We start from the raw sequence: 144,179 nt of genomic DNA on the forward strand, positions 1-144,179 counted from the left end.
GCTGTGGCTCCATCTGCCTCGACTTCTGTCATAAACGAGGTGAATGAGCATGTCAACTCAGAAGCAAGCCACATATTCTGTTCTTTATGATTTTGCCGATTTGATTTTCAAATAAATAAGCTGGCCTCTAAGGACTGATATTACATGTAGCCACCAGACAAGTGTAAAAGATGAACAGTGCAAGATACGAAAGAAGTGCAAATACAGCAGACAGAAACACAACACATTTTTATTTCCTCTTTAAAATTTCAGGCACCAATGTTCTTCCATTTTTTTTTTTTGTTTTATGGTTTATAAAATAGTAAAAAAAATAAAAGGTAGAGAAAAATGAGAAGAGGACCAGTGCTTGAAAAGAATGACTGTCCTAATTAGTAGACTTGGTTTAAAAACCCTTACTTCATTCCTCCACTATAGTTCATATCAGTCTGCTTCTGCATGACTTTTACCTTACAGAGGTGCACATCATCTTCCAGGTTACTTCATATACTGAATAAATAGACATATTCAAAGTATTAACTTCATTACAGAATAAACAAATACCATTGCCACATCAGTATTGACAAGTAGTTATTCAGTGAGATAAATGGCTTCAACCATACCAGATCCAAACCAATAAATAAATAAACCAGTTGGACCGGGAATGCGTCCCCGTATTTAACTAGAAGCAGTTTATTACTCAAAGTAAAACTGCCAGCTATCTGTTTAAGGATCTATTTATTAAAAAAAAAACAAACAGAACGGCCTTCACATTTCATTTATGAAATTTCAATCCTTCCAAATTCCTTCAATAAAGTAAAACAGCTGGGGGGATAAAAAGGATTAACATATTCAAATTAGTCTCAATGTTTAAAAATGAATTTCTTCATGACGGTGCATTAAAATTCCTTGAGATTGTGTTATCAATTTAAACTCCAGTGGATATCGGCCTCCGCTTTTAGGCACTGGCAGCGTACAAGGGAGCCCACCTAATTTTGCAAAAAAGTGACTAATTTCTCCATTCATCCCTGCGAGGTGCTGCTTGCTTGTTTACTTCAGGGCCATTCATTCAGCCCTAGACTATGGCACTTATTTTATTTTGGCAGGGCACCAATTAGTCCCAGGCTACCAAGACATCACCATTACAATTCATATTTCAAAATAAAATTATGACTGTGCATTGAGCTGTTAATTCCAGGATTTGCACCACTGCCACAGAACAATAAACTGCTGAGCAGATGGATAAGCTAGGAAAATATCAGTACCATTCAAGGTCCCAGTGCTTGCTGAACTCAAAATGTTAGCCTTTTCATAAATATTACACACCGTGGTATCAGAATAACCCAACATATGTTAAGACTTACAAGGCTAAATGTAAAACTGATGTTCGGCTAGGGTGTCCATGAAAGGTCGAACGAGGTAATCAGTGGAGAAGTAGAAGATGAGGCCAAACGTGATCGAGATGGGAAGAGCGGGCAATGCCTTCTTGAAGACTGCCAGTAGGAGAAGAGTGAGACACAGGCCCTGAGGTGGTCAGGAAATAAGAAGTGGGAAATGTTAGGAGACAAGCAACACATACGTACTACATCTGTATAAATAAAATCTTAACAGATTCTGTACTTTGAATTTTTCGACTTGGATTGATGCTATTCATCCGTTTTGCACATTAAGGAACTCGGGTCAATCCTTTAGTTCACATCTTGTCTGTCTGCATCTGGGAGTGCGTGGTTTGGTGCATTCAGCATCAGTAATTTAATGGAAACAACGGCAGGTGTGGTGTGATGGTGGACCAACACAAAATGTCTATCTACTTTCTTGAAATGTTGTATTTATGTCGTTATTCATGCAATTTAAATTACAGGCTTCACAAAGTCTGAAGAGTTTCATTGAGGAGTCGTAATGGGAGGGCCTACAACACAAAAATAACACAATACTCCAAAACAGCTGTTCATGAAATGAGTGGGTGAGTGGAGTGGATGTTCATGAAATGTTGTTTGTGCATTACAGTTAACTTGACTTAACAGTATATGGAGTTTCTGAATACTAAAAAAAAAAATTTGCTTCAACAGAAGAAGTGAATTACTCAACAAGCCATCCAGTTTATTAATGTGGGATTAAACATCTATTTGTGAAACCACCGATAAACCAGGAAATACAAAAGAAATAGCATTCATGGTTCCAGCCCAGCAAGGATTTATTGCAATTTTGGAATTCAATCATACACAAAAAAGAAGAAACACATGAGAGCAGACGGACTGATAGAGAGGAAGTGCAGAAGACAGATGGGACGTTAGCATTTTAGCCAAAAATACAAAAGGTTTAGAGGGTTGAAAACACACAAGTATACAGTCAGCCTTTGCGACCTGTGGATTCACCCATTAGTAATTAAATGGAAATGGAAAGATGTCACTCCCACAATGCTGAATGTTCGAATTAAAGGCAGGACTCTTGACTAATGAATGAGGGGGAGAAGCCAATCTTTAAATCAAATGCATAGCACTGTGACAATAACATCTTTCCTGTTTACTATGAATGGCACCTTTCCAGAGAGCAACTGTTAGTAATACTGTAGCAAAAAATGCATACATTTTACACATTTTGACCATATGAATGGATATGGGACATGTGGATTATGCCACACGGGTTATGTGGGAATTTTTTCCATGGACGTCTTTCACATTGTTTCATGTTATCCTCAGTTGCAAGAAGCAGATCATGGACATGCCATACAAAACCTGCCAAATAATAAAGAAGTACATGACCCGTGTTTAACCTTAATTGGGGCTCATCAGGTGTACGCACCTTTGCTTCCCCTTATGGGGATCGAACCTCGGACGTCAGCGCCTGAGGAAGAGCTTCAGACATTGTGCCATGGCAGCTGGTTTGCTTAATTGACAGAGTGAAGATCAGAGTATTACGTCCATTGGTCTGATCATAATCCAATTATTTGGGTGGCCAAAACATGTATGTGTGTACTCTTTGTATCGTTTGACAGGTATGGTATGTCTGTTATCTGTTTCTTGCAACTGGGAGGGCGTGCCAGATGTCTGATGACTGGTCAACCAAACACCAGTGTTACATGGTAGGTAACCATCCACATAATCCACCGGGGCAGAGAATGTGCATAGGGCATTTTCTCCCCCGGATCATTAGGTGGCTGCCCTCTTGGGTTGCTATGGCGCCACTGATTTCCTCAGGGCTTCATGCAAGTTGGAGTTCAGGACAGTCCTATTGTGTTCCGGGGGTGTCACCATGGGGTTCTGCAGGGGCTGTCGAGCCCTTCTTTGTTGGGCTTCCACCTTACAAGGAACTGCTTCGGGACCACACTGTCGGAACAAAGGAAATTCTCCCAGGTACCTAAATAAAAGGAGCCACATGCCACTACGTCAGCATGGAGAAGACAAAGCTTGCTGGAGGAGGAATGGAAGCTAAGAGGAAAAAGAAAGAAAGAAAGAACTGTGCTATGATTTGTGCTTAACTGGTGCTTTTGTACTGTGCATGGTTGAGGTCAATGATTTGGGAAGCACTTCCCCTCGAGATTAAACATGAGATCTGCTGAAATTTGTGCCTGGTGTCTGTCTGTGTTGGGTTTGGGAAGCTGGTGTGCCCCCTGCAGGCCACAAATATATACTGTATTGTCTAGAATTTGTTAAATAATCGACTGTATGTAATCAGTAAGGCTTACGGTCAACAATACATTATTAGGAAGTGAGAAGTGGGCCCAAAATGTATTTACAGATTTCACATACACAGGGGTCCTGTGCTCCAACCTACACAAATTGAAAGGGATAACTGATATATAATAAAAATAATACAGGACTGTGCTTATGGCAGTCACAAAGTCCAGATGGCTAATGACTTGTTTAGATGTTATCATTACTAAATCTCCAGGGTGCACAATTTCATGTTACAGATTCACTCAGTTTTCCCTTATAATTATGATTTGGATGAAGGTCTACCTGCATTCATTTCAAAAACATGCAGTGATTTGGAAGATTTGAAAAAGGCTCCATTGATTTCTCAAAGAACGTTATCGGCTCTTGACCCTGTCGCATTTTCAAATAAGATGTCACTTACTATTAGAATTGCCACAAAACAGGCCAGAGTTGTATTCCAGTCACCGCTTGCCGTGGCTGCAGCTTTGCCCACCAGGACGCTGTAAAAGATGAAATCCCCCAGGCCCAACTTGACACCTCCTGTAGAAAGAAACACACACAGCTATGTAAGTGTTATTATCTTGAAGCACATCTAGTTCAATAATCACTTGGTCAGTTTGTAGCGGGGCCACATAGTTAGTGTTAAATGTCAGTTCTGAGTGCGTCTCGTTTCATTGTCCTGTTTACTGTTTATGTGTATCAGTTAATGCCGTCCCCCGATGGAAGGAGACCACAGCCACAAACCTGGAAAACACCTGTTTACAATTAATCAATCACAGCCGTCACAGGACTATTTAAGCCAGCAGGAGGAGAAGGAAAGAGAGAGGAGAGAAGGAGATTTTTTTTTTTACATTCGCGACCACGAGCCAACTGTACCTGTTATTTTCCATATCGCGCATATCCATCCAGTTTGTTTTTCCATCTGCTGGACTTGCTTCAAGGACCTCACCACGAGAGACCCCGGGGTCGGACTTAATCATCCACCACACACCGAGGATTCACGGTGAGGCTGCTCCATTTTTTCCGGGGAGAATCAAACGTCTCAATTTCACTAGTTCAGTCAACCGCTTTCAGGACAGTTTCTTTATTACCGGACTCACGTTCTCATTCATTTCTAGTTTATCAGTCATTGTTGTTATTCGTGTTGTGTGTTTGTATGTTACAAGGGCAAGGGAGGGTTTTTTGTTGTATTTACAGTGGGTACGGAAAGTATTCAGACCCCCTTCAATTTTTCACTCTTTGTTATATTGCAGCCATTTGCTAAAATCATTTAAATTAATTTTTTTCCTCATTAATGTACACACAGCACCCCATATTGACAGACAAAAAAAAGTATTTTTGAAATTGTTGCTGATTTATTAAAAAAGAAAAACTGAAATATCACATGGTCCTAAGTATTCAGACCCTTTGCTGTGACACTCATATATTTAACTCAGGTGCTTTCCATTTCTTCTGATCATCCTTGAGATCACCTTCATTTGAGTCCAGCTGTGTTTGATTATACTGATTGGACTTGATTAGGAAAGCCACACACCTGTCTATATAAGACCATACAGCTCACAATGCATGTCAGAGCAAATGAGAATCATGAGGTCAAAGGAACTGCCTGAAGAGCTCAGAGACAGAATTGTGGCAAGGCACAGATCTGGCCAAGGTTACAAAAAAATTTCTGCTGCACTTAAGGTTCCCAAGAGCACAGTGGCCTCCATAATCCTTAAATGGAAGACGTTTGGGACGACCAGAACCCTTCCTAGAGCTGGCCGTCCGGCCAAGCTGAGCTACCGGGGGAGAAGAGCCTTGGTGAGAGAGGTAAAGAAGAACCCAAAGATCACTTTGGCTGAGCTCCAGAGATGCAGTCAGGAGATGGGAGAAAGTTGTAGAAAGTCAACCATCACTGCAGCCCTCCACCAGTCAGGGCTTTATGGCAGAGTGGCCTGTCGGAAGCCTCTCCTCAGTGCAAGACACATGACAGTCCGCATGGAGTTTGCTAAAAGACACCTGAAGGACTCTGAGATGGTGAGAAATAAGATTCTCTGGTCTGATGAGACCAAGATAGAACTTTTTGGCCTTAATTCTAAGCGGTATGTGTGGAGACAACCAGGCACTGCTCATCACTTGTCCAATACAGTCCCCACAGTGAAGCATGGCGGTGGCAGCATCATGCTGTGGGTGTGTTTTTCAGCTGCAGGGACAGGACGACTGGTTGCAATCGAGGGAAAGATGAATGCGGCCAAGTACAGGGATATCCTGGACAAAAACCTTCTCCAGAGTGCTAAGGACCTCAGACTGGGCCAAAGGTTTACCTTCCAACAAGACAATGACCCTAAGCACACAGCTAAAATAACAAAGGAGTGGCTTCACAACAACTCTGTGACTGTTCTTGAATGGCCCAGCCAGAGCCCTAACTTAAACCCAATTGAGCATCTCTGGAGAGACCTAAAAATGGCTGTCCACCAACGTTTACCATCCAACCTGACAGAACTGGAGAGGATCTGCAAGGAGGAATGGCAGAGGATCCCCAAATCCAGGTGTGAAAAACTTGTTGCATCTTTCCCAAGAAGACTCATGGCTGTATTAGCTCAAAAGGGTGCTTCTACTAAATACTGAGCAAAGGGTCTGAATACTTAGGACCATGTGATATTTCAGTTTTTCTTTTTTAATAAATCTGCAACAATTTCAAAAATTTTTTTTTGTCTGTCAATATGGGGTGCTGTGTGTTCATTAATGAGGGAAAAAATTAATTTAAATGATTTTGGCAAATTGCTGCAATATGAACAAAGAGTGAAAAATTGAAGGGGGTCTGAAAACTTTCCGTACCCACTGTATATTTGGGGTGTTATAGTTATATTTGGTGGTGTCTTGTTGTTGCTGGGGTGGAGGGATATTTATATTTATATGTTTCTATTTTTTTGCATGTCTTGTTTCACTTAATACATATAATCCGTTTAAATTTTACATCCTGTTTTGTACTTATCTTTTCACCGTCGATTGTGGGGGGAAAAGTTTAATTGGTTAGAAGTACGGCTTGATAATTAGATTATTTCTCAGTAAATCATCCAGGCCACAGGTCTTGGAAGTGTAGCTGCCGGCTGGGTAAAGGGGTCGGCCATTACAAGTTTTTCTACTACGACCTGGGAACATTTTCAAGAAAAGCTCATTCCTCCATAGTGTTTTATAATTGTCAATGTCCAACCTTGTTTTTGTGGAAGAATATCTGCTCAATTTGTGTTGTATTTACAGTATGTGGCTATACAGTATATCTCTATTCAGGGTTTGTTTGCATGCAGCTCTGTTAACTTTAAATCCTACCACTAGGAAAATATATGTTGTAATTTAGCAGTAAGTAATGAAATGAGTTTCATGGATATCAAATAGTTTTATACTAGTTATTCTCTTTACATTTTAACCAAATCTGTATCTGTAGATAGATACTTTATTAATCCCAAGGGGAAATTCACATACTCCAGCAGCAGCATACTGATAAGGAAACAATATTAAATTAAAGAGTGATAAAAACGCTGGTAAAACAGACAATAACTTTGTATAATGTTAGCGTTTACCCCCCGGGTGGAATTGAAGAGTTGCATAGTGTGGAGCAGGACATTGACAGCAGTCTGTCGCTGAAGCTGCTCCTCTGTCTAGAGATGACACTGTTTAGTGGATGCAGTGGATTCTCCATGATTGACAGGAGCCTGCTGAGCGCCCGTCGCTCTGCCACAGATGTCAAACTGTCCAGCTACTTATTAAGTATATGATACCTATAAAATATTTCCACAGGTAGTCATTAGTGTTACATGACAGTGATGTGACTTATGTCCTGTTTTTGTTAAAGGAGTAACATGGAGTTTAAGGACAGACTGTTAATGAGAAGACAAGTAATGATCTCTAAAAGCAATAAAGCTGATAATATGTTTGCTAACCAAAAGTCACAAAAAGTCACCAGATATGACCGAAGTCTTGTTTGGTATGAACTAAGCAGTTTGAGACAGATTTATGACATGCCAAGAGTAGGGGGAAGATTTTCAAGGTATACAGAGTTTGCGTCGTGTTAATTGGGTATTCAGAACTTTCATTTTAACGTTCTGGATCAGCATTAATGCTAATAAGACCTCCCTTTTGTTAAATTAAAATATTGTGCCTTATTCTCTTTCAAACTTTGCAGCAGTTTCTCACCTGAGGATGTTATTGTAAGTATTTTGTTGATAAGACTGTTTAAGGTTGCACAGTTGTCTTATAATTTCAGTGACTTTGATTGAACACCAGGTCTGGTGAAACATCTGCGGGGAGCTGACCTGTTCATCTTGTGTCTATCTGAAATTCCCCCAGAGACTCTATTATCTACCCTTAACACGTCTGAATAAACTTGTGACTCTAGATTGGCTCAGTATGAGTAAGTGTGAGTACAAATGTCTCAGTGGCCATTTTATTACCTGCTACCTAATGTAACCTTTAATGACCTCTTGGGCACAGCTACACTATCCGCTGTGTGTCTGTCTGTGGAGAGGTTTACTTACCTCGGCAATGACATTCATGTCCCTTGTGACTCTTCCTATGAAGTCAGTAGACAGATTGGGAGAGCATGGCAGGGTCATAAGGTCACTGGAATGGGGCGTGAGGCAGTCCCAGTATCTTTGCAAAAGGATGAAAGTCCAAGTTTTTAGAGCCTTGGTGCTTCCTGTTTTACCATATGGTTGCGAAACATGGAGGCTATCCAGTGACCTGAGATGAAGACTGGACTCCTGTGATACTGTGTTTCTTCAGAGAATCCTTGGGTACCACTAGACTGACTTTGTGTTGAACGCGAGGTTGCTCATGGAGTCCTGTATGAGGCACACTACCTGCACTGTGAAGAAGCATCAGTTGTGGCACTATAGCCATGTGGTGTGATTCCCCGAGGGTGATTTGGCTCATAGGATCCTCAATGTTGAGGACCTGAGCAGCTGGACCAGGCCAAGGGGACGCCCATGTAACACCAGGCTGAGGCAGATAGATGATCTTTTCCTGAGGGTGGGACTGGACCGCATGTCTGACTTGGGGGTTCCCAACTGGGATCCTGAGCTGTTTCGTCATGTGGGGAGTGTGGCAAAGCACTGTAGCAGTGCATGTTCCCCAACCTGACCTGACCTAATATAAATGTCCTGCTCCACCAAACAGCCAATTATGCGACCACCACTCAGTGTATACAATATAGGATACAGATATGGTCAGCAAGGTAAGTGGTTGTTTGACCAAAAACTAGAATGGTCAGGATGTGTGATCATTCTGGTGGTACTAGAAATTGAGGAGTCAGAGTTGGAGTTGAAGTCAGAGGTTTTGTGTGCCGACTCCACAGCTCTGGGCAAGTGAACCTTAAAACATAATTGCATTTTGTGATTTACTTCATATAGTATAATCTTTTTGTAAAGTAAAATCTTAAATTAACACATTTGAAACGTTGAAATTATGAAACAGTACACAAAACACCCTTAGTATTAAAATAGCAGAGGTGCTTTTTTAAATTTGTTTGTCTAATAATTATTGTAATTGTGGCAAAAGTAAGCATTTGGGTGCATTCTGAGATTGCCTTAACCGTGTTAAAAACTGGAGCTTTTTCACTGTTTGTTTACTTAATCAAAGAGGCATATCCCATTTTTGTTTATTAAATATTTTGTAATGGGGTGTAACGTGATAGAGATTTGCTCAGTCCACCATGCCACTATTTGAACAAGCAGCATACGCCAGCGTAAGGATCTGTCTGGTAAAAGGAGCAGCTATTGGAAGTGTAAAAAAATGAAAATACTGTATATAAAATATCCATCCATCCATTTTCCAACCCGCTGAATCCGAACACAGGGTCACGGGGGTCTGCTGTAGCCAATCCCAGCCAACACAGGGCACAAGGCAGGGAACCAATCCTGGGCAGGGTGCCAACCCACCGCAGGACTATATAAAATATGCAAACTGAAATGATCTCTTTCAAGCTAAATTTAAAACCGTTAACTAATCCAAGATTGAAGAAGTGCAGAATGCTTCTTTGTGTTCTGTTTTAAGAATAAGCGATGAGCAAGAATGAGATGTGTATGGCTCGACGGATTTAATTATCATGATCACTGATATTTATTTTACATTAGCTATGGCCTTTTTTGACAAAATTATTTTAGAAACATATGCAGCCTCCTGTCCATTAAACCTGCCTGTGGAGGGTGGGGGGTCAAGGTCATATTTCTGAGCTCAGCTAAGGCTCTGTCACATTACAAGTGCAAATCAGAGGCACCGTCTAGTCCAACTTACCCAGCGTCTCAATCTAAACAGTCCACACCTCGCCTCCACAAGTTTGATTTTGTTTTAAGTTGTGCTGGACATCTCACGTATATGTGAGAGCTGCCAGTGAATGCAGACCTGAATGTATAATGCAAATACACCTCACAGACAGAAGAGTGGATTGTCTGTCTGATGTGTCATGTTTTAACATAAAGTGACAGAATGTAAAAATGGCGTCTTGAAGCAGTGGTGAGGAGTGCTCAGGGAATCTGATATTGTCGAGCGTAAAGCCCCTCTTTGACTTTAAAGCTAATTGGCTGAAAGTGAATGACAGTCCAACCGGGACAGGTTACTAGCAGAAATAGTGGCTACAATTTTAGCAGGATGTGATAAAGGAGGTTCCAGGTTTATATAAAAGAGTCCTTTGGTCCCCAAAAACGACCCCTTCTATTTCAAATGGCTGTAGTTTCTTATGATGTATTGCAGTGTGACATCTATGTTCAAACTACTTCAGTCAAGGGTATGTGCACTCAAACAACTGTAAAGTAAAATTAACAGCAAAGTTCTGAAATACTATCCAGGCAATGCTGGGAAACACGGCCACATTTATATGAATGAAGCAGAGTTGGTGCTGTTTGTATGTATGTATGTATGTATGTATTTTTGTATGTTGGTTCACTCATAAAAGGCTGTACATATTTTTATGAAGACAGGGGATAACTCAGATCAGATAGTATCAGGTTTCTGTTGTCAAGCTTTTACTTTAATATGTCCGAGGGTAGCTTTAAAGCTGTCTACCTGATGACTCAGTGGCAGAATAAGTGGCCATGACCTTAATGGGATGTGATAATTTATACCACTGATTCCTCTCATCCCATCATATTACCCCCCTTCATTTCATAAGGATGCTGTTCTCTGTGAGTCTTGCAGGCAGACGCATCCGTTACAACTGCTTCTCTCATCGCTTGCTCAGACGAGTGTAAAGTAAAATTTATATCAGATTTTGAAATACAGTAATCCCTCCTCCATCGCGGGGGTTGCGCTCCAGAGCCACCCGCGAAATAAGAAAATCTGCGAAGTAGAAACCATATATTTATATGGTTATTTTTATATTGTCATGCTTGGGTCACAGATTTGCGCAGAAACACAGGAGGTTGTAGAGAGACAGGAACGTTATTCAAACACTGCAAACAAACATTTGTCTCTTTTTCAAAAGTTTAAACTGTGCTCCATGACAAGACAGAGATGACAGTTCCGTCTCACAATTAAAAGAATGCAAACATATTTTCCTCTTCAAAGGAGTGCGAGTCAGGAGCAGAGTCTGTCAGAAAGACAGAGGAAAGCAAACAAATCAATAGGGCTGTTTGGCTTTTAATTATGCGAAGCACCGCGGCACAAAGCTGTTGAAGGCGGCAGCTCACACCCCCTCCGTCAGGAGCAGAGAGAGAGAGAGAGAGAGAGAGAGAGAGAGAAACAAAGTCAAAAATCAATACGTGCCCTTTGAGCTTTTAAGTATGCGAAGCACCGTGCAGCATACTTAAAAGCTGCACACAGAAGGTAGCAACGTGAAGATAATCTTTCAGCATTTTTAGATGAGCGTCTGTATCGTCTAGGTGTGCGAACAGCCCCCCTGCTCACACCCCCTACGTCAGGATCACAGATAGTCAGCGCAAGAGAGAGAGAAAGAAAAGTAAGTTGGGTAGCTTCTCAGCCATCTGCCAATAGCGTCCCTTGTATGAAATCAACTGGGCAAACCAACTGAGGAAGCATGTACCAGAAATTAAAAGACCCATTGTCCGCAGAAATCCGCGAACCAGCAAAAAATCCGTGATATATATTTAAATATGCTTACATATAAAATCCGCGATAGAGTGAAGCCGCGAAAGGTGAAGCGCGATATAGCGAGGGATCACTGTAATACCCTGCAACACTGGGAAACACAACTTGTTACTTAAATTTATCAGAAAAATGAAGAAATTAGATATAAAAATGTAACTTACGCTCTTCCTCCAGCTCTTCTACAGCATCCACCCTGTTTTCAGATGCCTCTGTATTTCTGGACCAGTCTCCATTTTCAGGTCGGTTGTTGCAAGCTTCTTCATCTAAATATTTTGGAATGTGCAAATAAAATCAAAATAGTTGAAATATGTCTATATAAAAAATTTTTTTTTAAAAAAATCACAGAAACCCCAGTTGTGCATACTGAACATCTGTCTTTAAACATGAGGTCCTCCTCACGAGCCATGTTTATATGCCGAATCAAAGGCGACCTCACCTTCACCTTTGACATGGGACAGCGCAAACCCATTTCTCGGGACAGTCAATAAGCAAGTAAGTGGAGCCCTGCTCTTTAACATTCCACATTACAGTGCAGTTGTTCTTAACTCCTAGAGACACCCAGGCATCATAGCATCAGTGTAAATGCCCCCAAGTTGTCAATTTGATAGTTAAAAAAATAAACTGACCTGAGTTCTGTTCTTGTTGGGAGGACAAGCTTCCTGAAGAGCGTTTAGCCATTCCCACAAACCATATCATTGCTGCTGCAAAGGAAGAAGCACAGAAAAGGAAAACATCTCAATTGAGCTCAAAGCTACTATCGACTTAAAATTTTACATTACCATTACTTATTTAGCTGATGACTTTAAGCAACATGACTTGCAAATTACAACTCTTTCCATACTTCTACAGTCTCGGGTCACACAGAGTGTCAGTAATGGGGTTGGGACACAAATCCCAATGGAATCTGCAGTCCTAATTAGTACTTTTTTCTGATACTATATTATGCCAAACTTTAAACCACAGGGTGTTGGGCACAAGTTGTTCAAGTTCAGACAAATCCTTCATCCTTAGAAGATGGCCACTGTGACATCACCTGCAAGTGCATGTGGCCACACCACCAGGCAAAGTCATAAATTAAAACTTATGGTTTGTTGATGGACTCTACCCAAGGTTTTGTTTATTGCCCATTTTGTTTTTGTTTAAGCATTTCTGTTGAAGTTTAATCTCTGTTAATCCATCCATTATCCCTCCATCCATTTTCCAACCCGCTGAATCCTAACTACAGGGTCATGGGGGTATGCTGGAGCCAATCCCAGCCAACACAGGGCACAAGGCAGGAAACAAACCTTGGGCAGGGCGCCAGCCCACTGCAGGGCATGCACACACACCCACACATTAGGGCCAATTTGGAATCTTCAATCCACCTAACCTGCATGTCTTTGGACTGTGGGAGGAAACCGGAGTACCTGAAGGAAACCCACACAGACACGGGGAGAACATGCAAACTCCACGCAGGGAGGACCTGGGAAGCCGGGTCTCCTAACTGCAAGGCAGCAGCGCTACCCACTGCGCCACCGTGTTGCCCTTAATCTCTGTTAATTGTTTCCTAATTACAAATTACACAAGTCGTCAAGATTAACATCATTAAAATAGTGCTTTATTTATTTTAAACAGCATCACCCAAGTGGGTCCAACATGCACCCCTCCCACAGACAAGGCAAAAGGTCCAAACTACAAAACTACTGTGGAGTCAGAAGCAATTATTGGGTTACTAGAGTTGGTAAAAAAAAAAAAAAAAAAGTACCGATTCTGACTCTGATGAAATGAAAATTGTAGTATAAATGTGTTGGAATTTCCAGTTTCACATATACTGACTTGATTAAACTATTTATTTTGTAATCATTTAATACAAATATAGATTAAATTTTTTTAAATTTAGTCTTTTGTTTATTAATGTTGCTTCAGCTTTTAACCCTGATGCTCAAAAGTAGCCTGATGATTCACACTGGCAGTGATTAAATGCCTTGTATCATGTATGTTCTGTACTTTCAATCAACACAGTAAATCTCTACTAATTATTATTATTGGTGTTTACTCATTCCCGAGTAGTCAGCTTCTTCCCTTCTGTTTGTTGTGTTTCTATCATTGTTGACTGATGAGGCCAATCCTCGCATGGAGCATACGATCGAATACATGGCACTGTAAAGTTGGTAGTGGTTGTAGTTGGGCTTGACAGAGCTACTGTCTCTCTCGTTCTCTACTTTCAGTCAACACAGTAAATATAGTAGTCTAATTACAAATTGAGGAGTCCGAGTCGGTAGTATCAGAAATTGAGGAGTCGGAGTCAAAGGTTTTGTGTACTAACTCCACAGCCCTGACAATACCAGTCAAAAGTCTGGACACATCCAGTCATTGATGGGAATTTCTTAATTTTTACAACTTTTTACATTGTAAAGAAAACAAAACTACGAAAAAGATCACATGGAATTGTACACAGAACAAGAAAAGTACTGAACAAATCAAAATGATGTTCTATTTCAGATTCTTCAAAATAGTCCCCTTTTGCTTTAACAATAGAATCCCTGAAGCCTACGAAAAAAGTCGTAATCCCGGGCCACCTTAACTCTTTTAGGGCTAATTTTTTTTTTGTTTCTTTTCTCCCAGGGCTGAATATTTTTCCAAAAACTAACATTTTTTAAAAAAGAACACAAAGCAATTGTTTAACATATCAAATCAACAAAAAATATTTACTTTTGACAAATGTTACTGTCTTACATGTTGTATGAGCCTGCATACTCTATGATTTCACATACATATCACATACATTTTACACAGCAAAGTCTGATCTCGCTCAAAGCAGCCAATTTCAGTCATTGCCACATTGCACTCCTTACAATATGTGTTGCTTTGGTGCCTATTTTTCAATTGTCTGTTGCTGCACTTTCTAACATATATTGAAAGTGTGTTCTGTAGAGAGACAAGTCACCCATTTGCCATCGTGCCATGCCACTGCCACCAAGTTTTCTGCCAGCATGAAAACCGTATTGTCACCTCTTTTCATCTTCTGAAACTTTATGAACTTTATGTATGGCATTATAGCCTGGCTCACCCCATGGGATTTGCTTCTGTTTATTACAGAAGTGAATAAAACTTTGCAGCAGCACGTACCTAAGTCACCAGGGGACAAAACACGTTTGGACCAATGCTCCCTGAAGTTATATCACCAGTTCTGTCTCATCTCTATTTGTAATGCCACAGCGGGCTTCATCTCGTCTTTCGTTGTGGGTTTCCACTTTGAAAAATGAGAATGCGATGCAAACGCAGCCCGCGATTCAAAAAAAATCTCTGCCTACCTGTTTGTCTCGTCTGACAGTAGCTGAAAAGCAGCATCAGGAGAGAGCAGCCTGAAGTACAGCAGCTGGTGATCTGCCGTGTCCAACAGCAAGCCATGCCGTCTTGTAAACTCCGGTAGCCAGATCAGCTCTCAACGGATCAATGTCTGTGTATTTATCCCATGCGAACCTTGCCGTAGATGCATCGGCTGCGCGAAGGCACGCAACTGGCAGCAGATCCGCTGGCGCGGCATCGGCTGGTGTCTGATCAGCTGATGCCTGCTTCTAACTCTCTTGCTCGATCTCCTGATCACTGCCAATAAAGTCCGATTCTGAAAAATCAAGAGTCCGACTCCGCGATAATGCGCAAATGCGCATAATGCGAGTGTTTTCTTTTCTGCACTTGCTTCGCTGCCTTTTCACATGTCAGTGCCATCTTGCCTGTTTACATTTCGCAACTCATGCACACGCAATGTTTATTTGCCGAGTCAACGAGTCTAGCATTCCTCCAAGCACAGAGGGAATGCCTGTGACGTGACAGTGAGATTTGTCGCCATTAATAGCTGATTGTCGCCCTCTATCCCTGGATGTCGACTTTTGTCGACATCCGCCTTCAACCCCTCCTGTCGACAAAAGTCGACATCCGCCCTAAAAGAGTTAAATTCCTTCGCAGCTCTCCATTAGCATCTTTTGTTTTGCAAATGTGTTGATCAGCACAAGCAGCAAGCAGCCTGCTATCCCTCCCCACACCACTATAGTTCAAATCAGACAAAAAGTTCTCCCAGCTCAAGCCTGTTTATCTGGGTGCGAGGTGCCTTGAGTTGTATAGGGTAAATAATATTTTGTTATTTGGAACACATGCATTTCATGTGTGTTCTGTGTCTATGACAATATGGGTAAATGTAGGATGACAGGAAAGACGAGGCAAGAAATGCTGAACACAGAACTAAAACAGGAACTTTTTTCATGTTATAGTACTAATGACAAAATTTTGACATGAAGTGTATAATGTGTGAAGACTGAAGTCCAAATATCAAATAAACACTTTCACAAAGGTTACAAGTATAACAGAACAAATGCGCTTTTACTCAAGAATATAACCAAAGAAAAAGAAACCGGGTTAGGGTACGACACTGACATGACCACTTGGAGCTAGTGTTAATGACAGCTGTGCACAACAACAATCACTAAATCATTCCCATCCATCTGTGCTCATGGTTAAGGGTTAATTAGTGGAGCCCTCATTTGGCATTGTTCCATTTTTCATGCCATAATATGGTAGAAAAAATGGAATTAGAAAACAGAAGCAAAAGACCATCAATAACTTAAGAAAAGAAGTTCAGTCAATCTAAAAAATTACAAGTACAGTGGAAACCTCTGTTCACGACCATAATTCGTTCCAAAACTCTGGTCGTAACCCGATTTGGTCGTGAACCGTAGTAATTTCCCCCATAGGATTGTACAGTGGTGTGAAAAACTATTTGCCCCCTTCCTGATTTCTTATTCTTTTGCATGTTTGTCACACAAAATGTTTCTGATCATCAAACACATTAAACCATTAGTCAAATATAACACAAGTAAACACAAAATGCAGTTTGTAAATGGTGGTTTTTATTATTTAGGGAGAAAAAAAAAATCCAAACCTACATGGCCCTGTGTGAAAAAGTAATTGCCCCCTGAACCTAATAACTGGTTGGGCCACCCTTAGCAGCAATAACTGCAATCAAGTGTTTGCGATAACTTGCAATGAGTCTTTTACAGCGCTCTGGAGGAATTTTGGCCCACTCATCTTTGCAAAATTGTTGTAATTCAGCTTTATTTGAGGGTTTTCTAGCATGAACCGCCTTTTTAAGGTCATGCCATAGCATCTCAATTGGATTCAGGTCAGGACTTTGACTAGGCCACTCCAAAGTCTTCATTTTGTTTTTCTTCAGCCATTCAGAGGTGGATTTGCTGGTGTGTTTTGGGTCATTGTCCTGTTGCAGCACCCAAGATCGCTTCAGCTTGAGTTGACGAACAGATGGCCGGACATTCTCCTTCAGGATTTTTTGGTAGACAGTAGAATTCATGGTTCCATCTATCACAGCAAGCCTTCCAGGTCCTGAAGCAGCAAAACAACCCCAGACCATCACACTACCACCACCATATTTTACTGTTGGTATGATGTTCTTTTTCTGAAATGCTGTGTTCCTTTTACGCCAGATGTAACGGGACATTTGCCTTCCAAAAAGTTCAACTTTTGACTCATCAGTCCACAAGGTATTTTCCCAAAAGTCTTGGCAATCATTGAGATGTTTCTTAGCAAAATTGAGACGAGCCCTAATGTTCTTTTTGCTTAACAGTGGTTTGCGTCTTGGAAATCTGCCATGCAGGCCGTTTTTGCCCAGTCTCTTTCTTATGGTGGAGTCGTGAACACTGACCTTAATTGAGGCAAGTGAGGCCTGCAGTTCTTTAGACGTTGTCCTGGGGTCTTTTGTGACCTCTCGGATGAGTCGTCTCTGCGCTCTTGGGGTAATTTTGGTCGGCCGGCCACTCCTGGGAAGGTTCACCACTGTTCCATGTTTTTGCCATTTGTGGATAATGGCTCTCACTGTGGTTCGCTGGAGTCCCAAAGCTTTAGAAATGGCTTTATAACCTTTACCAGACTGATAGATCTCAATTACTTCTGTTCTCATTTGTTCCTGAATTTCTTTGGATCTTGGCATGATGTCTAGCTTTTGAGGTGCTTTTGGTCTACTTCTCTGTGTCAGGAAGCTCCTATTTAAGTGATTTCTTGATTGAAACAGGTGTGGCAGTAATCAGGCCTGGGGGTGGCTACGGAAATTGAACTCAGGTGTGATACACCACAGTTAGGTTATTTTTTAACAAGGGGGCAATTACTTTTTCACACAGGGCCATGTAGGTTTGGATATTTTTTCTCCCTAAATAATAAAAACCATCATTTAAAAACTGCATTTTGTGTTTACTTGTGTTATATTTGACTAATGGTTAAATGAGTTTGATGATCAGAAACATTTTGTGTGACAAACATGCAAAAGAATAAGAAATCAGGAAGGGGGCAAATAGTTTTTCACACCACTGTATGTAAATACAATTAATCCGTTCCAGACCATACGAACTGTATGTAAATATATATTTTTTAAGTTTTAAAGCACAAATACAGTTAATTAAACCATAGAATGCACAGCGTAATAGTAAACTAAATGTAAAAACATTGAATAACACTGAGAAAACCTTGAACAACAGAAAATACTAACACTGCAATAGTTCGCTCTATAGCGCTACCAACCACTGGCTAAAAACACTTTTTTTAAATGAGTTTTAAGCACAGGGAAAAAAATGAACATTTGAAAAAATCCGTAATTTAATAAACCACCAAGAAAAGTAACATTGCAGCAATGCACGCTACGAACCGATCGCTATAAACAGAAGTGAAAACAAAATCAAACCCAGTGCATTCTTAAACTGCCTTATGCGTCCAGCTCTCTCTCTCACGCTGCCTGTATGTGTGTCTCTCTCTCTCACGCTGCCTGTGTGTGTGTGTGTCACTCTCTCGCGCCTGTGTGTGTGTGTGTGTCTCATGTGTGTGTCGCGCTCTCTCGCTCTCTCTCTTGCTCGCTGCATAGGAAATGCACAGGGAGAGACTGAACACGTACAAACCGAAAGGGAAACTGGCTTGTTTGTATACCAAGTGTGTGGTCGTGAACAGATGCAAACGTTTGGTGAACTTTTTGGTCGTAAACCGATTTGTATGTGTTCCGAGACATTTGTGAATCGAGGTTCCACTGTACTCTGTACATACATATCAGAGTTGTGTTGCAAAAAGCATTAAGCGCTATGATGAAACCAGCTCAGTTGAGGGCTGACAAAAGACTGGAAGACCATGAGTTACTTACCTCTGCCTCAGATGACAAGTTCATCAGAGTCACAAGCCTTAGAGATCGGTGCTAAAGTGCACACCAAATCACAGCCCAAATAAATGCCTCCGAAAGTTTAACTAACAAATACATCTCAACGTTTGCTGTTCAGAACAGACTTCATAAGCCAGGCATTTATGGCAGAATTGCTTACAAAAAGCCTCTCCTAAAGGCCAAATAGAAGCAAAAGGGACTTGATTGGGTCAAGCGACATGTGCAATGGACCAATGAAAACTGGAGATGCTCTGCTTGATTGGCCATCAATCTAAATCGGTCGATTTTCACTAAAAACAACTTGATTGGTGATTGGTAAATTGGCCAAACACAAAAACAATCTTTTCAGTCCCTCATTTTCTAGGCTTTATGGCAATTTAGTTGTCGCGCTCCTTTATGTGAGATACAATGATAGTTGAGCTAGCGTTTTTTTTTTTTTTTTTTTAGCAAACTTCCTGCAGTGTAAAGAAAGAGCAGCGAGTCAAGGCTCGTTTTACAAGAGATGATTGGAATATTGTAATATTAGCTTTTACATTGGCGGCAAAGTGGTGCAATGGGCAGCACTGCTGCCTTACAGTTAGGAGACCTGGGTTCGCTTCCCGGGTCCTCCCTGCATGGAGTTTGCATGTTCTCCACATGTCTGCGTGGGTTTCCTCCGAGTACTCTGGTTTCCTCCCACAGTCCAAAGACAAGCAGGTCAGGTGCATTGGCGATCCTAAATTGTCCCTAGTGTCTGCTTGGTGTGTGTGTCCTGCCCGGGGTCTGTTTCCTGCCTTGCGCCCTGTGTTGGCTGGGATTGGCTCCAGCAGACCCCTCGTGACCCTGTAGTTAGGATATAGCGGGTTGGATAATAAATGGATGGATAGCCTTTACATTAAAGAAAGCCGAGTAATAAACTGAAAAAAAGGAATTGGAGAAGTCATCATTTGTAGTTAAACAAATGGCAAGCAAAGCTACTTATATGAATTCTGACCTTTATATTTTGTCCTTTAAATTAAAACGGACACTGTTTGAGTTTGGACCTTGAGCTTGTGCATTAGCTTACATTTTTAATTAGAAAACAAAAAGATAAAGACAAATTTGAAATTACTGCTTAGTTCACAATAGGCTTGTTAGCTTAACAGAAAAACATGCCTTTTAAGTATGTTAGTTTTGTGTCTTCTTGATAATGAACTCATGAACATCTGATACATTTGCGGCTTTTTTAAAGATTTGTACTGTGTTTATTATTTGTTGCTGTGTGTCATACAGCATAAATTTTGGTAAGAAACAAGCACAGCATTATTAAATATATTTATAATTATGCCACAAGAATTACAAATGTCTAGCTGATACACTGAAGAAAAAAAGCATTTATAAATATAGTAAATGTATACTTTAACAGTAAAAAAGCTGTAGTGAGGATTATAACCTATTAAGTGCATGAATATTTACATTTAAGTAGTGTTTAATCCCAATACCAATTAAGTGATTGTGTGAGTATTTATGTGTTGTGAGTATGCAAAACGTATACATCTTTTAGTTAATTTGAGCACTTATGAGATTGTACCAAACTGCACTGTTCATTGTGACATTCCTTTGAGTTAATAAAGCTTTTCTAATAATCATAACCTGCATGTCTTTTTCCATACAAACAATTGTAAACCTATTTTAACCCACTTCCGTATATATATTGTACATGCCAAATAATACAAAGTGTACATGACGCGTGTTTTGCCCTAATTGGGGGCACTTTTGCTTCTCCTTGTGGGGATTGAACCTTGAATGTCAGTGCCTCAGACGTTGCACAATGATGGCTGGTTTGCTTACTTGACAAGGTGTAGATCGGAGTATTACATGCATAGATTTGATCACAATCTGGTATTTGGGTATTTACCTACCAGGTAATGCTTGTGACTGGTTGGCTAGTCGTCAGGCATTTGCCATGCCCCAATAAGGGCGAAACATGATATACAGGGGGTACACGGGTTATGACACAGTTCTGTTCCTACAACAGTGATGTAACCCCAATTTTGGTGTAAGTGAATCTCACCCTAATCTAAGTCACTTACGTATCCTAACACATTTGCAAAATCATAATCTAGAACATAAAGTTCTAGAAAAGTATTCACAGCGCATCACTTTTTCCACCTTTTGTTATTTTTACAGCCTTATTCCAAAATGGATTAAATTCATTTTTTTCCTCAGAATTCTACACACAACACCCCATAATGACAACGTGAAAAAAGTTTACTTGAGGTTTTTGCAAATTTATTAAAAATAAAAAAACTGAGAAAGTACATGTACATAAGTATTCACAGCCTTTGCTCAATACTTTGTCGATGCACCTTTGGCACATTGTCATTATGGGGTGTTGTGTGCAGAATTCTGAGGAAAAAAATGAATTTAATCCATTTTGGAATAAGGCTGTAACATAACAAAAGGTGGAAAAAGTGATACGCTGTGAATACTTTCTGGATGCACTGTATATACAGTATTGTGCAAAAAGTTTAGGCAGGTGTGAAAAAATGCTGTAAACAAAGAATGCTTTCAAAAATGGAAGTGTTAATCATTTATTTTCATCAATCAACAAAATACAGTGAATGAACAAAAGAAATCTAAATCAAATCAATATTTGGTGTGACCACCCTTTGCCTTCAAAACAGCATCAATTCTTCTAGGTACACTTGCACACAGTTTTTGAAGGAACTCGGCTGGTAGGTTGTTCCAAACATCTTGGAGAACTAACCACAGATCTTCAGTGGATGTAAGCTTCCTCACATCCTTCTGTCTCTTCATGTAATCCCAGACACACTCGATGATGTTGAGATCAGGGCTCTGTGGGGGCCATACCATCACTTCCAGGACTTCTTGTTCTTCTTTACGCTGAAGATAGTTCTTAATGACTTTGGCTGTATGTTTGGGGTCGTTGTCCTGCTGCAGAATAAATTTGGGGCCAATCATACGCCTCCCTGATGGTATTGCATGATGGATAAGTATCTGCCTGTATTTCTCAGCATTGAGAACACCATTAATCCTGACCAAATCTCCAACTCCATTTGCAGAAATGCAGCCCCAAACGTTCAAGGAACCTCCACCATGCTTCACTGTTGCCTGCAGACACTCATTATTGTACCGCTCTCCAGCCCTTCGACGAACAAACTGCCTTCTGCTACAGCCAAATTTTGACTCATCAGTCCAGAGCACCTGCTGCCATTTTTCTGCACCCCAGTTCCTATGTTTTCGTGCATACTTGAGTCGCTTGGCCTTGTTTCCACGTTGGAGGTATTTTGGCTGCAACTCTTCCATGAAGACCACTTCTGGCCAGACTTCTCCAGACAGTAGATGGGTGTACCTGGGTCCCACTGGTTTCTGCCAGTTCTGAGCTGATGGCGCTGCTGGACATCTTCCAATTTCGAAGGGTAACAAGCTTGATGTGTTTTTCCATCTGCTGCACTAAGTTTCCTTGGCCGACCACTGCGTCTACGATCCTCAACGTGGCCCGTTTCTTTGTGCTTCTTCAAAAGAGCTTGAACAGCACATCTTGAAACCCCAGTCTGCTTTGAAATCTTTGTCTGGGAGAGACCTTGCTGATGCAGTATAACTACCTTGTGTCTTGTTGCTGTGCTCAATCTTGCCATGACATGAAACTGTCTTCCACAATCTCACCTTGGTAGCAGAGTTTGGCTGTACCTCACCCAGTTTTAAGCATCCTACACAGCGGTTTCTGTTTCAGTTAATGACTGTGTTTCAACCTACGTGTGACATTGATGATCATTAGCACCTGTTTGGTATAATTGGTTGATCATACACCTGACTATAATCCTACAAAATCCCTGACTTTGTGCGAGTGTACCTATAAGAATTGATGCTGGTTTGAAGGCAAAAGGTAGCAACACCAAATATGGATTGGATTTAGATTTTTCTTTAGTTCGCTCACTTTGCATTTTGTAAATTGATAACAATATAAACAATAAATCATTATTTATATTTCTGAAAGCATTCTTTGTTTACAGCATTTTTTCACACCTGCCTAAAACTTTTGCACAGTACTATATATATATATATATATATATATATATATATATATATATATATATATATATATATATATATACACACACACACACACATATACATACACACACTGTATATAAATGTTTTTTGTTAGAGAAATGAGGAAAACTACTTTTTTTAAAAAGCTTTATTTCAGACAGGTACATATGAGAAGCACTTTACTTTCTTTTATGCCATATGTTTTATGGATAAATATTTTTGTACATATTTTATTAGTATGTATTTTAAGGAAATTTATTTTTATTTTAGAATTTTAATGGTCACTGAATAAGAAGCCTACAGTATTTCATTGTGTTAATGAAATAAATAAAGAGGTAATACCTGTGGTCTATAGTTTAATTATAAAAATTCACTTCTTAATATAGGACATAAGATTATAGGAGCTTACTGTAAAAAGTTTCTTAAAGGGATAAAAGAAAAAAATCAGTATTAGAATCGGCTGATCAAGTAACATGAAATCGGTGATCAGTATCGGTCTTAAAAAAACCTGATTGGAGCATCACTGATGGAAATGTGTACTTTTCACAAATTAGTCAAAATTTCAGATTTTTGGTTGCAACCTCCATTTCTTTCTGAGATGCAGAGAGGGAGAATGTTGTTCATGTATGATGGTTTGGTGATGTTTTGCAGGTGTTAATGTTGGAAATGTGTTTAGAAAGCACAGTTAACCAACATGGCGACCACAGCATCATACGGTGGCATACTATCCTATCAGGATTGTGCTTATTTGGACCTTCACTTGTTTTTCAAAAAGACAATGACGCTAGATACACCTCCATGCTGTGTAAAAGCTACTTATCAATGAAGCAGAGTGACGGTGTGTTCCAACAAGTGACATGCCCTCCATAGTCACCTGATCTAAACCCAATGGAAAATGTGCTAACCAGGATAGGTTCATGCTCTCCCAATCCCCACAACCCTTGTCTGGATTAAGGGAGTTAGAAAGTGACAAAATACATTTTTCCGCACTCCCTTGTTTGTTTTTTTGGTTAAGTTTTATGTAATGTTTGCAGTTTTGTAGTCCCCTAATTGCCAGTTAGGATCTTGAGGTGTGACCTGATGAAGCCATATGCACAGTAAATGCTATTAGCTGAAGCATTAGCTAATTCTTCTTTTGTTGTTCGGTTTCTTGTTGCAGTTTCTCCCTTTTTTAGGTTTTGTTTGTTTTTTGGCTTTGCTTGCTAGTTTTGTATGTTTGGTTTATTGATTTTCCTACTGTTTTTATCTAGTGTTTAGCTTCTCTGTTGACATTTATTCTTTTCTTACTTTTTCTTTTTGACTATTTTGGAATTTTGATTCTTTTTGTGTTCTTTTATTTTGACACTTTATTGAGTTAATTTAATTGCCTAAACAATGAATTGTTTTATTATTTGCACCAGGGGTCTGGTAAATCCCCTTTCTCTTTTGGCGATTTTTGTAGGTCTCAGATGTTTTGAGAGTGTACTCCTCACGCATTCGTTTCAGTATTCAGGCATTTCTTGACTTTCCGAGTCCTACATTCATAAGAGTTATTTTGTTTCCTGTTAAAGGGTAAGATATCTAACTAGGTAACTGCCCTCAGCTGCTGTCATTAAGTTTAATATCAGTTCTTGAAGGCTATACTGAGAACCTTTTGCCACTATATACACTGGCACATCAAATATACAAACATGAAATTACCAACTTGTTCAATGTTATCATTGATGCTTGTCTACAGAGTAGTCAATGAGACAGCACCTACATGTATGGAGGCATGGACGTCCTACGATCCTTCTTGACCTCTCAGTCCTGCTGATGAGAGCCATCTGGTGATGCCACCCCCTGTGGCATCAAATCTCAATCCAGATTCTTTTCATGTTTAGCTTCTAGCTGGTGCACCATGCTGCCCACCTCCATTCAAACTTCAGATGTTGTCAACGTGTTTAAGAAGTGTTTGAAGACTCTCTTGTTAGGAGAATTTCTGTCTAACTGATACTGTCTGCTGTATTGTAACTTGCTTGTATTTTGTTCCGGGCTCTTCATTTGTGATGATCAATTTTATATCTATGTTTTGTAACACTTGTTCCCAAACAGTCCCCTAGACATCTTTGTAATTTGTTTGGAATAAATGCATCTGCAAAGTAAATGAGTGTAAATGTAAATCAGGTAGTGACCACAAGGTGGATCAAACACCAGTAGAGTTGGTTGCACTCTGACGGAACCTGACGCACACCCTGATCTATAGAATTACCTCAATGGATGGATTCTAACATTGCTATGAACTCAAAAATAAATGTCACCATTTTGTGCTTTCCTTAATGGAACAAAAAAAGCAGGAGAAAATCATGAATTAATCATGTAGCATTTTTCAAGGATTTTACTTACAAGAGTAAATCAGTGCAGGAAAAATCGGTTCATTCCTCTCCTGTGCAAGCTCCACCAGCATCCTCAATGGGCCCTTTGGACAGAGCACTGCAACCAGATCTGCCAAAAGAGAAAAACTTTTAACCTCCTTAGCGATACATTTTTACTCAAAAAACATGTCAAACGCATTGTACTTTTTGGCTTGAAGAAGGACATTTTTATTAAATCTCATCTTTCTACTGTAAAACATGAAAAAAACACTAAAAATACAAAGCAGGAAGTGTAGAAAGTACAGTAATGATACAAATAATAATGATGAATAATAAAAAGAATATGAACAGAACACTGCACATGTGCAAGTGACACTTTTGGTTTCACTGACCATTTCAATTTCACTGCCTGAAGTCACATTGATTCCCTTTGTCATCACTACCGATGAGAGGCCTTCTTATGAGATGCTATTATGCGACAAGGGGAAGAAGGGTCTACACCATTACCTGGGTAACGCTCAGGGACCGGACGCTTACGTGAGACACGCCTATACCGTTGCCCGAGTAATGCTGGTGGCACTTTTACAGCCAGAGTAAACCTCAGGTCTTACACAAGATGCTTCTATACTGTTGCCCGAGTGACACTTGAGACTAACGCTATTAGCACTGATTTTATAGCCTGAGAGATGCTCGGGTCTAATGCCAAGGAGGTTTGAGATGGACATCAGAGCCATTCAAATTAGATAGCCAGTTGTTGCACAGTTAGATTATTAGTTAGTAATTGCCCACATAAATCACAAAATAATGGTCAAATCCACACATTACTGACACCAACAAGACACAGATTATAGCTAATAAATGGGAGAAGTGTACATGCTCATGCCCAAATTGTACAGAATGTGTCTCAGATTAAACACAGTGAACATCTGTTTGTCCCACATTTCACTCATGGTGATATATTATTTCACTAACTAACTGCTTCTTATGGTGGAAAGCACAGGTTTGTCTATGGTAAAAAACACACAAAGTTTCCATGTAAGCAATAAAGATTTGGATGTGTTTCACCTAGGAAGGGACAGTCACCCATTCAGTTCTTTTTTAAACCAGTAAAATTTCTAGTGCATCCATGCAACTGTATGAATATATATGATTGCTGTATTATACTTGGAAATATAAGTACTTTGCATCTGTTTTCAGTGAAAACAAAGAATAAACAGAATTCACTTGAAAACTTATGGACAGACAATACTTTATATGAATGGACTGAAGGAAGAACTATGCATACAAATGAGGGTCATTAGCATGCATCTAAAAAGTGCTGCTCTTCTTTTATAGTAACATGTTTGAATTCAACTTTTTTTTCTGAAATGGGGAACTCAGAGGAGTCACAGACCCAGAGGAAGCACAAGAAGGAGATAAGCACAAAGATCAACACAAGTGTGCTACAGAGTATTATAGGTAAAGAAGTCAAAACTAAGCATTATGTAAAGCAAGTCAACACAGTATGGCTGTATTGTACGAAGAATACTTGTAAGATGCAGAAGATAAACGGAGCTTCTTAGAAATGTAACTACCAGGACAAAACAAATCATCAGGTATAAATCTTGGATGAGAAGACGACCCCCCCCCCCCCATATCAAATCTTACCATATATTGAGATGGCTCCCAGAATGACCCAAGCAGACCACTCTGGCAGATATTTAATAAAGACCAGTGCCATCAGTGCACTGATCATGATAAGATATGCTTGCTGAAGCTGTAGAGGTCCTTTCCAATGGATGCATATCATTCCCACTACTCCAAAATTCCAGATGATGAGAGCCACGGTAGGGTAATCCATTGCAACATTATAGGTCTTGAATACTTCCCTAAAGTAGGACAAAGAAAGAGTTGTTGTGGGCATACAGCACATAAGCACACACAGCACACTTTCCTGGAGAGACTTCAGTGGTCATGAAGTTCACACTCACGTAATGGCTATGGCCATAGAATTGCACATATCACAAAAGTAGGGTATGTATCTAGTTTTATTGCCTTTTCCTCATACTGCACTCTACAAAGAATAGACTCCAGTCTGTCAGTGTGCTCTAGGTTTTATTCTGAATACTATTTATGTTTTACTCTCAAAAATAACCAATTTATGTGTTCTGTTAACTTTTAGCACCCCAGAGGTGTGTCAGCATCCTGGCTATGCTGTAATTACCACATCCTGCAACTCTATGTTTGGCCTTGAATTTGTTTAGTGTAGCAGAAAAAGCAAAATCTTCCAGAAGAAAATAACAACCTAACAAATACAAAACGTTAATTGAAAATTATTGTCAAAATAACAAGAATCTGAGGTTCTGATAACCCAATAAAAAAAATGAAAATTTGTTTGTTTTTAATATACATCCAAAAGCTTGGATACTGAAAACTGTAATTCTGTTTTAAAGGAATATTCCTCCCAAAAATTGTATTAGTTTTTAATATTTTACTTACACTTTGTTTAAATTCTTCTTTGCAATCACTACAATGTTTTCACTTTTGGATGGAATGAGCGTCTTTGGAGATTAAGACTTGATCACATCAAAAATTATAAAAATATAAAACTTCATGTTACTCAAGTTGCTTAATCCACACTTAAGGTCATCTAGCTATATGTTCACAAAGTGTATACATTTTTTGTGTAAATATTGTTAGGTAAATGTGGAAAAATCACAGCTGTGTATGCAAAAGGAACTCATTCACACAGAACCAAGCTTTTGAACTGAAGACCCACCTCTTCCCCATCATTTACTAGTCAAAATTCATGACTTTACTTCAAAAGCTCATTCCTGTGAGAACGATTTTCCTCTTCGTGCGCTGCTCTGTCCATCATGTGCAATAAATTACGTTCATCCCCTTTTTTCCAAGGTGTTTCCAGCTCGTTTTGTATGAAGTATAAAGACCGTGAATAACTATGTGACACTTTTTTCAGTGATTATTGTATAGTTGTCTACAAAACAGAGACAACAATTCACATTTGGGTATCAGCACTCAATATCAATAACCGCATCTGGAGACAATTTTTTAAGGTGAAAGTAAAGGCTGGAGGAAACTGCACCCCTAGGGCTGAAAGGTTTCATGGAGGAAGAGGAGTATTGATATGAAAGACACATGTGAAATTGGCATCATAAAAATTTTTGGCATTTTGCTTTTTTTCCCTTCCTAAAATGACATTGACTTGCAATTTGTGCAATGCGGATTAATACCCAATATTACTCTCGGCTTGAAAAATGAATGTATTCTGTTAAGTTTAGGTGCTTGTGTTTACATTTGGATGCCAGGCGCCTTCAGCCCCATTGTAAGCTGTAAGAACAGACAAGATATTTTTAAAAAATATAAAGAAATTGCTTCACTTTAGAACCCAGTTTCATGTGGAAAGTTAATATATGCCACAATTGTGAAGAAATAACTGACATATAAAAAAAATAAAATTATCCTTTAAAAAGGTGAACTTTTTCCAGCAGAGCTGAGGTACATAGAATGAAATACCAAACTTATTCTTTAAATGCTTTGTTCTGCCTCTTTGCAAACGTATGGATGGGAGCTTGGGGAAAGCCTCTACGACACATTAAAAAAAAGTTTAGTTATTAAAGTCTTAAACTTATTGTCATGTATTTTACTAGCTTCCCATGTATAATTTTACTGCATAGCGCTTTCGTCCAAAATCTAAATTCGTTTAATCAAAGAGCACATCAATGGTCTTTACAGCTTTCATTTTGTGGATTAATATACAAAGGTCTCATTTACATATTTTATTCAGTAACATAATATTCAAGAAAGCAAAGCCACTGAATAACACAAAAAGAAAATTATAAAATACGCACCCCAAGTACATGTAGCTAAACCAGAACAGCAGCATTAGGGATGACAGGATCAACCATCCATGGATGAACTGTTAGAAGAGATAATACAAGTGACATGCAGACCCTTCTTGTTCAATGTGGAGAAGGTGGAGTCCAGTTTTAGATCTTAACACCTCATGTGTCTATTTTACTGCATGGGATTTATTGGCAATTGAGACCACTGTCAACTCCAACTACCCCATCATGGTTTCATAAATGGTTTTTGTTTGACAATACTGTATAGTCAAAAGAACTTCTATTAGCTAAATTCTTTATTACACTACCTTTCACCGAGTACCCTCTCCCAAGGTGTATTACAAAGCACATGCCAATATGCTTCAAAGTAAGCAGCTGCTTAGCTGCTACATAAGCACACACTTATGTCCTCACATGCCACTTTAAAAAGTTGTTACACTTTCTTTTGTATACTAATACACAACTTCAATTCACTTTGTTAAAACAGTAGTCTGTTAAGGTACCTTTGATGGACTTGTGCACTGTCTAGTGTTGGTTTCTGTACAACAGGCTCTGCTGCCCCACAATCCTGAACTAATTTAAGCAAGTCGGAGTGTGTTACGATACTTCAGAACACGTTGTGAGATGCTATCTTCATTAAAACAATTGCTGTTGATCCATTACGTTACACCCTTTCACATTATTGAACTGTGTATAAATGACATACCTTTAATAATCACACAAAGATGATGATCTTTTCTGGTGTCTCTAATAAACCTCTTAAATGTTTAACACAATAATTACAATAGTTGCCCTTCCTATTCCTACCATACGTCCTTTTCTGACACTATACTCCCCCTACAAAGCCGATGTCACATTATGCAACTTCTAGTTGTATGGTATGTCACATATGTAGACTGCTGGTATGTTCTCCGGAGTATGTCAATGTAAACTACCGAACATCAAATCACAGTGCAGTTAAATTACGCAACTGTGTGACAACCAATAGTGTGGTGCCTGACGGAGCCAGTACTGTACGAAGGCTCAACAGGTACAACATGTTCAGCCACAATCGCTGCCCTTTTTTTTCTTTTTTTCCATTCTGCCATGGTGTGTTAAACAGGAGAAATCAGACAGACAAGCTTCTCTTCTGTTTCGGAGGTCTGAAACACCTGTGTTGCTTTTACGGCCTACTCTGAGTCTACTGCCTGGTAAACCAAAGCTGTTTTTTTTTTTTTTTTTTGAACACAAGACCAGAGAAAGCTGGAGGTTAAAAGATGCAGAGAAAGACAGAGATGTGGTAGGATTGGGTGACTGTAGGGTGCGGAGGAAAGAAGGCAGGCAGTGGGGAGGAGAGCCCCTCGGAGGAGCAATAGGCTGATGCTCAGGGGCTGGAGAGGGCCACTCAGCTGATTACTTTGTAGTGGAGCAGGAGATGAACACTCGCTCGTGTAAGGCCGATGTGTGACAGTGGGAGGAGTGGAGTCTCGGAGTGGCGCCCTGCTGGAAGTCATGGACAGCAGAGACCAGGACCTGTGGAAAAGGTTGACTGTGCCTGTAGGTTGGACATCTCCTCTGCTGCAAGATCCCGTGTGGGATAAGCAGAGGAGACGTCAGTTTTAGAAAAGACGCACTTGGGACTGAGATTTTAAGAATCACCTTCTGACACAGGATTTTTAACCTTGTTTTAATGGATTTATTTTTTATGAATTTTTAACTTCCACATTGCATCATTTTTATGGATTATGTGTTTATTGACTAATAGATGGAACACTGCAGTATTCACACTTTAAAGTCTGTTTGATTTTGTTTTTAATAAACACACCTACCCCCTGCTGCATGCATGTGTCCTCATTTGCCTGGCTCATCTCGGTTATGACTATCGATGGTGGCAGGTTGAAGAGGCTCCCAAAGAGAAGTGGGAGAATGCAGCCAACCTGCACCATCACAGCCTGGTACTAGTTTGAGTATTTCGCTGGTTATGTCAGACTAGACAATTGGTCTTAAAGGGAGCTTTCCGCCAAATGCCTCTAATTCTCTACAATTATGTAAAAGAAAGCTACAACTGAAAAGTTGACTAATACGACATGACCTTTAGACGCAAAAGGCACAATGAAAACATGACATTCGATTAAGATTTCAAGCTAAAAAGTCGCCCTCTCGCTACGGCTTTCCAAAGACAGACTTTGACAAAATCTAGTGTCAAAGACCGAATAAATCAGTCTTATGCTCACTTTTATGATGTACTGTTGAGCTGGCAGTGTCCCAACCCACTAAAATGTTTCCACATCAAGAAGTGTGCATCATCTGCTCTTCCAATGCAATTCCAAGTGGGTGCTCCCATGGGACACATTTGCAAAAACCATTTCTACAATACTTTGTACTTTCACAGAGCCCATTATGCAGTGTTCTGATGCTGGCGGGCATTTTGCCAGCAACTACAGTCTGTGTAGGAAGCTGGATCAAAAAACACATTCACAGTTCTACACATGGCATTTGTTTTATTTATGAGTGGCACAGTAGCTCATACTGTAGTAGTGCTGCCACAAATCACTTGGAACCTTGTTTAAATCCCATCCAAGTTTCTTTATTCTCTATGTACTCACACAGATTTTTCTCCTATTGTTCTCAGGTATGTTGTCATGTGGTTTAAGCATTTGACTTTTCATCAGAAAAGGGTGTTACCCTGAATAAGTCACTCAACCTGCCCGAGTTCAAACTGTAAAAATAAAAATCATGCCAACAACTCTAGTATAGTTTGAAACCTGTAAAGTATGCTGGGATGCTGTTCACTGCAGAAACTTGCTATATCATATAAGTTTTTATTTAAATTGCACCATACCCATGATTGATTGTAAACTTGTGTGCAAGAATATACTCTGCAGTTGATTCCCAATTGTTTCCATTACCTCTAGCATAGGTTTTAAACCCTCCCATAATCTAGAGAAGTTATTCATCCCTGCATTGTCTGTATTCACTCCTCCTAAACTAAGGTTGGTGAAGTTGGACTCTTTCAGCTGCTTCAGGTCAAAAACCAGGAAACAAACATGTATGAAGCACATTCACTCTTACTTATTCAAGGCCAGTTTAAAGTTACTAATTAACCTAACTCACACATTTTTGGTATATGGGAGAAAAATTGGACTACAGTGATCCCTCGCTATATCGCGCTTCGCCTTTCGCGGCTTCACTCCATCGCGGATTTTATATGTAAGCATATTTAAATATATATCGCGGATTTTTCGCTGCTTCGCGGGTTTCTGCGGACAATAGGTCTTTTAATTTCTGGTACATGCTTCCTCAGTTGGTTTGCCCAGTTGATTTCATACAAGGGAGGCTATTGGCAGATGGCTGAGAAGCTACCCAACTTACTTTTCTTTCTCTCTCTCTCTCTCTTGCGCTGACGTAGGGGGGTGTGAGCAGGGGGGCTGTGTGCAGCTGCTTCCTGAAGGACAGGCTGCACGGAGCTTCGCATACTTAAAAGCTCAAAGGACACGTATTGATTTTTTTTATCTGTCTCTAGCTATCTCTCTCTCTCTCTCTCTCTCTCTCTTCCTGCTCCTGACAGAGGGGGTGTGAGCTGCCGCCTTCAACAGCTTTGTACCGGCGGTGCTTCGCATACTTAAAAGCCAAAAAGCCGTATTGATTTTTTTTTTGACTGCTTGCTTTGCACTCCTTTGAAAAGGAAGATATGTTTGCATTCTTTTAATTGTGAGACAGAACTGTCATCTCTGTCTTGTCATGGAGCACAGTTTAAACTTTTGAAAAAGAGACAAATGTTTGTTTGCAGTGTTTGAATAACGTTCCTGTCTCTCTACAACCTCCTGTGTTTCTGCGCAAATCTGTGACCCAAGCATGACATTCTAAAAATAACCATATAAACATATGGTTTCTACTTCGCGGATTTTCCTATTTCGCGGGTGGCTCTGGAACGCAACCCCCGCGATGGAGGAGGGATTACTGTACTTGGAAAAGCACCCATATAAACATGGGAAGAATATGCAAGTTCCACATAGGCATTAACTAGGTCTGTAAATATGAACTTAGTTCCCATGAAGTGCACTAGATTCACAAAAATGCCTCTCTTCTCTTAAATGCTGTGATAATGTTAAGATATACAGTATATATACTGCAAAATGTGAAACTATATAGATGTCTGGTTGGGCCAAATGTTATCACCAGGCAACACTCATGAAGCACAATTTAGCCATCTGTGTATTTTCCAAAACTGCTTTCTCTTTCTCCAGTACACAATCACTGGGAGCTAAACACAATCCCAAAAGCTTTGGGCACAAAAGAGAAACCAAAGCCAGTTGAGCCAATAGTCTATCTTTGGGACACATGCTTACTCCCACAAGACCATTTTGAGTCAATTTATCAGTAAGTGTCTATTATATCATGGAATGAAATCAGAGTGATCTAAAGAAACTGACATGAATACAGGGGTAATATTTATGATTCAAAAGGTATTCAGATCCCGTCACATTCTGCACACTTTATTGTTTTGTAGATTTCATTTTAAATGGATACATTTACCATTTTTGCCGATCAGTCTACACTTAAAAACTCAATGCCAAAGTGAAAACATGTTTTTAGAATGGTTTGCAAATTTATTAAAAATCAAAAACTGAAATCTCTCATTTATATAAGTATTCCGACTCTTAATTCAGTACTTTGTAGAAGCCCCTTTGGCAGCAATTACAGCTTCAAGTCTTGGGTAAGTCTAGACACCTAAATTGAGGCAAGATGCACAAAACTTGTAGAGACATACCCAGGTGTGAGGTTTAAGTCTGGGCTTTGGCTGGGGCACACAAGGACAGTTGGAGACTTGTCCTGAAGCCAATCTATGGTTAGCTTCTCTCTATGCTTTGGGTCTTTGTTGTGCTGAAAGCTGAATAGTCGGTTTAGTCTGAGGTTGTGTGCACTCTGGAGCAGGTTTTCTTCAAGGACTCCTTTGTATTTGGCTGCATACATCCTTCCTTCAAATATGAAGAGTCTCCATCTCCCTGCTTCTGAGATGCACCCCTATAGCATTATGCTGCAACCACCATACTTCACCGTAGGGATAGTATTAAGCAGGTGATGAGCAGTGCCTGAACTTCGCCAGATATAGTGCTTGATGTTCTGCCAAAATAGTGTAATTTTTGTTTCATTAGACCCGGGAATAATTTTCCTACTGCTCTTAGAGTCCTTTAATCTGTCATATGCCTTTTATTAAAGGGTGGCTTCCATCTATGCACTCTACCATAAACACCAGATTAGTGGGGAGCTGCGGAGATGGTCATCCTTCTGATGGGTACTCCCATCTCAGCAGAGGACTTCTGAAGCTCTTTTAGAGAGATCATTGGGTTCTTGGTCACCATCCTGACCAAGACTCTTCTTATTCTGTTACTCAGTTTGATTCGATGGTCAACTCTTAGAAGAATCTTGGTGGTTCCAATCTTCTTCCAGTTCACAATTATTGAGGCTACTGCTCTTCAGATCACTCAAAGCTTTATAAATGGTTGTATACCCTTGTCCTGATCTATGCCTCACCACATTTTGAACACGGAGGTCTACAGAGAGTTGCTTGGACTTCATGGCTGGTTTTTGTCCTAACATATGGCATAAATTGTCAGACATTACATACTCAGCTAGGGTATGTGCCTTTCAAATAATGTCCAATCAATGCAGTTTGCCACAAATGGACTGCAAACAAGTTCTAGACATATCTCAAGGAGAACTAAAGCACTTGATCATACTTGACAATGTGAAGTGCCACAGTAAAGGGACTGAATACTTATATAAATAAGAAATTAAAGTTATGTGTCATGACTGAGGAGTCCCTAAAGCACAAAAGCTTCAACAGCACTTTCATAAATTGTGCTCTGGAGGGGAAAATACAGTTAAACCCTGACTAGATACAAAAAAAAGGCCAAAAGAATCTTTATAAAATAAAAGGTTTATTTATCAAAAGGTTCTGCACAGATGAAGCTCTGAAGAGCTCAAAAGGAGTTACCAGAAAGGCAAGGCAATCACAGCAAGCAAATTAATTCCCAAATCAGAATCTAAAAGGCATAGTCAAAAACAGAGCACAGGTTCAAAAATCCATAAACACAGTCCCAACACAGTATCCAAAGAAGCAGTTGAGAAACAGTGCACAGGTTTTGAAAAATCCAGAAAACAAAAAAGCAATAGCACAAAGGCACAGTATACACAAGAAACACTCCACTCCCTAGCACGTTTGAAATGTACTGCCAGGAACTATGGAAGACCCTCCCATAAATAGGGTGGAGGGCCATTTCTGCCAGTGATTGGCAGGTGGCCACACCCCTTGGGGAACTACCCAGAAAACACATGGGACATAATCTAGGCAAGTTTCATTTACAAATAAACACAAAAAAAAACAAACAAAAAAATATTTGGTAGACAGTATTAGTCCCTGAGGGGAAACTTTCTTTTCACATGACCACATAATAAAAGAAACACTACTACAAATAAATGATACAAAATGAGACAAAACTAACAAGAAATACTACTGTGAAACCCAGCCAGGAGAGAAACATGACATTATGATTGTTAATAAATTTACAAACCTTTCTGAAATTTGTCATTATGGGTTATCGAGTGTAAACCAATAGACAAAAATTACAAAAGTATCCATTTAAAATAAAATTCAAACACAATAAAGTATACAGAAAGTGGAGGGGTCTGAATACTCTCTATAAAGAATCCACTCTATAAAAATCACCACACAGACAATACAGGGAATCAAATAATATTTAAAGTGCTGCAAAGCAGATATGCTATCCTTATAGCCACCATTCCATCTAATGCTAAAAGACTCTAACTAATAATAGATTCTAATTAACAAGGGGGCTCTGCCCCCTGCTCGCTTCGCTCGCCTACCCCCGGCGTTTTGAACCCGTGCCCGCTGGTCAGCCGTAGTTTCAGACGCGCGTTGTAGGAGTTTGCGTTGTTTTGAACCCGTGCTTGCCCTGCTTCTGCGGAGACGCGCGTTGTAGGCGTATATCCGTCAGGTGAGCTCGTTCGGTTTGAACCCGTGCCTGTTTTGCCTCCGCAGTTTCAGACGGTGGATAGGAAGTAAAGAACGCATTGTATGGTAAATCCCAAAGATTTATTGGAATATCTCTTTATATACAATATTTCGTGCCTAGGTTTTTTTGAAGCTGTTGCGTTCTAGTTTTCATCATCTGTAACCTGCTCTCCATATGTTTGGCCCCGTTCTTTAACCTCTTTATGACGTTTTACTTTGTTTCCTACTCTGTCTTTTATTTCTGACCTCGATTTATCCTGCTTGCAGCATGTCAGATGGTTCGTAGTCTCTCCCGTTTTGCTCTGGGGCGGGGGGGGGGGGGGGGGCTTTGTGTGGCGCCTGCGCACTATGTCTCCTGCGTCCACGGGCAGGTCCCTGCATTCATATCCGGTTTACCATTCTCGTTTAGTAATATGGATAATCTTTATTTTTCCCTATGGACCAACCATTTTGAGAAGTGACAGGGTGTAAACAACAGACAGTGTCTGACAGTGGTGCCAATTGCTTAGTGAGGCACTTTACAATGGTGCTCAGTATTAAAAGTGGCATATAAAGAATGTCCAGTCAATTGATTATGTACAGCCCCTCACCATCACAGAGTCCAAACAAGGGGAGTGTGCTCACCTTATAGCAGCGGTATTTATAAAGCAGCACAAGGAGAATAGTCATAACTACTATGACGCTGATCATTATCAGGGTGTTTAATACGGAATTCAGGAGGCGCTGGCCTACAGAATCTGTGTCTTCTGTGAAAGGCGTGTATATGCTGAAAAAGACAAAAAGAAACAATCAGTGCTCACAAGTGAAGAAACAAGAAAATCATAAAGTGGATGAGGTGTCTTAGAATTCCAGTATCATGTGCACATAGCACCTGCTCTGTATCTTTAGCTATATATGGTTTTAATCACTCAAAAGAATACACAGCTTCTCCCCAAATCTTATCATTACCAACCTGTTTACAGTACTGAAGAAGGCCAAAAAGAGGGCCAACATCAGCATCATGTTCTACTATTGTGGCACAGAAGCATAGCTGGTTGTAAAAAATGTAAGACCCTATTTGGCAAGAACTGTATATATGGTTGGGTAACAACTGAATTGGACAAGGATGCCACCAAGTTGTACAACACACCCATGTGGGGGTAGGGGAATGGTTGCCCCAATGTAACTTACAAATACTGTAAGTAAAATTAACAAATGAATAAATCTGAAATTTTGAGAAGCCCCTTTGGAGCATGAGCCCCTAAGTGAGCCCTGTAGTTTGTTTAGCTTATACTTAAATCCAGCCCTGCAGAGAAGATTACTCCCTTAATTTGTCTGTCATCTTCACATATGACTGAAGCGGTAATTCCACATCTGTGTTCCTATGTATCAAGGATCTCAGAGTAGTAAAACAGTCCTAACTGGCTCAACAATCTTAGAGTGACACAAATTTGGTCCTCCTCTTAGGAGTTGGAGTAAGAGCATTTATTCAATTTTTCTAATTTAGGAAACTATTCCTAACTTCACCAGGATTTAGGAGAAGTCATGAGTTGTTCTAACTCACTAACAGCTGCCAGAAAATGAAGAAAAAGTGAACATCAAGCTTGTATAATGTCTGCCTGATGGTAGGAGTGTAAACAAACTGTGTTCAGGTAGGGTGCTTTCCTTTTTAATGCTGTGAGCCCTCCTGATGATTTTCCCGTGGTAAACTGATGTCATTCATTCTCAAACATGAACTCTTAATTCCTTGCTGGGTGTAGGTTTAGGATGTTTCTCAACTACTTTCGGGATTAATAAAGTATCTATCTATCTATCTACTGTCCTACTCTGGGGAAGGACAAGTTCTTACTCTACAGTAGTCAGACTTTCAGTGCAATTCCTAGGAGTGATTCTGAGATGTTTGACAAATACAGTTGTGCTTGAAAGTTTGTGAACCCTTTAGAATTTTCTATATTTCTGCATAAATATGACCTAAAACATCATCAGATTTTCATTCAAGTCCTAAAAGTAGATAAAGAGAAACCAGTTAAACAAATGAGACAAAATATTATACTTGGTCATTTATTTATTGAGCAAAATGATCGAATATTACATATTTGTAAGTGGCAACAGTATGTGAACCTCTAGGATTAGCAGTTAGTTTAAAGGTGAAATTAGAGTCAGGTGTTTTCAATGGGATGACAATCAGGTGTGAGTGGGCACCCTGTGTTATTTAAAGAACAGGGATCTATCAAAGTCTGCTCTTCACAACACATGTTTGTGGAAGTGTATCATGGCACAAACAAAGGAGATTTCTGAGGAACTCAGAAAAAGAGTTGTTGATGCTCATCAGGCTGGAAAAGGTTACAAAACCATCTCTAAAGAGTTTGGACTCCACCAATCCACAGTCAGACAGTGTGTACAAATGGAGGAAATTCAAGACCATTGTTACCCTCCCCAGGAGTGGTCGACCAACAAAGATCACTCCAAGAGCAAGGCGTGTAACAGTCGGCGAGGTCACAAAGGACCCCAGGATAACTTCTAAGCAACTGAAGGCCTCTCTCATATTGGCTAATGTTCATGTTCATGAATCCACCATCAGGAGAACACTGAACAACAATGGTGTGCTCGTCTGCAGTTTGCTAAAGATCACGTGGACAAACCAGAAGGCTATTGGAAGAATGTTTTGTGGACGGATGAGACCAAAATAGAACTTTTTGGTTTAAATGAAAAGCATTATGTTTGGAGAAAGGAAAACACTGCATTCCAGCATAAGAACCTTATCCCATCTGTGAAACATGGTGGTGGTAGTATCATGGTTTGGGCCTGTTTTGCTGCATCTGGGCCAGGACGGCTTGCCTTCATTGTTGGAACAATGAATTCTGAATTATATCAGAGAATTCTAAAGGAAAATGTCAGGACATCTGTCCATGAACTGAATCTCAAGAGAAGGTGGGTCATGCAGCAAGACAATGACCCTAAGCACACAAGTCGTTCTACCAAAGAATGGTTAAAGAAGAATAAAGTTAATGTTTTTGAATGGCCAAGTCAAAGTCCTGACCTTAATCCAATCGAAATGTTGTGGAAGGACCTGAAGCGACCAGTTAATGTGAGGAAACCCACCAACATCCCAGAGTTGAAGCTGTTCTGTACGGAGGAATGGGCTAAAATTCCTCCATGCCGGTGTGCAGGACTGATCAACAGTTACCGGAAACGTTTAGTTGCAGTTATTGCTGCAAAGGGGGGTCACACCAGATACTGAAAGCAAAGGTTCACATACTTTTGCCACTCACAAATATGTAGTATTCGATCATTTTGCTCAATAAATAAATGACCAAGTATAATGTTTTTGTCTCATTTGTTTAACTTGTTTCTCTTTATCTACTTTAGGACTTGAGTGAAAATCTGATGATGTTTAAGGTCATATTTATGCAGAAATATAGTAAATTCTAAAGGGTTCACAAACTTTCAAGCACAACTGTATGGGCACTGATCTCATTTCAGATGGACACTTGACATCTTGCTCTCAGAATTCTAACGCTCGCATTCAGAGGCTTACATTCTCAGCACATTGCCCCCCTTGATTGAAACCCGCAAAAAGCTAATAGAGACAACTCACTATGATTACACAGAAAAACTCTAATAATTATATTCTGAATTGTCCTGGTCTAATTCTCATAAACTACAAAAAATTTACTTGGCCCAGCTTTGTGACTTACAGCTGTCCATTTTTAGTTGAGTAAAAGCTGACAGATTTGATTGTGGCGACCACGACCACCATGCACAACGTGACTGGGACAAAGAGCATGATGACATGCTTGGCACCATATTTTAGAGAGAGCTCCTCCACTTCACTGTCGGTGACAGAAACCCGGCTTGATGAGTGGTCTTCGTGATCTGTATTGTTTATCTGGCTTGATGATGAGCGATGCTATGGGGAAAACACAAAAAACAGATATAAAATACATTCAGATAGGAAAGCTTCAAATCATTTAGTCATTGGTTACCTGCTGGAGGCTTTTCCTTCTACAGACATGACATATTAACTGTACAATATGATACAATTTATTTTTGTATAGCCCAAAATCACACAAGAAGTGCTGAAACAGGCTTTAACAGGCCCTGCCTTTTGACATCCCTCAAGCCATGACTCTCTAAGAAGACAAGGAAAAACTCCCAAAAAACCCTTGTAGGCAAAAATGGAAGAAACCTTGGGAAAGGCAGTTCAAAGAGAGACCCCTTTCCAGGTAAGCTGGGCGTGCAGTGGGTGTCAAAAAAAGGGGGTCAATATAACACAATACACAGAACAGAACACAAGAAATCATCAATACAATATAATAGTGAATGAATTAGTATGGTGCAATGTGCCAAATGGTAGGCGGTAAAGGTTTAAAAAAAAAAAAAAAAAAAACAGAGCTAAACAAGGGGTAGAGGAGAGGACATTATCTGGGGCCTGGCAATGGATCAGGATGCAATGAAGACGCATTTAAATCAATCATCAAACCCCTATAAGCAAAACAAGCAGAAAGTCGAAAAAAACAAGCAGAAATCCTAACAATAACTTCATATTTGAACTCTTGCCATCTAAATAAATTTGTACAGTTTCTTTATTTTAGGAATCTCAAAGTTAGGACACTAGTTTATTTGTACTCCATCTTTTTTATTTGCAGCACAGTGATATCACAGGTCATGAATCATGTGACTAGTGAACTGATTTCTTTTCTATGACAATGTGGTAACCATGCAGCTGTGCTACAAAATGGCACCAGCCAAGCAAGAACTTCAAACGTGCAAAATGGCAGTGTAATGTCTGTCATAATTACTGTCATAATGTGAGAAACAAAATTTTAAACATTAACAGCATATCCCTTACAACAGAAAAAAAAAAAACACAGATCTATATGAAAAATATTCTACTGGTGCAGGTCAATGGATCAAATTGCTTTCCTTAGGGACTTAAGGAGAACCAGATTTCTTTTTTATTATTATGACATACATTTTCTGACTCAACATACAAAAAATGTATGAAAACCATTCAAGAACACTTTAGAGGAACAGAACAACTGTTTCAATGTTCCAGTAATCTTAGCAGCTAAAGGCACTTCACGGGGCAACAGCAAACTGGGCTAGCCATTCAATCAGTGACAAGCGGGTATTTCCAGCCCAGCCACTAGGGCCCACGTTATCATCCATCTGTCTTCCTAAATCGCTTATCCAAGGCAGGTTCAAGGGGTTGTGCCGAGCAATCATCGGACGTAAGGCAGGATCAACACCTGAATGTGGCACTAGTCATCACTTGGTAATTAAACACGCACACACAGGGCTTTTCTTTGGTACGTATGGAAAGTTAACAACAATACAACATACCGATGATTAGCCAGACCAATTTGGACCCATGTTGCAGCAACGTAGACAAACAAAGCTCACACACATGCACAAGTACATAAGAAATTTACAACATTATTTCAGATACTTTTTGATTTACAATTATAATAAGTCACTAAATACAATTTATAATATCAGTGTGTTAGGTAACAGCCAATGGTTTGCAAACATACCCTCACTGTCTGACTCTCCTTTTCCCTCTGTGAGCCCGCCGTATCATGGTATGATGGGACAGATGGGCTCTCGGCAGACATAAGGGCTGTCTTCTCATTGCAGAACTCCTCTTCATCAGTGGAGGTATTCATGGAGCCTGTATTCCAGGGAACTATGTTATAAAAAGATAACAATATGGCACTTTTATACATTATACACTGAGGGGTCACTTTATCAGATACACCTAACCCCAACACCACAAATCTCCCCACCTCCCAACTGTTCAGGCATTTACAGCATCACATGTGCTGAAAAGGTTGTTTAAGATGAATGCTGATGTATGAGTGAAATCCACAGAATGAGCAAGACTAAAGTGGCTTTAAATCACGGGTGTCCAGCTCCGGTTCTGGTGGGCCGCAGTGGCTGCAGGTTTTCATTCTAACCCTTTTCCTAATCAGTTTTCACTGTTAATTAACTCCTTTACCCTTCATTTTAATAGCCCTGTTTTTAAGGATTCAGTCCTCTGAATTGATTCGTCTCTTCATTAAATGGCAGCCCAAAAGAAATGAGATGCGAAACGAGCTCACAAGCGACCAGCTAGACTGGGATTTCAAACTCCAACCAAATTCACTTCAACCAGTTTCTTAATGATAGGCCAATTCTTGCTGTTCAATAAGCCGTTATTGAATATCAGGACTTGTTGCTGCTCTCATTGATTTTCTGTTTTTTCTAAGACCATCGTCAAGATGTTTTGGTGACTTGAGCAGACCAACATGACCAAGACCTTCACCTTTCTTTATTTTCAGGTGAGCTGGTCATGTGGCAGCTCATTTTGTGTCTCATTATTGTTTGGCTGCTCATTAAGGAAAAAGAAACAACTAAGGGGGTCCGAGTCACGTCAATTAAAACAAAGGCAAAACAGCAGCAAAAACGGCTCACTAATTAAGAAGGTGGTTAGAAAGAAAACCTGCAGCCACTGTGACCCACCAGGACCGGAGCTGGACAACCCTGCTTTAAATGTTACTGAACAACAAATATGCAAGAATAAATTTCTGCTTCAACCCCAACACAGCCAGGCAGAGACACGACTTCAGCACAGCACACATTTATTTTCATTTGGGTAGTGCTTCTCCCTCGCTCCCCTCAACTACACAGTACATCAAGCGCCAAATATACAGTTTTATGTTCATCCTTTTGTCTCCCTTTGTCGCTCTGCCTCCACCCCCAGTATACTTCGTCCTCTTCCACCTAACTCCCTGAATGGAGTGAGGCGGCTCCTTTTAAGCAAGCCTTTGGAGTGTTCCAGGTGTCTCATTAATCACTCCCAGGTGTGCTGAAAGTCCAAAGTAGGGCTCTGCAGCTCCCCCTGGCAGCCCCCACAGAACCCAACAGGGCTATGCCAAACTCCAACTCCCAGCGTGCCCTGCGGGAATCGATGGTGAAACAGCCATCCAGGAAGGCTGACCTCTACTGTCCTGGGGAGGTGGTGCCTTGCAGATGCTCTCTCCCCCCTGGTCCTTCCATCCACTTGGTGTCCCAGGCCAGGTAATGGCCGTGGCTGCCTGTCACAACGCACATATGTGAATGTGTCTTGATCCTCGCTTGTTTGCCACCCTGAAACAACCATATATGTCTAGGTTATTCTGTAGGACCAAGGTATGTCAACCTTTAGATAGATAGATAGATAGATAGATAGATAGATAGATAGATAGATAGATAGATAGATAGATAGATAGATAAGATACTTTATAGTGTCTAGATTACATCCGGGAACACTGTGAAATGTCTCCACCTTTATATGTCTAGGTTATTATCGGGTACCAAGGTATGTTAGACTTTCATGCCTTGGTTATATCCGAGGGAACCTGTGAATTGTTCATTCCAAAGCTAGTGAGTCCCTATGAGAAGTACTGAGTAGTCATAGGCTATGCATGCATCACTCATAATCAGTTCTTAAGTGGATTGTCTAGGTGTGTGTGTTAACTTTAGGTTGTAAGAGCATGACAATCTATAATGAACTTGGTGAGTCCCATTCACCCCACGATAATTTATCTCCCAAGCAGCCTTAGTAATAAAGAAAACCATCTGAATCTAGTCTTCTTGCTATATAAGACCTCTGTGGCACGCGGCTGGGGGTGGTGCCCAGCTGGGACGCCCAGGAGGACAGGAGGAGGGCTCATTCCTCCTCCGGACCACTAGGGGGCAGCCGCCCTGGTTCCTTTGAGGGCCACGGGTGCAGGGCTTGGAAGCCCAATCCTGTAGGGGCCCGTGGTCTCCGCCAGGGGGCGCCCCCATGCCTGAAGGACCCGGAACCCCAACACTTCCGCCACACCAGGAAGTACTGGGGGGAAGAAGATTGGGAACACCTGGAGGGCTTCCGGGCACTTATAAAAGGGGCCGCCTCCCTGCAAAGAAGGACTGGAGTCGGGTGAGGAGTGGACAAGGTTTTGGAAGCAGGAGAGAGGAGGCGGCCTGACGAGCAGGCAGAGAGAGTGAGAGCCTGGACTTTGGGGGAGATTGGTGCTTTGGCACTGGGTTGGTGCACTTTATCGAACTGTATATTAGTGTAAATAAACGTGTGGTGGACTTGAATATGGTGTCCGTCTGTCTGTGTCCGGGCAGCTTATCACACCTCACAACAATATCAAATGAAGACTACTTGTTTAGTAAAGTGTTTTGCTCTTGTACTTGCTATGAAAGATAACATAACATAAAAGGTTCAATGTTATTGGGGAGACGAAACCTATCCTGAGTGTAATGAGTGAGTGCTAGGTAGGAACTAGTCCTGGACAGTAAGGCTAGTTCACTGCATGGCTAGTTTGGAAATGCCAATCAATCTAACACAATTGCCTTTGTGAATGTGGGAGGAAAAAAAAAAAAACAAAACCCAAAAGACAAAGGCAGAATATTCAAATTTCACACAAACAATGACTGGGGCACAACTCAATGCCAGGATCTGTGAAACAGCTGCACTAACCACTGCACAAGTGTGATGCCCAAGATGAAAGGTAACCTACAGAATATTGAATAACTTCAAACTTCAGTTCAGATTTGCCAGTTGCTTTGTAAAATGAATTCAAAGAGCAGTCTCCATCCTAGGCATTATATAGAGGGACTGTGACACAAACCATATCCACCTATAGAGGATATCTCAAACTACTTTCACTTTTTGGAACAAAAGACAGGGCTAATAAAATTCTGCATTTTTTTTTCTGTGAAGTAATACAAAAAGGGATTACTTCCCTCAACTTATGTTAATTTCCTTTTAACAGTCAAACAAATTCAACAAACTACAATCTGTCAACTGTACTTCAAAGTGGAACTTAACCGATAAGAACCAGTCTGTATGAACCAAACCTATTTGTTGAAAGAAATAACTCAACTGCCAACTGATTATGGAGTAACAGTGATAAAGCTTTCCACTTCTGTAATTGTGTGCATTGAGGTTGCAGGGCTCAAAAGAAAGGAGCTCACTTTGAAGAAGAGAAACGCTCTTAGTCAGAAGGTTGATTTGTCACTTGAGCCAACTGAGTTCCCCTTTGTCTCGATTAGCTAAAGCTGGATTCACAGTACATGACTTGCAGTTGGAGGGCATGTTAAACTTTGTGACTGCATTTGCTGGATCTCATTGCCTTGAGGGTTTAAGATTACATGACTAAAAATCACAGGGGGTGGCAGACTATAGGACTTCTCAGCAACTGCCAGCACCAATTGTTGACAAATGCTTTCCAGCCACAGTCTCTGTCCATCTTTTTCAATTTTCCATTCTGTTGTGTTATCACAAACACAACACATCAGACAGTCAAGTCTCTCTTCTGTTTTCACAGTTCAAAATACTCATCTTAAATCTTTCCTTGTGCCATACTGTATGCATAACTCATGTTCTCTGTACCAGTTTAAACCTCTTTTCGGCTCAAAACCCACTGGCTGTCTCCTCTTACATACGCAGGAATCCACCCCTATGACTTAAGACACAAATAATCTAGATTGTCACCAACTGCTAAGACAGAGTCACTGGAGATATCATATTATATGATTGTCCCTGACGCACTAAGATGTAAATGAAGGCTATGATGTAAATGTAAATTGCGATAACAAAGGCTTAGAATTTTGACAAATGAGAGGAGAACATGCAGTACCTCCAGCTCTTTTGTTTAGCTAATCTGTCCCAATATCTCATGCAGATTCTTCTTAAAGGTTGTTATGGTTTTTGCTTCAATTGCTTGGCTTACTGGTTGTTCCAGAATGCCCCCACTGGGCAATGTTCTTATGTATTGTAGATATCTTTATTATTTTGTTGTTTTTTTAGGCTGTGTTTTAGAGCAGTGTTTCTTAAACTGTGAGTCGTGATCACTCCTGGATGAAATACTGCCCACCCCAGGCACTCCAACAATCACACTCGATTCAAGGCAGCAGCACTGCATAGATAATCCTGGATGACCTCTCAAACCCCTTCTCTGAAGATGAAGCTTGAGTAAACATGGAGGAAAAGCACAGAGGATCACGCTTGATTCATCTAACACCTTGATGCTCTGGTGATTACACAGCAAACACCCAACCCCTTTGATAATCATGCTCGATTCACCCTGAGGGGGACCACCCCACTTCGCCCATTCAGATAACTGTGCTAAATTCATGGTGGCTTACAAATACACTGGCATGTGAAAAACTGTGTTGTGACACCAAAAAGGTTGGGAAACGATGTTTTAGAAGATTCGATGCAGTGGGTCTTGTGATAAGTTGGGGTGTCCACTTTCACTCAGACATCACAGATGACTGCACAGTGGTTTGATTAGGCAATGGTGGTGGTGCTGGTAGCACAAGGCAAAGGCAATCCAGAAAAGAAAATATAGAACAGTAGAGATCTACTTTATCAATGACTTTGAGGATTTTGAAAACCTGGAGTAGGTGCTCATTCAGTCTCCTCTGCTCGAAACTAAACAGGTTTAATTCTCCTAGTCTCTCACAGTATAACACACCCTTCAGTCCTGGAATGGACCCAACTGCTCTGCTCTTGACAGCTTCAAGCGTTGCTATGTCTTTCTTGCAGTGTCGCGATCAGAACTGCACATAATGCTCCAGATGTGGTCTAACTAGTGCATTATATAGTCTGAGCATAATATCCATTGATTTATATTAAACAGTTCTTATAAAATAACCTAAAATTTTATTAGTTTCTGCACATTGACGAAAATGTGGTGTTGATATAAACCTTCAAATCCTTTTCATACCAAGTTCCATGCAAGCAAAGAGAATCTGGCTACATATAATACAGAACATATAAATATATAAAATCTCTACAGGAAGGTGTTATGGGTCTTGGTACAGAGAAACACGGGTGGGGGGGGAATACTATAGATGAAGCACAGCCCCCAATCCAGCCCCAATTTCAATCTCTTGAGTAGAAAAGAACTCACTGGAAGAAACCTAATGTCACTTCTGGTTTGATCTTGTCAGCCTTACCTCTTGTGGCTTGTTCTGTATACATAGCACCACCTCACCAGAAGATGGAGTTCATTTTGACACCAGCTTCTCAGAAAGACAAAGTTCTCCTAACCAGAAGCTTTTAATAGATCACAGAAAGCTGTGAAGGCTGGCGACAATCACCAGAACTACCCCCTTTGATTTCTTTCTTTTTTCACTTATTATCTTGACATTAAGCAGTTTATATGTACTTGCTTCAACAGTATATATAGGGTATTTGGATTAGAACAGGAATGCTTCACATATTTAAGCTTTCCATGTGCGCAAGACTAATAGAATCACCATATACAAATATGATATACAATGATTACCAGGAGTTGACATGGAGGTTAGTGCTGCCAGGCCATGTCTATTGCTGCTTCTGTAGAATTTACATGTTCTCTATTTATGTAAGCAAGTTTTCCTCCCCCCAAAATTTGCAAATTAGGCATATTTCTGACTCCAAATCTGGGATGACATGACTGAGTATGGTGTGTGTTTGAATGTGCTTCTTGTTTCCTTTTGTCTATAGTTGCCAAGACATACTCTGACCCTACATGAACGTAAAACGATTAAGCAGCTTCACTGGTGGATGAGTAGTATAATTATGCATCATTAATAAAGGAAGGCAATAGGGAATTCCAAAATTTGTTCTAATTTGTTACAAGTCGCTAACAAAAAGTGAACTGCGAGTACTGATCTGTCCAGGCAGAAGTTTAAAGGGACATAATACTCACTAATCACAGTGCCAGAAAGAGTGGTGATAAACTGCAAGTGGATTAGTTCACATAAGTGTGGTGATACATTGTTTGCGGATTAGTTCACACAAGTAAGAATTTTACTGTGCTCTGACCTTCTGACAATACTAAAAGCCTAAGAACTCCTACTTCTTCCGTCTCTGCTTAGTATTGCATTGTTACATGAAGCTGGAGTCAATTCAGAGTGTATCAGAAGTAAAGCAAAAAACAGTCTCTGATGGAGCACTCACAAAAGTGCTTGAACATTATTAGTCTGATTCAGTGGGGCTGTCTTTAGTGTGGAATGTGCATGCTGTCCCTTTTTGTCATTTTCAAAACATGATAAAGATGGCTGATAGCTCTAAAATGAATCACCGAGTGCACATATTTTTTTCCCCCACTTAAAATCCCCCCCCCCCCCAAAAAAAACCCATCAGGTATCTAAAAATAAAACTAAAGAAAATAATAAAGTGCAGTGAGCCATCTATCCATTTATTAAACCCACTTTGTCTTGAACACGGCTGTGGGGAAGCTAGAGCTCATCCCAGCAAGTATCTTTATAGGGCAAGAACAATCTTTGCTCAGGACACCACTTCACCGCCAGGTGAACACACAAATATACACACATTCTGTATATCAAGGGCCATTTTTTGTAAACAATGTTATCACTTTTTAAGACAAAATAGAAAATTCTAAAAGAGACAATGTATCATTGCCAGTTCACCTAACTGCATGCCTTTGGATTGTGGGAGGAAATTGGAGCACCTGGACAAACCTCAGCCAGGGAGAACAAGCAAACTCCACGCAAGCTGCACCCAGGATGTGAACACTGGGCTCTTTGTCACGAGGCACCAGCGCTAGCATAGTAGCTCATTAAGGGGATTAAGCAGGCCCGAAAAAGAAAAACTGAACGGACATTTCCCAAATGAGAGGACCACTTAGTCCATCAATCACTTTTCGTTTGTTTAGCCCTTGGCTACTCGTCTTAACACTGTACGTCATTCAAACATAAAGGAACCCGTTCGAATCTCTGTTTTCCAGTACTGGGACTGCTAGCTTGTTTCCTATGCTGATAACATTTTTTTTCTTGAAATAGTATGATTAAGTTAACTTGTGACTGCTACACACGAAGACAAGAGGGGACTGAAAAACGTGCGAACACAGCGACTCTGGATTAAGCAGGCGAACGGCTTGAATCTTGCTGCTTAGTTATGTCTTACGCATACTTATTTAGTTATAATCATTACCGGAATTTGTAATGAGTACTCTGCTAACACAAAACATTCCTGCCAACTAGAACTACGATGTGTTGGCTTTCAGTTTAATAAGACTCGTGTATGTCTTGCGCTTGTGGTTTACCGCGTATCAGTTCTGGCTTTGAAAATAAACGTACGAAACTAATGGTGTTAATTTAGCGGCGATTTATGCTATATAAAATAAAGCTGAAGTTACTAACAAACTCCGAACGCGTTAAGTGAAACCCTTATCGTTGCCGTTCTTGTCACACAATCATTCCACCTCACATAGGTTTAAACATTGTGGTCGTCATCCGGAAGTTTAGAATTAGGGCGCCTATCTTATCTTTCGGTATATTCACCATGGAAACCGCAGCGAAGTCGGCACTAAATTCTGTATTGCAATTGCACGACTTTTCTTTGGACCGATCCATGGCGTTTCTGTTTTCGCTCGCTTACCTGTGGTCCTGCCAATGCTCCGCCGTCCTCTTGGAAGATTCACATAACACCACCAATTGCTGCTCTTTTACGATGTGCGTCACGGAAACACCAGTCTTCGAAGCGATTAAGAGAAAAAACTGTACACACATACTAGAAACTCCAGTCTTGTGAGAAGTCAGCTGAGAGTGAACCGGTCATCTGATCAAACATCTGCTTGGCGCCTGCGCTCTGCTTAAACCTGCCCTCAGGGCGGTGCGAAGATCATCGAGTCTCCTGCCCCATCATTATGAAAACATATGAAAAATGAAATAAAAAAATAATTGGAGGGTATAATATCTCCAGCTTGCAAGACGATTACTGAACGTTTATACGCTTCTTCCTGGAAATGTCGCGATGACAACAGATCGGCCAATGCAGACATATATAGTTCACTAATATTTTTCATCCCCTTCTGAGGAATGCCCCCGAGAGATGCACTCATCCCAAAGGGACCTATCTGTATAGTCCAGATGTCTTGGTCATCTCAAATGTCACTCTTAATGTGGAGGAGCAGCAATTCCCTATTCCCTTAAGAACTACAAAGATCCTTGGAAACCTCAGAAGCCCAGTTGAATCAGCTGGTACTCTTGATCTTGTTGTACGCACAGTGACCAGTAAACAGAGCGTTTTGTGTAAGGACTTAACAGTAGATTCAGAAATTATCCGACCCCTTCACTTCCTGCACATTTTATTGTGCTGGGATCTAACCCTGGATGGGGTGTCAGGACCTCACAAGGCAGACTTCACACACCCAGTATTGTTATATTGAGCTCTAAAATGGTATTTGTTAGTCAGGGTATTAATTTACATCCTGATCTTGGAATGTAAATTATTTGGACAACACTTTAGAGCACAGGTGTCGAACTCTGGTCCTGGAGGGCCGCAGTGGCTGCAGGTTTTCATTCTAACCATCTTCTTCATTGGTGACCATTTTTTTGCTGTTGATTAACTTCTTTTGCCTTAATTTTAATTAACTTGACTCAGGCTCCTTTGTTGTTTCTTTTTCCTTAATTAGCAGCAAAACAATAATGAGACACAAAACGAGCTGTCCACACGACCAGCTATCCACAATATCTGAAAATAAAGAAAGGTAAAGGTCTCAGTAAGGCTGATCTCTCAGATCACCAAAACATTTTGACGGTGTTCTTAGAAAAAACAGAAAATCAACAGTTTTGGAAATGTCTGCTGTGCCAGAATGAGATCAGCAACAAGCCATGGAACTAAAGAAAGAGTTTAATTAACAGCAAGAATCAGCTTCTCAGTAAGAAACTGGTTGGAGTGAAATTGGTTGGAGTTTGAAGCCCAAATTTAGCTGGTTATCTGTTGGCTCGTTTCTCGTCTCATTTCTGTTTGGCTGTCATTTAATGAAGAAATTAATCAATTCAGAGCACTGAATCCTTAAAAACAGGGCTATTAAAACAAAGGGCAAATTAGTTAATTAGCAGTGAAAACTTATCACTGATTAGGAAAAGGGTTAGAATGAAAACCTGTAGACACTGCGGCCCTCCAGACCCGGAGTTCGACACCCCTGCTTTAGAGGAACACACTTAAGGGTTTTGCTATAGTGAATCTAATAGTCTCATAACAGAAACAAATCCTTTGTCAAGGTCGTGTTACATAGAAGTTACTGTCTAATACAAGCACTTAGGTAGTCCCAACTCTAAAGTTTCATCTATCTTCACCAAGGGCTGATATTTTGACCCTTTCTGCACACTTCATAGTGTTTTAGATTTAATTTTAAATGGATATATCTGCCAATTATATCAATAAATCTTTACTCAATAGCTCATAATAACAACAGCTGTGTATATAAGGTCCCAAAATTCATAGTGCATGTCAGGTCAAAAATCAAGCCATAAAGTCTAAGGAACTCTCCATAGACTTTTGCAATCAAACTGTGATGACTCACAGATCTATCTATCTATCTATCTATCTATCTATCTATCTATCTATCTATCTATCTATCTATCTATCTATCTATCTATCTATCTATCTATCTACAGTGCATCCGGAAAGTATTCACAGCGCATCACTTTTTCCACATTTTGTTATGTTACAGCCTTATTCCAAAGTGGATTAAATTCATTTTTTTCCTCAGAAGTCTACACACAACACCTTATAATGACAATGTGAAAAAAGTTTACTTGAGATTTTTGCAAATTTATTAAAAATAAAAAAATTGAGAAAGCACATGTACATAAGTATTCACAGCCTTTGCCATGAAGCTCGAAATTGAGCTCAGATGCATCCTGTTTCCCCTGATCATCATTGAGATGTTTCTGCAGCTTAATTGGAGTCCACCTGTGGTAAATTCAGTTGACTGGACATGATTTGGAAAGGCACAGACTTGTCTATATAAGGTCCCACAGTTGACGGTTTATGTCAGAGCACAAACCAAGCATGAAGTCAAAGGAATTGTCTGTAGACCTCTGAGACAGGATTGACTCGAGGCACAAATCTGGGGAAGGTTACAGAAAAATTTCTGCTGCTTTGAAGGTCCCAATGAGCACAGTGGCCTCCATAATCCGTAAGTGAAGAAGTTTGAAACCACCAGGACTCTTCCTAGAGCTGGACGGCCATCTAAACTGAGCGATTGGGGGAGAAGGGCCTTAGTCAGGAAGGGGACCAAGAACCCAATGGTCACTCTGTCAGAGCTCCAGAGGTCCTCTGTGGAGAGAGGAGAACCTTCCAGAAGGACAACCATCTCTGCAGCAATCCACCAATCAGGCCTGTATGGTAGAGTGGCCAGATGGAAGCCACTCCTTAGTAAAAGGCACATGGCAGCCCGCCTGGAGTTTGCCAAAAGGGACCTGAAGGACTCTCAGACCATGAGAAAGAAAATTCGCTGGTCTGATGAGGCAAAGATTGAACACTTTGGCATGAATGCCAGGCGTCACGTTTGGAGGAAACCTGGCACCATCCCTACAGTGAAGCATGGTGGTGGCAGCATCATGCTGTGGGGATGTTTTTCAGTGGCAGGAACTGGGAGACTAGTCAGGATAAAGGGAAAGATGACTGCCGCAATGTACAGAGACATCCTGGATGAAAACATGCTCCAGAGCGCAGGTCTTGACCTCAGACTGGGGCGACGGTTCATCTTTCAGCAGGACAACGACCCTAAGCACACAGCCAAGATATCAAAGGAGTGGCTTCAGGACAACTCTGTGAATGTCCTTGAGTGGACCAGCCAGAGCCCAGACTTGAATCCAATTGAACATCTCTGGAGAGATCTTAAAATGGCTGTGCACCATCCAACCTGATGGAGCTTGAGAGGTGCTGCAAAGAGGAATGGGCGAAACTGGCCAAGGATAGGTGTGCCGAGCTTGTGGCATCATATTCAAAAAGACTTGAGGCTGTAATTGCTGCCAAAGGTGCATCGACAAAGTATTGAGCAAAGGCCGTGAATACTTATGTACATGTGATTTCTCAGGTTTTTTATTTTTAATAAATTTGCAAAAACCTCAAGTAAACTTTTTTCACGTTGTCATTATGGGTTGTTGTGTGCAGAATTCTGAGGAAAAAAATGAATTTAATCCATTTTGGAATAAGGCTGTAACATAACAAAATGTGGAAAAAGTGATGCGCTGTGAATACTTTCCAGATGCACTGTATCTATTATATACAGCCTTATCTATCTATCTATCTATCTATCTATCTATCTATCTATCTATCTATCTATCTATCTATCTATCTATCTATCTATCATGGTTTGTTGAGTGATGACTTAAATTTAAAGTTGCCATATTTGGACCCCCAACCTTTCGCAATTTGCAATATATAAATATACACTACATATGTTTTTTGGTGGATTATGTATTTATCAACTTACCTTTCATTACTACGGAGCTTAATATTGAATACTATATTATAACTTTTTTCTCACTAATACCATTATAAAAGAATATGGAAAAAGAAGATCCGCTGTGCCAATCCCTAATGGGGGCAGTAGATAGATAGATAGATAGATACTTTATTAATCCCAAGGGGAAATTCACATAAGAATTAGAAGTAGAAGAAGAGAATAGCATGATATAAGAAAAAGATGGATTGATGATAAATAGGCCATACTAATATGAAAACGCGTTGAAGAATGGAGCAAACTGTGGAAGAAAATACAGACACCCCTCACTGGAATGTGTGAGTTCCCCTACAGGTTTATCCGGTTTAGAACAATAAGACAAAGACCTAATTCTTTATGATCCAACTGGGTACAAAAACAGGAATCTTAGTACTAAGAGAAAATATTGAAAAATGATTATGCCATAAAATATAACATGTTGTATTAAGGGGTTATATAAAATAACAAGAAATGCATTTATTATAGTGAATAATAAAATAACAGCATCTGCTTTTAAGCATAAGGTCAGGAGGATATGAAACTCAGACACATGGTAGGTGCACATTGGACCAAGATTCAAATTCAATTCTTACACTACTTAGTTGATTTAGTCTTACTCAGTAATATTCATGTTATGTTGCTGTCCTCTCTTAATATATCCATATTACGCCCCCATGTCCAAATTACTAACCGAGAATGGTAAACCGGATGGCATGGACGCAGGTACACGACGATGGGACCATGAGACGTACTGCGCAGGCGCGTACAGTGAACGTCTCATAAACCGCAAGCGAAGTTATATCCACCACGCACAAAGGAGTTACGGCCCAAAAACAAAAGAGCTCAACTGACGTGAATGAGAAATGAAGCAACAACGCGCCCATAGCTAACGACTACAGACACAGCCACACAAAAAAGAGGATTCTGCGCTGCAGCCCAGATTCAAACGGAAGAGGCTACGGAGGCCCCACAGGTCCACAAAGATGGTACGGAGTGAAGGCGCAGGCGTCACCGCCATATTGTGAGTGGCACTACTGCGGAGTGAAGACGCAGGCGTCACCGCCACATTGTGAGTGGCACTACTGCGGAGTGAAGTTAGGAATAATGTGCTGCTTGGGATTGTACAAACCGCTGAATGCTTTACACCAAATTCAAACACAATACAGCTCAACGATACAAACACGAGCCCACCTGGATAAGATCAATGAATGCGGGCGCCTACAACGCGCGTCTGAAATGCTGCGGGCAAAGCGGGCACGGCTCCAAAACGAACGAGCTCGACTAATGTATTTCAGGATACCCAACACCGGGGGTAGGCGAGCGAAGCGAGCAGGGGGCGGAGCCCCCTTGTACTATACTATACTATATATGTTACAGCCACAACCTGCAGCAGAGCATTCCCTAATCCCAGAGTAAAACATCTGTATAGCAATTGTTTCTTAGTAGCAAATCCAGAAGGGAGTCTCCAAGCACTTGGTTCAGTTCACGCTTATAGCATATTCATCGTGGAGTCAGAATATTTTCAAAGTTCATATGAACGTTCTTTAAGACTCTAGTTTCACAATTCAGCCTAAAGAAATGTTTTGAAGTCAGTTACTTTGTCAATTAATTTCCTGAATGTTATTAATACAATTCAGGGTTGTTGGAGATGGAGCCTAAGTGGACACCAATCCTGTAGGATGGCAGACCATTACAGTGCACACAAGCTCTACCTGCAATCTCTCAATCCAGACTGACAGAATTGCGGTCTCTACCTCTACTTGCAGTTGTTGTGTGATATTCCCCATACTGATATGTCTGTATTTTGCCATATGCTACATAATAAGTTCATGTCACCTTGACTCTGATCAGCATAAACTACTAATAATACTGGACAGAAAACAAAAGTCTAGTATAATCACTACAAGTTATTAACTCCAAAAGCTACCTGAAGTCTATAAAGAAAACAATTGGTGGTGCTGCACATTTTAAAGACATTTGGGTATTAGGTGCATTAAGCATGCCCTGTGGGTGATTGTAAGATTAGCATCCCTTCCAGGGTTAGCTTCTGCCTAGTGATTAATAATGGTGGAATAGGTTTCATTCACTTGCCACCATGAACTGGACAAATCAGAGCTGAAAATAGGGAAATTAATTATTCTTAACAAACAATTCCTGATTGCCCATTTGACCAAAGAAAATTGCATTACACATTTCTCAACATTCCTTGATACTGCAATAAAAGTAATTACCATGCAAACAGTAAACTCACCCTTTATCTCACACTTAACAAATTATGGCATTAATACAGCTTAATACCAAATGAAATCTTATAAACCAAATGATGATGGTCTGAGCCAGTCACTGTGCAGCAGTCAGTATGACTAATCATGTCACCCTGCTCTTTAATTTTTAAGTCAGCAAACCATCCTTACTGTGAAAACAATTCATTTAGAAAATTAAATGGATACTGCTTATCTTGAATTTTCTGTTATCAGCAATCATTGATTTGTTGTAAGTATGTTTTTTAATTTGTCTAAATCTCAGATGTCATTTTCATCATTGTCCCTTTTACTGCCTGGAGTACTAAGGAGTATTATTCTTAAAAATGGTGTTAACCCTCAGTTTCTCTAAAACAACAAAAATTCTCTTAATCCAGTAGCTTCATCAGTAAACAGAACGATACATGTCTATGAGAAACAAGATATATAACAAACTCTTCAGATGCGCAGAATGGCTTTGAATTGTGAAGTTACCTCCATGCTATTAAAGAGATGTGACACTGACTAATAAATAAAAACATAAATAAATTTAACAAATGCTATATTTGAGCCTTTGAGGAAGGTGATGCAGCTTGTTGTGGCTCACACAAACCTGACCTTACAACTTTGGAGATTCATTGCTAACCTCATAATCTACAGACCGATAAACATGCTCATTTAAATTAAACCAACAATAAATGTTCCGTAAAGCGACAGGGACATTGTGGAGTTGCTGTCTGTGTGGAATCTGTTTGGTATTATTTTGCCTGTTTGAATTTTTCCTTGGATATCCTATTTTCCTCCCACATACCCTAGGACATACATTTTTACATGAACTGGTCATTTAAAATTGTTACCTGTGTGGATGTTTGAATGGCCTGTGCTCTGCTTGGTTCCAAACATTTTGGGCAGAGTTGCCAAGATAGACTCCAGCTCCCTTCAACCCTGAACTGTATTTATTGACTATGAGAGCATTATGTTCTATGAAGCAATTACTGATAGGACTCACTATAAGCAATGCTGTATATAGGATGAAGACTAATTACTTTGCTCACTGCAAAGATGTTCATTTGTATCATAGCTAGGTAACGGAATAATTACAAAACATTTGTTATCTCTTTCCCTATGTGCACCTTTCCTCTGTATTCACGTGTGTGTGAACACCACTTCACCAGTGCTCCATCTCTTGAGCACATTACTGATTTGCAGCATTTCACACTCTTTCATTATTTGAGAAGGCGCTCTTCTTGCCTCTTGTGTGGTTTTATACTTGCCATCTTTAAAGGCAACTCTCTCAGCATGACTAATATGCCTTTACTCCAACAACAATCGTCTCACAGTTCCTGTTTCACCGCGTCACAAAAGCCAAACTGATCAATCAGAATGTTCTGAGGAACTGGACACACAGACCTTAGTATTTTATTATACAGTAGACTAGGGGAATCCGCCCCCTGCTCGCTTCGCTCGCCCACCGGGTTTGGTTAACCGGATATATAATTTTAAGAGATTGTTATTTTCATGGGAATTGTTACATATGCATTATTTTCACTTTTACTTTAAAACTTTAGTAAAAACAATATTTGGAATTAACTTTTCTTCAAGATCACATTGAATTTTGATTCCGTGTTTGGATTTAAATCATTACAATGCAACGTATAACTGCCTGTGAGTGAATATCATTTCTTTCTCTCTAATAAATAAAACAACTTTTTCGAATGTTTGTCCATGCTCTTTCTTCTTCGTGTAGTTGTTGACGTGCCATCTACAATGTATAAAATTATTGTCCTGATAAAATTTATAAGAGCTGAGAGCGCAGGACGTGTGTCTGACAAAAGCATTCACATGACTGAGGTTAGATGACCATGGTCTTATTTGAAAATAGTTGTAAGTAGGACATGACTTGAAAGAATCTCATCCATATTACTAACCGAGAATGGTAAACCGGAAGGCACAGACGCAGGTCTCGGTAAACTGGAAGGCACAGACGCAGGTGCACAGCGATGGACCCAGGAGACATAGTGCGCAGGCGCCTACAGCGAGCGTCTCATAAACCGCAAGCGAAGTCTGATCCACCGCGAACGAAGAAGTTACGGCTCAGAAGCGAAAGAGCTCAACTAACGTAAATAGGACATGAAGCAACAACGCGCCCATAGCTAACGACTAACGACACAGCCACACAGAAAAGAGGATTCTGCACTGCACCCCAGAGGCAAACGGAAGACACTATGGGGTCCACAAAGGTCCACAAAGATAGTACGGAAGGCACGAGAAAGTACGAAAGGCACAGGCGCCTACAACGCGCTTCTGAACAAAACGTTCACACTACACAGCATGGTCCGGGTAATAAGAATAAACGAACCCTCCGTATTAAACATACGGCATCCTCACACGTCCAAACCATATAGCATATGTGAATCACATTACAGTGATGCATTATTAACAGTACAACCACAGAAAACGCTCCAGGTAATAAGAATAAACGAACCCTCCGTATTAAACATACGGCATCCTCACACGTCCAAACCATATAGCATATGTGAATCACATTACAGTGATGCATTATTAACAGTACAACCACAGAAAACGCTCCGTATTAACAGTAAGTGCAATTATCCATATTACTAACGGTAGACAACGGATAACTAATGGAGGCACGGTCACGGCTCCAAAACGATCCAGCTCAACTAACGGAGCTACAAAAGCGAGCCCGCATGGATAAAAACAATAGACGTAGGCGCCTATAACGTGCATCTGAAACCGCGGAAGCAAAACTGTCTCGGCTCCAAAACCAAACAGCTCGACTAACGGAGCTACAAAAACGAGCCCACATGGACAAATACAATGTACATAGACGCCTACAACGCGTGTCCGAAACTGCGGAAGCAAAGCAGGCACGGGTTCAAAACGGAAGACCACAATTGACGGAGATACAAAAACGAGCCTGCCTGGATAAAATCAATGAATGCAGGCGCCTACAGCGCGCGTCTTAAATGTCGCAAGCAAAGCAGGCACGGCTCCAAAAAGAAAGAGCTCGACTAACGGGGCTACAAAAACGAGCCCGCCTGGATAAAACAAATGAACGCAGGCACCTACAACGCGCCTCTCAAACAACGCAACCAAAGGAGTCATGGCCCCAAAACGAAACATCTCAACTAACGGACATACAGAAGCGAGCCCGCCTGAATACAATTAATGAACGTAGGCGCCTACAACGCGCCTCACAAACAGCAGAGTCAATAGATAAACGGCAAAGAAAGGAACGACAGACGGCCGCTAAACAATTCCGCCAATTAGCTGACAACGCATTCTGTAATGAGTCCACTATTAGTGAACATTCATCAGGAGTAATGAGTATACTTCCTTTGTATGTCATCTACACCTTTACACTCCAATATATCTCATACATTCATCAATGTATTTCGGGTTACCCAACACCGGGGGTAGGCGAGCGAAGTGAGCAGGGGGCGGAGCCCCCTTGTGTTAAAAGTATCGGTCTCACGGGACTTCATACCGCACAGACGTTTTTGGAATCTTTTAATTCTTGCTGGCAACACGAATTAGACGATCTACAAGTCTGCGACTTAAAGTTTAAATCCAAACAATATATTCAATCTCTTTTTGCTGTTCCGTTATTTCACCGAGTAATAATTTCCATTTGTTTGCACTAATGCGATCTTTCCTATCTTTTTTTTGAGACTTTTGAATTTTCATACTTACATTATCTCTAACCTGCTCTGCATGTGTACCACGCCACCATTTTTGAATTCTTTACAACTTTCTACTTTGTCATCTACTCTTTGTCCTTTATTTCCGGCCCCAGGCATGGACTCATCTCGTGGAACGTCTAAGTGTCTCTCTGAGAAAATCACGTCTCGTCTCCTTCCAAGTCCATCATGGTGAAGCATACTAGAACAGTGTTTACCATGGAAATGGACAAAATACAATAAAGGTTTATGCATGTTTGTTACTGAAGAAGCTCACTATGGAATACATTACATAAATCAGACAGATTCCTTCATGAAGGGCTTAGGCAGGCAGTGTTTTGTAATGACTAAGACACTGGATTTTAAACCATAAAGCTGTCTTTTAATCCCAAACTGTGATTTACTCTATGAGTTGGCATAGAATAGATTGTCTGCCTGGAAAAAAATTAAAACAATGCTACTAAAGCTCTGAACTAATAAACAGCCTGGGATGGTGTTCAATAAAAATGGCCCTATATAAAATATTGATCCCTAACAAACTGCAAGGCTGCCATATCAGTCTCCACGGCTGACTAATAGCCTGTGTTTTCCAAGAGTAAAACACATATTTGCCATGTAAGAAATTCATTAAATTATAGCTCTGTACTTGTAAATGGGCTTACCATAGTGTTCAGTACACAAATGCCCGTTAAACAGAGTAATTCTGTCTTCTGTTTATTAATGATTGTGCCCACTCTGTTAGGTGCTATATAAAATAAAAAGGTGTAGAGATAATGACAGATAATTACATATATTAAAAATTCATTGTATTATAAATTGCTTAGTGATACTGATTATTATAAATTGATCGTGTTAATATATTTTTATTTAGCAGGTGAATTAACATGGAAAGATACAATACAAAATATAGTCTGCTTACTTTCTAAAGCACAATGTGCTACTTCCATTTATATATTGTGGAAGATGACCTGGAAACAGACAGGCAGACACGTTCAAGTCACCCAACACACGTAAGTCCATTATATACAAAGTGACACACAACCCAATACTCCCCCAATGTCCAAGCGTCTTTCTCCAAATGCCTCACTTTCTTCAGGCCGCCTCCTTGCCTCTTCAAGACCTTGTCTTTCTCCTCACCCGACTCCAGCCCCCGAACAGAGGGAGGCGGCCCCTTTTATAATCACCCGGATGTGCTCCAGGTGCCTCCCGACAATCTTCCGCCGGCACTCCCCAGTGTGGCGGAAGTGCCGGCTGCGCACCCGGAAGCACTCCGGGTGACCCCAATCCTCTTCTCCCCAGAATTTCAGGGTGTGGCGGAAGTGCTGAGGTCCAGGGCTCCAAAGGCGTTGGGGCGCCCCCTGGCGGCGGCCCCCTTAGCCACCAGGGCGGTCACCCCCACGTGGTCTGGGGGAGGCGTAAGCCCTCCTCCGGTCCTCCAGTGCCCCAGCCACCTGTGACAATATGAATTGCTTCATTAAGTAAATTATGATAACGCTTAAGAGGAATTGTCGATATGAGACACAAATATCCTTTTAAAAGAAATCAGTGATGATGGTCCCTATGCAAATCATGATACACAGTACAGATTGAACGAGTAACTTCAAATACTGAATAACCGAGTTTAAATCAGGTAACACTCAAAGTTGCCTCTCTTTTAGAAACTCAGCAAACCGGACTAACCACATTTTATTTCCTGTCAGGTAACATGAGAAGTTCAGCCTTCTGTCCAATATATTTTCAGTTTTTTTTTTTACTATTAAACAAATGACATGTAGAACTGCATATTCTTAGTAGTTACTAGTCTGCTGGGCTAGCTCTCTTTTTCATGGGTGGGGGTTGATTTGTTTCAAAACTAGTTTTGTAAAACTTGATCTATTTGTATGGAATGTTATTTGATTTTAATAAAATCAATAAAATAAACAAAAAAGAACTGCGTATTCTTATGACACATGAATCTGTTTTAAATTACTAAATTTTCTATTACAAATAAATGAAGCCTCAAACTGCTGTATTATGTTAAAATACACAACATTTGTCTATCTTTAACTGACTTTCACTGTTAGTCCAATTAGTTTCATTAAATTGTCTTAATTTTTCCTTCTCCTGGTGCCCACTTGATGCTCTAGAGCTAGTCCTCACAAACTAGCTAATATTTTATTCTGTATTCTCTCAATAAAGTCTTACTGACTTCATCATGGACCTGTTATAACTTACACAATTCAGACCAGGTACTTAGTTAAGAGGTGACTTAGTTTCATAATAAAATGGCACAAGCAAACTTCTCGATTTTATAATTCATCTCTCTTGACTGCAGGACGTCGATGCACATACCCTTGATAGTCTCTCCAAGGTTCTCTGTTGCATCAGTATATTTTTATTAAGTATGGACTATGCATGTTTCAGGAAATTCAGTACTCAATGCACTTTAGTATGCTTTCCACCTTATTTTTATTTTACGCTTCATAAAGTAAGGGTACTGTCTTAGCTAACCATTCATTATTATATCAGTCCTCTCTAGATCTGTTCCTTTCATTTATTCTTACACTAAAGACTTTGACCATTATAAAGGAGACAGTGTTTTTCAATCTTTTTGGTGTCCATCCATCCATCTATTATCCAACCCGCTGTCATGGACCATTTTTGTCAATATAAGTGTCTTCAGAACCTAACAAGTGGAATCCTCCATGGTGAACCGAGTGTGATCATCAGATCAGGGGTGGTGGTGGGTTCCCCTTGGTGAATTGAGTGTGATCATCAGAGCGGTTAAAGTGTGATTGTTGGAGTAGTGATCCAACATATGACTCACTACCAAAATAAGCAATACAGACCTAAAGGGAGCAGTCCTCAATAACCAATTAGTTGAGAAACACAGTTCTAGGATATCATATTAAGAAATCTTATGTTTGTTTGTCTTCCAAAAATCACAACACTCAGTTGTCATAGCCACAGATCATTCAAAAAAAGCCCCTTACTCCTAGAAGGTGTCGCAAAACAGGCCTGGTATCTGATCATTTGTGTCATTCCTATTCATTGGTACTTTTCCTCTGTGTGATCTGTGAGTACCATAATGTATTGTCTGTTCTGTCTGCAGTCTTCCTTTGCTTTGCTTACCTGCTTGCCTTTATACTTCCCATTTTCTCCTTCAGTCATTCTACTTGTTGATGATTCTCCTGTTCCTTTTAATTAATATCTCTTTTTTTGGGTTCTCCATCCATCCATCTCTTTTCTTATCCACGACAGGCAGCTGTTAAAGATATTTTTACTTCCAGATGGAAATCCTCTGAATTAATAATAATTCAACATATATCTGAAGCTGGAGAGCAGGTTCTTAGACGGTTTACTGGCATTCAAAGAGTGCATTATGATTAGTAAGTATTTATTTTCTGGGTTTTTGATTCTTGGATTACAGATTTGGACTTGTTTGCTGTGGGTTGCCTTGTTAAAGAAAACCCTTTTTGGCTTTTCGTTTTTGTCTTTAAAATATTTTTTATTCTTCTTTTATTTTAGGAGACTTAGAAAGTTGAGACAATGGAGAGTACAAAAGAGGATTTAGTTTTGAAATATAAAAGGTGTTATGGATCTTGAAAAGACTTAGAAAGGCTAATCTAAATGACACCAGTCCCCTTTTTTTAATAGAAATTTTCCCAGAACCCTCAGTTGAATGCCTCACATAGCGAGCCACAATTTCTTCCCCACTCTGTAGACGGGAGAAATTTTAAACTTCTAAACCAAAGAATGTTTAGCAGAGATCTCCACTTTCAACAGATTCTCCTAAATCACTTGCCAATTTCTTTATAAACAACCTAAGTGTTCAGAAAGACTGGATAGGTAAGTGTAAGAAACTGAAACAGTACAGATTGGGTTTGAAAGCATGAATTCAAAGCACAATGATCTTGTAATAGGGTTTAATAAAATGTTTTGAGACAGTTCAGCTAGTCTGAGAAGTTCTTTCCAATTAGACTACCATTAACTGTGCATCTTGGAAATTTCCCCAAATCACCTGAATATCTGCTTTTACAAATCCCATACCAAATCTATACTAATAAAAGGCAAAGCCCTCACTCACTCACTCACTTACTCATCACTAATTCTCCAACTTCCCGTGTATGTGGAAGGCTGAAATTTGGCAGGCTCATTCCTTACAGCTTACTTACAAAAGTTAGGCAGGTTTCATTTCGAAATTCTACGTGTAATGGTCATAACTGGAACCTCTTTTTTTGTCCATAGACTATAATGGAGTAGGCGGAGTCGCGTATCGCGTCATCACGCCTCCTATGTAATCACGTGAACTGAAAACAAGGAGGAGCCCCAAAGAGCGCTGAAGAAAACATTCTCCGTCAACCCCCACACTCCCCCCGCCCTTCCGCACATCACGGCATTTTCGTTAATGAAGTGAGGTAATACTCCAGCTCCACCTTCTTCACAAGTTCGTTCACCAAATTATTTGTCAATTATATTTCACAGTAAGAATTTACAGCACGACTCAAACGCGGGAATGAAGTTAAATGACGTTAATTGTTGAGTGTCTTTTAATACTGTGTAAGCATACATATTAACACATGTGCAATTAAACGTGTGCATTTACGGGGTGATTTCTCAGGCTTAAAAGCTCGCCTTTTATTAAAAAGGTAAATGCAAACTGTTTTCATTCTGAAGGGCACAAACCACGTTGGATTTCAGCCGTTAAACGCGCAAAAATGTCGGTACACCAGATAAATAAGCGCAACATATTATCAGTTGTATTGTATGCTTACAATACATATAGAAATGTGTTAATCGTTAACTAATAGTATGGGATGGTGTTTTTCGATTCAGCTACAGATGCCGATGTAGACCAGAACTGCTTTGGAAAAATATGAACGCCTTGGGGCCGATCTGGAAGAAGGTAGCGCAGCTCCTTGATTTAAACGATTCCATGTCTTGGTGGGTTTGCGTAGCTTATTGTCAATATCTTTACACCTGTTTTTAAGACTTATTGACTGAAACGGGCTTTCACGAAAAAAGTTAGGGCTTTGCTACAGGATACACCCTCCACAAGTTAAGGAAGTAAAAATAAAGGTATATATTTCTGTTTTATTTAAACCTTTTAAGTTCATATGCATAGCCCCATTTGGCTGTTTTAGTTTTTTTTTTTTTCTTTCTTCAGTAATATTTAATCTCCTTAAAGAAAAACAACATATGCATTTTACTTTTTTTGTATCTCTTTAGTAATATTTTAGTGTAAAAGGATAACCAGTATTTAAACCTTTTATGTTACTTTATAAAGTTATTTTACACAATGTTGAAAAATTAATAAGAAAGCTACATATTTTGGCAGCTGCTGCTTTAATTTTCAATGAAATGAAAAAAGCTCTCCAAGAGAAAACCTCAATGAAGAAGAAACAGGTTGCACTATCTAAAAAGGAGAAACCCTCATTTATAAAGGTTTGCTGCAGATGACTTAATTGAAAATAAATGAATAGTTCTTATGTGTATAATACATATTTATCTATTTGACTTATGCCTTTATTCCAGCAACTTGCAACATCTGAGGTACAATTTGTTACATTACTTTTGTTTTTTGCAGCACAGGCAGGTGAAGTGACTTCCTCAGGGTCACACAGTGGTGTCAGTACCAGGATTTGAAATGACAAGCTCCGGGTTTGCTGAAATATTACTGAAGAAAGAAAAAAAACGAAAACGGGCAAATGAGGCTATGCATACAAATGTCCATCCATCCATTATCCAGCCTGCTATATCATAAATACAGGAGCCAATCCCTGCCAACACAGGGCACAAGGCAGGAAACAAACCCCGGGCAAGTTGCCAGCCCACCACAGGGCGCACACACCCACACACACCCGGGACAATTTAGAATTGCCAATGCACCTAACCTGCATGTCTTTGGACTGTGGAAGGAAACCGGAGCACCCTGAGGAAACCCAGACAGACACGGGGAGAACATTCAAACTCCACGCAGGGAAGCGAACCCGGATCTCCTAACTGGCACCTTTCACTGCGCCACCATGCCGCCCGCATACAAACTTAAAAGGTTTAAATAAAACAGAAATATATACCTTTATTTTTACTTCCTTAACTTGTGGAGGGTGTATCCTGTAGCAAAGCCCTAACTTTTTTCATGAAAGCCCCTTTCAGTCAATAAGCCTTAAAAACAGGTGTAAAGCTAAACTTGCAGCACCGCTATTCAATTACACTTGCCTAACGCCTCTCCTAAGGGGAGATACTGTGGGATTTGGGCATCAGTCAAAGCACCAATCACAGGCCCGATTAGAAAGCGGGAAGCTGTGATTTGTCGTCTCCCTCCCATGTAACAATCACAGCCCGTGTTACAACGCACTATGTATGTATGTGTATGTATGTGTGTATATGTATGTGTATATATATGTTGATATGTGTATATATATATATATATATATGTATATATATGTGGATGTGTATATGTGTGTATATATATATATATATGTATATATATGTATATGTAGATATGTGTATATGTAGATATGTATATATGTATATGTATATATATGTTTACATAACCTCTTTAACACACTACTTCTCCGCTGTGAAGCGCGGGTATTTTGCTAGTCATAAATATCACCAAATCCTCCATTTATCCACTTACAACTTTTTAAAAACAGCAGTAGGATGTGACATAAACCTTAGATATGCAGCAGATACACAAACAACTTGGCTTCTTCCCTGTTTAAAAGGAGATCATTATTTTCATCCTCGTGGTTGAAAAATGTTTAAGTACCAGCATTAAAAAGAGCAAACAAAACTGAAAATATACTAGGGTAGTAATTATGTAGCTACCACTAAATCAAAGTTTGATGAATTCCTGGATGGCCTGCCAAAATTAAAATATGCCCACATTTACGTAAGTACCTTACAGCTAGAATTTCCAGTAAGACATTTGAGACCATTGAATGTATTATCTGAAAGAGACTAATTCTGTCTGGAATCGATAACTTCTTTCACTATATCAGTTGTTTCAAACACAGATAAGGCTGCCCAAACCTTTTTTTATGAAATAATACATTCGGGCACATATTGTTATTCAATAAATTGACGACATAACACATTAGCTTCAGTATTTTTGCTCCTTGCCTAAAATGAAATAAAATTAAAATGGCTAAAAACAACGATCATCTAGACTTACAGACATGTAGCCTCTTAACAGTTTTTAAATAAAAAAAAATGTATGGTCTCTGAAAAATACCTAAACATTGTTCTGTACCCTACATCTAATGACAGTTTTAATCCAAGGCAAGTTTGATTGCTAAGTACTTTCATGTACTGGTTTAATGAGACACTTGAGCTCTTAAATTAGAGTGTGAAAAACTGGAGTGCAGATGGAGAACAACAAAGATGAAGGTCTGTCAAATTGCATGGACAGAGACAAAAATATTAAAAAGCTCTCTTTAAAGCTCGCTCAGACTATTATTCTAAAATAACAGATAGTAATAATAAAAATCTTCAAGTACTGTTTAGAACAGTGGCTAATTTAACAAATGGGAATTTGGATCTAAAGTGCAAAATACCAACAGACATTAGCAGTACAGACTTTATGAATGTCTTTAATGAGAAAATTAAAAATATAAGATCCCAGATCTCATCAACCATGTGCTAGCTTGGCAGACCTTGTCTCACATTGCATTCAACAATTTAGAAATTTTAATCCTGTAACAGAGCAGGACGTCTTCACTTTAATTTCTAAAATGAAACCTACTACTTGTTCCCTAGACCCAGTAAATTAGTAAAAAGTGCAATGGATGTTCTTGCAGCGCCTATTCTTAACATTATTAATAGTTCATTATTGCATGGCACAGTACATGATGCACTAAAAGTGTCAATCATTAAACTATTACTTAAAAAGTCATTCCTAGACCCACACATACTTAATAACTATAGACCGATTTCAATTTACCCTTTCTCTCTAAAACACTCGAAAAAGTAGTAGCCAATCAGCTTCACTCACACCTTACTCCAGTTCTTAAATCCTTACACTGGCTCCCAGTTAAGTTTAGGGCAGATTTCAACATCCTCCTTTTAACCTATAAAATCTTAAATGGCCAAGGTCCGGCTTGCTTGTCTGAACTTATCATAACTTACAAACCAGAACGTACATTAAGATCTCAAGATGTCGGTCTGCGTATGATTCCAAGGATTACTAAAATAACAGTGGGAGGTTCAGCTTTTAGTTACAGGGCCCCTAAACTGTGGAGTTGTATGCCTGCTACTACAAGGGATGCACCTTCGGTCTCAGCTTTCAAATCCGGGCTGAAGACTCACAACTTCAGTTTAGCATATCCTGACTAAAGCTACTGATTAACTGTACATACTGCTCTGTTGTTAGTCATTAGCACTAAAACATAAGTAATATTATAGTTACTGTATAATTATTCTGTTTCTCTTCTCAGTATTCAAATGTGGCACTTGGTGCCACTGCCCTACTGCCAAGTTGTTTTGCCTGCCTAAGGTAAAGTCATCTCTGATGGAGGATTGTAGGAATCACAGGGTGGAGTGGTCCTTTCATTGGATTGGCTGGCCCTGCACTGCCTCAGCTCTGGAATGGCCAATAGGGGGAGGCAACTTGATGGCCAAGGTCTCCAGGACTCTAAACAAATCTCAATCGAATTATGTAATATCAGCTACTGTTGAATTCTGCTCTGTACTTGTAATATTTCCATTGCACTATTATATTGTATTGAGGATTACTTGTGTTCTGTTCTGTGTATTGTATTGTAATTACCCCCTTTTTTGACACCCACTGCCTTTCTCAAGGTTTCTTCCATTTTTTTCCCTACAAGGGTTTTTTTGGGAGTTTTTTCTTGTCTTCCTAGAGAGTCAAGACTGGGGGGCTGTCAAAGGGCAGGGTCTGTTAAAGCCCATTGCGGCACTCCTTGTGTGGTTTTGGGCTATACAAAAATAAATTGCATTGTATTGTATTGTTTCACATTATCCTAATGTCTAGTATCCAGTTATATGTTCACAGCATATCTTTTGGATAAGATAATGTTAATACCCCATCGATGCAAAATACTCTTGTGAACAAAGGTGGAGCATGCTCAGATGAGAACAAGCTTTTGAACTGACGTCCTGAGCCCCCTCTCCATTCATTGGTCAAGAGTCCTGTCCAGCAACAGCTGATCAATTGGCTACAATGGTAATTCATGTGATATTGGCATTGCAAAGTGTGGTCTGTGAGAGGAATACAATTACAATTTAAAGTTAAAGAAAAGTGAGTAAAAACATTATCAGTTGGAAACCATTCCTTATATTTGTGTATATCTGAGGTGCCTCAACAAGCACAAAAGTTTATATACCAGTGCAGCGTCACTAACCGCCGTTGAAACACCCAGAAATATGGTGGTTTATTTAATTAAATTTTAGCAGAAATATATACAGTCATGCTAAAAAGATTGTGAACAATTTAGAATTTAACTCTAATTTCAGTATATATATGACCTAAAATGTGATCAGATTTTTACTCCTAAAACTACATAAAGATTATACTTGTTCATTTATTAAGGAAAATGATCTAATGCTAATAACTATAATAATACATTTTATTTATATACAGTTAGGTCCATAAATATTTGGACAGAGACAACTTTTTTCTAATTTTGGTTCTGAACATTACCACAATGAATTTTAAATGAAACAACTCAGATGCAGTTGAAGTGCAGACTTTCAGCTTTAATTCAGTGGGGTGAACAAAACGATTGCATAAAAATGTGAGGCAACTAAAGCATTTTTTAACACAATCCCTTCATTTCAGGGGCTCAAAAGTAATTGGACAAATTAAAAAACTGGAAATAAAATGTTCATTTCTAATACTTGGTTGAAAACCCTTTGCTGGCAATGACAGCCTGAAGTCTTGAACTCATGGACATCACCAGATGCTGGGTTTCCTCCTTTTTAATGCTCTGCCAGGCCTTTACTGCAGCGGCTTTCAGTTGCTGTTTGTTTGTGGGTCTTTCTGTCTGAAGTTTAGTCTTCAACAGGTGAAATGCATGCTCAATTGGGTTAAGATCAGGTGACTGACTTGGCCATTCAAGAATTTTCCACTTCTTTGCTTTAATAAACTCCTGGGTTGCTTTGGCTGTATGTTTTGTGTCATTGTCCATCTGTATCATGAAACGCCGCCCAATCAATTTGACTGCATTTAGCTGGATTTGAGCAGACAGTATGTCTCTGAACACCTCAGAATTCATTCGGCTGCTTCTGTCCTGTGTCACATCATTCATAGATAGATAGATAGATAGATAGATAGATAGATAGATAGATAGATAGATAGATAGATAGATAGATAGATAGATAGATAGATAGATAGATAGATAGATAGATAGATAGATAGATAGATAGATAGATAGATAGATAGATAGAGAGATAGTCTGTCAGTGGAGCAGGACAGTGACAGCAATCTGTCGCTGAAGCTGCTCTTCTATCTGGAGATGACACTGTTTAGTGGATGCAGTGGATTCTCCATAATTGATAGGAGTCTGCTGAGCGCCCGTCGCTCTGCCACAGATGTCAAGCTGTCCAACTCCATGCCAACAATAGAGCCTGCCTTCAGAGCCGGCCCTAGACAATTTCGGGCCCGAAGCAAATTGATACCGAGGGCCCCATAAGGGGCCCGACCCCTGCAGCTAGGGGTCGCCAAGCGATTTCCTGCATTTTGAGCTGCAGAAATGCATTTTCCCGTCATCTACAAGCATCACTTTTTGACGATTTCCGTTTGACACTGACAACCGTAACCGTACAGAGCTGGCCCTAGACAATTTCGGGCCTGAAGCAAACTGATACCGAGGGCGCCCTAAGGCCGGCTTTGCTGCCTTCCTCACCAGTTTGTCCAGGCATAAGTCGTCCTTCTTCTTAATGCTGCCTCCCCAGCACACCACCGCGTAGAAGAGGGCGCTCGCCACAACATTCTGATAGAACATCTGCAGCATCTTATTGCAGATGTTGAAGGACACCAGCTTTCTAAGGAAGTATAACTGTCTCTGTCCTTTCTTACACAGAGCATCAGTATTGGCAGTCCAGTCTAATTTATCATCCAGCTGCATTCTCAGGTATTTATAGGTCTGTACCATCTGCACACAGTCACCTCTGATGATCACGGGGGTCCATGAGGGGTCTGGGCCTCCTAAAATCCACCACCAGCTCCTTGGTTTTGCTGGTGTTCAGGTGTAGGTGGTTTGAGTCGCACCATTTAACAAAGTCCTTGATTAGGTCCCTTTACTCCTCCTCCTGCCCACTCCTGATGCAGCCCACGATAGCAGTGTCGTCAACGAACTTTTGCACGTGGCAGGACTCCGAGTTGTATTGGAAGTTGGATGTATATAGGCTGAACAGGACCAGAGAAAGTACAGTCCCCTGTGGCGCTCCTGTGTTGCTGACCACAATGTTAGACCTGCAGTTCCCAAGACACACATACTGAGGTCTGTCTTTAAGATAGTCCACGATCCATGCCACCAAGTATGAATCTACTCCCATCTAAATAAATAATAATATTTAATTTTTAATAACAATAAACACTAGTGTCCCAGTGCCACTGGCAGCCATGCATGCCCAAGCCATCACACTGCCTCCACCGTGTTTTACAGATGATGTGGTATGCTTCGGATAATGAGCTGTTCCACGCTTTCTCCATACTTTTTTCTTGCCATCATTCTGGTAGAGGTTGATCTTGGTTTCATCTGTCCAAAGAATGTTTTTCCAGAACTGTGCTGGCTTTTTTAGATGTTCTTTAGCAAAGTCCAATCTAGCCTTTCTATTCTTGAGGCTTATGAGTGGCTCGCACCTTGCAGTGCACCCTCTGTATTTACTTTCATGCAGTCTTCTCTTTATAGTAGACTTGGATATCAATACGCCTGCCCCCTGGAGAGTGTTGTTCACTTGGTTGGCTGTTGTGAAGGGGTTTCTCTTCACCATGGAAATGATTCTGCGATCATCCACCAGTGTTGTCTTCCGTGGACGTCCAGGTCTTTTTGCATTGCTGAGTTCACCAGTGCTTGCTTTCTTTCTCAGGATGTACCAAACTGTAGATTTTGCCACTCGTAATATTGTAGCAATTTCTCAGATGGGTTTTTTCTGTTTTCGCAGCTTAAAGATGGCTTCTTTCACCTGCATGGAGAGCTCCTTTGACCGCATGTTGTCTGTTCACAGCAAAATCTTCCACATGCAAGTACCACATCTCAGATCAACTCCAGGCCTTTTATCTGCTTAATTGATAATGACATAACGACGGACTTGCCCACACCTGCCCATGAAATAGCCTTTGAGTCAATTGTCCAATTACTTTTGAGCCCCTGAAATGAAGGGATTGTGTTAAAAAAATGCTTTAGTTGCCTCACATTTTTATGCAATCGTTTTGTTCACCCCACTGAATTAAAGCTGAAAGTCTGCACTTCAACTGCATCTGAGTTGTTTCATTTAAAATTCATTGTGGTAATGTATAGAACCAAAATTAGAAAAAAGTTGTCTCTGTCCAAATATTTATGGACCTAACTGTAGCTACACATTTGTATGTGAAAAAAAAAGTGAATCTTTTCTTTCAGTAACTGGTGGGATGCCATTGTGCAACAATAACTTTAACTAAACATTTCTGGCAACTGTTGATCTGCCCTGCACATTGGCCTGGAGTAATTTTAGCCCATTCCTCCCTGCAGAACTGCTTCAACTCAGGGGTGTTGGTGGGTTTCCTTTCATGAACTACTTGCTTCAGTTCCTTCCACAACTTTTCTATAAGGTCAGGACTTTGACTTTTCCATTTGAAAACATGAAATGTCTTTTGTTTTAACTGTTCTTTGGTAGAATGACTTGTGCATTTAGGGCCATTCTCCTTCTGCATGACCTATTTTCTTTTGAGCTTTAGTTTGTGGACCGTGAAATCTTCCTGTAGACTTTGCTGGTATAATGAATAATTCATAATTCCATCAATGATGGCAAGCTGTCCTGGTCCAGAAGCAGCAAACCAGGACCAAACCATGATGCTGTCTGCGCCATATTTCTCCTTGCAACCCAGCCATGCACACCATTGTTATTCAGTGTTCTTCTGAAGGTGCACTCATGAACAATGACATTATCCTGTGCAATGGAGGCCTTTAGGTCCTTAGATATTACCCTGGGGTTATTTGTGACCTCATGGAGTATTACATGCCTTGGTCTTGGAGTGATCTTTGCTGGTTGACCACTACTTAAGAGGGAAACAATGGTGCTGAATTTACTCCATTTATACACAAACTGAAAGAACTGGTGGAATCCAGACTTCTTAGAAATGTTTTTGTAACTGTTTGTAGCTTGTTGAGCGTCAACAATGTAAATCCTGAGGTTCTTTGGTCTAGGCATGACACACTTCCACAAACCTATGTGGTGATGATCAGACTTTGATAGTGGGCACCCAGATTTATATTCTTTAATAAGGCCAGGGCGTACCACATTTACACCTGATGAACATCCCACTGATTGAAACACTGGACTGTAATTTCCCTTCAAATAAAGTGGTAATCCCAGAGGTTCACATCCTTTTCACACACAAATATATAATGTTGGATCATCCATCCATCCATTTTCCAACCCGCTGAATCCGAACGCAGGGTCACGGGGGTCTGCTGGAGCCAATCCCAGCCAACACAGGGCACAAGGCAGGAAACAATCCTGGGCAGGGTGCCAACCCACCACAGATGTTGGATCATTTACCTCAATAAATAAATTGAGAAGTAAAATGTTTTTATGTCATTCGTTTAGTTGGATTCTGTTAATCTGCTTTCAAGACTTAAACAAAAAGTGTATCACATTTAGGTCATTTTTGTGCAGAAAAAGAGAAAGTTGTAATGGGTTCACAAACTTTTAACTGAATACCAGGTTTAGCAAAAATTTTGAAAATGGTTGCTGTTATTCAACGTTTACCACCATTTCAGTGCGCTGTATTAAGGGCTTTTTTTTATCTTCATTCCCAGTGAAAACAACAAATTAAAAATTGTTTCTCAGCCATCACTACATGGTAAGCAATAGATTAAAACATATCATTTTTGGATGGACTGTCACAAGGCAAGCCCTCAGCTACAGCCGATGATTCCACAAAATTATCAGTGCTAGACCCCAGACCCCACACCACTTGTAGTCCAGGACAAGAGCACGAGTGAACAGGTACACATAAAGAATTGTACTAAAAAATCAAAAATATTTTATTCAAATAGGAAAAATATAAGTTATTAATAAGTCAGCTGGATATATAGTTCCAAAATGTAGTTGAAAATAAAAAACCCAAAAAAATGAATCAAAAATGCAATATCCAGGGGTTAAGGTTGAAGATACCCATCAAACCCATCTAGTAACAATGGCAAACAAGACTTTTTGTACATAAAAATATTTATTCTTCACACATAAAATGGCCTGTAGCACTACGAAGCTCCAAAAAGATCAAAAAGGCATATAATGCATGTAAAAGGCAAATCCAAAATCAAAAGTCCCAATACAAAATCCCAAGAACAGTCGAAAAACAGTGTAATGGGTCAGAAAATTCAATAAATCATTAATTACAAGCAAATCACAAGAATTTACCACTCTGAAGTTCATTCAGAAATGAAATGCCAGGTATTGTGGAAAATCATCCAGAATTAAAGGGCATAGGGCAGTGACTGACAAGTGGCCTTGCTTTTTGGGAGACCACGTACAAAAAACATGGAACATAAGAAAGGCAGCTTATAAACAAAGCCAAAAATTAATAATGATGCACATAAACAACATATATCAAAGAATCACAAATGAAAATAAGAGACATAATACATGAATTAAAACAACAGCCACGGGAGGAACCCTGCCTGAGATATGACAATGACAATGTAAATAAGGCTTGTCCTACATGTGCACCTAGAGATCCCCTCCCAGGCATATATAAGGTAAGTGATACCACACCAGACTGAAAGGAGACACCATCACTAACGGTCTATTCACTTCATTCTGCAATACCAAGAAGAATCCCAGAAACAACACACCCTGCCTAAGGTGCTTGTAGAATGGCCTTCTGGTGAAAACCAGATAAAAAGAGGCATGGCTAGAATGGAGGATCTCAGTTTGGACCTAGACACTGAGGTGGAGGAAGCTCCCGGACTGCCTGAAACAAAAATATTTTTGTTAAGAATTGTTCCTAAGCCTAGAGTGGCCACATTTTTGATCTGTTTGCTTTAATAATAGTGTTTTTGTTTTCCCTACTATTAAAAAACGTTTGATAGGGTGGCTGCCCAGCGTTTACTGTGGACTCCCTGTGACTGTGACAAGCTAGACAGTAAAATAAAAAAGCAGGGAAATAAAAGGAAAATATATCTTTTTTAAATCAGCTAAGAAATAGCCCACCTTTAACCAGTCTTCTAAAAAAAACAAACAACAAGCATAAATAATACCTTTCTCTAAAGGCAGTTATGTATGGCTATTATAAAATGTGATTTGGAAACATAATAGGCATACCAATAAAAATGTGTAGGACAAAAGTGCACCAACAAAAAGGTGCAGTGACAAATGTGCAAAGGGAAAAATACGTACAGCAGCAAAATAGTCCCAACTAGTTGAATTGAATGAAATGGAATCTTATGAAAATGATAGAATGATTCACCTGCACGTTAAAATGTTATTATCTTTAAGTTCTGTGCCTCGAAGTGCTTCTTAGAAACATGTGAATATACCACCCCCCCCACCCAAATTAAGGTATGTCCTGCTTAAAAGCCACCTGCAACAGGTAGTACTGTCATGTGGATGGGTGCCTCATTGACATTTTGCACATAATGTGGTTCTATGAATGTCCTATTATTGACATGGTATTGTTTTTCCTCTCCATTTGTGTAATAGTGTTTGTCCATGCTATATATGCTTTGTTTTGCAACGATTTATTTATTTTATTTAAATTATTTTTATTTAAAGTGGTATCTTTCCTGGAAATTAAACAATCACTTCAGTGGTAAAATCACACCACATGAGAGGCTTATATATCATTATTGAAATTATAATTATATGTGTACTGCATGTGCAGATTTGAGCAGGCAAGCACCTGACACTCCAAATCCAGAAAGCTTAAAAAGTACAACTCCGACTTTAAGATATACCATGTCTCAAACCACAGCCTTCATTGGGTATATTACTGGTGATCATAACTTTGCAGTAATGACTCACACCCTCAGCTCAAGTGATAGACAGTGAATGAGAGAGACGACAAATAAAGATGTGCATTAGAGGTATGTATCCCATCGGATTCAATGGAAAAATTGTGGGTACGGGACTTTTTCACACTCATGCAGGTAAGAACTGGCAGTCAGCACTGAGAAATGTGAGATGACAAATTGTTTATAATGCGCACCAGTAAATATTTTTTGCTTTGAATATGAACAAAAATCACTACATGAGAAAGAGTCTTGTGCATGCATGAAAATCCGATTATAATGCCATTATTTTTATCAAGTTAATTCTGTGTGCCATGTATTTAAAGCATATTGAGAAACTATAATAGGCATATGAAAGATAAAAAAAGACAAAAATGACAGAAAGCAGGCTTTCACTGGTATAAGATTCAGAAGGGAACACACTGAACTTTCTGAGCCACATTTAATGCTCCTCAGCTAAACCAAACCAAATTGTGCTTTGGAGAGAAGCAAGATGTGCTCCCAGATATCAATTTAGCAAACTGTGGTAAACTTGTGCGTGTTTTTGTAACTGCTGAAGACTTTGTACAGCTTGCTCAATATTTCATTGACACAGCTGTGAAATGTGGCAGATTCGATATCTGTGCATGAATGTTTATGCACATCAAAGTATAACCAGGCACATTTTCTTTTCTCATTTAATTCCCTGAAGCACCAAAATGTTTCCAGATAAGGGACACTGTGATATGTCTTTGATACATGCATGTATACATCATGAACACAGCCTTGCTTTAAGGCGCACAGTTTTAATATCAACCCAAAGTAAACAAATGTGAAACTTGGCACCTGAAGCTAAATGAGCATTTTCAGTAAACAGAAATGTGAACTCATGTCAAATGTGCATGCCTACATTAAAAATCTTAAGTTTGGAATGGCTTACCCTCTTTTAACAGATTTTAACTTACTATGCAGTAGATGGGAGCAGTTAGAGTATCTGTGGGAATGAGATAAAAAAAAGCAGTGCCTAACTCCAATGTGTGTATACTTGTAACATATGTACACCCTGGAGCTGGACTGGCACTCTTTTACTCCATAAATTAATTTGCGTGTCTAGTTTGTGCTGCATAGTTTAAGTCACATGGCATCCTCTGTAAAGTTTAAACCATGCTACATCAGAAGATGTTATAATAGAGTGTTTGTTTTTCTTAAAAGATGTCAAACTGGAGTTCAGGTATATTTTTATTAAAAGATGTCAAACTGGAGTTCAAGTACATAAAGTTTAACAATTCTTCTATCATGTAATTAATTGTTTGAGGAAGACAGAATAGTGGAGGAGTAAAAATTACTTGCTCTTAAACTAAAAAACAAAACTAGACAAAACCTATTTTGTGTATATTAAGTTTGCAAACTGTGCCCCAATAAATGCAAGTTAATGCCAATATACTAACAACCCAATTGTGCTTCATTCACTCAGAATATGGAACCAATGTAGGAAGCATTTTAAGATAAAGAAGCTTTTATCTGTGGCACCTCTGCACGAGAACTACTTTATTCCACCCTCTCAAACATATGCAGTTTTTAATGTCTGGAAAACATTTGGGATTAAATCACTTGGACATCTGTACATAGACAACGTCTTTGCATCCTATGAACGATTACATTCCCAATTTAACTTTCCAGAAACACATTTCTTTCACTATCTTCAAATTAGAAACTTTGTTAAACAGAACCTGCCCAATTTTCCTCATCTCGCACCCTCCTCTATGCTGGAAAAAATATTGCTCAGTTTCGAGGACTCAGACAGCATTTCTGCAATATATAAAACCAATCTAGAGTCCCTCCCTTTCAAAGATCCAAGAGGACATTGGGAAAAGGATCTCTCACTCAACATCTCAGAAAAGGAGTGGAAGGTAGCAATGCGGGGAATTCACTCGAGCTCCATATGTGCAAAGCATAAAATTATTCATCTCAAAATTATATATCGAGCACATCTGTCTTGTTTAAAATTGTCCAAAATGTTTCCAGGGCAAGATCCAACCTGTGAACGTTGCAATCAAGTTCCAGCCTCACTAGGCCACATGTTCTGGACCTGTACCAAATTAACATCATTCTGGACCAAAATCTTTAAATGCCTAAGTAATAAGCCCTGGTGTCACAATCCCTCCTAACCCATTAACAGCTGTGTTTGGTGTACTCCCAGATGGGCTTAAAGTGGAGAAGGACAAACTGTAATTGCCTTTACTACACTATTGGCACGCAGACTTATTTTGTTAAACTAGAATAATCCTAACTCTCCTATTCTAAGTCAGTGGATAACTGATGTTATATACAATTTGAAACAGGAAAAAATCAAATTCGTACTTAGAAGATCTGTGCAAAACTTTTTCAAAACCTGGCAGGATCTAATCAATAACATTTTAGAATAAGCTTTTAAAGCACAGAGGAAACAGATTCTCTCCACTTTTTTCTTTATTTTTTTCTTCTCCATTTATTTTTATTAACTTATTAATTCATCTATTTACTTATTTTTACTAGCTTTAAGTTTTACTCTGCTGGCTTAGCTTTCTTTCTCAGGGGTGGGGGTTGTTTTGTTTTTGATCTTATTTTTGTAAAAATGTATTTATTTGTATGGAATGTTGTGTGATTTCAATAAAATCAATAAAATAAAAATAAAAAAGTCTGCAAACACCAAGGCAATACAAATACAAATCCATCCTTTTTATAACCTACTGATCCAGTTTAGAGTTCCATTCAGTTGGTGCCTACTCCTGCAACCCTGGGTGAAAAGCAGGAACAATTTCTGAGTGGGGCACTGATCCAGTCCAGGATACACTCACCATCACCTCATGCTAACCTTAAACTGGGACAGTTTAGTAACTTTAGTAACTGGTAAATAACAAAAAATGAACACATAATGATATGATTTTAGGTTTACAGAGTTATCAAACTGTAATTTGTTACTTGTTAGTCTCACAATCACCTTAATCCACACTCTTAATCCAACAAGACCCTGTAATACCTGAGTGACTCCAACTGGCACATCTGCTTCTTCCCTTCCAGAAGAAGACCACATCCTCAGATGTAGAGGTGCAAATTATTTATAGTTAAGATATTAGTCTGAGTAGGCCATGAGAAACAATATTATTTGCAAACAGCAGACAGCCAACCCTCAGATCTCCACTACTGAATGCTATCCAAGCATCAGGTGTACCTCAATATTCTGTCCATTTACATAGACATACACATACAATAGGACAAATGGCAATACACACCTTTGTAAGAAGTTGACTTTATTTCAATTATGTGAATACAACTCCACCTCAGGAAACACGGAGACTGAATGAAACATGGCAACATAAACTGAACCCCTGATGCAGTGATTTTAGGTTTATAGGGCTGAAAGGGATATAGCGAGCCCCACAAACTGACTACTGTTCTGTCAAGGTGGAGGAGAATGGCAGGCCATGGAGGCACAAATGAAAAGAACCAGAAGATGAATAAGAATAAATATAAACTGTGGGCAAGCCAGAGTTAAAGCCCAAAGGTCAGATGATTGTTTAACTAAAACTCAGTATGTAAACCAAAAACTTAAAGTCAAAGTAACATTCAACGACTCCTGACTTTAAACATTTCTTATAACCTCCACAAATCTGGAAGCTGAAGATACTGTGATGTCACCTAATATATCCAGGTGTTATCTGATCTTATGTATAGGTCTCGCCCTTGGATTCTATTTCATATTTTTTTTAATTCTGTATTCATCCTATTCGGTTAATATCACCTACTTTGTAGTTTTTCATTAACTATTTTGTGTTAAAGGGTTATCTTTAGTTATTTTACTCCTATTTTTGTATAATATCCATCCATCCATTTTCCAACCCGCTGAATCCGAACACAGGGTCACGGGGGTCTGCTGGAGCCAATCCCAGCCAACACAGGGCACAAGGCAGGAACCAATCCCGGGCTGGGTGCCAACCCACCGCAGTTTTGTATAATAATGTAAATAAATAAATTATTGTGATAATGGTGGGGGAAAGACTTTAAAATAATCTACAACTTTCAAGTGCTGTGCTTAGACTTCTCAATGAGCACCTTATGTCACTATATCAGTTAGGCCATTTTTTAAAAGATTATAGGGTTTATAAAGTTTTCCTGAAGCAGGTTGCCCCCAAGTGCTTTAAAACCACCATATGCACCTGGTACAGTAGGTGACCTTACTTGCTCCATTAACACCACCTTCATAGTAAAGAAGCCACAGCAGCATCTCCACTGGTGGCTGAAAAAAGATAAGCATATCTCTCCCCATTCTCATCACATTCTACACATGGACTACTGAGAGTATTCTGAGCAGCTGCTTCACCGTCTGTTTTGGAAACTGCAGTGTCTCTGGCTGCATGGTCCTACAATGGATGGTACATATAGCAGAAAAAAATACTGGAACCTCTCTACCCTCCATTAAAGACATTGTGACCAGCAGAGGCCACTGCAGCCTTCTCAATCTCAGACACCACCACACTGACCCAGTCCCAGGTTCAAATAAATGCTTTATTTCTCTACTAATTCCCTCACAGTGTGGTACACTAAGCACAATACCTTTCCTCTACAACTCTGGGTTAGCTTTGTTTGCCTCCCTCCTGACTCTGACTCCCTGCAGGAGAATGGACAGCTCGCTTTTCTGACAGACCTGGGAGTTCTTCCAGTACCGGAGAATAGCCTGACAGAAGCACTTCTGGGTCAGATGGGATCCTACTGAAACAGGGAGTCCCTCTCCCTGCTGCACCATCTGGCAGCACCCAAGGACCCCAACAGGATTTTTCCTTCAGGACTACAACTCCCTGCAGGTATCCTTACTGGGTCCATGCTAGTAGAGCGCTGCCATCTATTAGACTGGGGGAGGAACTGCCCTGACAGCACCAACCTCCCCACCTTATCCATTTACATCAGCCCCATCCTGGCCGGATTATGCCTCCTTCCATGTTGTCCTTCCATTACAGCATCCTAGCCAGGAAATGTTCCAGCACAGCACTCACACAGTCTTTATCAAGTGTTCTGCAAAGTCTACAGCATTGTGGAGGACCACTATCACTGTTCCCCATGGTCTCTTTCTCTCACTTTCACCTAGCAGAAGGTACAAAGCATCCGAACCAGTTCTGCAAGGTTCTGCAACTACTTCTACCTCTTGGCTGGCTGCATTCTGAACTCTGGGCTGCCTCGCTTGACTCAGATATGCTCCTAGTAGTTTATTTATATGCAGTACAATTGTTACATCTGATATTACTGTAGTCTTTATTATTGCAGTAGTTGTTGATATCATTAGCCCATTTATTACCATCTATTTTAATTTATTACTATCTATTTATTACCTATTACTTATTCATTTACATATTTATAGTATAATATAGTTCTCTACTTGTTTTGTACTTGTTCTGTGTTTACGTATATGTTTCACCGCAGTCCATGCCACTATATTTTGCAATACTGTCTATTAATGCTATGACAATAAAGAGAGAGACGGCTTTATTGTCCTGATACACTTCTGCACAATTAAATTTATTTGACATTGCTGCCTTTACAGCCAAGTATATGTAAAAAGTAGACATTATAATAGATATAAGCATTGCAAACAAACAGAGGAGAGGTTGGGAGCATGCACTGATACAGTGTGTTGCTGCACCCACCACATAACGAAGCACCTCAGGATCCCAAATTACCCGAGCACAGCCGTGCAACAGGTGACATCTCAGCATCACACTAGTTTGAATGGAGCAGACGTTGTGAGGTTTTTTTTATAGTGGCTGGAGTGCCAATCCTGCCACCAACCCCCAAATTTTCTCTGCAAGCAGGTGGATACAGGTTAATGTAATACCCAGGATGGAACAATGGCAGGTTAAGCTCCTTGCTCAAAGGCCAAACAGAGTGGAATCACTTCTGGTGTTTACGGTATTCGAGGTTCCAGCAAAATGGCTAATGAAAAGAGCTGAATGTATTATATTTACAATGTATAAATAACATTATGTATAATAAGGTACTTACTCATATATACAGTATTTACTAAAAAATAGCATGTTAGACAGTTTGCAATGAATATAATGTAATGCCCAGAAGTAACATAATAAATACACAGTATCCACTTAAATAGCAGCATCTTAGTCAGTAGCAGTGTATCTAGTTCTCAGATGTTCAGTTTTTTTAATGCATATCTGTGATTTGTGTATGTTTGCAAGCGTGTGTGTGTTAGCTGTTCATAAGGAAATCGAAGAGTAACTTGACTTATTTATTGTCAGCTGCACAAACTGACACACAAATCCACTTTTAGAATCCAACTTCCTACTTAAAACTAAAGAAAATTTCAGGCATAACTCACTGTACAGAAACATTGGATCATCCATTAACTGCATTCGCAGTACATATTGTTTAGATCCGTATGATTTGTTAAGGCTTCTTACAGATATTAATTGACATTATTAAATGCTGTGCATGAATACTGTAATTAAGTCCTGGTAAAGACTTTAAAATGCAAAAAAATGAATTGGGATTTAGCTATGCTCAAGATATGACATGATTGGATTTCAGTTGCAAATAGATTTATTGGGCCATTACTGTGAAGTATAGAGTATATGTAAAATTTTTACTTGCATGTGGAAAAATATGTCACTGCTCTCAAGACACCATGATCAGCAAGTATAGCTACTTTATTTAGGCATTTTTTTTCTTCCCTACTGGTAGATTAAAACTATGTTTCTCTACTCCAAGTATTTTATAAATTTTAAAAGCATCAAAATTACATTGAACAATTTCATAGCCTTATTTATGTACAAAAAGAGAATCCCGGCTACCTCTACTGTAACAACAGATCTAAGACATAGTCAAAAATATTTCACTCTTTCTGAGATACTGAATTGTTTCTTTGTTCATCTGCTCACTTTATTACCCATTACTTTGTTTCTTTTTGGTATTTTGACCTTTCTGTTTTGATTATTTGTTGAGGCTTTTAACTTTTTGGCTTGTATCTGGATGTTGATATACATTTGTAAATAAATTAAATAAAATGCCTGTACCGAAACAAGATTGAGAGAATGAGCGGAAAAAACAATTTCTTTCATTTTGCTATAAGTGAAAAGATCCGAACATTTTTCCATTGACATTTTTATGTATGCATCAAACTTTTTTTTTAAATAAAGGACCTGTAGTTAGAGATGTGTTCATTTCCCTCATATCATTACATTTTAACAAATTGAGTATGTAAGTACATTTCTTAAACTTACTTTAAATAATTCTTAATTACTCATCAATGTCAGGATAAACGCATTATTTTCTAGTAAAACACTAGCACCGTAAACGCATGCATGAAAAAATCCCCTCTCCGTTAGCTGCTCTTTCCTCGCACAAGTCTCGTCTCTTGCTTTTCTCTGTGATCTTCCCTTTGACCATAGTTACAAAATCGGCCAACCAAACCGAGAGATTTGCAATGAAGTGTCAACCACGCCCATTGCAACTCTTTAGCTCAACCCCAAACTGCTCCACCCTTCTCAGCCAACTAACCAATCGGATGACGGTTACACTAAGGAGCTGGCCAATCGATGCTGCGAAACTACCTGCCTTTCACGAACCGACGAATTGGAGCGCTCGATTGTGTTGTATAGCCAATGATTGCGTTTCCGCTCTTCTCACGGTAGCCGAGTTATGCCAAAGCAAGACCGGCGAGCAGTGCATTTTCAGAACGTAGACAAGGTGGCTTAGCAGGCTTTGGTTGTTTCATGCTTCTTTCATTTTTGAGTTTCCGTGGACCGTTTTTAATGTTATTTTGCTTTTATTACTTTTGTTTGGTTTCGATTTAAGTTTTCTGTGATCCCTCAGCTCCCGTGTCACTCATATTTTTGATTTGTTTGCTTCCCATCCCCCACCCGCGTCACTGACGGCTTTTCCTTTTTATCATAGAAGGAAAAAATACTTACTTTTTCTGTTCTTTTTTTAAACTGACCAAGATAGGCATCTCGAGCGCTAAGATGTCGAACCGAGTGGTGTGCAGAGAAGCGAGTCATGCTGGCAGCTGGTACACCGCCTCAGGTACGACTTGGGGAGCCGGGTCCTGGACTCGCATGGGCCGGGTTATTGATGGATAGGGGAGCTGCTGCTATTGCTCATTTGGTAGGATTCTTCTCATATCAGGGTTCAAAACTGGAGGCCGTGGGGCGGTGGAGGGGCGACGATCAATCCTTGTACTGCTGTTGTTTATAAGATGTTAGTACTGTAGCACGTGGGCATGTGTATTAGAAGGTTTTTGTCTGTGTCCTGCTTGGTGGAAGTTCATTTGTTCCTGTCTATTTTGTTTTGCCAGCAGGCCGGGGCTGATGTGCTTTGTTGTTAGAATCGTTCGCTTTTGGGTGGTTGTTGGAGGAAGAGGATAAGGAGGAAGAGGGGGGTGCCTTCCGGTTTGATTCATTCTGTTGTAAAAGCCTAAGTAAACGGTTTGAAAGCGATGGGAGTCGTCGGCCGCATACATCGCTCCAGAGTGTATTTCGATTTCCTCCTTTGCACCCTCTTCACACAGAATAGTCGCGCGCACATGCTGAAACTTTGTCTAGGCGCCTTTCTGGTGGTTTTGGAAAGCTGCCACTTTGTGCACGATCAACACTCATCGTATACGAGGATAGGGTTTTCACCTAACATTTTGGCCCAGCTGTTTTTACATGACAGTGCAGTGTTGCTTTAATCTCGCCTGACTCAGCTTTTTTTATGTAGCTGGCCCCTTTTGTGCCCGTCGGTGCCACTCCCCCAGTACCAAACGCCACCTTCTCCAGATGATAAGCACTTTTAAGTGAGGGTGCCAAAATGACGTTTGAGCTGCATTTTTTTTTATATCCAACGATTGCAAAGTACAGCTATGGGAAGGTGAAAGCAAGTGTATCGGCTAAAGGATAAATGAAGTATACATAGCACTGTGGCGCAGTCGTAAGCGCTGCAGCCACTCAGTTACGATCCCAAACCCAGAGAATACTACCCGTATGTTTTCATGGTTTTCTTTGCACATAGCCTTTTGGGGATTGTCTCCAGTGTTATACCAAGTGATTTTGGTATAGGCAACAGCCTCTTGCGGATCTGAACCGGATATCCAGTTAGAAAAAAGGATGGTCAGTGTCAAATGTTGTGTTTTTTTTTTTTTTTTTTTTTTCTTGATAAAGCAGTTTGTTAGTTGCGATTGATGTAACAAATTACCCCTGTTGTTAGTGTTTGGAAAGGTCCATATTTAACTTTTGCTTTTAACTTGTGCCATTAAAAAAAAAAAAAAACATTAAAAGAGGTTGATGCAAGGCATCAGCCCTTAAAATAATACTCCACCCAGAAATATCTATTTTTTATATGCTACTAACCACATAGAGTTTGTAGTGGTGGCTGAGAAAAAAGTTAATCTCCAGTGTTTATGACAAATACATGAAAAAGATTCAAATTTATTGGAAACCCAATAGTGACCAACACTTGACAATGACAAATAATGTTAAAATTGTCCATAGGGAAAAAACACATGTAACTCGTGTCACATAATCCACATGTCCATTATCCATTTGTATGCTCAAAGTGCAAAATACATGTATTTTGCTAAAATAGAATTAGTACTTGCTTCCAGAAAACTCGGAATACAATGTAAACAGGAAAGGCACATTCACGTAATTTTGTGCTTTTTAATTCTACATCCGCCTCACCCTCATTCATTGGTCAAGAATCCTATCTATCTATCTATCTTGAGTCCGAATCTTTGTCAAGTACTTTGTCCGTGAAAGTCTGAGATAATTTTTTTTTCTCTGTTGCCACAACAGATTACATGGTTTAAGTAACATATTAAAAAAAATTACATTTTTGGGTGGAGTATTCCTGTAATTTCCCCTTTAATACCCATAATTAATGAAAAATAATATTGGAGCATAGAGACTTGTGGCTTGAAGAGAAACATTAATACTGATTTATCATAAAACTAGTAAAAAAAATAACTGATCTGAATTGAAATATTTGTATTGTAGTTGGGAATCTGATTATTTAAGATGTGTCTGACTGTGAGAAAGTAGAGCTAAATATTAATTTATGAAGATTGTAACTAGCAAATGTCAGCCTCGGATCTATGGAAAGTAATTTTTTGGATTTTTTTGTAAGTGGAGTTGTGTCTGGTGGAAGAAGTAGGATGTGTTGTATCTAGTAACAAATCAGTTATGGTGGGGGAACTGAGTGCACATTTCAGATAGGGTGGTACAGAGTTCAGCTAATCATGGTTGAGTGATGTGGAAAAGCATTTTATAATAGTAAAAAAAAAAAAGTGAAATCTGATTAAGATTTTGGGAATTTAAATTGATAAGCCTGGAGTTGTTCATTTTTGCTAAGTCATTTTATAAAATGACTTTTGAACAGGCAGATTTATGTACAGTTGCAGATGAAAGTAAAGCATGAAAAATATTTTTTTCTTAGACTTAAAAACATTTGAGGACCATTCCTAGTGAAGTTTTATTCTGAATCTTAACAGCCACTGGCATTAATGGTAACCTGCCAAACTAAATTTTAAGTTGGTTAATCGGACAGAAACAAAGAATACAAATACAAGTAGAATTCTCCACAAGAGAGGAAGTCATCAGTGGACTTCCTCGGGTGGGGGGCTTTGCCTTGTCCACTACATTTCTTGATTATATTAGTGACAGACTTGTGACTGTTGCACTTTAAATGATAAACAGTGCCTTATTATCAGCGAATCATTTGAAGGGTTGAATCTGAACAGAGAACATTTTATACTTAAGGACTATTGGTAGGGTAGTAGTTGAAGAAGTAGATTTTGATAGGTTGGGATCGTTGATCAACCCCATCAATTTTCTAACTACTGAGGATTTCCTATCACTCCACAAACCCTTCATGCATTTCCCCAAGTAACCAAAATCCCCGAAAACCGGGTTTCAAGAAACACTCCCCAGAGACAGTCATACAGCTGTATCATTTATAGAAGTTTACAGGTTAATTGTTGGCTTTGGTGTTTATACCCTTGCCCTGTTTACCATGTTGCATGAAGTCATCTATGCCAGCTTTTTAGCATCTGCTTCAAAATATGCATTACTTTAGTTTGCAGGATGCCATTGTTGTTCAACAGCCGTGAATTCACCCAGCAGATTGTGGGTGGGGTGTGTTCATTGGATGCAAGGGTTGACTCAAGTTGTCATCTAATTTTCATGTTTCTTACTGCCAGAGACCAGTGGCTTGCACTGATGATATGGTCTGTTCACACGTTATTTCGATTTGGACATGCCCTATAAATAGTGTCTAAGATCTGCAGTTTACCAGCCAGTGGACAGAGATAGGAATATGTTATAGTGTAATTTTGAAACATTTTGTCTGGTGATATATCTTGCTGCTAGTTCTACCTCTTCCTACTATTAAATAATGACAGTTGTTTTTAATGCATCAGGCATTTGTAATCTTATTATACTCTGTCCCCCAGGGTGAGCACAATAGGGTACAATGAGTATTTTGGTGTGTGGACTTTTTTTTTTTTTTTTTACAGAGGAAAGGGAACTTTTTTATTTCTTAGAGGGTAACCTTAATTTTATGTGGATTAATGATTAGTTGCCTTCCCACAACATTCTTTAGATAATCTGGCAGTGTGTTATATAGTCCTCCCTTTAAAACTCCCAATCTCTTCTGTTTTCCTTATGTTTCAGGACCCCAGCTGAATGCACAATTAGAAGGCTGGCTATCTCAAGCACATGTAACGAAAAGACCTGCTCGAGCCATTATTGCACCGTAAGTCTGAATACGGGTAAAGGCCCTTTTTCATTTGACTCCTCTTGCCTTTCATAACTTTTAAAAGACACAGAGCTTTCCATTCAATCATTTCTGTTGGTACTCCATTAAACAAACATTGTTGAAGTAGTTAAGTGATTTTTTGGAAGATAAACTGCCTCAGCCTTTACATATCAAATGAAGAATGATTCTGCTAGTAGCTGCTCCAGGTGTAACGGATTCATTCTTGTCTAGCATTTACTTGTGGATTTTGTGAGTATCATTGTTAATATGCTGCTTGTAGGCCTTCAGAACCAGGGACATGATGTTGAGACTGAAACAAACTTTCATATTCTGATGTTGGAGATATAATTCTTAAACTAGCACTAAACAAATTTAAAGGACAATATTCTTACAAGAATGTTTTTATAAATCAAAACATTTTAGAAGTTTGAAGGGTAGCATTATGATTCTATTCATAAACTAGGACGACTGTTAATTGGCATAATGGTGAAACCTAAGATAATCAAGTCTTTTTTTTTTTTTGTCTCTGGTCATCATATAGTTTCAAAAATGAAACCTGTAATTGATTTAAAGTTGTAACCACAGTCTACAGTGAATTCAGAAAGTATTCAGACCCCTTTATCTTTTGCGTATTGTATTGTGTTTTAGATTTAGATTTGCATAGATAAATGTGCCATTTTACTCATCATTCTACATTCAATAACCCTTAATGACAAAGTGAAAACATTTTCTGAAAGGTTTGCAAATTTGTTAAAAATCAAAACCTAAAACCTCTAATTTATATAGGTCTTCAGACTCTTAATTCATTTGTTAGAAATTACAGATTCAAATCTTATTGGGTGAATGTAATATGTGGTCCTTGGCATTGTGTAAATTTCAAATAAATAAGCGCACCCAAGAGGATGCAGACTCCTTATGGGTGCATGACTGCATAACACCACGGTTAATTGTGGTGCCTTGCTGATCGCGTACTCGTGTTTGAATGCAAGTGGATCAGTCCGGTGCCTCAATTCATACCTTAGATTGGGCAGAGGGTCACACCAGTGCCCAAGCAAGGTAAGAGAGGGAAAATGAAAGAGAAAGCAGAGGTTAAAGGAGATGAAATAACAGGAAGAGAAGACAGCAGTGAGAGAGCCTGGCTGAAGCAGAACATAGGCAGATGGTAGGGTGGGAGCCTCAGGGCTGCAGGAGTCTGAGGGAGGGGCACTCCTACTGAGCGATTTCCAGGGTGTAGGTGTGACCCGATGTGCAGGGCCTCGTGTAGACGCTGAGGGACAGGCAGCCGGAGACGTGTGGCTTGGCACGGCTCTCCAGAGTTGCCGTGGTCTGGCAGTGGGAACCTGAGCAAGGAATAGACAGTTGACTGCAGTTGTTGGGAGGACTTCTTCTCTGGCTGCAAGATCCCAGTTGGGATAAATGGAGGAGATGCCAATTTTAGTTGGAAGCCTTTGGGGTCATGAGATTTTAAAAGAATTGTCTTTGGGATTTTAACCTTGTTTTTATGAATTTTTTTGGGGGATTTTTAACCTTCATGATTAAAACTCTTTTTATGAATTATTTTTATTGACAGTTTGACTGGATACACTGCACTATTTATTTTAAACACTTTTTTGATTGTTTTTAATCACTGTCACCTTTGCATCTACCCCTTGGCTGGATATGTGTGTTCTCATTTGTGTAGCTCATCTTGGTCTATTACTATCAACAGTGCAGAGTTGGAAAGACTCCCAAAAATAACCAGGTAGCGTGGAGCTGACCCGGACCATTACAGTAAGCCTCTACATGCTTTGGCAGTCACAGTGTAGCCTCAGACTTTGCTAAAATGCTCTGTAGTGCCTCTGCAGTGTAATTAACAAATGATTAAATTTTATTAGTGAAAAGTGCAGCCCACTTTTCATAATTGGATTTGGTTGGTTAAAAAAAAAAAAATCTGAAAACTAGATGGCATACTTGGAATAAACAGGTTGAACTAGAAACTCGGTGCGATATACACAGGTGTCACTTATGAAAGAGTTTTTCTTTTCTGTTTTTATTAGTGGTGAAGGTGTTATTTTTCCATATCTTGGTCATTGTGAAATCTTGTCAGATTCCATCACATCCTAAATGCAGTAACAGTCACCTCATTTAACTGTTGGATAAAAGATTAGCAGTATTTTTCATTTGATGCTGATAAATCAAATTCTTATTCAAGATGACAATTTTAGAAAAAAAATACACTTTGCATAAAGTTATTAATGTATTGAATTGACTATTAAAAGCTCCTGTTTCACACAATGAAATAAGGGAATATAATGGAGATTCCACTTCTTGAGTAGTAATAAAGGGTGGGCAAGATTTTTAAGATCGTTCTTCATGTCTCTTCTTTCTTTTTGCAGACATGCTGGTTACACCTATTGTGGAGCCTGTGCAGCCTTTGCTTATAAACAGGTGGACCCTTCTATTACGTGAGTCATAATGCTACACATTGCTAGAATGGCATGCCATCCCATCTACCATACTCTGTTCTGTGTCGTGCTTGCACCAGTTGTAAGGCTTTAGTAATGTCAAAATCTCACCACATTCCGTGGTATTTAATTGAAATGTAAATTACTTTTTTTTGGTTGTAATTATTTCTAGATCCACAAAGACACTGGTCTGCATGATGTGATGTTCTAGATAGGTCTAATCTCTCTGAAGTAAGTTTACATATATATATATTTTTTGTTAAGCTGTAGTCAATTTCCTAGTTAATTTTATTAGGTAGGGTGCTGACCTTTGCTTCGATGCTTATGAGTCATGGTTTAGGAAGGCATATACTTCAAATGGGGTGATATTTATAAGTAAGATGTTTGCTGCCTGCTCAACAAAGTTGAATGTGGTGGCAAGGTTATAGTAGATTTAACTTTAAGCAAATTATTTATTCAGTCTGTTTACCTTTTATTAGACAAATTGCCAACTACCTGATCCTTTTAACAGTTAAATAGTCTGCACTGTTGGGTTCCATTGCCTAAACTGTATTCTTGGCATAGTCTAAGGACATCCCGTCTTGTCTGTCACATGCTCTTTTTTTTTTTTTTCCTTGATTTAACATTCTTAAAATATGTTCACACACATTTATAGACTTGTACATGGCTTGCCCCCTCATTAGTTTTGTCTCTCTTATGTTGGCTATCTTAAAACTTTGACTCAGCCTTTTGTAATACTTTACTGAAGGCAAACATAAAGAGGAAATCCTGTAGTGAAAACTATAAATTGAGACACTGCTTCTGCTTGTTAGCTCTTTATACATTTTATTTGATTATGCATATTTATGTATAAACACCATGGTGCCTTGTAATATTGACACCTTTTATATTTTTCAGAAATTATCAAAAAACTAATTTTAAAGTCCATCCATCCATCCATTTTCCAACCCGCTGAATCTGAACACAGGGTCACGGGGGTCTGCTGGAGCCAATCCCAGCCAACATAGGGCACAAGGCAGGAACCAATCCCGGGCAGGGTGCCAACCCACCGCAGGACACACACAAACACACCCACCCACCAATCACACACTAGGGCCAATTTAGAATCGCCAATCCACCTAACCTGCATGTCTTTGGACTGTGGGAGGAAACCGGAGCGCACGGAGGAAACCCACGCAGACACGGGGAGAACATGCAAACTCCACGCAGGGAGGACCTGGGAAGCGAACCCAGGTCCCCAGGTCTCCCAACTGCTAAGCAGCAGTGCTACCCACTGCGCCACCGTGCCGCCCTAATTTTAAAGTCTCTATTTGCAAATGTTTTGTGTCCATCATCCTTATATAATGCGAAAGGAAAATATATTGAAACTTACTCCATACTGAATACTCCAACCGCAAGTAATTTTTTATCTGCTACTTACCCCATTTAATTTGTAGTGATGGCTGAGAGAAATTTATTAATATTTTCATAGAGAACAGAAAAGATAGATAACAAAATTTCTTGTATGCCGGAACTTAAAGGGGCTCAATGCATGACAACAGCGAATAACATCAAAACATCCTTTTTTATAAAAAAAAAAAAAAAAAAAAAAAAAAAAAAAAACCTTACTTTTGTCGCATATTTCACATATCAAAATATCCAGTGGTATACTTTCAACATCATATATGTATGTATTTTTTACTAAAATACTGTTAAATAAACAAGTTCTGGAAAATGCTTTTGTGAACTAAAATGGAAAGCTCTCAAATGTGACCAAACATTTGAATTGGAGATCCTTTATTTATTGGTCAGGAGTCCAGCCCTGTGACAGCTAATTCAGTGGGCTAGCATTGTGCTTTTAGTATTTAAAAGATAAAAGAGAGACATACACAACTGAAGATTAAAAGTTACAGACAAGCTAGGGAAAACATGATCAGGAATAGAATATGTCTTGTACTTGTGCATATCCAAGGTGCTTAAACAAACAGAAAGTCAATTCACCTATGCAGTTTTGAAGACTGCCACTAAATAAACCCAAAGTACTCCCAATTGTGTTTATGAATGTAAATTTGACAGGAGGTGGATGTACAACTCAAATGCTTGTTTGCATCTGAGCACGATACATTTTCATTCATGGGAGCATTTTCTGGAATTGGTTAATTTATCAATTTTTAGTGAAAATATGTTTTTGGGACATTGAGAGCACATGACTGAATGATTTGATATGAATTGTATGATACAGGTAACGAGATTTTTTTCATAGATGTTTTGATTTGCTAGCTGTTGTCCCGTTTTAATCGCAATAGACACCTATTCTAACAAACTTTATTTCTGTTTTGCATGAAAACATGCTATTCAAAAAATTTCTCAGCCATTACTACAAATTGCATGGTGTATGTAAAACATATAAAAACATTTTTTGCATGGAGTATTCCTTTTTATGAAGTTAAAATTTCTTTGTCTCTGTGTTCCTAGCTCTCATATTAGTATTTTTACAATCACAGTAGCCATTAGATGTTAATGCAAATTTCTCCCAACTTTGCCCAGTAGCTGGATGCTGTAATTCTGCCCATTTTTAGCTAAATGACTGGTGCTCTTTTTATAAACAGTCTGTGCATTGTAGGCTTTAATCAGTTTTTGCCAAAGTTTTGCCACGTGGGCCCGAGTTTTAATGATATTCTCTCATTTTTTTTCAAAACCACGCTAGTATCTGCTTCTGCTTTGCGCCTTCCATCTTTCATTCAGTCTCCACAAATCCCCATTTTCCCGCTATCCACCAATACTGCAAGCACTATATTTTGCCCAAGGGATAGTATTAACATTGTCTGTTGACTGTTTGAGGTCTTAACATTCTTTCTGCCAAAATGTAGTTGTTAGTGTTTGGATCAATTTTCTGTTTCATTAGGCTGTTTAAGTGTGCTATGAGAAATAAAAAGTATAATTATAGCATGCATAAAGGTAAAGGTGTAATTGAGAGAGGAAGCATAGCATCACAAAGCAACAGTTTTTTTAATAGCATTAGTGACCATAGCTATGTTTTTCCTGTATAACCATTTAAATGATGTTATAGTTCTCCATGTAATAGCATTTCAAGCATTGTACAAAATAAAAGATTGTTACCTTTCAAAATTGCTTATTTATGTTAAGTTTTACAAGTGCGTTGGGGCTGCATTCATCATTCGTTTCTCAATGTAAATTACAGGGTAATATTGATTTCAATATAAAATTTTGAAAGGTAAAAGTGATTTCCCTTTAATATCAGTATAGAGTTATTCATTAAGTGATTGAACAGGAAAGAAGGCATAATCATTAAAGCCCTCGGAAAAGAATGTTAATATGTTTGCCAATTCTATCATATTTCATGGACTTATGACTACACTGCATTTAAAACATGTCTCCATAGAAGAGTAATATAAATGGGAGCAAAAAGAACAAAAGTTACCCTAATTACGTTTGCTGTTTATATTCAGCTATTAAAAAATGTGCAGTTTCCTATGTCTGTTGGGAATAATGCATTGTTCACTTACTTTGGAGAGCAAAACTCCAAAAAAGCTTTAAACAGGTTTTTAACTGTAACCATTTTGCTTTTTTCTTTGTTTTATTTTAGTGAAACTCCCATAGAAATCACAAAAGATATAACTTGTCCTGCTTGCTTCTAGAAATACCACAAAACAGAGTAAGCAGGTTTCTGCTTACTTTTTTTTTTCTGATATTATTTTAGTGAAAAACACAATTTACACATTTACAAGTGTTCCTTGAGAGCAATTCTAATAGTCTGGTTTCCGAACTCTTGAAACAAAATTTATTCCCATTCAGTTCCAGAAACACTTATTTCAGCAAAAGTTTTTTTTTTTTGGAAAAAATGGCAATGAGCACAACATGCTGGAGAATTTTCATTGGCTTTTTGTTTTAGGACTACAGTAATCCCTCCTCAATCGCGGGGGTTGCGTTCCAGAACCCCCCGCGAAAGGTGAAAATCCGCGAAGTAAAAGCCATATGTTAATATGGTTATTTTTATATATTTTAAGCCCTTATAAACTCACCCACACTCTTATAAACATTTCCCGCACAATTATACAGCATAAACCCTTTGTATTCTCTTAGATATTAGGTAAGATTCATTGAAATTATGTATGTAAACACACTGTTTATATACAGTAAAACCTAAATATTATTTTAAAGATATCGAGCGTCTCCGATATCCCATATGTTACAGCCATTACGACAGGCAGGCCACCAGCAATAAATACGTACAATGCAAGAAAAATTGTATACTGTACAGTAAAATGTGTGTGCATTGATACTAAACTATGTACATGTAATAAGTACTGTACATAGAAAATTAATTATGTTACTCACCAACAATGACATGGCGACTTGTCCGATAACGATGAGTTTAATTTTACTGCACAACAAAGGAGAGCGTTACAGCTCTTCTAAAGGAGCCTCTTCAGGCGACTGTGTAGCACCGCAGTTGTTCTTCTTCTGGCAGTCTTCAATCCAGATCCCTAAAGCAGATTCCATCCAGACTATCGCCTTATTACATCCACTTACAACTCGTTTTGCGCCCTGGTTAAAGGACACTGCGGCCATAGAACTTATATTCTTTTCCTCCTTTTTAAATAAAAAAGAATCGTGGACTTATTGATTCCGTAATGGTGTCCTGCAGCGGTGTAGCTGTTCCCTTCCTTCAACATATCCAAAACTTTTACCTTTTCGGAAATCGTTAGCATCTTCCGTTGGCGCTTAGGCACGGCCCCTGAAGCAGTAGCAGGAGCACGTTGATGTTGAATGAGCGAGACGAGACTTCCTGGTTAATGCAGCGGAATTGAATTCTGTGCTCCGTCGCTGAGCCAATCAGCACACAGGAACTTAACTGCGTGCTCTGATTGGGTAGCTTCTCAGCCATCCGCCAATAGTGTCCCTTGTATGAAATCAACTGGGCAAACCAACTGAGGAAGAATGTATCAGAAGTAAAAAGACCCATTGTCCGCAGAATTCCGCAAAGCAGTGAAAAATCTGTGATATATATTTAAATATGCTTACATATAAAATCCACGATAGAGTGAAGCCGCGAAAGTCGAAGCGCAGTATAGCGAAGGATTACTGTATAGTAGTAAATTAGAAAGATGTGGCATTCTCCCATTTTTTTTTTCTCCTCACTCTGAAAGTGTTCACTTGACCTGTACTGTTTCTAAGTATTCTGTTTTACCTTTTTGTTGATTTTTCTTGAGATTTTCAATCTTGTTTCACAGGCCAGATAAGCAATTTCTAACAAAGTTCCCCTCTTTTTATTTGAATTGAATGAGACAGTGCATCTTTGGGTTTATGTCTAGTTTATCGGGCAGTTACCTGGACATTTGAGAAAACTAAAACCCAATTTTTGTTAATATAAATCTCTGCTCCTGCTTGATTCCATGTTCCTCTTCCTGTTTAAACTTTTTTCAAAGTGAACATAATTCTTTGTAAGAAGTTAATGTGATTTTAGAAAAACCATACTTTGAAAAATACCTGATATTACAGTGGAAAAAATGGATATTTTTTGATGACTTAGGGGTGAGGGACCTTTACAGTCTGGATTATTACTTTAAATGTTCTTGAAAACATTGCCTACAGCAACCATGTTCTGCAAGATGTTTCTGCTGAAATTGCAGTACAGTGTCTAAAAATTATAATGTTTACACCTGAGATGCAGCCTTTCTTTTAAAGAAAAATGAAGTGATTAGTAGGCAGAGCAGTGTATTTAATAATTTAAGCTGTCACATAGGGCTGGGTCGTATGACCAAAATTCTATATCACGGTATTTTTCAAAATTATACCAGTTTCACGGTATTCAACGGTATTTTTTTCCCATGCATGAGTGGATGTTAACCACATTTTCCACTGCAATTACTTCAGTAGACTGGCTAAGAATAGCCTATTCCACTATCATGAGAATTGTACATTGTACAAAAAAACATTTTAATGTGCACACAAGTATTAATACAGGTTTGCATGGCCCCATAAAGTGATATTTTTCAAGGGGGTGGCACTAATGAAGAGAAGGAATCACATTGCATTACAGTTGCAGTCAAAATATAGAACCATTTTATTGAACAAATTTTGCAAACAACTTAAAACTATAATTTTGACAACGTATTTTCAACCATCCAAAGAGGCATTTAGACTTAGTAAAATATTCAGAGGTGCTTGTCAAAAGTTGTATTGCACTGAACATGTCTTATAAAAGGAATAGAGAGTAAATATTTTTTGTAGACCAACTACACTTTCTGTTAATGTTAATAATCTGTCTACTGAAACGTTAGCTATATAGATTGTAATAGTGTTGGTTATCTCCATCCACCACTTGCTTTTTTTTGTCGTAGACAGTCCTGTAGCAAATGCTGGTACAGTGGAACCTCGGGTCACCATAATTCGTTCCAAAACTCTGGTCGTGACCCGATTTGGTCGTGACCCGAAGTAATTTTCCCCCATAGGATTGTATGTAAATACAATTAATCCATTCTAGACCATACGAACTGTATGTAAATGTATTTTTTTTTAAAGATTTTTAAGCACAAAATTAGTTAACTATACCATAGAATGCACAGCATAATAGTAAACTGAATGTAAAAACATTGAATAACACTGAGAAAACCATGAACAGAGAAAAGTAACATTGCAAGAATTCACGCTATAGCCTTACAAACCGCTTGCTGTAAACATTTTTTTTTTTAATGAGTTTTAAGCACAGGGAAAAAAATGAACATTTGAAAAATCCGTAATTTAATAAACAACTAAGAAAAGTAACATTGCAACAATGCACACTATGAACCGATCGCTGTAAACAGAAGTGAAGTGGAGGTTAAAATCCAATAGAAAAAAGTCTTCATTAAATTCAACGAGGTTAAAACGATGCTTGAATCAGTCTCTTTAAAAACAAGCCCGGTGCATTCTTTAACTGCCTTCGGCTCATTTTTTCAGTAAAAGTTCTTCAGTGTCATCATGTTCAACTTTATCGTCTGCTACAGCTTCAGTTTTGGAATGTTCTCTGTGAATTTTCACCGCTCAATACCTCCACTAATGCATGTACTCCATTGCATGCGTGTTTAGCGGTGTAGCAGTGAAAAAAGTCTCCCCTTAAACAGTTTCCCGCTGCGCCATGTTCCGAACATTGCTATTTAAACCGGTATTGCGGTATAAGAAAAATACATATCATAACAAAAATAAAAAATGGTTTTCGGTATGAACCGGTATACCTTCCAGCACTACTGTCACATTCTATTTAAATACATTGAAAAATACCTTTAAACCTGTTTTATTAAGCAACAATCAATGGGTAAGTCCTACAGTGAAATTTCAGTGTGGCAACTGGTGGTGTTTTCTAATTAAAAGGAGACTATATCGGCTTTTCTGAATGTCTGTTTATGTAGTTATGTTTTTGTTTTATTTTTGTATAGTCATAACTTACCAGTTAACATTTTTATCTTTTTGAACATAAGGAGTAGCATTAACTGTTGTCATGTCTAACAGATTGTCATGGGTGTCAGTACCGCTCCTGCTTGCTGTCTAGATAGGAGTTGGCACATTTGTGCAGTTTTTTGTGGGTTTTCTCCTATATCTACAAAGACACATAGGTTAGATTAATTAGAACCTGTAGTTTTACCCAGTGTGGATGTGAATGTGTGTGCCCTGCATTCTACTACCTGTCTAGGGTAGTTTCCTATGTTATGTTGATTGAAACTGTAATAGGCTCCAGCTCCCTGTGACACTGACATGGGCAAGTTTCAGAATGTATGCATGTGATTTGTAGGCTGCAGATTTTTGTTGCCTGCCCCATGAATGGGTTAGGCATGCCTGTAAAATTATATTTTGCAAAGTTGACTGAGTCACTCACTCATCCACAAAAACACTGTGTCCTGTTTAGCTAAACAACTGAAATTTGGCACGATGGCACATTTAGAGCAGAAGGCATCCACCAAAAAAGGACATTTGAATATATCAGTATTTAGGTGTTAAAAAAAAAAAAAAAAAACCCACAGTAGAAAAACTAAATAGCCAAAAATCTCACAAAAGCCGATTTGATTAAAATTTGGTGACATGCAAAAACGAATATTAGCTGACTGTTTTAATTTTTTGATATTTTACATTAATATTGCTCTAGTGAGTGGGACATTGTAACGCACTGCATATCCCGTTTCGCTACAGCACTGACAGCGATTGCATGGACAAATGGGGCTTGCTGCTTTATGCAAATGAAGGCTGTCTACAGAAGCAAAGTGAAAGGAATACAGTTTGATGAAGCGTGAAGAAGATGATTTAGCAAGTGCTTTTTCAGGACCTGTGGCTCTGAGCGTAATCAATCTTGTGCTACTGATCCAGTAAGAATGGTATTTAATATATTATCCTCCCCATTTCATCTTATCTGCCACCTTGTGCAAATGTCAAGTGTAACTGCAATTCCCATCTGCCAGTGCGCTGCTCAAGATGATTTTTCTCCCCCTCCCCTCAGCCAGTTTTGGATAGCAATAACAATTTCTCAATGGGTTACAGTGTTTATCTTGGTTGAGAAACACTACTCTTTATGGCCTTGGGACTCCATTTTCCCATTTTAAGTTCCTTGCCAACCCACCAACAGCATTTGAAGAGTGGGGGGTGGGAGATACCCCCTTTGTGAATCAAGCATGATTAGAAGAGCGGGGGAGGAGGGACTTCTTTGTGAAACAAGCACAGTTGGAAACTGGGGAAAAATATCCCACAGCACCGTCGATTGCTTTGGCAGACCTGGGGCCTCATGCATAACGCCGTGTGTAGAATTCACACTAAAACATGGTGTACAGACAAAAGCGGAAATGTTCATACGCACAAAATAATCCAGATGCATAAATCTGTGTGTTCACCAATTTCCACGTTCTTCCACTACATAAATCCCAGTCAGCATGAAAAGTAACGCACACGCCTGTTGCAACTCCCAAACTCCTCCCAGAATTACGCCTCTTTGAATATGCACATCAATATAAATAGCCCTTAAGCTCAGCGTTCTGTGAAAAGGCAATGGCAAAAGCACGAGGGGAAAATAGAAAATTTTCAGCGAATACCAAGTGGAGGCAAGGAAAAACGTACTATTTGTTGGTTTTAACAGTGGTATAAACAACAAAAGGAAGTTGATCAAGTGACATAGAGTGTCGTAGAAACTCAAAAGCTCAAGTTCACAAAGTCGCACAGTGCCCGAAATAAAAAAGAAGTTGTCAGGTATCAAAGTCACCGTGAAAAGGCGAGTTGTAGCCCACCGTCTCAGTATCATATGGGGTACAGAGAAAAGAAAAGTAGGGACACAGTGCGGAAAAAAGCTTGAAATGTCAACTTTAATCTTAAACTACCAGATTAAAGTGGAAATTTTATTTTGTCATTAAAGTAGAACATAATAAACTTCATCTTAAAATTGTTTAATTTACAAGTTTCTCAAATGCCATTGTAACTGAAGAAGCATGTTAAATGCTTTGTTTTGTATATGTTCTTCTATGTGCTCTGAGTGTGAATCACTACGTGCATCTTAAACGGGCTTTCTCTTCCTCTGACAGGACACAGAACCCATTAAATTCGTTATATTACAGCTCTCTGAATAATTTAATTACTGAGATGTATACTTGATATCATTTTCATGATGATAGGAATTAAAGCATGTATTAAACATGGGAACACGGTGGGGCAGTGATAGTGATGAGTTGGCGCCTCTTCCAGAGATTGTTCCTGCCTCACGCAAGATGCTTGCTGCACTGTGCGCTATCTTCGATTAAATAATTTATTGCAGCAGTACTATCTGTCAAACGTACTAACCTCCTATTCCTGTCCTTCCTTTTCTTTCTCCAAGTGCCCAATCACCACACAATCATCTCTGTAATAGATGTTAAGCCATCTGTAAGCTTAGAACGCAGATTCTTGAAAACTTTTAAGGAACATTGAAATATCTTTATAGTAAATGTTTAATTATTCTATCAGTTTATCCTTCGAGTGTCGCGCCAGCCCCAGCAAGAATACAGTACAAGGCAGGAACAATTCCTGAACGGGGCATCAGATCGTCGCTAGCACTGCGGCACCGTGACCTCACATGTTCAATTATTAACAATATAGATTATTTAAATGATGTTAACATTTTATCTGTATAATGTAATAAACATATTTTGCTGCATTTCATCTTAAAATGATATCGTCATCATATGTAAATACACGCTTTATAAAGTGGCTCAGGTTGTGCAATATTATAACTGTATCACGAGTTTACAGTGAGGTAATTGTACTCATAAGTACAAACAGTTCTACAAGGAGCACTTGATGGACTGATTGAGTGCGTTTATAGTTCTTGGGGTGAAACTGTTTCTGAATCGCGAGGTCAATACAGGAAAGGCTCTGAAGCGTTTGCCCTATGAGAGCAGTTCAAATAGGCAGCAATATGAGGCAGCGTTTGCTTGAAGCTGTATACCGATAATTCTTTTTCCAATCAGCTGCTGTAGAGCTGTGATTCCACACTCAGATACAGTGATATAAATACTCCAAGTGGTGCAGTGAGAGTGATATGGAAAAAAATGATCCGCTTTTGCAGCCCCTAACTGGAGCAGCTGAAAGAAGAAGTAGTAGGTACAGTGAGTAACAACGCTAAAGCAGCCATGGTATCTGGAATAGTTTGGCCATTCCGTGGACCATTATATTGTTACGGGTTAATTACAATCAGATGCCTTAAACTAATAAACATTATGCTGTTAATTTCAGTGTATATGATAAAGCTGCGTCAGGGATGTGGATCTAAAAAAGAAAGGGAAACCACACTGGAACAGAAACAGTGCTTTGACACTGGGTGCCGCCAGTTTGCAAAACCGAGTGGAGAACTTGGATATGCCAGGGTTTAAGCTAGCGTGAAAATGTGCATGGCTTACGCCAAGTTTAGGTTTTATACTTAGTGATTTGAGCGTGGAAATGGGTGTATGCAACATTTTTGTGCGTACGCACCGATTATACATGAGACCCCTGGTGTGTGTCACATGTGACAATAAATCTTTTTTCTTTTTTTTTTAATCACTGCATAGTTTTACATTTTTAAAGAAGCCAACATTGTTGTCCATCTTCATATCATCATTACCTTCACAAACTTTAAAAAAAGAAAAAAAACAAAAAATGGCATGTTAACCAATGGATCCAAGCCACAATTGAACAGGATGAAGCATGATTTTTTTTCTGTAGCTGATGGAAGTACTGTTTTTCAGAATGTGTTAAGATGAGAACAGTATGGTGCTTTTGAGTGTGTAAAAGTAATTAGTAGCTTTTGTTTGTTTTGTTTTTTTTTGTAGACATTTATTCAAAACCACTATAAACTAAGGCAGTACTAATTTTAGACTTTGATGCAGATGGACAGTTTTTAGATTTTTAGCAGTTCATCACCACTATTAGTGATGTTCTATAATATGGAGTTTTGCTTCAATCTCTTTCTCACCAGCACCACCAAGGACTGTGGTTAGCATGTTCAACATTAAGCAGCTCAAGTGGACTAATAATATTGGCCTCTGCTTAAAAAATATATATGTATATACAAATCTTGTGTACAGAAGAGTTCTGATACATCTGATTAACCAATGGCAGTGTAACTGGCCCATAGAATTAGAAATTGCTGTGGGTGAAGCTGACTAACACAGCTAGTATATATATAAATGTGTATTCTTAAATGTTAGTGCATTGAATGTGTTTCATGCTGTTGATTAACCATCTTTTTATTTTGCTTATCTTTATTAATTGTATTCATCTTTAATTACTTTTTGAAAATTTGTTTTTTTTAAATGAACAGGAGCAAACTACAGTCTCAGATTACAATAACAATAAAAAAAGGAGTGTTTCGTTAGATTAAGTTGTTACTCTGATATATAGTATGACAGTAAAAAATTATAGAGCTGAATCTTTCCAGCTAAACCCAGTAAAAAAATACATGTGAACAGATGCTGTCATTGATGCCCTAAGTATGATATATTTGGTGAAGTAATACAAAATGTCACAACACACAAATAAGACCCAATGATTTATTTGGTTAGAATGAAACCACCAGTTTTAATTGCATTTGTGTCCTTAATTGGGGACCTATGGTAGCAGTAGAACCATAATAGCCTATACCATTTGCATTTACTTTAGAAGTTAGGATAATCTTTCCTAGTTATACAGGATCAGATTTATTATCTTATTTTAAAATATTTTTCATGTGCAATTTCATTTCAAATTTGTCTTTAGAAACACAGAAGTAATTTGAAATCAAATATAGCTAATTTTTGCTGAATTCTTAAAGCCTTTAAGGTAAATATAAAGAACTGGATTGTGTCAGTGTTGTCTTTTCACCTTAATAAGCACAGAGTTTAATTTTTTTTTTTTTTGAGAAGGCAAATGTCTTATTTTCTATTGTAAATATTACTACTGGCAAACCTAAAGCTTATAACGATCTGGAGACATTTGTGGCTCTATAAGCTAATGAAAATTAGCCACTCCCTGATAATCTTTGTAACTGAAGTTGTAGGCCTGATACTTTAGCCTGCATAATCTGGTATGATCATAATAATTTAAGTTTAAATATATTTACTGTATGCTCATGTTTGCTTATTTTTACCTTATTGGCCTGCTAAACAAATGTTTCCTTCATGTGAACACTTCCTAAAACTGTAATCTGAAAATTTAGTGCAGCCACACAAAAATAAAGCACATGGTAAAAGTCTAACCAATAATTTATGTGAGTTATCATTCTATATGCTGCAAATTTTAAACTAGATTAATTTTCATTCATTTTTATTTATCTGTTTTTGGATGGTAAGGGAAGAAGGTTGTAATTTGGGTTTAGATAGTTTAACAAGAAAACACAAATTCAAAAAGAAAATATCCTTCTGTCAAAAACAGGAATACTATACATGTAAATTGATGTTTAACTTCCATTGGTTACTTTCTGTCATGTTTCAAATAAAACCATTTTTTCCCCTCTTTTAGTCGCAGAGTTTTTATACTGGGACCTTCGCATCATGTTCCACTCTCACGCTGTGCACTTTCTCCTGCTGAAATCTACAGAACACCTTTGTATGACCTGAGAGTTGACCAGAAGAGTAGGTTGCTGTTGTATTTTTTTTTTCTTCTGAAATCTTCCTGCACTTCTTGACTTTAAATGCAAGTAGTCCTGATTAAAAATTGAGGAGATGGATGAATGGATAAGTGAAACATTATATTAATATGGTTTTCATTATATTTAGTGCATTTTGCTTTAGACAACTGATATACTGTATATCCAAGTATGCAGTAAATTGCATAATGAAGTATAATGGAATAAAAACACCAAGTCAGCTGACTACTTAGGACGTAAGAAGAACAAGGCAATGAGTGAAAAATAGCCTCTCCCATATTTTTAATGAAGTAAGCTCCAGTAGGCTGGTACCATATTCTGACTTAGTCATTCTTTGTGTGTAGCTTGCACATTCTCCTACATTTTTGTACGAGTCAATCCAATGTACTTTAGGTTTCACTCCTGCATCTCAAAGATGTGGAATGTAATTATACTTTACTAATCCCCAAGGGGAAATTGTCTCTTTGCATGACCTTTCTGAGGGTCAGGTTTTTGGCAACCAAGCTAATTCATATATGGTGCCTTGCAAAAGTAGTCAGACACATCACCAAATCTCCAATTTAACTTAACATATCCTTCACTGGATTTTTGTTCTTGGAATTTTTTTTTTTAATTTAAAAGCACTGAAAGTTCAGTTTTTTAATAGACCTGCCATTCACTAATTGTTGGCACCCTTGGTAAATAAAAGCAAGTTGGGCTATGAAAAAATGTCTTTATTTTTTGTACTCTGGATCTTTCATTAAAAAAATGTAACCTTTAATTGATATAAAATAATTGAATGGAAAAAAGTCTTTATCATAAAACACATACTTTTCTCATGTACAGTGGTGTGAAAAACTATTTGCCCCCTTCCTGATTTCTTATTCTTTTGCATGTTTGTCACACAAAATGTTTCTGATCATCAAACACATTTAACCATTAGTCAAATATAACACAAGTAAACACAAAATGCAGTTTGTAAATGGTGGTTTTTATTATTTAGGGAGAAAAAAAAATCCAAACCTACATGGCCCTGTGTGAAAAAGTAATTGCCCCCTGAACCTAATAACTGGTTGGGCCACCCTTAGCAGCAACAACTGCAATCAAGCATTTGCGATAACTTGCAATGAGTCTTTTACAGCGCTCTGGAGGAATTTTTGGCCCACTCATCTTTGCAAAATTGTTGTAATTCAGCTTTATTTGAGGGTTTTCTAGCATGAACCGCCTTTTTAAGGTCATGCCATAGCATCTCAATTGGATTCAGGTCAGGACTTTGACTAGGCCACTCCAAAGTCTTCATTTTGTTTTTCTTCAGCCATTCAGAGGTGGATTTGCTGGTGTGTTTTGGGTCATTGTCCTGTTGCAGCACCCAAGATCGCTTCAGCTTGAGTTGACGAACAGATGGCCGGACATTCTCCTTCAGGATTTTTTGGTAGACAGTAGAATTCATGGTTCCATCTATCACAGCAAGCCTTCCAGGTCCTGAAGCAGCAAAACAACCCCAGACCATCACACTACCACCACCATATTTTACTGTTGGTATGATGTTCTTTTTCTGAAATGCTGTGTTCCTTTTACGCCAGATGTAACGGGACATTTGCCTTCCAAAAAGTTCAACTTTTGTCTCATCAGTCCACAAGGTATTTTCCCAAAAGTCTTGGCAATCATTGAGATGTTTCTTAGCAAAATTGAGACGAGCCCTAATGTTCTTTTTGCTTAACAGTGGTTTGCGTCTTGGAAATCTGCCATGCAGGCCGTTTTTGCCCAGTCTCTTTCTTATGGTGGAGTCGTGAACACTGACTTTAATTGAGGCAAGTGAGGCCTGCAGTTCTTTAGACGTTGTCCTGGGGTCTTTTGTGACCTCTCGGATGAGTCGTCTCTGCGCTCTTGTGGTAATTTTGGTTGGCCGGCCACTCCTGGGAAGGTTCACCACTGTTCCGTGTTTTTGCCATTTGTGGATAATGGCTCTCACTGTGGTTCGCTGGAGTCCCAAAGCTTTAGAAATGGCTTTATAACCTTTACCAGACTGATAGATCTCAATTACTTCTGTTCTCATTTGTTCCTGAATTTCTTTGGATCTTGCCATGATGTCTAGCTTTTGAGGTGCTTTTGGTCTACTTCTCTGTGTCAGGCAGCTCCTATTTAAGTGATTTCTTGATTGAAACAGATGTGGCAGTAATCAGGCCTGGGGGTGGCTACGGAAATTGAACTCAGGTGTGATACACCACAGTTAGGTTATTTTTTAACAAGGGGGCAATTACTTTTTCACACAGGGCTATGTAGGTTTGGATTTTTTTTCTCCCTAAATAATAAAAACCATCATTTAAAAACTGCATTTTGTGTTTACTTGTGTTATATTTGACTAATGGTTAAATGTGTTTGATGATCAGAAACATTTTGTGTGACAAACATGCAAAAGAATAAGAAATCAGGAAGGGGGCAAATAGTTTTTCACACCACTGTATATGTGTGCCACAATTATTGGCACTCCTTCATTTAACACTTTACACAGCCACCTTTGCCAGCATAATAGTTCTGAGTTTTCTATAATGCTGAATGGGTTTGGGAAACACATGGCAAGGGATCTGAGACTGTTCTTACATACAAAATCTTTATGGTTTCAAGGTCTATGCTCACCTCCAGTGTTTTTAATGGTTACAATTTTGTGGTCACTGAACTGTTTGTTAGTTGGATCTTCCAGCAGGACAATAATCCAAAGCACACCTCAAAATCAACAATTTCCCATTTTAAACTTTCTGTTAGAGGCAGTCAGGTTTTGATTTAATATCTGCTAATACTTGCTAGGGTACATGTTGTTATAGATTCCAAGTTGTTAAGGTCCTTTGGCAGATAAACAGCCTCACAACATCAAAGGTTCTCCGCCATACTTTACAGTGGGATTCCTGTCATTAGACTTAAACCAAACCCACCTCTGGTGTGTAAGCTAGAAAACTCTATTTTTGTCATGTCTGACTGTAGAACTTTGCCCCATTGAAAGTTCCTGTAACATTTTGTAAACTATAGGCACTTGGTTGTCTGATGACAGCAGAGAGAAAAAAAAAATTAATGATAGAGTACAATTACTTGTGTTGCATAATCCAGGTTAGTTTATCCAGTCATGTGCTTAAAACATTCAAAACACATTGAAGACAGGACTTTTGACCAGTGAATGAGGCAGACAGACAGATCTTAAATTAAGAACTGCATTATTACAGGAATGCGTTTCTTGTTTATAACTTGTGCTGACTTTTCTGAAAGTATGTGTTTAACAATATTTTAGCAAAACATGCATGTGTTTTGAATGCTTTGATGGTACAACTGGATAACTGATAAGCAGATTATGCCACATGAATTTTGACACCTAATTTGCAATTGTAATTGTACACCATTGGGTTCTATTAAATCATAAACGTTTTCCTTCTGTTCTGCATGAAGCATGATATTGAAGTTTTTTCTGGGGCATCACTATAGACTACATGGGGTAAGTAACATATAAAAATTTTTTTGGGTGGAGTACTTCTTTAAGAAGAACAAAAAGGGAAATAACCTATATGCATAAATATTTAGTAGCTTTTCTTTAAAATTTTGTAGACTACAGGGGTGGGTATTCAGTCCTGGAGTGCCACAGTGGCTACACGTTTTTGTTCCAACCTAATTGCTTAATAAGAAGCACTTATTGCTCAAGTAACACTTCTGCTTCACAGATTTTGAATCCTTATTGCTTATTTTAGTCTTAAACAGGTGTAGTCTTGGTTTTTAGTTGCTCATTATTAGCAATAAAATGCAAATGACAAAAGAAACCAGCATTTCTCCATTTAGCTTGTTTCCATTTACACCTGTGTGTATTTATCATGCACTATTGGGTTTAATTAAATATTTGGAAGGAAAGTGAAGAGAAAAAAGTGAAGCACTGAGAATAACTTGTCTGTTTTAGTATTTCAGATCATTTGGATGATATCCTTAGAAAGGAAAAAAAATCTAGGATATGAGAGTGACTTGACATGGCAGAGTTAAAACACTAGCAAGCCATGAAATTAAATAATTGACAAGGATTGTTTTTTAATTAAGCAATTGGGTTGGAATAAAAACCTGCAACCACTGCGGCCCTCCAGGACTGAATCTGCCCACCCGTGCGTAGAGTCACCTTTTATAACAAAGACACCTTTAAGGTGTTTTGGTTAAGTATGAACCAGCTCGGAACATACCATTTGGCAGCAGTTTTTGCCCCATCTTCTGGACAGAATTGCGCCAGGTTGTTCAGGTTAGTCAAATAACATTTTTGTATTGCAATTTTTAAAATTTTGCCACACATTTTCAGATGGATTGACATCATGATTTTGACTGAGCCTTTTATAGGACATTTAAAGTTTCATTCTTAAGCCAGTTCAAGGTTACTTTAGCCTTGGGTTTGGAAATATGGTCCTGTGGAAAAAAGAGCTTTCTCCTGAACATCTGCTGGTTTCTCGTGCAGCATTTGCTTATCTTTTCCACCATCTATTCTTCTGTTTTAACCATGTATCCCGTCCCTAATGCTGTCAAACAGTCCCATAACATTCTGCCACTACCATGCATGACCATATGTCACACTTGCACACCATACAGTATATCTCATTGAGGTACGGCCAAAAAGCTCTGACCTGGCTCCATCACACCTGTGCCACTCTTCTGATTTTTGGCAAACTCCAGAACTGTTTTAGCATGGTTCTTTTTGAGTAATGTCTTTTTCTGCTGTCCTCTTATGTGGTCCCCTGTTGTTCAGAGCTCTTGATATGGTTGATTGGGAAACATTTACTCAACCTTCTAAGCTCTGTGGCTTCTTCAAAGTGATTGTCGGTCTCTCTGTGGCATCTCTGTCAAGTCTCCTTGCTTGGGAGGAGGGATGTCAAAAAAAACTGGTACAGTTGATACCAGTGTTGCAAAAACATAACAGCACCAAATAATATTCAGTTCTGCATTCATGCATGACTGCAGATAGACATATTACTCCAGAAGGCGCAATAATACACAAGTAAAATATGAATACAAACTACATATAAAAATAGCTCACCACAAAAAAAAAATGTAGAAGTCATGTCTAGAATTTCTTCTTCGTCTTTATCATCTTCATTTTGTTTCCATTTTGTAAAGCACTTTGAAGCTACATTGTTTGAATGAAAACGTGCCATATAAATGTTTTTGTTGAAGGCAGGGGAATTTCAGTGTGGTGTTGTTGGGATTATGCTTCTTATTATTTATATAAAAAAAAACAAAAACAAAAAAAAAAGCTAAAATGCGTGCGCGCAGGCTTTTGTTATTACAATGTTTATCCCATTATGGAGTTGGTACAAAAATAGTTTCATGCATGCTTTGTGTGTTCTGTAATGTGACTGATCACAAAGAAGTTTTAATCGTTCAATTTTTAGTGTCACTATTTGTAAGAGTAAACAAAATGATGGTGTGATAAAATGCTTTTTAATAATGTGTCCTACACAGACTCTAAAAGGGAATGGAGGCATTCATTGTATTGCATCAAACACGTCCCCAGAAGTGCATTTAAGCATCCATTGATTTTCTAACCAGTTTTTACAGTTCATGGTTGAAAGAGAAATGTTGCATGTACAATGCACTGTTTTGCATATAGGACTGTGCACACTGATATTGTTAACAACAGTTGGAGAAAGTAAAAATTAAGGCAAGTATCAGTAGAAGTGGCATGGCTTGCCTAGGCTGGCTATGAAATGAGCTGCTCCATTTATTATACCAAAGTCTTTTAAATACACGAAGCAAATGGTATACTTCATTGCTTAACACAAATATGCAAAAGTTAAATTTGTGTCATTCATTTGCTGAGGCTGAATTAATGTTCACTAGTATAATCCCTAAAATGTTACAAAATGCAGTGAAAGCACATATCATATATTTGAAAGGTGCATTGGTGAGTGTAATGCAGTCTACCAGGTAATCTTTTACTTCTGGACTAGTATGCAGGCTAAGTGATAACTAAGTTACATCACTTGGTTAGATAGTTAAAAAACAGAATAAAATGGGTGATTCACTGGAGTTCTGAAACAATGGATTAATGTAAAGCTAATGAAATTGATTGAAGTTTGCACAAGTGAAAAAAGGAAAGATTAGGAAAATTAAATCTCCATAATTTTGTGATATTTGAAAATGGAATTCATTTGTCTCATCTGTTAAATATTACTCTTCAGTAGGTTTTTTTTTTCTTTTTAAACTTGGTAATGATGCAAATATAATTTGATACTTCAATGATAGTTGGGTGACTACTTGATGGGTATACCAGTATTTTATTAAACATGCTGTTATCAGTGTGATGGTATAGTGGCTAAGGTGTTTGACTTCCAGCCTTGAGGTTGTGGGTTCAGATCCTGCTATTGAAATTGTATGAGCACGAGCAAGTCCCTTCACACCTGTCTGCACTTTAACTGGAAAAACAAAAGAAATGTAACCAATTGTATCTCAAATGTATGTCACTTTGGATAAAGGCATCAGCCAAATTAATTAATATACATATGTGTTTGTATATATTCTGTTACTGAAAAAAATGCACAATATTGTTCACTTTAATGATGGAGGTATTGAGCCAAATGCGCCTAGTTGATCCAAACATTTGGATATTTTTTGTGCCCTTTTTCCAATTTATTGAGTTATGTAATTTATCTAAAACTCCTCTGGAATACTCTTTATGAAAGATTTTTGAAAATTATGACTAGTCATATCCTAAATAATGACCTTTTAACTGTGGGTTTTTAATCTAAAAATGTGGCAATTATTTTAATAACTCACTGGTACTGGCCAATTGTAAGACAGTTATGTTGTAGTTAAGGAATCGTTTCTCATTTATGTGCTTACAGCTTTTTCAACTCAGGGATTGAATACTTATGCAAAGAATTTTTTTTTCTTATATAAATCAATGTCACTTTTAAAAAGGAAAAAAAATTAAGTTCTAGTGCTTTTGAAATACAAACATTACAAAATTTTTGTGTAGGATTTGTTTTATGCAGTACAATTAAAGAATGGATTTAGGCTTTGAATATTTTGCAAGACACTGAATGTTTGGGTGAGCATGTGAACATGCACAGTAAAGGACTGGTGCCCTGGCCAAAGATGTTTCTTGCCAGAGTAGGACCAAAAGGTTTTAACCTCTCATGTCCACAAAGTAAGAACATACAGTTTATATGAAATAAACTTTTTTTTTTTTTGGCACCATTGTTTTTGCAGTTTATGCTGACCTCTGGAAAACGGGAATGTTTGAGCGTATGTCCTTGCAGACAGACGAAGATGAGCACAGTATTGAAATGCATTTGCCTTATACTGCTAAAACTATGGAAAGGTAAGGTCACTGCTTTATAAGTCACAGTTGCCATTTTACTTGACTGTTAGGTTGTTTGTTTCCAATTTTATTGTGTAGATGTATGGTTACACCAGTGATAGACTGGCCATTGTGCTCTGTGAAGAGGATTATTTGTGTTCTATTTTGTGTATTTATTCACCCCATTTTATTTAACACCCATTGCATGCCCAACCAACCTGCAAAGCAGTCTCTCTCTGAATTGCCTTTCCCACAATTTCTTTTTTTTTTCCTACAAGGGTTTTTTTTTTTTTGTCTTCTTACTGAGTCAAGGCTTCTGTCAGAAAACGGCCTGTTAAAGCCCAATGTGACACTCCTTGTGTGATTTTTGGGCTATACAAGAAATAAATTGTTCTTGTTGTTAATTGTTAGCAATTGGCATTCAGTATGCAATGTAGTATGTTTGATTTAATTATTCTGTTTACTTTTTACAGCCATAAAGATGATTTCTCCATTGTCCCAGTTTTGGTTGGGGCATTGAGTGAGTCGAAGGAACATGAGTATGGGAAGCTTCTTAGTAAATACTTGGCTGATCCTTGCAACCTTTTTGTTATTTCATCAGATTTCTGTCATTGGGGTAAGAATGGAATACCTGAAATTCTAAACCAGTTTCTTTTATGAGCTGAAAGCAAATCAAGTATAATTTGTTTTTCTGCTGCTTACAACTGTATAACTTTCAGAACATAATTTTATGTAAAGATCTTACCAGAGCATAATACAAAACTGATTCCTTTATAATATCAAGTAGTTACAGTCATATGAAAAAGTTTGGGAACCCCTCTTAATTCTTTGGATTTTTGTTTCTCATTGGCTGAGCTTTCAAAGTAGCAACTTCCTTTTAATATATGACATGCCTTATGGAAACAGTAGTATTTCAGCAGTGACATTAAGTTTATTGGATTAACAGAAAATATGCATCATAACAAAATTAGACAGGTGCATAAATTTGGGCACCCCAACAGAGATATTACATCAATACTTAGTTGAGCCTCCTTTTGCTAATATAACAGCCACTAGACGCCTCCTATAGCCTTTGATGAGTGTCTGGATTCTGGATGGAGGTATTTTTGACCATTCTTCCTTACAAAATCTCTCCAGTTCAGTTCAATTTGATGGCTGCCGAGCATGGACAGCCTGCTTCAAATCATCCCATAGATTTTCGATGATATTCAAGTCAGGGGACTGTGACGGCCTCTCCAGAACATTGTACTTCTCCATCTGCATGAATGCCTTTGTAGATTTCGAACTGTGTTTTGGGTCATTGTCTTGTTGGAATATCCAACCCCTGCGTAACTTCAGCTTTGTGACTGATGTTTGAACATTATCCGGAATAGTTTGTTGATACTGGGTTGAATTCATCTGATCCTCGACTTTAACAAGGGCCCCATGGGGTCCCTGAATTAGCCACACAGCCCCACAGCATGATGGGACCTCCACCAAATTTGACAGTAGGTAGCAGGTGTTTTTCTTGGAATGCGGTGTTCTTCTTCCACCATGCAAAGCGCTTTTTATTATGACCAAATAACTCAATTTTTGTCTCATCAGTCCAAAGCACTTTGTTCCAAAATGAATCTGGCTTGTCTAAATGAGCATATGCATAAAACAAGCGACTCTGTTTGTGGCGCGAGTGCAGAAAGGACTTCTTTCTCATCATCCTGCCATACAGATGTTCTTTGTACAAATTGCGCTGAATTGTAGAACGATGTAAAGATACATCATCTGCAGCAAGATGTTCTTGCAGGTCTTTGGAGGTGATCTGTGGGTTGTCTGTAACCATTCTCACAATTTGAGTACTGAGAAAAGCGCTATATAAATGTAATGAATTATTATTATTATTATCCTGCACATATGCCGCTCCTGTATTTTTCTTGGCCTGCCAGACCTGGGTTTAACAGCGACTGTGCCTGTGGCCTTCCATTTCCAGATTCCATTCCTTACAGTTGGAAACTGACAGTTTAAACCTCTGAGATAGCTTTTTGTAGCCTTCACCTAAACCATGAGACTGAACAATCTTTGTTTTCAGATCTTTTGAGAGTTGTTTTGAGGATCCCATGCTGTCACTCTTCAGGGAAGCACAACTTTCAATTGACCACCTTAAATACATTTTCTCATGTTTGGACACACCTGTCTATGAAGTTCAAGGCTTAACGAGCTAATCCAACCAATTTGGTGTTGCAAGTAATCAGTATTGAGCAGTTGCATGCATTCAAATCAGTAAAATTACAAGGGTACCCAAATTTTTGCACAGCCAGTTTTTCACATTTGATTTAATTTCATACAACTAAATACTGCTTCACTAAAAATCTTTGTTCAGAAAACACCCCAGTACTCAGATGTTCCTAGGAAATGAAAAACATACCACTGTTATCTTTTTTTGTTGAAAGTAGAGTAAATTATTATGCAGGCTGAGAGGGGTTTCCAAACTTTTTCATATGACTGTATGAGATAAGGATCATAAAATTTACTTGCGAAAATAAACCCGTAGAAGTTTCCAGGGCATGTGTTTTGCCTTTAATTCAGATACCGCATTCTTTGTTTAATTAGTAAGCAGAACTTGTAGGGAAGTGAATGCTTCATTTTTCACTCTTCTGGGCTGAGGTTTGATCATCTGAGATGCACTGGTTCTGATATTGCCAATCATTTTGTGTTATTTCTACTGGTAATGGCTAGCCAGAAAATTCTAGAAAGATCTGGGTATGCTAGCTAGTACATGACAGGTCTTTAATGAACTATGTTGTTGTACATTGATGTGACATTTCACGTTGTTTATTAATTTAAGAAAGTTGCAAATGTTTAATTAATGAAACTGTAATGTGATGTGTGCATTACAAAGTGTATTGCTCTGAGCACAGACGTTGTCTATGTCAAAAATAGTGCCCCCAACCCAAGTTAGAAGGATCAGACAGCTCACTACAAACTTCTGTTTTTCACCTCTACAAGCAAAACATTATTTAGTATTATTTAACACTTTTGTCAGTATCCCATATTCATTTGTGTTCATGCTGGAATATGCAACTGTGTTACTTATAGACACGTGTTTTACATGAGAGAAATTTCTGTATGTCTTGTCATTAAATTATCTATGGTGTCCTGTAACTTTGATGCTTCCTGAAAATGACTCAAAGGTATTTTCTTCCAGGTTCAGATTTTAATTAATAGAAAAGTAAGTAAAAAAATAGCTATAAAAAAGTGCAAAGAATATATAAACATATTTCTACATATTTAGGGTGATTTGCCTGTGGTGGGCTGGCACCCTGCCCAGGGTTTGTTTCCTTCCTTGCGCCCTGTGTTGGCTGGGATTGGCACCAGCAGACCCCCGTGACCCTGTAGTTAGGATGTAGTGGGTTGGATAATGGATGGATAGGGTGACTTGCAGGAATGTCTGGATATGTAATACATATGTTTGTTTACTTTGTCCTTTCCCTTGGTTTTGATGTAAAAGTAAATTTAAAATAAGAACTATAAAGCATAAAGAAATCTTCATGACAGTAAAGTAAGTTAAGTTCCTTTTCACCTGAAATACAAAATGTATTTTCTGTATCTGGAATTGGAAAGTGTAGACGAGGGAGAACACTGGAGGAGTCCAAAGAATTGTTGGTTTGCCAATCAGGCCACCCCGTGTAATACGCTGCTGATAATAAACAGGTGCAAAATTGCCCTTAAACAAAAATACATTCTTTGACTTACATTTGCAATGGTAGGTCTTGCATATCTGCTGCTAATTACATTGTTTTTCTTTTTCTTCTCCCACACATTTGTTTGTAGGACAGAGGTTCCGCTATCAATATTATGATGAATCACAAGGTGAAATCTACAGATCTATTGAGAACCTTGATAAAATGGTAAGTGATAGACTCGCTTCAACAAGATACACAGTCAGTGGTGGACTTCCATGGTGCACTACTGCCAGCCGTAAAAGTGAATGAGTGTTTACAAATATTGCTCAAGAGACAATATAAATCTTAATATGCAAATTCTTAAGCTCATTCTAAACTCTGTAGAAGGCAGTATTTAAATTGCAGTCATCAGTTTTGCCAATAGCCATGTTAATTGCAAAAGTTTTATTCTTAAGTGACGACCATTGCTACTGATTTGTAAAAGTTTTAATTAGTTGCTTCTGATGTGTATTAATTTCATAATCAAACATGATACTCCCACACATACATTAGCATTTGGTTCTTGAAAATATAAACCAAATGTGTGGTTAGTACAGATCTGTTTATAATTTCTTTTCTTTTTTTTACCTTTTAGGGAATGAATATTATAGAACAGCTAGATCCTGTATTATTTAGTAATTATTTAAAGAAATACCACAATACTATCTGTGGGCGTCATCCTATTGGTGTTTTATTAAATGTAAGTAAAAAGTAATTTTAAATGTGTATATTTGATTGTTGTCTTTCTAAAATTTAAAATATTTTTAAATGAATATAAAAGCTATTTTGTTTTTCCAGACATTTAAACTGTGTTTAGGTATCAGCTGTTTGTTGCTGCTGTGTATACAACACACTGTAGAGCCATCCAAAAACTTGGCAACATGAACTGTTTTGTATGTCGTACTGTTTCTAGGTGTTGGGTTGCTAATAATTGCCTTGCTAATAATTGCCTTTATGAAAATCAAACTATCGTGTAAGGAATGAGATCTTAAATTCTTCTATGCTCAAAACTTCTCCATTTTTTTATTGTATTGTCATGTAGTGTTTGTACAGTATATGTACAGAATACAATTTACTATAAGTTAATTTACTTGTTTTTAAATAGTACTAGGAGGTTGTGCCACGTTAGCCATTATGAATGTAGTGAGAAGTCAAGCAAAATGATGCCTTTTATTTGCTATCTAGAAAGATAACAATATGCATGCTTTCGAGGCAACTCAGGCCCCTTCTTCAGCCAAGATTTATGTGTGTGTGTGTATATATAATGCAAAGCTCACTCATTCAACTACAAAAACACTTTCCTGTTAAGTTTAAAAAAAAAAAAAAAAAAAAAAACCTTAAAATTGTCAAGATAGTACATCTGGGCCAGTAGGTATCCACAAATAAAGGTCATTTCAAAATATTAATATTTAGGGTTAACACCCATCCCCCACCCCATAGATAAACCAAATACTCCAAAATCTCAAAAATGCTTTGACTGATTTGATTGAAATTTGGTAATATTAATGTCTTGATGTGTTAGAAAACATTTTTAATATATAAATAATTTATATAAGAATAATAACAAGTTGACTAAGTTTGTAAATGACACCAAGCTATGTGGATTAGCAGATAATGTAGTCCATTAAATCAATACAGAGAGAACTGATTGAACAGCACAGCAAACAGGCTTAGACAGATTTGTGGCAGATTACATTTACATACATTAAAGTATTACATGTAGGAAGTAAAAAATGTTAGATTTTAACAGACAATGGGAGGTCTGAAACTTGAAAGTACTGTGTATGAGAAGGACTCAGGAGTTGTAGTGGACTCGTCACTATCAACTTAAGACAGTTGTTCAGAAGCCATTAAGAAGATTAACAGAATGTTAGATAGATAGATACTTTATTAATCCCAAGGGGAAATTCACATACTCCAGCAGCAGCATACTGATAAAGAACAATATTAAATTAAAGAGTGATAACAATGCAGTTATACAGACAGACAATAACTTTGTATAATGTTAACGTTTAAAACCCGGGTGGAATTGAAGAGTCGCATAGTATGGGGGAGGAACAATCTCCTCCTAGGTTATATTTTAGTGCCCTGATGTGTGGAGTACAAGTCAGTTGAAGTTATGCTCAAGCTGGTTAGACTGGTTAAACCTCTTCTGGAGTACTGTGTGCAGTTTTTCATTCCAGGCTACAAGAAAGATATAGCAGCACTAGAAAAATTATGGAGAAGAGTGACTAGGCTGATTCCACAACTGCTGAGGATGAGTTATGAGGAAAGATTCAAAGTGTTGAGCCTTTTCCGTTTAAGCAAAAGGAGATTAATAAGAGACATGATTGAGGTGTTTCAAATTATGAATGGATTTAGTGCAGAGGATTGAGACTTTTACTTTTAAAGCGAGTTCAGCAAGAACACAGTTGTAAACTTGTTAAGGGTAAATTTCACGTAAACGTTAGGATGTTTCTCTTCACACAGAGGACCATAGATACATAGAATAAGTGACCAAGTAGTGTGGTAGACAAGTAGGAGTTTAAAGACCTTAAAATCTAGAGTTGCTGTTATTTCAAAAGAATTAACTGGACATGACTGGCGAGCTTTGTTGGGCTGAAAGGCCTGTTCCTGTCTAGATTGTAGTAGGAAACTGCAAGATCAGTGGGAAAGTCATGAAAGTGAACAGCGAGATTATGTTATTTTTTCACATTGTTGCCACTTTTCTTCGTGCATGTACATGTGATGGAAGGTCTGTGGCACAGTGCAGTTTTTAAATAATAGTGTCCTGGGAAGTGCAGGCTCTGATCAGGTGTGGGTGTGTGCAAGTGCGCTTCACACCAGGGTTGATTTGAGGTGCTTGCTGATTGCACATACAGTTAGGTCCATAAATATTTGGACAGAGACAACTTTTTTCTAATTTTGGTTCTGTACATTACCACAATGAATTTTAAATGAAACAACTCAGATGCAGTTGAAGTGCAGACTTTCAGCTTTAATTCAGTGGGGTGAACAAAACGATTGCATAAAAATGTGAGGCAACTAAAGCATTTTTTTTTTTTAACACAGTCCCTTCATTTCAGGGGCTCAAAAGTAATTGGACAAATTAAATAACTGGAAATAAAATGTTAATTTCTTATACTTGGTTGAAAACCCTTTGCTGGCAATGACAGCCTGAAGTCTTGAACTCATGGACATCACTAGATGCTGGGTTTCCTCTTTTTTAATGCTCTGCCAGGCCTTTCTATCAGAAGTTTAGTCTTCAACAAGTGAAATGCATGCTCAGTTGGGTTAAGATCAGGTGACTGACTTGGCCATTCAAGAATTTTCCACTTCTCTGCTTTAATAAACTCCTGGGTTGCTTTGGCTGTATGTTTTGGGTCATTGTCCAGCTGTATCATGAAACGCCGCCCAATCAATTTGACTGCATTTAGCTGGATTTGAGCAGACAGTATGTCTCTGAACACCTCAGAATTCATTCGGCTGCTTCTGTCCTGTGTCACGTCATCAATAAACACTAGTGTCCCAGTGCCACTGGCAGCCATGCACGCCCAAGCCATCACACTACCTCCAACATGTTTTACAGATTATGTCGTATGCTTTGCATAATGAGCTGTTCCACGCCTTCTCCATATTTTTTTTCTTGCCATCATTCTGGTAGAGGTTGATCTTGGTTTTATCTGTCCAAAGAATGTTTTTCCAGAACTGTGCTGTCTTTTTTTAAATGTTCTTTAGCAAAGTCCAATCTAACCTTTCTATTCTTGAGGCTTATGAGTGGCTTGCACCTTGCAGTGCACCCTCTGTATGTACTTTCATGCAGTCTTCTCTTTATGGTAGACTTGGATACTGATAAGATCTGGGGACCTGGGTTCGATTCCTGGGTCCTCCCTGCGTGGAGTTTGCATGTTCTCCCTGTGTCTGCGTGGGTTTCCTCCGGGCGCTCCGGTTTCCTCTCACAGTCCAAAGACATGCAGGTTAGGTGGATTGGCGATTCTAAAATTGGCCCTAGTGTGTGTTTGGTGTGTGGGTGTGTTTGTGTGTGTCCTGCGGTGGGTTGGCACCCTGCCCAGGATTGTTTCCTGCCTTGTGCCCTGTGTTGGCTGGGATTGGCTCCAGCAGACCCCCGTCACCCTGTGTTCGGATTCAGCGGGTTGGAAAATGGATGGATGGATACTGATATGCCTACCCCCTGGGGAGTGTTGTTCACTTGGTTGGCTGTTGTGAAGGGGTTTCTCTTCACCATGGAAATAATTCTGCAATCATCCACCACTGTTGTCTTCCTTGGACGTCCAGGTCTTTTTGCGTTGCTGAGTTCACCAGTGCTTGCTTTCTTTCTCAGGATGTACCAAACTGTAGATTTTGCCACTTGTAATATTGTAGCAATTTCTCGGAAGCGTTTTTTCTGTTTTTGCAGCTTAAGGATGGCTCCTTTCACCTGCATGGAGAGCTCCTTTGACCGCATGTTGTCTGTTCACAGCAAAATCTTCCACATGCAAGTACCACATCTCAGATCAACTCCAGGCCTTTTATCTGCTTAATTGATAATGACATAACGACGGACTTGCCCACACCTGCCCATGAAATAGCCTTTGAGTCAATTGTCCAATTACTTTTGAGGCCCTGAAATGAAGGGATTGTGTTAAAAAAATGCTTTAGTTGCCTCACATTTTTATGCAATCGTTTTGTTCACCCCACTGAATTAAAGCTGAAAGTCTGCACTTCAACTGCATCTGAGTTGTTTCATTTAAAATTCATTGTGGTAATGTATAGAACCAAAATTAGAAAAAAAAGTTGTCTCTGTCCAAATATTTATGGACCTAACTGTACATGTACAAATGCAAGCGGATCAGTCAGGTACCTTGTTTACACCTTGGAGTGTGCAAAGAACCACATCTGCCCCTAATTAGGTAGTATAGAAAGGAGCCTACACAGCAGAGGGGAGAAAAGAAAAAAAAAAAAAGAACAAAAAGACAGCAAGGTTAAAGGAAGGGAGAGAAGGGCAGGGATGGTATAGAGTCACTGCAACACAGAGGGGAAGTAGGTGGACGGGAAAGTGAGCCCCGGGGAAGGAGCGTTTGGCCGACACTTGAGGGGGGGCCGAGGGCTGCTTCTGCTGAGCAGTGTGGGAGCAGGTGCAATCAATAACTCCAGGAGGACTCCCCCACATGGCTGGGGAATGGTAGAGGGAATTGGAGGGAGTACAGCTTGGTGCAGCACCCTGTATACGCTGACGGACTGGTAACATAGGGTACCCCAAAGAGGGTAAGCCGGGGAGACATTGGATTTTGGAAAGCAGCAGTGAGGCTCATGGCTTTAAAAACAGAATATTTTCCCTTGTGTTTTAACCTTGTTTTTCGATATCTTTATTTAGAATTTAACCTCCACATTCACTTTGGTTTTATCAGATTGTTTATTGAAGATTGATTTGAATCATTGTACTAATTGCACTTCATTTTTGGATTGTCTTTAATAAACGCACTTAATAGTGTTGTTTGCATAATGGGAGAAAGTGAAAGGTTCTTTAAATGTGGGTAATTTAAAAAAATAAATAAATAAATAAAAAAATCCTAGGTGAAGCAATGTTTTGCACTGCTGACATTGATTGTTGATAAAATACTTCTAAATCACAGGTCCTTTTACCTCTAAGTGGGAACTGTTCAGTTCTTTAATATTGCCACATTCTTCAAGTGTGCATGTTGCTTACTGTATCCAACTTCTCTTTTAGGCTGTAGCTGAACTAAAGAAGAATGGAGTGGATATGAATTTTTCTTTCCTGAACTATGCCCAGTCAAGTCAATGCAGAAACTGGCAAGACAGCTCAGTGAGTTATGCGGCTGGAGCTCTGGTCGTCCATTGAGAGACCTGCTTAACTCAGGAAGCCATCTGCGCCTGCTGCCTGTCTCCCTCACTCCTATGCCGAACCCAGCCTTCCCAATTAAAGAAGTTCAGATAGCAGTATAAGTGTGTTGGAACATTACAGCATATAAATATCTATTCAGTATACATACACTTTCAGTGTGTATGTATTTATTTATTTATATATATATATATATATATATATATATATATATATATTTATATATCTATCTAGATATATATATTTATATATCTATCTGTCTATCTATCTATTTACCCTACTTCATCTATTTGAATCTTTTTCTTTTTCTTCTTTATTTTTAAATTTAGCTCCCTTGTGTTCATTGAAAGAGATTTGTTGTGTGGATTGAGAATGGCTGGATCAGATTCTGAATAGTAGGCATATCCTGTATATGGAGCACTAGACAGGAGATGCAGTGGTTTGTGCTCTCCAGGTGACCTATTTCCTGGGCAAAATCTGATAAACCATATTATTTCTTATGTTTGCACTCTTTGCAGACTTGTGCACATGTACTCTGCTTAAAGGTTAGTTTTGCAGAATGTAAAAAAAAAAAAAAACCATGAGTGAAAGCTTACGTTTATTTAAAAAATGGAAAAAAAGGTAAAAGCATTTATAAGTTATCCTGTATTCTGTTAGAGTATATAAATAAAGCAGTATAGGTAGCTACTGCCAACATTTGTACAACAGAGAACCTAATACTGTAGTGGCTAATAAAGGGCTACAAGCAACACAAAGTACTCTAAATTTCCTGCTGTACAATCTATACCAAAAACGCAATTTTTGTTTTTAATTTTTCTTTTACGTTATCCTTTTTTTTGTTTTATTTTTTAGTCAAATATTAAAAGTGATTTATTCCTCTGTCCTTTGCCCTGTATTTCATTTTGTTTGGTAGAAATTCTTCTCTTCCTTTGTCTCCATTGATTCCCCTGTACCAGTTTGGAACATCCTTGCTTGTTTAACCCTCTGCAACATAAGATAGAAAAGAAAATGTGATAGTTGGGTCAATACCATACTGTGTTAAACTCAACCATAAATTACCAAGGTGTTCAGTGTCCAGGTGGGCACTGCCTTGATTTTTGTGTTAGCCTGCCTTGTATTCATTTAAAATTCCATGATTAATTAAATATAATAAATGAAAGGTTTGGATCAAATCTCAGGAAATTGATAATGGCTTCTTTACAAAAGAGGTTTTAGTCCGATATATACTGTCATTTTTCTCAGGTTAAAATAAATTTAAATCTCCAGGGGCCAGTGAGCTTTGCCAATTTATTTGTAGTGCCCATTCAGATGTTTTTTATTTATATATATAAAAAAAAAAAAAAAAAGTAAAATGCTGAAATATATCATGTTTGCCTTGTGTCTTTTTATTAAATGTAGCTCAATTTTTATAATTGCTTCTTCTCTTTTCCTTAATCAACAGTCTTAAGTATTTTTGCACATAAACATTATGAATGTGACAAGAGCTAGTGTGTATTTTCAACATAACAGGGGTCTAAGTATTCTGCTTACAATTACAGCAAAGGTGGAAACTCTGGCTTTTGAGGTTTGTATGTTCCGGTTGTTAAAAAAAAGAAAACTCTAAGCTGGTTTGGGTTTCTCTGACTTTGTCTGATTGCTTTTAAGCCTTTTACAGATGTTTAAAGAATTGGAAAGAAAGAAGTAGCTGGTTTCCATTGCACTCAGCATTTTCATTTTACTCCTTCACTTTTGGGTGATCTGTTCCAAAGTTCAGAGATCATTTGTCAGGCCCTTCCCTAGGTACAGATTTCACGCCAGTAAATGTATTAAAGGTTTCTTATTTAGAACATTAGGTGTGGACAAGCTGTGTAAAACGCTGATAAACACAATCTTGTAATAGCTGCTTTGTATAATAAGGGATAATATTGGAACATTATTTGTTTTGCAATGGGTATAGAAAATTTTTTTGGTAATTCTGTAATCTTGCCATTTTGGTGGTTGAGGTTGGCTCCCTAATTAACATTGAAACTGCAGCATAAGATTTGTGATGACATTAAGGACCTTTTTCTGATTCTTTCACTTAAATCCCCCTTAAAGTTTAAGTGCAGAATTACTCCAGTCCATCCTATAGGAGTTCAGCCTATTGGCTCACCATTAGTAAAAGTTATCACTAATATGCTTGTTACCTAATAGTCCTTTGGATTTTTCTGTTTGCTGCACTGCACATTGCTAATTATGATCCATAGCACATTTTGCAAAAAATTTTAAAAACCTTATGTGGTTGTCAATTTAGAAGCTTCGTCTTTAACTAGGCCCTTTGCTGTAGCTTGTTATTTTGTATCTTAAGGCCAGCATTTTAAGGTAAGGTAGTTATAATCACTAATCATGGTGCTGGATAGTGGTGACATAACTAAAACATGCATGTAAGAATTTCACTGTATTCTGTATGTGAGACAATAGTAACCTATAAGTCATACACCAGGTGGAAGTATTTTTAGGATTTTTTTTATTATTAACACAAGAAAAAACAAAAGTGTAATTTGTGCTCTTGAAGAATAACTTTGTTTTGTATGCTATGGAAGGCCCTGTAGCAAAGTTTTAGAGTGTGTTAACTGCTGGAATGTGACACAGCCTTTTCATTTGTGGCCTTCACTTACATAATCTTAGTCAGTTGGAGGCATGCTCCCATGGAACCGGTCGGGTAGTCTGAAATACCCAGTGACTCGGTCCAACTAGTCCATGACTTGCTCTGACAGAATCAAATAGGATTGATTTTGCCTTTAGTTGCAGAGGTGGGTTCTGTGTGCAAGAGAGCTGACAATCAATGAATGCCCCTCCAGAAGTATGAAGGATAGAATGCAGTGATGAGGAGTAAGGAACGTGGAAATTGTTTCTAATAAATAGAAGAGGGGTTTGTCTGTGTGATCACGACAGAATGGAAAAAAGAAAGGACAGAGATTGCATTGCACTTGCTGTACTTCTTAACCCCTCATACAGCACCATTTCTATCAGGCAACAAGTGTTTGGTTGTCAGAAAAAGGGATGAGCATTGTCAACATGCAGCTGTTGCAGGTGACAAAAGCAGCAATTTATAGTCTTTGTAAATTGACATGGTCTGTCAATGAGATTAACTGTAGTTGGCAAATTTGACAAACTCAATGACTAGGAATCATAATACTTAAAAAGGAGATGATCATTGTAGTACTTATTCTACAGAAGCTATACAGCTGTTACAGAGCCTTTATCTGCAGAAAAACACCACTTGCTGTATGGCTAACAATGAACTGCAATTACACAAGAATTCTGCTGTCTTCATAGATGTGTATTCTACAAGGTTTGTTTTTAGCACTAACAAATGATTTTTTTTTTCTTTTGCTTAGAACATGAATAAGTTTGTCTCTCTAATGAATGAATTTGCTAATTTTGGCAAGCTGTGGGAATGAGTTGCCCTGTGTCTCCTCATATGCAGTGACACACTTTTTTTAACACAACAGCAAATTATAGAAATGCATCTGAGAAATTCATTTGATGTCATAAGACCCATTGTATGCTCATAAAGGTAATGATATGATCTTAACCTGTATGAATAGAGGGATGTCTACTGTTACATGTCCTTTATTGCTGTTTATTTCAGTTCACTGCTGAAGTGCGTTGTACCTTAGATTTTAAGGGGCCTTCATTGCATTCAACAGGCTGTATATCTGAGTCCAAAATGAATGTTGGATTTGCTTTAAAAGCTAAATAAAAATGTTGATCTGTAATATATATACAGCAAATAATGTTATAAACACGTGGCGGTGTAAAGTTGTGAACATTTTGTGTGTGCTCAATTAGTACACATTTGTGAAATTTTGAAAACTCCGAAGTTTAAAAAGCAATGGCAAATTTTCAGAATTGTTTTAAATCAGAGAAATGTTCTCTGTGACTGCAATTGCTGAATAATTTTTGCTTAATATTTAACTCGCAAAAGGATATTTCATTATATTTATCTGTCTTGATGAAATAAAGAAAAATTAAAAATGCCCTGCTTCACAAAACAGTTAACTTGGCCCGCGACCACGCCGAAAGCTGCATCATGCATACATTTTCTAATGTGTTTATGCTGCTGCAAAAGCTGTGTGGACTGTAGTCCCATGTAAGTGTTTAATTCCAGTTGTGAATGAGTATCATTTTTGCCTTTTGTTTTCACCAAAACAATGCTAAAAGAGTGGCAATTTGCAGCTTCTTTTGTTTTTTTGGTATTTTTATGTTGTTTTATTTATTTTTTTAATACAGTTGAATTCAGTTTAGTTTTGTGTAGAACTTGGAGAGCTGTGACAGGTAAAATGCAATTAGCTGTTTTCGTAAAATTTGGAAGCACCTCATCAACTAATAAATCTGCTTCCTGTTCGTTAGCCAGCAATGGCTCGTTCTTGTTCCATTTCTTTACTTCAGCTTCCAATAATTGATTTTCGCAGTGAAAGAAGTATTGTTGAAAAGAACTAAACAACAAACTCAATAAAGGTGAACAAAGTCAGTAAAATTTTCATAGGGTAATTCCTATATCATTACTAAGGTAAGTTTGTTAGCTCTGTTATGCTAGGATTATAATTGCTTCAGCTAACTTGATTTTATTTTTTCTTATATTTAACTTTAGGTCACTCTGTTTGAACAGTTATCAGTAACGACCATTTATCTTCCCATTGGTTTCCAAAGGATTTGTCATATTTGTTGATATGCGAGTTATTGAGCTGCTGACATGAAAGATGTGGACATACAGCATTTAGACTTATGGTTGATATTGTTAGACAGAAAACATAAATGTCATCACATTGCAGTTACGTTGAGTTTTATATGCTGAGCCTGAGCAGGTGCCTTTGCATCGTCGCGTCCCATTGAGAAGAGAGCTGCTGTGCTCTTTACCATTGTCGCAGATTCTCATGTGTAAACTTGGTGACAAGCACTTGCCCATTCAAAAGTTGATTCCTGTGACAGTACGACACCAAAGATATTCCAGTGAAAACGGCACGTTATCATTCTCTACAGTATAAAGTATTTCATTGGTAGAAAAGCTGTTGAAACTCTGGCAGAGATGTTTTTGTTTAGAATTTGAACACAAAGGGACATTATTTAGCTCTTGTTTCAGGATTCTGCCATTGTTGAGGATATCCTCAGGAGAGTTTATCTATCGACAAAGCCTCCCAGATGAAAAAAAAAAAATACCCAAGTGAGAAAATAGCTAATTAGCACTTTACAAATTGCTAGTGACATCATAAGCACACTTAGATACTGATTTGTTTAAAACCAATAAAACAAATTGTTTTTAAGGTGATTAAAATAAAGGGAACCCAATGATAACTGTCAATTAATTAATTGTTAAAACTATGTGGCCTGCTGACAATAGAGGAGAAACAAGCAAAAACTCGAGCCAGCAGCATCTCAGGGGTCCACGACCAGTTATAATGGGCACAGTCACACTCCTGGAGACCTCGTTCTACAGGAGGTGTGTGTCTGGGCCTTTTAAAGTGATTACAGAATCTTTCCATCTTTTGATTTCAAAGCCCCCATATCTCGGCTGCTTTTTCCATGGGCTGGACAACATCTTGGCAGTTGTGCAGTGGCACCAAATGCTACAGCTGGATACTGAAAATGGAAATGGATTAGTGGAGAAATTATTTAAATTTTACTTATTACTTATACTGTAGTTTTATACAAATGCCTAGAAAAAAAATGATTGGGATCGTAATCTATTTTTATTATGCTTTGATATTTAAGTGACTTTGAAACACTTAATTGGGAATATTCTAGGTCCTTCTCTTTCAAATGTATTGATTTTTCTTATTGGGGCCATAAATTGTTGAGGTATTAGTAAAACCCTCAAGCTCATAGTTTAATGCAGCATCATGAGGAAAGTTCTGTGTAATTGCAGTTCATTGTTAAGCCATACAAGTGTTTTTATTGTCATAGGTGAAGGGTGATGATGCATTTGCTCATAATTGATTTGTAGACATTGCAAGAGGATGATGCATTGCTCCTGTAGAATGAGCTTGAACTTAATTTATATTTATGTTCCAATATCTTCCAAATTATTCATGAAGAGAGTAAGTGACAGTTGTCTAACATTGCAATAAAAAGAATAAAGATGAAAACAAACAAATCTAAGCCTTCAGAGGCTTGAAAGGGCACAAGTCTTCCAGATAAAATCCCAGTGCACACCATCAAAACGGCATCAGGTGAGCACCGGTCAGCCCCACTAAAGGTGTTAGGGGTTAAATCTATTTAGGCTGTCCCTGTAAAGTCCTCACTTTAAGCCCACCACAAGAACTGGTGCCCAGTAGGTCATGAATTAATTTAAACACATCATAAGATGTTGGGGTTGGTGCAGTGGTGGCACTGCTGCCTCTCAACAAGTAGACCAGAGTTCAAGTCTAGGGAGCTCCCTGCACGGAGTTTGCTTGTTCTCCCTATGTCTCTGTGGGTTTCCTCCCCACTTACAGTTCAGTGAGATGAAGGTTAGTTGGATGGGTGATGCTAAATTAGCCCCTGACCAGTGAGTGTGTTCACCCTGTCCAGAGACCGTGCCTGCCTTGTGCCTGATGTGACTCATCTCCAGAAGGTCAGGTTTAGAAAGTGGTTGGATAAGCAGGAAGTAGGAAACCAGCAAAAATCGCAGCTTTGATGAGTAACCTTTGTAGCTGTGGGAGAGTTTCTGTGTGTGCTTGACAGCTTTCTTTGCCGAGTTTCTCTGACTGACTAATGCAAATACCTAATATTGATTAGATGAGCCTTTTAAGGTATGTAATTAATAGGAACTACACTGTGTAAAAATTCACACAGTACTATAAAAAGAGTTTTTCCCCCTCCTGCTCTCCTGATATTTTTGTGCGTTTCTCCCAATGAATGGCTTCAGTTCTTTACACTCTAAAGGGAACCGAAGTAAATATATAACACCATTTCTAAATTCTACTTAATATATGTGAGTAATACATTTATTCAACACCTGTATTGCCCTTGTGAAAAGGTGACTGCATCCTTGGTTACTCACTCCAACAATTGACCAAAGTTAATTGATAATCAGATTTCACTAACTAAACCTATCCAGACCTGACTGCAGCCAGATCATTGTCTTCTAAACATCAACATATATTGACTCTTACGATGAGAGTAGTTAGCAATAGGTTTCTAGCAGAACACCGTGTCTCAGTCAATGTTTAAGACTAACATTGATGATTGTCTTGAATTTGCAAAGAGACAGCTGGATGATCCCCAGACCTAGTGGAAAAATGTTCTGTGGACAGACAAGTCAAAAATAGAGCTCTTAGACAGGTCACACTATTTCTGGCTTAAAGCTAATACAGCGTTGACCAATAAGAGCATTTCTAATGGCAAACGTGTGAGAATGGGGAATGTCTCATGCACTCCCTTGAAGGGGGGGGTGACTGCTAAATTCTTTTTTGTCTCTGTTCTTAGAATGGAACTTTCTCAGAGATCTGTCAGATGGACACGGTTACCTGGAGAAGTTGGCCATAAAACCAACTCCAGAGATGGTGCATATACAACACTTCAAGAAGCATTTTGGGCACTGCTAAAGTCCATTGACCTGGGTGCTCGACTTGAGGGTGAAAATGTGCACACCAGGAAAAAAAAAAAAAAAACACCTGGTGTACTATATACATATTTCAATGTAATTTATCATTTAAAAGTCACAATCACCTTGTAAATACGTGTACATTACTATGCCTCAAACATCCATCTTTGGCTGGTAGAGCAGCCTTTCCTTCATGATATGTTGAGACTTTGCCTCCTGCATTCAAGATTTCTGCATGCTGAGAGTTCAAGATCATGCAAGGCATTATAGCACTGATCATCTGGGCTCTATGGGTCCAGGAAAGATGTAAGGCACTGGACCATGTGATGACATTGTTACAATGAACAGTACTGAGGGTTCAGCCAGTAACCTTACCACCAAGCCAGCCACCATGTGCAGCACTGTCAGCGTCTGTCAAAGCTACTTTGCCTCGAAATAGATGAATCATGAGCGGACCCAGGCCATCGAGCCACAATGTTTGCCAGTCACATTTTGGATGACTTGTGCATTTATGGAATGAACTCTTCATGGTTAGCAAAAGCAGCTTCATTCTCGCTAGGTACCTCTTAGTATCCCCATGGTATACTAGGTATCCCCAAAGGAAAAAGTCACTGGGGCTTAAATCAGGTGACCGCGCCGGCCACCCCACGTCTCCCCTTAAGGAGATCAAATGCCCAGGGAACATTTCCCTCAACAGTCAGAGCGAACTTCATGCTGTGTGAGCGGTGGTCCTGTCCTGTTGAAACCACAAATGTTCTGTCCTAGGTCTGCAGGTGATTTTCTTTTCAGTGTGGACCCAGTTGTTCCAAGGTTAGAAATCCATAGCAAAATCATTTTCCAATCTGGTACAGATGCATTTCGATCGAGTGCGAAGCGTGTATGGAACACTCTCTGATTCGCTATCACAGAACAGTTGTTCTCATAATACACTTGAACAACAAAGCCCCAATGGTCACCAATCCAACTCATGATGGGTACTGAAAACGGCAGAGCCGAACCTACCGAATGAGACCTACCCCACCTCTCTACCTCCACTACAGCTCGAAATGTGGGAGATCTTTATGCCCCACCCTGTATTATGATCCAAAGTTAAGTAAAGCTGTAGATCATCGACACAGCAATGGAACTGAATGTCATGCTTTCCAATAATAAAGCCTAAGAGTAGCAGACAGAAAATAGTAAGGGACCCAGGATAGAATCTTGATGCTACACCATAATTTCAGGTGGAAGTGGAAGATACTTTGTTGCCACTGCCAACTTTACATGTTCTTTTGACAAATAAGAAGAAAGCCATGTTAATGGCTCCTCTTAATGTGGAGGGTCAGCAGCTCCACGCAGAGTCTCTCCTGGATGTTTGAGCTTCTCACCCTATCTTTAAGAGAGAGCCCAGCTACTCTGCAGAGAAAGATCCTTTCAGCTGCTTGCACCTTCAACCTCATTCTTTCAGTCATCACCCAAAGCTCATGACCAGAGGTGAGTGTAAGGATGTGGATCGACTGGTAAATTGAGAGCTTTGCCTTCTGACTCAGCTCCTTCCTCACCACTACAGATCAGTATACAGTAATCCCTCGCTATATCGCGCTTCGCCTTTCGCGGCTTCACTCCATTGCGGATTTTATATGTAAGCATATTTAAATATATATCGCGGATTTTTCGCTGCTTAGCGGGTTTCTGCGGACAATGGGTCTTTTAATTTCTGGTACATGCTTCCTCAGTTGGTTTGCCCAGTTGATTTCATACAAGGGACGCTATTGGAAGATGGCTGAGAAGCTACCCAGCTTACTTTTCTCTTTCTCTTGCGCTGACTTTCTCTGATCCTGACGTAGGGGGATTGAGCAGGGGGGCTGTTCGCAAACCTAGACGATACGGACGCTCGTCTAAAAATGCTGAAAGATTATCTTCACGTTGCTACGTTCTGTGCAAGCTGCTTCCTGAAGCGACATACTGCACAGTGCTTCGCATACTTAAAAGCTCGAAGGGCACGTATTGATTTGTGCTTGTTTGTTTTTCTCTGGCTCTCTATCTCTCTCTCTCTCTCTGCTCCTGACGGAGGGGGATTGAGCAGGGGGGCTGTTCGCACACCTAGACGATACGGACGCTCGTCTAAAAATGCTGAAAGATTATCTTCACGTTGCTATCTTTTGTGCAGCTGCTTCCTGAAACGACATGCTGCACGGTGCTTCGCATACTTAAAAGCTCGAAGGGTACGTATTGATTTTTGATTGAAAAACAAACTCTCTCTCTCTCTCTCTCTCTCTTTGTCTGCTCCTGAAGGAGGGGGTGTGAGCTGCCGCCTTCAACAGCTTTGTGCCGCGGTGCTTCGCATACTTAAAAGCCAAACAGCCCTATTGATTTGTTTGCCTTTCTCTCTATCTCTGTGACAGTCACTGCTCCTGACACGCACTCCTTTGAAGAGGAAGATATGTTTGCATTCTTTTAATTGTGAGACGGAACTGTCATCTCTGTCTTGTCATGGAGCACAGTTTAAATTTTTGAAAAAGAGACAAATGTTTGTTTGCAGTGTTTGAATAACGTTCCTGTCTCTCTACAACCTCCTGTGTTTCTGCGCAAATCTGTGACCCAAGCATGATAATATAAAAATAACCATATAAACATATGGTTTCTACTTCACGGATTTTCTTATTTCGCGGGTGGCTCTGGAATGCAACCCCCGCGATGGAGGAGGGATTACTGTAGTGACATCATAACTGCTCTCGCCTATTCAATCCTTCTGTCAATCTCACCATCCCTTTTTTCCAAAGTACTTAAACTTTTCCATTTGAGGCAGAAACTCATTTCCCACTCGGAGAGGACAGTCCACCTTTTTCCTATTGAGGACCATGGACTCATGTTTGGAGGTGCTGATCCTCATTCCTGTCGCTTCACACTTGGTTGCAAACTATCCCAGTATGTGCTGGAATTCACAGGCAGATGAAGCCAACAGGACCATGTCATTTGCAAAAAGCAGTGACACAATTCTAAGGCCACTGAATTGCACCCTCTCTCCTCCCTGGCTTTGCCTTGATATCCTGTCCATGAAAATCACAAACAGAACGGGAGACAACACACAGCCCCAGCAGAGTCCCGGCTCTCACTGTGATTAAGCAGGGACTGAATAACCGTTTGTTAGGGGCTCTGGAACCCCATACTCTCTTAGCACCCCCCTCAGAATCCCTCAAGGTAATACGCCTTCTCGAAGTCCACAAAACACATGTAGACCAATTGAAAATACTCCGATGCCCCTTCCAGAACCCCCATGAGGTTTAGGATCTGGTCCACCATTCCTTCATCTGGACAGAATCCACATTGCTCCTTCCGGATCTGAGGTACCATGACTCGGGAGGCTGAGGAGTGTAATCACCTGATAGTTGGAACACACCTTCCTTTTCCCTGTTTAACCATGCAACATTGATAAGGTATGTCATCCATGACATTCCAACAATGTCCAGAGCCTTCAGCATTTCTGGGAGGATCTCATCCACTCATGGGGCCTTGCCACTGCTGTGTTGCTTATTACCTTAGTGACTGCCCTCAGGGAAATGGGCAATGAGCCTTCATTAACTTCTGGCTTTGGCTGCTCAACAGAGGTCATGTCCATTTGGATCAGGAGCTCTTCAAAGTGTTCCTTCCATCTCCAGACAACATCCTCAGTCCGGGTCAGCACTTCCCCTTGCTGAAAACAGCCTGGGTCAATCCCTGCCTTCCCTTTCTGAGTCACCTGATTGTTTGCCAGAAGCTCTTTGAGTCCAATTGATAGTCGTTTTCTATTGTCTCTCTGATCTCTTCCCACACCCGTGTTTTTGTGTCCCAAATCACCAAGGCAATGGCCCTTTCAACCTGTCAGTACCTCATTTCTCCTTTGGGTATTTCCCGTGCTAACCATGCATGGAAGGCCTTCTTTTTAAGACCGATGGCATCCTTCACCTCTGGTGTCCACCTTTGGGTCCTGAGATTGCCACCTCAAGACGCCTATGGCCTTCAGGCCACAGATCTTTGCAGCCGCTTCCGCAATGTAGGCTTTGAACCAGGCCCATTCGGACTCTGTGTCTCCAGGCTCCCCCAGTATGCCGGAAAACCTCTTTCGGAGGTTGGAGTTGAAAGTCTTCTGGACATGGGCCTCCCCAGTTGTTCCCAATCAACCCTTACTACTCGCTTGGGCTTTCCAGGTCTGTCCAGACGCCTCCCCCACCATATGACCCAACACCACAACGGCGCAATTCCACAGATATAAATCCTGAGGTTCAAACAAGTATTTTTATTCAACAGTGTACCTTTAACAAGCTGCTTTTCACAGAGTGAAATCCTTCTTTTCTCTCTCTTTCTCTTCTCCATTCCTGCCAGGAGAGTTTCGTCCGTCTCTTCACCCAATTCAGACTCACTGAGTGAAGTAGAGAGCTTCATTTTAAACCCAACCCTAAAGTACTTCCAATGTCAAACCCTTGGCCCCGGGGAGCACTTCTGGATCAGGCATAATCTGAGCATTTACTCCCTGACAGTTCCTCCTGGCAGCACCTATGGATCCCAGGAGTGTAGTCTTACAGGATCATAACTCCCATATGGGTGTCCATAGTGGGGTTCCCCATAAGTGATGCTGCCACCTAGTGTATGGGAGGAATGACCTAGTGTATGGGAGGCACTCTCTCACCGTCCTGTATATGTAGCCCACTGAATGGAAAAGAGACCGTTACCCACCCCAGTTGGCATGCTCAATCAATTTTGTCCTCCCTGTATATTGCCCTCCCAGCTGGGTACGGAACTCCCATCCACTGCTGCCGGAATGCCAGTATTGGTATTTGTTTCTTCTATATCAGTCATTATGTTGGCCTCCCAGCCAAGTAAGTGTACAAAATTCATCCTGGCTGGAATACCAGTCCATCCATTCCTGTACCCTTTTGCTCTGAAGAGCACAGTCATTGGTGGAAAGGCTGACACTGTCAATTGCTTCAAAATATATTTTGTCCTCAATAATTTGATACTGTATTTCACGCAGTCAGATCACATTGCTTGGACAAACAATATCAACAATGGCTGCCTGTAGCTGTTGTGAGAACATACAATACCTTTCACTCTCAGATGTCCATCTTCCAATTGAAAAAAGAAGGTTTGCTTCACAGCATAAACAATCAGCTTTTCCACAGTAAAAGTCACGATCATTTTCTGTCTCTTATTTCATTGATAGATTGATGTGCTGAAATATCATAAACTTTCAAGGACCAAAAAGACAACTACATGTTCTCTTCTCTAAATGTCCTGGAGGCCACTGAAAATGTGCTTAATTTGGGCTGAACTCTTTTTGATGGTTCCCTCACAAACCATGTTCTTATTCCTGGAATGACAATGATTGTTGCTCAAATTTTACCTGAAATGGTTGCTAATTTTCTTCCTCTTCCTCCTCTTCTCCCTAGTCCACCACCTCTCATACAGACTCTTCCTCTGCCTCTCAGGAGGTTAGCATCCATTCTTTCTTCTCAAAATGTGATCCTCCTAAGGCACTTGCACTTTCATCTGTTTTATATTTCCTGCTCTAATCATGCATTCCCTGCTCTACGAGATTAGAGACGCATGAACAATTTAAAGGTGTAGTGTCTGAATGATGACAACTGTACACTAGTTGTGTCTACCCTGTGTTCTGTGTTTTGTACCACAGTTCATCATGACAGTTAAAATGAGGAGAAATGTTTTTGTGTATGACGATGTCTTTAAGAGTTTTGAAAAAAAGAGTGAATGATCTCGGTGCATTGTGTCTAACTAGATGAATCTCATTTAAGGTTTCGCCAGAATTCTCAATTAATTAATGGACAGATGTTGTTTGTTTCCATTTATGTTAATTAGTTTTTACTTTCTCGTATATGAAATATAGGTAAAGTATTGTAATCGTCCAAAGATGCAATGTTGAGATTTTGATGAATCTCGACTTTAAGGGCTCATTTATACTTCACGCTCAGAATGCACACGCGCACGCATCATGGCTGCCACGCGTTCCCAGCATTCATTTGACGTGTCCTCTGAGCAGGTCCTCAGAAATTCATGCGACACATGCGCGAGTTGCAGTACCAGCAAAAAGTCAGGGGGGCACAGTGCAATAAAAGTTGGAATGTGACGTCAGAGTCTCTGTATGCTATCTACATGTGACAGAAAGCCTCTATGCGGATCCTACGGGATCGATGTGCGCGCTTCAATGTTTGATGAATGGTTTGATGTGTTGAAGCAAAATGCCGACATACAGATGCATTCGTGGTGCTTTAATATTCAAGCGTGGCATATTCCCAATCGTAATGACAATATACATTTTAAAAGTCTCACATAACATCTTTTGTGCTGTCTTTTTTTTCTGGGGCTTCCTTCTCACCTGACAGGTTCGGGAAACAGCAATAGATCACCACACAGAACACATTACATGGATGATATTCCAACTCTCTGCACATTTAGAATCCTTAGATTTATTCTTGATATCACTTTCATGATGAAATGCATTAAAGTATATATATTACGTTTTACAGATAAATCATTAATTTTGTTTAAATAATAAATACTGATAATAATTACACACTTGGGGGTGACACGGTGGCGGAGCGGTAGCACTGCTGTCTCACAGGGAGTCACGTCGCTGGTATTCCCTGCCTGGAGTTTACATGTTTTCCTGCTGGGTTTCCACAGTGTGTTCTGGTTTCCTTCCAAAGATATGCAGATTTGGTGACACTAAAATGACACCAGTGTGTATGTGAGTGCTAGTATTCACCTTGCGATGAGCTGATGCCCCATCTAGGGATTGTTTGTGTCTCGTGCCCAATGCTAGCTGGAATGGACACATCCCTGGGTTGATGGATTTAATCAATAAACATCCTTTTCAGAGATATTGTGGTAAGGTGTCATCGGAATTTAATGGGTGTTCCAGGCAATTTACTACACAGCGAAGCTGAACTTGTTCTCACCGTGATAATATCTCGCACTGCTACCTGCTGGATTCCTCCAGATTTACGTAAAGTACGCAAGTAAGTATAAACAGTAAAACACTTGTGTAGCAGGAGCGTCCACTGCAGCATGCGTCGCGTTGCGTGAAGTATAAACCTGGCCTTACACCTCCCTGACATTCTCATATATAAAGCATAGGGAAAGTATTGGAATCTTCCAAAAATTCCACTTCGAGATTTTGATGAATCTCGACATTTTAGAACTCCCTGAATCTGAAAACACCATTTTTGGAATTACGTCTGTGTATGTGTGTGTGTGTAAGTAAACATGATAACTTGAGTACGCTTTTATTTAGGTCAGCCAAATTTTGTATATTAGGTACAAAACATACATTTCTATCAACTTTTGGACTATTTCTGTTAACCTGAAATATGTACTTTACTTTTTATTCATACAGCTGCAGAGTCCGATTTATTCAACTTTACTTTTATGTTTTCAACAGTACGTGAAGACTTGTTATAGTTTTTATCATTTTATTTTTATTTTTACTATGGACTATTTGATTGTGATTGTGTGGATTGTCTATGTGTATTGAGTTGTGGAGAGGGACTCATTTATTCTTTATCTTCATTTTTTCCCACTTTTCATATGTGGGATCAAAGTGTTTGACCGACCTTCTCCATACAGCTTGATCGTACACCTCCTCCCTGATCACACCCTTTTCCTTCTAGCCTTCCTTTACTCTTTCCATCTATTTCTAATTTGGCCTCTTCTGCTTTCTCTCCATATTTACTTTCTCGTATACGAAAGTATTGTAATCGTCCAAAGACTCGATGTCGAGATTTTGATGAATCTCAACGATTTAGACCTCCCTGATTACCTCGTATACGAAGTATAGGGAAAGTATTGGATTGCACCAAAAATTCCATTTCACGATTTTGATGAATCTCAATGTTTTAGACCTCCTCGAGTCCAAAAATACCATTTTTTGGAATTATGTCTGTGTGTCTGTCTCTGTGTGTGTGTGTGTGTAAACACGATAACTTGAATACACTTTAACTTAGGTCAAACCAATTTTGCATACATGTATTAGGTACAAAACTATCAACATTTGGGCTTTTTCCCTTAACCGGAACAGGTACTTTACCTTTTATTCATGCAGCTGCAGAGTCTAATTTATTCAACTTTACTTTTATAATAATAGTTCAATTAATTTGATTTAATTTGCTGTTGATGGTTCTTTATTGTACATAATATAAAAACATAATCATCGTCTTGCAGTTTACTCCTCCAATATCCATCCCCACATCTGAGTATACGAGAAAGTCAAGGGGAGACCACTTCCAATTTTTTTCTGTGTTTTAACAAATCTCTATCTTTATATTTCTGCCAGGGTTCCTCCCCTAGCTGGGGTTCACATCCTTGTTTTATGACTTTTTATTAATGTTTGAATAATGTATTTATGTTCATGTTTTTTTTTTTATTTAGTATCTGTATTGTATACTATGCCTTGGTTATGTTCTGTGTGTTTTGTGGGGCTGGGGTCACCTGCCAATTGCCAACAGGAACTGCCCTCCTTCCTATAAATCTGGAGGGTCTCCCAATGTTGCTGGCAGAACACTGTGAGTGCTCTCTGGAGTCAGTGAGTTACTGTGTTTTTGGTGATTTTCTTGATTGTTGAACCTTTGCTGTTTTTCATCTTCACCATTGGATTGTGTCTTGGCAGTTTGTTTGCTTTTTGAATTGCCTTTATAGGCATTGTGTGCCCTTTGTGCTCTTTAGAGTTTTGCAGTTTTGTTCAGAAATAAATCTTTTATGTTAAATAGATTCCTCTAGCTGGGGATTTTTTGATGAAGCCCACTGGGCCTTATTGGAAGTGCCTTTGAAACTGTTGGGGCTTACTGTGGTATAGCGGGTCCGTGGCTTCAAAAAAAAGAGCCAGGTTTTAAATCTGTATTGCCGTGTCGTTCCCCGTGGGTGCGATTGCACGACCGCAGGGAGTTAATGAGGTAGTTGGAGCGAGTGTGGGTGCGATTGTTCTCAATTGCTTCATTGGCTTCCTGTGGCGTGTGATTAAGGCGCTGCGCCCACGGAGGTGTGGGTGGATGTATATAAATGGGTCAGCACCAGGAAATGAGGGATAGATGGATTGAGGAAAAGAGGAAGATAAAGGAGGTTAAAGGACGGGAAAGAGCAGTCTTAGCAGGAGGATCTGGCCACCTGGAAGGAGGAGCAGAATGAGCTAGGGCTCCGCGAAGGAGCGTTTGCTTGTGGCGCTCTAGGGGATAATCCACCCCACTGAATTTTCGGGTGAGTGGGGTAAGCAAGGCAGGTGTTCTCCCGAGGGATCTGAGGAGCAACTACGTGAGCATGAAGGAAGAAGGGAAGAGAGCCGACCTCAGGTGGTCTGGCTGTGTTGTCCTTAAGGAAGCCAAGACGGAGGTCGGCCGAAAGGAACTCGTTGCTGTTGGGTCTCCGCCGGCTACGCGAACAATGGGTGAGCCGGGGAGAATGAGAAGGAAGTGGACTGAGATCAGGAGGAGTGAGACTGCATTTATAACCTCGGATTTTAAAGGATTTATTTATTGTTTTTATCCCCACTTTGCGATGTTTTTATGGATTATTTATTGAAACTGTGATGCACTGCTCTTTTTGTTTGGACACTGATTTTTTGTGTAATAAAAGCACTTTGGCACTTTTGCACAATCTCCTGGCTTCATTATAGAATTGTCCTCATATGTCAGCTCATCTCGGTGACATTACCGACAGTGTCGGGTTCAGGGCTCCCAGAAGGATGATTTGAGCGTGGAGCGAACCTGCATCGTCACACTTACATGGTTTGGAATTCTTAGTTTATGACATATATTTTGTTGTTCTGTATTTAGTATTTAGTATAATCTGCACTTGTATTTTACCTGAGAATTTGTTCACAGCACTCTGTGCCTGCACTCAGTGAAGAGTCAGTCAGTCAGCCGTTGTCCAACCTGCTATATCCTAACGCAGGGTCATGGGGGTCCGCTGGAGCCAATCCCAGCCAACACAGGGCACAAGGCAGGAACAAACCCCTGGCAGGGCGCCAGCCCACAGCAGGGCACACACACACACACACACCAAGCACACACTAGAGACAATTTAGGATTGCCAATGCACCTAACCTGCATGTTTTTGGACTGTGGGAGGAAACCGGAGCTCAGTGAAGAGTGCTATACAAAAATAAATTGTATTGCATTGTACTGTCTATTAAAATTTAAATGGTGGTGCAGTGGTAGTGCTGCTGCCTCGCAGTAAGGAGACCAGGGTTCATGTCCTGGGTCCTACCTGCATTAAACTTGTGTGTCCTCCGTGTGTCTGCAGGGGTTTCCTCCGACAATCCAAAGAAGTGCAGGCTAGGTGAATTGGTGATCATACAGTGTCCCTAGTGTATGGCTGGAGGGTGTGTGTTAGCCTCTGCTATTTGGTTCTCAGGCCTTGGTGTGTCAGATTTCAGGCTTCCTATTGGCTAAGGGCTGGACCTTCATCTTCTTCCATTGTTCATCTTTCTAGTGTCATTGTTCTGAGAAGTCAAGTAAAATGACACCTTTTATTGGATAACTAAAAAAGATTACAATATGCAAGCTTTCGAGGCAACTAAGGCCCCCTCTTCCGGGCAATAAAAGGTGTCATTTTACTTGACTTCTCACTACAACCATCATGGATAGCACAGTACAACACCCTAGTAGTAGTGTCATGGTTGAAAGTATCTGGTGCTAAACCATGAGGAGATGGTTCCCTAAAATTTTTGATTTGAAGTCTTGTTCCCTGTTGAGTGCTGTCTTTCCCCATTGGGCTGTCCTAAGAAGCTCTGGCAGCTATGCAACTCAGCCTCTGCTGATTGGTTCTCAGGTTTTGGTGGGCCAGATTCCAAGCTTCCTATTGGCTGATGGCCTTGACTTATTTCCCTTAGGCTTTGATATATGGCTAGACCTTCACCTTCTTCCATTGTTCTTCTTTCTAGTGTGACTGTCAAAGGTGTCTGATGCTAAACCATGAGGAGACGGCTCACAAACTTTTTTCATTTGAAGTTTTGTTCCCTGTTAAGGGCTATCTCTCTTCTTTGGACTATTCTATGTTATTTTATCATATTTAATCATACACATGAACTGTGAATTCCTTGATAGACTTACTAGTGGGTGGCACGGAGCACAGTGTTAGTAAGGTGACTAGGGTTCATTCCAGGTCCTCCCTGCATAGAGTTTGCATGTTTTCCACATGTCTGGGTGGGTTTCCTTCCACTGTCTGAACACATGTGGGTTAGGCATAGGAGATGCTAAATTGGCCCTAGTGTGTGTTTGGTGGATGCATGTGTGTGTGCATGTGTGTGTTTTCCCTGAGATGGACTGGCGCCTTGTCCAGGGTTTGTTCCTGCCTTTTACCCTATGCTAGCTGGGACTGGGCTTTAGCAGACCCCGGTGGACTAAGCGGGTTTGAAAATGAATGACAGTTGGCTAAGTACCAAATGAAGCCTTTAAGGGTTTCAGCTCATAAATGAATACATACATATGAAGCATGTCATGCCTTTGTGTAGCTACTTTAAAAAGCAAGAATATCTTTGTATCCTTCTGTGGAAATGCCAAATTTAAATTGAAGATGCCTTGAAATTGAAGAAGCGGTATTGAATTGGTTGTAAGGAAGTGCGCTTACCGTTTGTGTATTGAGGGCGCTGGGTGAGCGCTGTGAGGCGCGCCGGTATAATGGCCAGTACGGGCTCCTCCGCATGTGTTCATTTTTACACGCCGGTGTCCTCGCAGCCTGCCCAGCGCAGGCGGTTTAAGGTGCGGCGTGCCTGAAAGGAAAAGCCAGCATTAGCCTATGTAGTCAGAGTCAGAGATGGGGATCCCATGTTGTAAAGAAATTATTTTACTTACTGGTGAGTCGGCAACGGGTGTGCTTGAACTCAGAATAGCCATTAGCCGTCCCGGAGGGTTTATACGCGCGCGACCCGCAGGGGTTCGATTTGAAATACATAGTTGCTCGGGGCGTGGCGTGAACGCGCTGTATAGGTGCGTGAGGTAGACGGAGTGGCAGATTGGCTGGACAATCTTGCCGGTAGGGATGGGAAGATCGATACTTCGATACTCAAGCTGTACTCATTTGGTATCGAGTGCCATTCATAAATATCGATTAGTACTGTATTAACACAAATTCCGCGCGCACGTCACGCAACAGCGCCATAAACCCACGCCCCTTGCACAAGCGCAGACTGTACGCCAATGGCAGACCGAGAGATTCGTTGTAAGCTGCTACTTTTTACAGATGGAAAAAGAATACAGCACACATGCTGTTCAGCAGAAAGACGTTTGTAAAACATCAAAGCGACGCACGCCTGAAGCCTGGCGATTTAGCTGAAATCAGTGCCAGATAAGGGAGGGTGCAGGAAGTTTTCAAAGATGCACGAGACGTTATTCAGGTAACTCTGCTGCTACAGGATTATGTAGAAGGGAATTTACTGAGTAAAATATTTTACCGTTTATCACTCATTAATACTTATGAAACGTAAAGCACGTTGTTAGCATAATGGAGGAATATAATAGTGAAGCATAACTGTCAGAGCATTTTGTCACGAGTTGTGTCTGTTTTGTTTTTCTGCTAACTAAAACAAAGGGTACAGTACAACGAATATACATAAATAAGAATGTTAAATAGTTTTAACACTATGCGAAATACTTACTAGCTGTGCCTAATTTGAAGATTAAACCTTTCACTAAAAGTAGTTTTTCTTTCCAAAAAATAAGGGCCTGAGTAAATGTTAATAAATATATTAATTATTTTGCAAGTTTAGTGGATTTAAAAGTACTTTAATTGCATTAGTAATAGCATCTAGTGTAATAAAATATAATGTTTCTGTTTAATTTTGTATTGTTAAAATTGTATTGTGCTCCTGTTTCCACCCAGAGTTCAAAGACACGCAGGCTAGGTGGACTGATGTTAAATTGGCCCCTGGTGTGTGTGTGTGTGTGTGTGTGTGTGTGTGTGTGTGTGCGTGTGTGTGTGTGTGTGTGTTCACCGCGTGATGGGCTCTCGCCCTGTCCAGGGATTGTTCCTGCCTTGCACCCATAGAGGCAAAATAGTATTAAGCATAAAAATGTCAGCATTATAATTTTCTAAATACAAATTTGACACTTAACTAAATGTAAAGCTAATATGACAAAATCTTTCTCAATAAAACAGAAGGGCAGAATATAATAGAAATTGCAAATGTGGGAATTTTTTTTTCTAAATGTTAGTGTTCTAAGAAGATCAGCTTAAGTACATTCGTGAATAACCAAATCTTTATGAAAATGTAAAAGTTAATATTATTGTTATAACATTTGTATGTTCATTCTTTGCTACCCAGATCCTTCCTATGTGGAGTTTGCATGTTGTCCCTGTGGCTGTGTAAGTTTCCTCCCACAGTCCAAAGATGCGCAGGTTAGGTGAACTGGAAAAGGTAACTTGGCCATTGTGTGTGTTTGCCCTGTAATGGATGGGCATCCTGTCCAGAGTTTGCTTCTGCCTTGTACCCTATGGCAGCTGGGATAGGCTCTGGCACCCTCCCAAAGCCCTGGTCTGGAGTAAACAGGTTAGAAAATGACATGCCATGTTCATTCTATCAATATAAATTTTGCAATAAATTTTGTAATAAATGTGTTATGGTGACCTTAATACTGTGTTGTGATATTAGTTCATTTAAATGCAGACTGGCCCATTAATATTAGCCATTCTAAACACTATCATCATTTGAAAACAAACTCCTAAGCTTTTTTAAAAAATACTCAGTATCGGTATCAGTATTGAAAATCTGACACATAAAATACTTGTATCGGTATCAATTTCAAAAACAGTGGTATCACCCATCCCTACTTGCTGCTTATATTTAAGGAGTTACTGGCCAACAGGGGTCGTCAGTGAACCTAAAGGCGAGGTAGGAGTAAGCACTGCTGAGTTGTGATTTTGGTGGCTTTGTAAATATTCTTTGATATATATAGTGATCATTTTGGTGGAGGTATATAAACTTATCTGGTGCTGGGATAATTTTGATTTTGGGTTTGGTGCAATTGTTTTTGTACATAAACACACTTGTTTTTCGTTCTTGTGCATTTTTTTCTTTCCTGTTGGAGAAGCTTCTTGAGTCAGAGATAAAAGAAGACAATCTTCATTATTGGAGTGTGTGTGTGTTGTTTTTGTATGAGTGCACTGTTTTTGTAAATACACCATATTTTTTGTTTTTATTTATTTCTGAAGAAGTGTCAGCGCTGAATGCTGACGACACACAGCTGTATTTATCAATAGCACCGGATGACCCCAAATCTTTTGATTCGCTAACACAATGTCTAACTTGTATCTCAGAATGGATGAATAGTAACTTTCTCAAATTAAATAAAGAAAAAACCGAAATCTTAGTGATTGGCAATAATGGATACAATGAGGCTATTAGAAATAAACTGGATGCATTAGGATTAAAAGTCAAATCGGAGGTAAAAAGCTTAGGGGTAACCGTTGATTGTAATCTGAATTTTAAATCGCATATTAATCAGATCACTAGGACAGCATTTTTTCACCTAAGAAACATAGCAAAAGTTAGACCTCTTATATCATCGAAAGATGCAGAGAAATTAGTTCATGCGTTTATTTTCAGTCGGCTAGATTACTGTAACGCACTCCTCTCAGGACTACCCAAAAAAGACATCAATCGTTTGCAACTAGTGCAGAATGCAGCTGCTAGAATCCTTACCAGGAAAAGAAAATCCGAACACATTTCTCCAGTTTTGATGTCACTACATTGGTTACCTGTGTCATTCAGAATTGACTTTAAAATTCTGCTTATGGTTTATAAAGCTTTAAATAATCTCGCCCCGGCTTATATATCGGAATGTCTGACACCTTATATTCCAAATCGTAACCTCAGATCCTCAACTGAGTGTCTCCTTAGAATTCCAAGAGCAAAACTTAAAAGAAGTGGTGAGGCGGCCTTCTGCTGTTATGCACCTAAAATCTGGAATAGCCTGCCAGTTGGAATTCGCCAGGCTAATACAGTGGAGCACTTTAAAAAACTGCTGAAAACACATTACTTTAACATGGCCTTCTCATAACTTCACTGTAATTTAATCCTGATACTCTGTATATCTAATTCATTATAATAACTATTCATTCAAAATCTGTACTAACCCCTACTCTCTCTTCTGTTTCCTTTTCCGGTGTCCTGTTGGTGGTGGCGTGCGCCACCACCATCTACCCAAAGCACCATGATGTTCCAACAATGATGGATGGATTAAAAGCCAGAAGTCTGTATGACCATCAGCATCAAGTGACTCCGTGAAAAGCCCGAACTACAAAGAGGACTATTTCATTTATGTTAGGTAGAATGCCCAAAGGGGACTGGGCGGTCTCGTGGCCTGGAACCCCTACAGATTTTATTTTTTTCTCCAGCCTTCTGGAGTTTTTTTTTGTTTTTTCTGTCCACCCTGGCCATCGGACCTTACTCCTTTCTATGTTAATTAATGTTGTCTTATTTTAATTTCTTATTTTGTCTTTTATTTTTCTTCTCTTCATTATGTAAAGCACTTTGAGCTACTTTTTGTATGAAAATGTGCTATATAAATAAATGTTGTTGTTGTTGTTGTTGTCTCAAAGCCCACCTGACAGTACTGCATTTTTGGTTGTACAGCACACTTGTAAATAAACTTGCATCTCTCTCTCATCTCATCTCTCCACTGATCCTGTTCGGTTCATAAACTCTCAGATGTCCAGAGTGCAGGCAGTGGCCACTTCCCACTACACGGGATATCACACCTTCTGACTTCAGATCCTTTTCAGTATGTGAAGCTGCAGTATACCACTCTTGCCACGAGAGGGCGCACTGCACATGCAGCTTTTTCATGTGGAGAAGTGCAGGTTTTTAGATTTGAGTTAAGCAAAGGAGAAACAGGATTTAAATATACTGTTAAGAAATCTGAATGTGTGAAACTCGGTCTTTATTAACTAGCATGTAGAACATTTTTCTCTGACCTAACACATGGGTATAACAAGCTGTTATGTCTTTTTTTAGATTTAATTTTAAGGTAACATTTTCAAACCCACTTAATCCAGTTCCAGGACTGGGGGAGCTGGAGCCCATGTTAGCACCATTAAAGACGCTGCTCACACATCTCGATACAAACTGGCCATGTGCACTCACGCCAGTGCAAACCCAGTTTGGAATCATTTTTTAACTTCATTTTTTGGAGATGTGGGAGGACAATAAGAGTATTGGGTGACACAGGGAGAAAGACTGCCAGGGATTGAGTCCCAGGAGGCAGCTAATGTGCCACTATAAAGTCTTTGGCCTCCCATGAAGATTGTTTTAAAACCAGCTACCTGTACAGTAAATGTTTATTTACTTGTGAAAAAATGCATAATGTTAGAATAAATACAAATCAACATTGATGTACTAACAAAGAGCAATAATGTTTTGCATTTACTATACATACTGTGACAAGGAAAAGATTTCCACAACTGAAAAAAGAGTTGGGGACCATCCCCGTATAATGTCCACAGGACAAAGAAAACGAAAAAGGCAAAAATATGGTGATCAAAATTACTTTACAGTACTTTACATCACACCAGCATTTACAAAATGGTGGCTTTTATACAAAATAAAGATGGCAGGCAGAAATGAGTTGACAGACAGATGCGATGTCATCAAAAGTGACCGGCAGTGACATCATCGACTGGAGACCAGAAGTGTCGTCATAGGTTGGAGCCGGAAGTGATGTCATTCATGATGCCAGAGGTGATGTCCCGGCGGCCAACTTGGAACCATCTTGGAAATAAGGTAGGTTTAATTTTATTCCTTTTGTCTGAAGAAAGAGAGAGAGAAGCGTTAGTACCGCAGATTGACCCTCTGTCTCGTGATATTTCACTCACCTCCGGGCTTGTTGACTGCCTCCTAATCGCACGTGTGTGACAATACACACGTATCAAGGCACCCCTAACATCCCATTTATTTGTTAAATTCCATCAACAGCACACGCCTGATTCAAATTAATGAGGTGGTGATTAGTAGACGCAGTTATGCCAGTGGTGCAATTTTACAACTTGATTGGAATTTTGGATAGTTTAGAAATTAAAACTATGAGTAA

At 39.2% G+C, this 144,179-nt stretch overlaps 2 protein-coding genes across 4 annotated transcripts; one reads left to right on the top strand and one right to left on the bottom strand.

Moving 5' to 3' along the window:
- Positions 1-213: 213 nt before the first annotated feature.
- psen2 (presenilin 2) lies at positions 214-49,688 on the bottom strand. The gene is made up of 12 exons (XM_028821035.2): positions 49,510-49,688; positions 41,636-41,787; positions 39,797-40,008; positions 36,744-36,885; positions 29,111-29,178; positions 26,910-27,130; positions 25,294-25,392; positions 12,338-12,412; positions 11,873-11,974; positions 4,054-4,172; positions 1,341-1,500; positions 214-486 (listed from the first exon to the last, which is right to left on the bottom strand). Exons 2-11 carry the CDS (start codon positions 41,765-41,767, stop codon positions 1,345-1,347), a joined length of 1,326 nt encoding a protein of 441 aa, XP_028676868.1. The 5' UTR covers positions 41,768-41,787; positions 49,510-49,688; the 3' UTR covers positions 214-486; positions 1,341-1,344.
- A 33,436-nt stretch (positions 49,689-83,124) lies between these two features.
- memo1 (mediator of cell motility 1) lies at positions 83,125-120,997 on the top strand. Of its 3 annotated transcripts, none has more exons than XM_028820210.2 (10): positions 83,146-83,179; positions 83,434-83,515; positions 87,139-87,220; positions 89,599-89,667; positions 102,634-102,746; positions 109,961-110,072; positions 110,525-110,667; positions 113,856-113,932; positions 114,342-114,446; positions 119,454-120,997. In XM_028820210.2, exons 2-10 carry the CDS (start codon positions 83,455-83,457, stop codon positions 119,583-119,585), a joined length of 894 nt encoding a protein of 297 aa, XP_028676043.2. In that variant the 5' UTR covers positions 83,146-83,179; positions 83,434-83,454; the 3' UTR covers positions 119,586-120,997. The 3 variants fall into 3 exon arrangements, with proteins under 3 accessions (XP_051775344.1, XP_028676043.2, XP_051775345.1); XM_051919385.1 differs by having other exon boundaries at positions 83,159-83,179; positions 83,438-83,515; XM_051919384.1 differs by having other exon boundaries at positions 83,125-83,515.
- Positions 120,998-144,179: the final 23,182 nt, after the last annotated feature.

The sequence above is a fragment of the Erpetoichthys calabaricus genome, chromosome 15 (assembly GCF_900747795.2).
Source record: "Erpetoichthys calabaricus chromosome 15, fErpCal1.3, whole genome shotgun sequence".
In the NCBI taxonomy this organism is placed as follows: Eukaryota; Metazoa; Chordata; class Cladistia; order Polypteriformes; family Polypteridae; genus Erpetoichthys; species Erpetoichthys calabaricus.

Coding starts and splice junctions, on each gene's coding strand:
- psen2 (XM_028821035.2), bottom strand. CDS start 41,767: ATGAATACCTCCACTGATGAAGAGGAGTTCTGCAATGAGAAGACAGCC. Junction 36,886..39,796: donor TCAACTAAAAATGGACAGCT/GTAAGTCACAAA, acceptor TGTCTTTTTCAG/CATATACACGCCTTTCACAG. Junction 11,975..12,337: donor CCAACAAGAACAGAACTCAG/GTCAGTTTATTT, acceptor CAAAATATTTAG/ATGAAGAAGCTTGCAACAAC.
- memo1 (XM_051919384.1), top strand. CDS start 83,455: ATGTCGAACCGAGTGGTGTGCAGAGAAGCGAGTCATGCTGGCAGCTGG. Junction 87,221..89,598: donor GCTCGAGCCATTATTGCACC/GTAAGTCTGAAT, acceptor TTCTTTTTGCAG/ACATGCTGGTTACACCTATT. Junction 110,073..110,524: donor ACTGCTAAAACTATGGAAAG/GTAAGGTCACTG, acceptor TACTTTTTACAG/CCATAAAGATGATTTCTCCA.